At 54.9% G+C, this 123,096-nt stretch overlaps 10 protein-coding genes across 20 annotated transcripts; 4 read left to right on the top strand and 6 right to left on the bottom strand.

Annotated features, from left to right (window-relative positions):
* Positions 1-4,585: 4,585 nt before the first annotated feature.
* On the bottom strand, positions 4,586-16,936 carry Il12rb1 (interleukin 12 receptor subunit beta 1). Its single transcript, XM_032918978.1, has 16 exons — positions 16,870-16,936; positions 15,683-15,742; positions 14,752-14,866; positions 14,351-14,550; positions 13,040-13,176; positions 12,343-12,409; positions 11,946-12,071; positions 11,460-11,542; positions 10,897-11,134; positions 9,958-10,125; positions 9,214-9,348; positions 8,735-8,890; positions 8,439-8,573; positions 6,476-6,572; positions 6,132-6,213; positions 4,586-5,377 (listed from the first exon to the last, which is right to left on the bottom strand). Exons 1-16 carry the CDS (start codon positions 16,934-16,936, stop codon positions 5,027-5,029), a joined length of 2,217 nt encoding a protein of 738 aa, XP_032774869.1. The 3' UTR covers positions 4,586-5,026.
* Positions 16,937-21,113: 4,177 nt separating this feature from the next.
* Positions 21,114-48,278, top strand: Mast3 (microtubule associated serine/threonine kinase 3). 10 transcript variants are annotated; one of them, XM_032918619.1, is made up of 28 exons: positions 21,114-21,172; positions 27,436-27,467; positions 36,691-36,779; positions 36,858-36,930; positions 37,071-37,091; positions 37,459-37,537; positions 37,718-37,875; positions 37,952-38,027; positions 38,389-38,598; positions 38,758-38,859; positions 38,927-39,059; positions 39,362-39,420; positions 39,761-39,846; positions 39,924-40,132; positions 40,411-40,549; positions 41,294-41,426; positions 41,523-41,688; positions 41,804-41,905; positions 42,147-42,269; positions 42,576-42,685; positions 42,837-42,973; positions 44,065-44,303; positions 44,476-44,688; positions 44,826-45,052; positions 45,247-45,369; positions 45,562-45,698; positions 45,775-45,956; positions 46,423-48,278. In XM_032918619.1, exons 1-28 carry the CDS (start codon positions 21,134-21,136, stop codon positions 46,944-46,946), a joined length of 3,921 nt encoding a protein of 1,306 aa, XP_032774510.1. In that variant the 5' UTR covers positions 21,114-21,133; the 3' UTR covers positions 46,947-48,278. The 10 variants fall into 10 exon arrangements, with proteins under 10 accessions (XP_032774510.1, XP_032774513.1, XP_032774504.1 ...); XM_032918613.1 differs by lacking the exons at positions 21,114-21,172; positions 27,436-27,467 and adding exons at positions 29,473-30,040; positions 30,138-30,230 and having other exon boundaries at positions 36,861-36,930; XM_032918612.1 differs by lacking the exons at positions 21,114-21,172; positions 27,436-27,467 and adding exons at positions 29,474-30,040; positions 30,138-30,230.
* A 1,663-nt stretch (positions 48,279-49,941) lies between these two features.
* Pik3r2 (phosphoinositide-3-kinase regulatory subunit 2) lies at positions 49,942-58,645 on the top strand. Of its 2 annotated transcripts, none has more exons than XM_032918836.1 (16): positions 49,942-50,047; positions 51,251-51,964; positions 54,033-54,125; positions 54,325-54,375; positions 54,463-54,594; positions 54,696-54,894; positions 55,370-55,455; positions 55,587-55,695; positions 55,922-56,020; positions 56,102-56,282; positions 56,366-56,491; positions 56,797-56,939; positions 57,080-57,256; positions 57,430-57,501; positions 57,608-57,778; positions 57,933-58,645. In XM_032918836.1, exons 2-16 carry the CDS (start codon positions 51,643-51,645, stop codon positions 58,138-58,140), a joined length of 2,169 nt encoding a protein of 722 aa, XP_032774727.1. In that variant the 5' UTR covers positions 49,942-50,047; positions 51,251-51,642; the 3' UTR covers positions 58,141-58,645. The 2 variants fall into 2 exon arrangements, with proteins under 2 accessions (XP_032774727.1, XP_032774728.1); XM_032918837.1 differs by lacking the exon at positions 49,942-50,047 and adding an exon at positions 50,077-50,991.
* A 1,627-nt stretch (positions 58,646-60,272) lies between these two features.
* Positions 60,273-64,754, top strand: Ifi30 (IFI30 lysosomal thiol reductase). The gene is made up of 7 exons (XM_032919265.1): positions 60,273-60,615; positions 62,090-62,272; positions 62,373-62,447; positions 62,527-62,619; positions 63,232-63,384; positions 64,143-64,196; positions 64,284-64,754. The coding sequence occupies exons 1-7, from the start codon at positions 60,493-60,495 to the stop codon at positions 64,347-64,349; spliced, it is 747 nt and encodes a 248-aa protein (XP_032775156.1). The 5' UTR covers positions 60,273-60,492; the 3' UTR covers positions 64,350-64,754.
* A 1,955-nt stretch (positions 64,755-66,709) lies between these two features.
* Positions 66,710-69,088, top strand: Mpv17l2 (MPV17 mitochondrial inner membrane protein like 2). Its single transcript, XM_032918692.1, has 5 exons — positions 66,710-66,951; positions 67,147-67,317; positions 68,276-68,352; positions 68,501-68,629; positions 68,708-69,088. Exons 1-5 carry the CDS (start codon positions 66,765-66,767, stop codon positions 68,744-68,746), a joined length of 603 nt encoding a protein of 200 aa, XP_032774583.1. The 5' UTR covers positions 66,710-66,764; the 3' UTR covers positions 68,747-69,088.
* Positions 69,089-69,130: 42 nt separating this feature from the next.
* Rab3a (RAB3A, member RAS oncogene family) lies at positions 69,131-73,105 on the bottom strand. Its single transcript, XM_032918693.1, has 5 exons — positions 72,949-73,105; positions 71,676-71,903; positions 71,187-71,305; positions 70,450-70,574; positions 69,131-69,859 (listed from the first exon to the last, which is right to left on the bottom strand). The coding sequence occupies exons 2-5, from the start codon at positions 71,901-71,903 to the stop codon at positions 69,669-69,671; spliced, it is 663 nt and encodes a 220-aa protein (XP_032774584.1). The 5' UTR covers positions 72,949-73,105; the 3' UTR covers positions 69,131-69,668.
* A 2,731-nt stretch (positions 73,106-75,836) lies between these two features.
* Pde4c (phosphodiesterase 4C) lies at positions 75,837-80,198 on the bottom strand. The gene is made up of 10 exons (XM_032918691.1): positions 80,074-80,198; positions 79,904-79,997; positions 79,372-79,532; positions 79,188-79,286; positions 78,796-78,960; positions 78,618-78,717; positions 78,251-78,405; positions 77,729-77,851; positions 77,354-77,536; positions 75,837-76,813 (listed from the first exon to the last, which is right to left on the bottom strand). The coding sequence occupies exons 1-10, from the start codon at positions 80,086-80,088 to the stop codon at positions 76,592-76,594; spliced, it is 1,317 nt and encodes a 438-aa protein (XP_032774582.1). The 5' UTR covers positions 80,089-80,198; the 3' UTR covers positions 75,837-76,591.
* Positions 80,199-96,597: 16,399 nt separating this feature from the next.
* LOC116914420 (salivary glue protein Sgs-3-like) lies at positions 96,598-100,286 on the bottom strand. Its single transcript, XM_032918689.1, has 4 exons — positions 100,149-100,286; positions 98,299-98,535; positions 98,119-98,253; positions 96,598-97,431 (listed from the first exon to the last, which is right to left on the bottom strand). Exons 1-4 carry the CDS (start codon positions 100,234-100,236, stop codon positions 97,226-97,228), a joined length of 666 nt encoding a protein of 221 aa, XP_032774580.1. The 5' UTR covers positions 100,237-100,286; the 3' UTR covers positions 96,598-97,225.
* Positions 100,287-101,373: 1,087 nt separating this feature from the next.
* Positions 101,374-111,221, bottom strand: Iqcn (IQ motif containing N). The gene is given in 3 exon segments (XM_032918904.1): positions 101,374-102,333; positions 107,854-110,342; positions 110,345-111,221. Coding segments are annotated over 3 exon segments (4,326 nt in total).
* Positions 111,222-118,761: 7,540 nt separating this feature from the next.
* On the bottom strand, positions 118,762-121,211 carry Jund (JunD proto-oncogene, AP-1 transcription factor subunit). The gene has a single exon (XM_032918905.1). It carries the CDS (start codon positions 120,324-120,326, stop codon positions 119,301-119,303), a length of 1,026 nt encoding a protein of 341 aa, XP_032774796.1. The 5' UTR covers positions 120,327-121,211; the 3' UTR covers positions 118,762-119,300.
* Positions 121,212-123,096: the final 1,885 nt, after the last annotated feature.

Genomic DNA, 123,096 nt, shown 5'->3' with positions numbered 1-123,096 from the left:
TAGTAATGAACCCTGAGCTGAAAGCCAAAGAAACCCTTTCCTCCTCAGATTGCTTTTGGTCATGATGTTTATCACAGCCAAAGAAGGAATAGTATAGAGTATACATAAAGGACTCCTGTGCCATATACAAGAGCTCAGGTGCCCACACCCAAGGGAACAAGGTGGGAACGCAACTGCCACAGAAGAGATTGCCAACTTCATTCAGCGTCCAGCCATGTGACTGACAAAATCAGCACTCTGAGGCATGTCCCAGGCATCCACTCAGGACGTGCACATGGTGGGGGACAGAGTGCAGGAGGTGAATTGGGGACTTCAGAAACCCACAACCCCTTGAGTCCCCAGAGAGAAATGTTCAAGGGTCAGGAGCACATGCCCCCTTCTTCATGCCCGAGGACCTGCAAAGCCCAGCCACAGGGTGGCTGTGATCTGGGGTGGGAGGGGAGCTGAGATCATAGCCCTATTGGCTTAAGTCACTGGGGCCTCCAGCCAAGGTTGACAAGGGAGGGTCTAGAGTTCCAGTCCAGCTTGGGCTACATAGTGGGTTGGTTCCAGGTCAGCCTGGGTGATGTGGGACAGCAGTGCGCAGGGACCCCAGCTGAGCACCTGGAGTGAGGACTTCTGCTTGGTCCCAGGTCCCGGCCCTGTGCAACACCTGCCCCTGTCCCTGTGCCATGGCCCAGTGCCCTGTTTCTTCCAGTACATGGTGACAGAGCCAACCTCCCCCGGCTGCCCCAGGCGGTGTGATCTGGTGTGCCATCTGCAAATCGATACCAGCCTCCAGCCACCTGTGAAACCGGCTGCTACTGTTTCTGCCCATGAGAAAGTCCCCGGGCAGGCTGCATGGGGGAGTGGCAGATGTCACCACAGGAATAGCTCAGCTCTGTGCCTCAGTTTCTCCACCTGTGAACTCTCTGAAGCCCACACAAGTCCTCCCTGCTGCTCTCAGGGAGGCGACCCCACCTCACATACCTGCCTTGTGGTCATGCCCACAGGTCTCCCCAACACAGGGCACAGTCTCCTACCCTCCAGGGCCTCCCGCTCATCCAGCCTTCACCCAAAGTCGCCTCCTCCAGGAAGCCTTTGGCTCCTGACCCTCAGAACCCCTCACTGTCTGATTGTGATGACACCAATTCATAGCTTGTTCTTCAGGTGCTTACTACTTAAACCCCAACTGTGTGCAGTCACCAAATATGTCATAGGTGGAACGGCTTCCGATTCCGTATATTGGGGACGTGTGACTGAGAGGGAATTAGACCCAGGATGGGTAGGGGGCAGGGAGACACGAGACTGTTACAGAAATGAAAGATCCCAGGCAGAAACAAGACCCATGAGAAAGTCCTGAGGCAGGAGCTTGCCTGAGTTGTTTGGGGAGTGTTAGCAGGCTAAGGAAGATGGGGGTGTGGAGCAAGACAGGCTCTGCACCTGATTGGTGTGACTCGGGTGACTCAGGCCATCAGCCCTCCTCGAAGTGTGAAGGAGAGGCAGTAAGCTGGTGTGAACCGGGATCAGTCATCAGAGCTGGAAGGGAGCACAGTTTTGTGGTTCGATGGTATGTAAGAAGCAACCAGGCCAAGGCTGAGAGAATCCATCAACTGGCCTAGGCCCTCTCTGAGTTGTGTGTTGACTGACTGTGTGACCTCTTCCTTGAGGCTGCAGCTGGAAAGCGCTTGACACTGAGGGAAGCCACTGTTTTGCTCTCACCAGAAGGGTTCAGCGCTGGGCCAGCCCAGGGCAGGGACAATGGCCAGAGCAGCCAAGACAGGGCTGAGCAGTGATCTCCATGGAAACCTAGGTGGGGAGCAGGCCAGCTGGCCTCCTCCCTCACTCCCTGTTTTATTCATTGCCTGGGCCACTACACACGGTGCTGGGGACAGTAGCTCTGGGAGACTGTGGGCCAGGTGAGGTTTCCTGAAGCCGTCATGGGTCAACTTTGATGATTCTGGGATGCTCTGAGGGCAGAGAGGCAAGCAAGGGTGGCCCAGAGAGCTACCTGTGTAGAGGGTCAGTTTGTCATCTCAGCTCCTGCCTAGAATCCCCCAGTGAGGGGCTGGGTGCTGTGACTCACGGGTGACTCCCTGTTTCAGGTGAAGCAAGTTCCAGCAAAGAAAAGAAGGGAGAGGAGGGTTGGGGATTTAGCTTAGTGGTAGAGCGCTTCCCAAGAAAACAAAAGCCCTGGGTTCGGTCCCCAAGTCCGAAAAGAAAGAAAAGAAAAAAAAAAAGAAGAAGGGAGAGGAAAGAAAAGCAAATGCTGAAAGGAAAGGGCCACAGAAAGAGGAGCACAAAGGAGAGGAGGGAGGAGAGAGCAGAAACTTTCTTCCTACAACTGCAGCTCCCAGGCCGGTGCGGCAGGATCCACAGCACCAGGAATGCAGAGCCACCAGAACCCTCATTAGCACAGGAGCAGAGAAACAAAGTGTGTATCAGGCACACAGTGGAATAATACTCAGCTGTGAAAAGGAAAGAGGCCGTAACACGTGTTGAAAAATTCCAAAGTACAATGCGTGTGATTGACTCTGGCGAGTAATCCTTATGACCTGGTATCCTGATCAGGCTCAGGGGCTGTGGAAGTGTGCACAGGGGTTCAGAAGCAGCTCATGCGGAAAGACAGACACTTTAGCGCTTGGCATGGAATGTTCTGGAATTAAAAGTGCATACTGAGTGAATCCAAATGACACCAAATTGTGCTTTTTAGATGGGCAAGGTAAAGAAAAATGAGGTTGGGAGGGGGCAACTCCTGTGGTGTGTGAGCACAGCGAGATTTAAAGTCAAACGGGCAGAGCCAGGTGGGCATTGCTGGCAGAGCGCTGGGCGCCTGCTTCAGGCGGTGATCCCAGGGGCTGCTCTGCTCGGTTCCCTAGAACCCGTGACAATCCTCCCACCCTGGCTGGAGGCCACTGGAAACATATAGCATGCAGGTGCCTGGGGAAGGAAACTGAGGCAGTTCGTGTCCTTGATCCACACAAGTCCACTGACAGACAGAATCCAGTAAGCTGGATGAGAGGAGGGGCCAGGGACTGGGCCAGTTGGCCCTCAACAGTCATACCTGCACTCTGGAGGTTGAGGAAGGGGGATAGTGAACTCTGATTTAGCATGGGCTGCAGCCGGAGGTCTCTGAGCAGCTCCCAGGGAAGTCACAAGCTCTTTGGTCCAGGCCACCAAGCTAAACTAAAAGGTCCTGGCCCGCTGGACCTTTCAACCCCCTCACCATGGTTCGGTTTGTTAAAAGTGTGGGTGTGATGGTGGCTGGATCCCTGTTTGCCTGTCGCAGCCTGTGAGATGTCCCATGCCACGCAGGGTAAGCATGCGGGATATCTGGAACACAGTAAGGACTTTGTTTTGCACTGGTGATGGTCAAACCCAAGGCGTTTAGCATTTTGATGATCATCCCGCCCTCGAGCCAGGACACCAGTCCCTCAAGGGAATCCTAGGCTGTCACTCTGCCCCCTAGCCACGCCCCCAGTCCCTTATGGGGATCCTAAGCTTCCTCTCTGACCCTGAGCCACGCCCCCAGCTCCTCAGTTGGGGATCCTAGACTGTCACTGGGACCCTGAGCCACGCCCCCAGCTCCTCAAGGGGGATTCGAGACTGTCACTCAGACCCTGAGCCACGCCCCCAGCCACGGGGGAGGGGGAGGATCCTAGGCTGTCACACTCTGCCCCCCACCCATCCAGCTTTCCCTTGGCCAGAAGCCAAATGGAGACTGTTAGATACAAATATATTCCATGAAAAAAGGAGCTGAACGGAAAGTTTTGTCCATCACACCTGGCTGGATGCAGGTGACTGACTCTCCACCCCCAAGTCTGGTATTTCCTTCTCCCCCGAGTCCAGGCACTCTAGGGGTGTTGGCAAATTCTCCCAAGCGCAGCAGCGTCCTCTGCTTCAGCCTCTCGGGATCCCCGGAGGAACCCCAACATACCCCGGCACTGGAGACCAGGGCTACCATAACCGAACTATCTGTGTAACCACTGTGTGGCTGAACTCGGAGACCACGGCTCCTTCCCCAGCTAGAAGCTTTCAGGGTAAAACAGGTCCTAGGTCTGGGAGGCCTGGCCCTACTAGTTTCGCATACTCTTGTTATTAAAGGGTTCTCAAACCTTGGTGGTTCAAACAGGAAAAGTCCGATTTGAGGCCCCAGTGCAGGGCGGACGGAAGCGACACGCGCCACTGCTGCCTTCTAGTGGCCAAAGTGAGACGTACGTTTAAGGCGCTGGGGCAGGAAAGAGGGGACCCAGGGTGATCATTGTGACCCAGGGCACATGAGAAGTGGGCTGGGGCCATTCAAGGACGCCGGGGCCTCTCGTCTCAACTATCTCTACTATACAGGTCTTATCTCGGAGTTCTGAGTGACTATCCACACTGTCCTCCAGACCGGGTCTCATTTAGCCCAGGCTACCCTTGGATTTGTTGTGCAGTCCAAGCTCATCTTTATGCAGGTGCCTCCTGGGTGCTAGGACAACGACAAATGTGCACCACGACGGCCAGCTTGTTTGTCAGTCTCTGGGAAGACCCATTTATTCAGTGCCCAGTGCTACAACAGGGAAACTGAGTCCAGATGTATAACCTCCCTGTGGATGTCTAAGCCCTGCTGTTTAGGTCACCTAAGTTATTACACTCAAGATTCATCCTGTCTAGTACTCCTGGAGTTGAACTCCAGCCCAGGACACTGGAGGCCAACTGAGCCTTTGACCATGTCCCTTCAGAATGGAAGGGTGCCCCCCAACCCCAAACAGACCAGTGATGGGGTCCAGCCTTGCCCTGAGGATACCAAGCAGGGCTGCATGAAGCACTTTCCCCTTCTTGGTGGTTTCTGTACTCTCCTCACAGACTGTGTGGCTATAGGCACTGGAGGGAGGAAGTTGGTGGGAGGGAAACCTGGGTCTGTGTCCTGCTAATGCTGTGTGACCTCAGGTCAGACATTCATCTTCTCTGGGCCTCAAGAGTCACATCTATAAAATAGGACAGTCATTGTGACCAGCTGTTGCAGGTCAGGGGCTCGTAAGGAGGGAACAGGCTGGGAACGCAGCAGTCAGGCCTCTTGACCCAAAGTGGGCGGTCCTGGCTCCACGGTCTTATGGATCCACCAAAGATCACCAAGTACCGAGGCTCCCTGGGTCACATCTCCCAGGAGCAGCGGGAGTGTCACGTGGGCCAGGTCACCACGGGGACAGTCCTCTCTAGCTAGGTCCAGGCGCCTGGCCTCTGAGAGTCCTTGCACTTGCCCCTCAGTTCCCAAGGGCCACCTTGTGTCCAGGGCGCGCTCAGGGGTGGCCTGGGGCGACTCTGTCTCATCATCTTTGTCCCTGGGCATCTCCACCACCAGCGCGTCTCGTGGGTACAACACCTCGGGGAAGTCCTCAGGGTTGCGCCATTGCCAAGCCTAGAAAGAGGGGGGACAGAGCCAGTGTATGCGAGGGGTCAAGGCTGAGTGAACTGCGTGCGGGGCAGGGCCAGGACTGAGTGAAGGGGCAGGATGGAGGCGGGGCCAGGACTGATTAAGGAAGGTTAGAGTTAGGGATGGAAGGAATGGTAGGACAAAGTAGGGGTGGGCGGGCCAGAAGGGGAAGGGCAGGACGAGGATTGACTGACGGGGCTGGACTAGGACCGAGTAAAGGGACGAGGGCAGGGCTAGGGCTGTGGGGAGGAGCTATGTAATTAGATGACTCCAGGACTGGGGAGGTGCCAGAAAAATTGGAAGAGCGGTGTCATTGGATAGGACTAAGGCTGGGTGGGAGTGGCCAGGATACAGAGTAAACCCCTAAAATACCCCGCCAGTGGCCTGGAGGAGCGCATTCATTCTCAGGAGGCCCTCTTCCAAGTCACAGGCAGAGGTGAGTCACACTGACCCCTTCTCCCCACCAGGAGAGCTACAGCACAGAAACGGATCCGGTGCCTTGCATCCAGCCATGTCGGAAGTCCTCAGCTTTGAGTTGTTTTTTTGTTTTTTGGGTTTTTTTTTTTTTCTACGTTCTTCTTCAGTTGAAGCCACGTTAAGTTCTGATTCTATGTTGACTTCCAGAATTCTCTGGCCTATTGGGTCTTCAGTCGCCCTTCAGTTTGGGCAAGCTGTGGAACATAGCCATTGCCCACAGCACATACCCAACAACAATGGGAAGCCGAGAAGGAACATTTACCTGCTTGTCCTGGCTGCCAGGGAACTCCACAGCAGTGCTGCCACAGGGCGTAGGCAGAGGTGGGCACAAGTGCCAGGCAGCCCTGAGGAACAAAAGGTGGCAGATCACAGAGGGTGTTCCTGAGGCTTCCTGTTCCCGCTGTGTTGTGGAGAGTGTGATGTGAACCAGAGGAGAGTACCACACACTCAACATCAGCAGCAGCTCTGCCCACAGCGCACATCCGGTTCCGGGCCTTCTGTGCCGCGGTTTCCTCGTCTAGACCAGGACAGATCTATACTTTGGGGTCGTGAGTGTTCTCAATACTGTTCTAGCAGGCAAAGCAGGAGGGGTAAGGCGAGAGTCACCTGTTTAAGCCAATGTATCCGAGACTGCCCACGAGGAGGACGCTGGCGAAGCTTCCCAGAGACGCGAAAACGATGGATAGACGGGAAATCTGCACCTCTGGGGACCGGACAATTCAGGTTGAAGGATGTGTGCCCTGATCCTACCCTGAGTGGGGAAGATGCAACTTGACCCACATACAGCAACCCAAGGAGTCAAGAGACAGCAGAGGGGTGGGATGGTTACTCGTCACCGTGGGTCAGAGACAGCTGAGGAGTGCTTCCTAGAGCCGGGGACTTTATAACTGGCCTTTGAAGGATAAGTAGGAGTCTGGAAAATGGGGAGGAGTCAAATATTGCAGGTAGGGAGGTAAGCAAGAGAAGAGAAAATCTGACTAGTGCTTTTTCCAGAGACCTGTGAAAAGCCACAAAGGAAAAGTCGGCCAGTCGGGTGTTGTGGTGCCAGGTCTTACATGATCATGGAAGGGAGGTGGGACACAGTTCCTGCCCCTGAAACAGAGCCCAGAGGGTGTTGGCTTTGCAGGAGTTGCTGGGTTTGAGGTGTGTGTGTGTGTGTGTGTGTGTGTGTGTGTATGTGTGTGTGTAATGTTCCTCCTTTAGGAAATATTCTCCCTGCCAAGGTTAATGACTCCAAAATAATTAGAAGCAGCATGAGTCCATGAAGCCAGATTTTGGCTAATGCTTCAACAAAATAGTAAGTGCTGAGACCTTCAGGACAGCCCTTAAGGCTGTGGGAAAGAACTCTGAAAACATGAGTTCAAGAATATATAATTTCTCAACTATGCAAAGATATAAGGATGCAATATAAATCAGGGCCTTCACAGATTTAAAAGAACAGGAGAAGCTAAACTATGAGCCAGCTTGTCAGAAAGATAGTGAAGAAAGAGATAAAAATATTTAGGGAATGGTAATCTCAGGACAGGATCCCACCCAGCTAAACGTATTCTCTGTGCTTACAAAGGCAGACAGATCTCTGAATTCACTTACAATGCTAAGAAAACGGGAAAAGGGGGGCTAAAGAGATGGCTCCGCAGTTAAGAGCACTGATTGCTCTTCCAGAGGTCCTGAGTTCAATTCCCAACAACCACATGGTTGCTCACAACCATCTGTAATGGGATCCAATGCCCTCTTCAGGTGTGTCTGAAGACAGCTACAGTGAACTCAAATACATAAAATAAATGAATCTTTAAAAAAAAACTTTTTTTATAAAAAGGAAAAAGAAAAAGAAAAGAACATACTTCTGCCCTTTTCAAAGGCTGGAGTCAGGGGATGGTGATTTGTGGAATGATGGGGGTGGGGGGACCAGGGATGGATGAATGGATTGATAGGTAAATAAAAGACTAGGCTTTGGGGTTGGGGATTTAGCTCAGTGGTAGAGCGCTTGCCTAGGAAGCGCAAGGCCCTGGGTTCGGTCCCCAGCTCCAAAAAAAAAAAAAAAAAAAAGACTAGGCTTTGGCACTGGAGAGAGGGGAAAAAGGAAGGGGGACAGAAAGAGAGAGTGGGGGAGGGAGACACAGAGAGACAGAGACACAGAGAGAAAGAGAGTGCCCAACCCAGAGAAGAAACTCAGACAGCTAACATAGCTATTTAGAAATTTTTCTGGCTTTCAGATTTTGATCGGAAAACCCGATTTACTTTTAGAATTTGAATAACAGGATTTCTGACTTGATGGGAAAATCTAAGAATTTTTTCTGACTTTGGTCAGCAAGCCCATGAACTATCCAGAGAGCTTTTAGAATTTTTTTCTAGCAGAGAGCTATCTCAAGCAGAGATCTATGTGGACAGTCAACTTGACCAAAGCCCAGAGATGTCATCTTGTACCCCACAATTGACTTCAAGCTGTTCTCTCACCGCTCCCTTACACCCCTTCCTTAGGACCCCCTTTCCAAGCCAAGGCTGGTACTTGGCACTGTGGGGTCATTAAGGAAAGAAAGAGCAGTCAGCTGTCCTTGATGTCTCCACTCACCAACGCTGAAGCGCTGGGGGCGGCTCCAGGCGCCTGGGAGCATCGCAGTGTCAGCTCGCACCTGAACCTTGTACACCACGCGGCTGCGCAGACTGTTTAGTGTCACTTGGGTCTTCGTGGGTGGCACGAGCAACTCTGCTGGGGAAGGCAGCAGTGAGTTAGGGATCCCTTCATGACCTGTGGTATGAGCCTGACACTCAGAGCAGCCCTGTGGGGTCCACACTCGCTGCGGGGTCACCGTGTCTTGTCTCAGGACACAGTAACAGGGCTCGCACCACCCTTACACCTCTCCGCACCTGACTCCCACGTGCCATCTTCAGCCTCGCAGCGCACGACGTATTGCGTCAGGACCCCTGGGCAGGTGCTCAGCTGTGACGCTGTCCACTCCACGGACACTGAGTCCTCGGTGTGGTTCCTCACCGACACGTGGCGTGGAGTTCCGACCCTTGAGACTGTGCAATGCCCCAGTTAGCAGCAGGGCAGCCAAAGTGAAGGCCCCGCCCGCCGCGACCCCGCCCGCGCAGACCACACCCGCTGCCACGCCTCCGCCACGGTGGCCACGCCTACAATGCCTGCGGGCTCCACCCACAGCCCTAGATCCGCCCAGCGCCCTAACTCCACAGCTTAGGGCTCGACGTATAGCCTTGGCCACACCCACCAACATGGCTCCATCAATAGAAATAGCATCTGGAGAGCGCACATCCCTGGTTCTGCCCACAGCCACCCCAAGGTGACCAATGGGCAGCAAGGCGCACCAAGGGATCGATCCACTCACCGTTACCCCCAAAGTAGTAACTGGACAGGACCGTGGCCCACATCATGGGATTCTTGGGGTTCTTGGAGGCGAAGACAGTGATGCGGTAACATTCCTCCTGGTCCAGGGTAGGCTTGGAGCTCCAGGTGTGCGTCACTAGAAGGGCCAGCACAGCGAGCAGTCACTGATGGACTGTTCTGTAGCTGCTGGCTGGCTGTGCTGCCTTGTGTGGGAATGCCTAGAAAACTCTTACTCGTGCTTCAAAGCCTTTCTACCTTTTCCCCTGGATCCCTCATTCAACTACTTCATCCTTTACAGCATGCAGGGGAGACTGTGTTCAGCTCCACAGCCTTTGCTGGGGTTCTCTGAGAACCCCAAAAGTGTGTCTACCAGGACTCCGGCCCAAACCCAGAGCAGGACACCTTAAAACAAGACACCATAGGCACCACCCTGCTGCCTGGCTTTCTCCAGACCTCATTACTTTGCCAACAGCAACTGTGAACTGCCACCTTCCAAGGTGCGGGAAATGTTTAAAACACCATAATATGTGGGACTCATTAACTGTCACAGTGTGACCTGCCCAGGGCAAGACACGGGAGCCCTGAGAGGCTGCAGATGCAGGCCACAGCATTCCGCTTCTGCCTGTGCCCTATGCTGTGTGACTCTGAGTAAGTGAAGAGAACTCTCTGGGCCTCAGACACCCCGTCTGTACAGGCTGGAGCCCGCCATGTGTTATCACAAAGGACATTTATGTGATAGCGTTACCCATCTTGGCTGGGTCCTCTTCTTCTGGTGCAATCAGAGTACAGTCCGTGTGGTTCCTGTCCTGGCCCCACGGCTGCCACTCAAGGCAGTAGGTGGTGCCTGGAGCCTGGGCTGCCCACTGCATGGATGTCACGTTGCCTTCCACGCTGACATTCAGGGTTCTTGTCTCTAGAAGGAGACTGAGTGTCACATGGGAACAAGGGGTGACCAGCATGTCAGTGATAACCGCACAGACTCAGCTTCCCGCTCTGACATCAACTCAGCATTTATTGAGCATCACCTGGATGTCAGGCTGACAGTGAACACTTTACAGGCACCATCTGGCTACCAAGTGGGACTCTGGCCTTTTGTTTTTTTGTTTTGTTTTCAAGACAGGATTTTTCCGTGTAGCCCTGGCTGTCCTGGAACTCACTCTGTAGAGTGAGCTAGCCTTCTGGTTACAGAGATCCTTCTGGTTCTGCCTCTCGAGTGCTGGGATTAAAGGCATGTCTCACTAGGCCTGGCTGTCTGCCCTAATTTGCACAAAGGAAACCAGAGGCACAGAGAGGGAGAACCACCAGACTGAGTCTGCCCAGCAAAACCTTGAATCAACCAAGCCAGAGTCCATTGCTGTGCCTGTGAGGTGCATGGGCATAAGTTTAATGAGGGGCCAAGAGCTAGGAGGTGACAAGGGTCTTCTGTTGTAGTTTTCAGACAAGGTGTCAATGTGAGGTCTGGAATTTGGAATCCTCCTGTCTCAGCCCCTTGAGTGCCTCCCACCCAGCTGCCATTCGAATGTTTCAAAGTCCTGCATCAGACTTTGTATGTCTAGGAAACTGCATTTTTGACCTTAACTTTATCTCGGTCTTCCGTGAGTGAGGCGTGGACCAGACCTCGAGTATGCTCAGCACAGAGTGGAACCAGCCTTCCCTCGTGCTCCTGTCCCGGAGACCCAGGCACCTGTGAGCTCTTGGGCAGGAAGGGGCCACTTCTGGATGATGCTGCGGCCGAAGCGAGTCTGGGCGAGTACATCCAAGTCGTAGGCGGCACCGGAGAGGTCCAGCGTCTTGCCCAGGGGCACGGTCTTCCAGGTCCGAGCCTGGCACCTGCAGGCCAGCATGCGCACCAGCACCAAGTGCTTCTTCACCTGCGCCCCAGGCCGGTCCCGGCAGCCCTCGGGGACTGCCAGCTGTGGTGACTGCAGAGAGGAGACAGGGATGCAGGACAGCCCTGCACTGCCGGGACACTGTGCTCCCCTGCCCCCATGTGCCCTAGCTCCCCATTAACAACAGAGATAGGGTCTAAACTCCTCATCTCACTTTGTCTACTCCCCTGTGCTGCTGTATGATGGGTGCAAGCCATCGTGCTCAGCCAGTCAACTTTCAAAGTTCACCCCAGGATCTGTGACCCCTGCCTCCCCTGCCTCCCCTGCCTCCCCTGCCTCCCCTGCCTCCCCTGCCTCCCCTGCCTCCCCTGCCTCCTGCACCTCCTGTGCCACCCCCAGCCCTGGCTAGCACAGTCACCTGCCCTTCCATAGTCAGACGCCTCCTTCCATCTTGGTTCAGGGGCTCCACCAGGAACTTAATCTCAGCCTGGGGGAGGAATTCTGTAAGAAGAGCAGAGCTGGTCCCAGATCTAAAGGACTGAGTGGCTGAGACAAATCCCTCCTGGTCTTGAAGCCTGATGTCTAACCCCCCCAGCCTGATGTCCAACCCCAGCCTGCTATCTAATCCCCCAGCCTGATATCTAATCCCCCAACCTGATGTCTAACCCCCTAGCCTAATGTCCTACCTGCAGCCTGATGTCTAATCTCTCAGCCTGATGTCTGAGATTTACTGCCATATCTTTTATTATTTTCTTTTGAGACAGGGTCTGGCTATGGAGATCAGGCTGACCTCAAAAACAGAATCCTCCTGCCTCAGCTTTCTCAGTGCTGGATGATTGGCATGCACTTCCACTGGTGACTTTGTTAACTCTTTCCTAGTACGTGTAACCCAGGCCCCTCTCACCAGGCGGGACACACACAGACATGCTCCAATTACTCCAGGGACCTCCAGGAGCTCCTGAGGAGAGGCGCCGCCGTCTCCGTATCTGGATTTCCTGGGCCATGTTCTCAGAAGGGCAGAGGCAGGACTCTGGGTAGAACATGGATCACCGTGTCAGTGTGCTGGGGCTGCCCAGGTGTAGATCCAGATCGTCCGACCAGCTCCTCGTGAACCCTGACCACCCCTGGGTCCTTTGCCTGCTTCTGCTATTTTGCTGGACTGGAGCTCTGTTCCCTCCCTTGACAGTGACCTTGGCTGGCACACATCGCTCTGCCCCTTGCAGAATAGGAATAAACCAATCCTGACCAACAGGGCAAGGCCACAGTCCCTGCACAGTACAGAGGACTTCATTAATGCTTACCAGAACTGCTACCGTGAATGTCATCAATCACACCTAAGCCAGAGCTAACCTGAGGTCCGCAGTCACCCTAAAACAGAAGGTTGAGTGTGTGGCTGGTTTGCACTTCAGACTCAGAAAGGAGCAGGTGGAATGTTGCTGTTTGCCACCCTCATACCCCACCCCCAACCTGGGTCTCATTGTGCAACTGAGTCCTGAAACCTAAGAGCCTCCTTCCCTCCTCACCATCCCCCACAGCCTCCCTCCTGCAACTCCCAAGGTGGGTGCTGTCAGGTCAGGTTCCTCTGACTCGCTGCCCGTTTATCTGAGAGGAAAATTGAGGCCTGGGTAGGATCATAGAATCAGGGAAAAGCGGCAGACTCCAGTGGCTGGGGAGTGATTGGGTGAGGAAGGGTGAGAACGGATCTAAGAGTAAGAGGTGGCCCTCACACTGGGGGTGGGGTCGTGGAGATGATTGGGCTAGCCCTCACACAGAGTATAGAAGCCCCCAGAGGCTGGACCACAGAGACCCAGCAGAGAAAGACAGCCCAGAGCTTGTCAAAAAAGCAAGTTGCTGACAAGACATCGAGGGAAGGTCACCAACAAATATTAGGACTGTGGATTAAGCCACGGAGCAGAAAGGACAGCTCTGGGGATGAACATTCCAGCGGAGGGTTATTGACGGTGCTATGGTGACCTTTGACCTGTAAAACAGACTCACCAAGGTCCAATTCGTTGTGGGCATCCGGCGCCTCAGTTGTACCTCAGCACCGGCCCCATCCGACACATTCCAGTCCATTCGCAACTCCCCGCGTGATCGTGACACTCTGATGTGTCCCAGAGGAGGGGTGAGCTTGGCTGTTGGGGGCGGGTGGATACACAAGGTCCTGGGAGTCTGCGCAGCCCCACCTATGGGTCGCTGACTAGAAGCACCCCCCACACACACTCCTTGTGCGCATTCTGCACCAAGCGTTGGGGCAGGGGATTTGTATCCGCGGTTTTGTTTGTTTGTTTGTTTCTTCAGACAGGGTCTCTTGGTAAACTCCTGGTCCTCCTACCTCCCAGGAGGGGGGATGGTAGGCACGCACCCCCACATCTGATTTATTCTGTGCCAGGGATGAAACCTGGGGGCTCATTGTGTGCTAGGCTCATGTCTATCTACTGACTCGTGTCCCCAATTCAATGATTTGGAGAAAAAAAAAATAAAGACTGTATTAAGTCGCTGGAGAGATGCTCATGGGTTAGGAGTTAGGAGCATGGGTCAGAGGACCCGGCTTCAGTTCTCATCAACCACATGGCCTCCGTTCCAGGGGATCCAGCGCCCACTTTGGGCCTCCGTGGGCACCAGACATATTTGTAATGGCCAGACACACATAAGCCAAACAAAAATACCCATAAAATAAAAATAAACCTTAGGGGTTGGGGATTTAGCTCAGCGGTAGAGCGCTTGCCTAGCATGCGCAAGGCCCTGGGTTCGGTCCCCAGCTCCGGAAAAAAAAAAAAAAAAAAAAACCTTAAAGAACAAAATGCTGGGGGCGTGGCTCGGGGCAGAGCCCTTGCCCAGAATCCCCCAGTCAGGGGGTTTGGGGCGTGGCTCTGGGCAGAGTGAAGAAAATCCTGGGTCTCATCCTCAGCAGGATCCGTTCTTCTAAAACAACCGTTCTGCTCAGGAGTTTCCCACTGAGAAGTGAACTTTTCTCTGCAGTGGTTAATTTCCTGCCTCAGTGGAAGGGTGGGCACCCGCTTCACTAGCCTGCCCACATCCGTTCCTGAATCTTCCCACAATCCACATCCTCATGCACACTAAGGACAGCACTCTGTCAAGACGCGCTGAGTCATGAAAACACGGCTCCCCAGAGGATCAGGCTGAAGCCAGAAGAAACCTAAGAGCCCAGTGACAGGGGGTTCTGTGTGATAGGTCTGCTTTGTCGCACAGCAATGCCCAACCCCTCACCCTGGACTTGGGATGTTCTCAGGCCAAGGACTGGGGGCAGCTGCGGTGACAGAGGGACAGGTAAAACGGACAACTCACTCCAGTTGTACAGGTACTGCGATATCTCCTGAGACTTCAAGGTCCTGTTCCCAAGCCGAGACTCGACCCAGAAGTTGACCTTGGACAACGTAGAGATACCATCCTGTTCCCAGAACTGCACAGTCCGGGACCGGCCCGAAGAGAAGTAGCAGCAGCATTCTTGGCCAAAGCTGGTGTGGGTAGGGTTTGGATGAGCAAAGCTACAGGGAGGAGAGGATTAGCAATGAGTTCTTGGTCCGTGGGCGGGGGAGGGGGACAGGTAGGGGGCGGGGAAGAATCATGAAGGTCAGTTTGAGAGTAAAGACTAGAAAGAGAGTCAGCCACTCAGATCAGGTAAGACACCCAGATCTTGGCTGTGAGGGATTATGGGGACAAGTGAAGTTGTGGGAATGGGTCCTCACCAGCACCACAGGAAGTGAGCAACATTGTCCTCAGGGCCATCATACTGCCAGGAGCACTCATAGTCTGTCCCGGAAATCCTGTAGCAGCTCAAGTCCCTGGGTCCTAAGGAGGAGCCTATGGGAGATTGTGGTGGTCTGAGAAGTGGGACTCCACGGTGTACCATCCCCCCATCCCTGTGTCCCTATGCCCTTCCCCCCCAAGCATGCCTTCCCTCCACTGCCAGCACCCTTTCTGGACCTTATGGGTACAGGGCCAACTTCCCCTAGGTGTATTTGCCTGGGCCTGGGAGAGCAAGGCCACAGCCCCCTGAGCAGGAAGATTTTTGTTTTCAACACTGGGGACCTTCACCTTCCTACCTGCTCAGGAGGTTACATCCCAGCACCTTGCAGATTTTGTTTTGTTTTTGAGTTTCATGTAGGACAGGCTGATGACCTTAATCACATTAGCTAAGGATGACTATGAACCCCTGATGCCCCCACCCCCACCCATTACTCCTACTCCCACCCCTGAGTCTTCCAAGGCTTGGGATAACAGTGAATTGGGGGCCTGTTTCTTTTTTTCTTTTTTTTTTTTCTTTTTTCTTTTTTTTGGAGCTGGGGACGGAACCCAGGGCCTTGCGCTTGCTAGGCAAGCGCTCTACCCCTGAGCTAAATCCCCAACCCCTGGGGGCCTGTTTCTTGAAGTTCTTTTGTGATATTTGTTAATAAATGTAACTATTCCCCTTAGGGACAGAGTGCAAATATGTAGCTGGTGATTGCCCCAAACACTGGTCTGCTGAAACCCTGAGGCTAGGCTGCAAAGGAGGAGCTCAGGGGACCCATGCTCAGGAGTGCCTGAAAGGGACAGGCAGGGTCCAGTGTGCAGCGGCTGGGAAGGAGGAACACACATGGAGGTGACATGAGGCCGAGCCTGGGAGGGCCTGTGCCAAACCTGAGGCTTCATCTGGGTATGATATCTTCTCAACGCAGCAGCTGTCACCTCGGCTGGAGGCTGAAAGACAAGAGAAAGCGACGGTACAGTGAGTCCTGTGGCCAGGGAGAGCTCAGGAACAAGCGTTAGCTTGCCCAACCCCATTTCTGTCTGGGTCTGTTTGCCATCAACATGGCTGCCCACACCCATCGTCCACCAGTCCGTCCGCTCTCAGCCGTCATCCCTCTCCCTACCCTACATCGTAAGCATCCCCAGGTGGCTTAGTGGGTTCCTCTATGACTGCCAAGAGCACAGGAAGGGCAGTGGAAGAGGTAGAGAAGCAGAGCCAGCACATTCGCCCTAGAAGAACATGCTTCTTGGGGAGGATGCTGGGGGGCGGGGAGGGTAACAGCCCCACGAGTGCATGTGGCTGGCAGTGAGGGCTAGTGACAGTCCCCAGAAGATGGTGATATCCTGTGGGCAGATTCCACTGTGGTGTTCCAGGCACCAGGGTCTCCCCAGAAGCCTATGTGAGAGTGTAGAACACCCCAGTCACAGGGTTAACCTAACTGGGAGCATATCAGGGTGAAATTGGCCTTTTGGATTCTGAGGTGAGGGTTTTCCTTTCTTCCTCTGGTGACCCCAGCCCTGCAGCCTGCCACCATTGGGTTCTCAGATGATAGCCCTCTGTAGGAATCTGGGTCCTTGCCACTCACTGTGAATTTTTTAGCACATGGCATCTCCCAAAGGCCTGCAAGCCTTTGCTGTGTGCCAACCTGAAGCCAACAAGCTACAGATCCCTGGCTTACAGAAGAATATAGAGGCACAGAGAGGCATAGAATTTGCCCAGAGTCACACAGCAACCATGACTGAGGTGGATCCGCGGGGGCCCAGCCCTTCTTAGCCTGGTCCATGCGGTGTCCTGAGAACCCGCCTGTGCATATCCTGTGTGTGGGAGTCTGTAGTAAGCTGTGTGCATGCGATCTTTGATGTCCTAGCCATCCTCTGAGCTTTTCTTGCTTAAGAAAATGGGAGATGGGAAGGGTTCAAATTCCTCTCAGAGGGGAAAATCAAACCTGGAGTTAAGTCAGATCTGTGGCCACGGGGGTCCCATGTAACAAAGAGCAAGACAACCTCAGAGACCACTGGGACCTGGAGCCTGCAGCCTGCCATGGACCCCTCCCGACTCAGGAGATGTGGGGACTCACCGCTTAGCTGGCAAAGCAGGAGGAAGATGATGTGCTTGCCGGTCCCTGGCAGCCCCGACATGTCCATGAGGAGCCTTGAGGCCCCAGGAACTTCTGCACGGCTGAAGGGGCCCTGCCACCTTGTCAGCACTCGGAAACACACTGACACTGAAAGAGAAAGAAAGTGAAGAGAGGGGAAAGAAAAGAAAGAAAAATTCATTGCCTCCCAGGGCCAGTCAAAGTGAAAGCAAAAGCCAGCCGGAAAGTTAGCCCAGAGCTGAGGCCTCTGCACCTCTTATAAACCCACCTGGGTACGTAAGCCTGGAAATTTTTTTTTTTTTTTTTTTTTTTTTTTTTTTCCCGGAGCTGGGGACCGAACCCAGGGCCTTGGGCTTGCTAGGCAAGCGCTCTACCTCTGAGCTAAATCTCCAACCTAAGCCTGGAAATCTTTTGGGGGACGACTTCTTCTTCTTCGTCTTCTTCTTCCTCTCCTCCTCCTCTCCCTCCTCTTCTTCCTCCTCTTCCTCCTCTTCCTCCTTCTCCTCCTCCTCCTTCTCCTCCTCCTCCTTCTTCTTAACAAGGTTTCGCCTCTCTCTCTTTGGGGTTGGGGATTTAGCTCAGTGGTAGAGCGCTTGCCTAGGAAGCGCAAGGCCCTGGGTTCGGTCCCCAGCTCAAAAAAAAAAGAACCAAAAAAAAAAAAAAAAACAAGGTTTCATGTAGCTCAGGATGGACTTTAATTTATGTAGCCAAGGCTGACCATGAACTCCTGCCTCCACCTCCCCAGTGCTGAGATGACAAGTGTGCACCACACCTCTCCTGATTCACCGGGGACTAGGGATGGAGCCCAGGGCTTTCCTCATGCTGAGCAGATGCTCTAGAAACTGAACCCCAGCCTGTAGGTTACATTTTAAAGTCCTTTTTCCAGTACTGGGAGGTTGAGATAGGGGATGGCCATGATTTTGTGAGCAGCCTGTACTATATAGACTCAAGAAGGAAAGAAAGAAAGAAAGAAAGAAAGAAAGAAAGAAAGAAAGAAAGAAAGAGAGAGAGATAGAGAGAGAGAAAAAGAAAGAAAAAGAAAAAAAGAGGGCTGGAGAGATGGCTCAGTGGTTAAGAGCACTGACCGCTCTTCCAGAGGTCCTGAGTTCAATTCCCAGCAACCACACAGTGGCTCACAACCATCTGTATTGAGATCTGATGCCTTCTTCTGGTGTGTCTGAAGATAGCTACAGTGTGCTTCTTTAAATAAATAAATAAATAAATAAATAAATAAATAAATAAATAAATCTTTAAAAAAAGAAAGAAGGAAAGGAAAGAAGGAAAGAAAGAGAGAAAGAGAAAGAAAAAATTTAAGTGGTATGACTGTCCTTTAAAGATGTTATCAGAGCGAGGTGGTGGCACACACCTTTAATCCCAACAGCACTCAGGAGGCAGAGGCAGGCAGATCTCTGAGTTCGAAGCCAGCCTTGCCTACAAAGTGAGTTCCAGAACAGCTGGGGCTACACAGAGAAACCCTGTCTCAAATTAAAAGTTCCAGGGCTCACACAAGGGAAACAGATGGTAGTGTTTTGTGGGGCGGGCATAAGGCGAAACTGAGACCCATATGGATGGGTTCATGGTGCTTTGAGAGTGCACTTGGAGCAGGAGCCAAGTCCCCAGGACAGCTGGCTTGGCCTGGCCCAGGGTCAAGCGTCCTGAGGGCTATGAGATCAGCAGCTCTAGGACAATGAGGCTGTGTCTCTGCCCTGGCACACTCGACCCGTGACCCACACAGACTGACTCCCATGGTGCTCCCAGGGAGGGACTGGGGGCTGGGGGAGGGGCAGAGTCAGGGTGATGGAACAAACATACAGGGAAGGCCTGGGCAATAATGCAAATGCCATCCAAGCACTTACCTGGGAGGCTGAGTCGGGGCAATTGCCATGAGTTCTAGGTTATCTAAAGAAAGGGGGGAGGTCGTGGAAGACTGTAGCATGAGTTTAACGTGCACCCTCCCCGTGGTCTTAAAATGGCCTTGTTCTCAGAAAGGCCACCATGGCCTACCATATCACAGATAAAGAAACAGTCCAGAGGCTCCAGCTGGAGGCAACGAGCTGGCGTCATGCAGCTGCACTGGGGCAAAACCTGCTTCTCTGGGAGCTGTTCCCCGTCCTGCCAATGTTGCCTTCAACAAACACATATATCAGGCTCTGTTTCCCCCAACAAGCTGCATGTGAATGAGGCCTGGCTGGGTGAATGGCAGTCAGGCATCTAGAGTCAGTGCTTGGTGGTGGCAAGCCCACAGCCTCAAGCTTCTTCAAATGCCAGGCTGAGAGACCTGCCTGGCTGGAAGGGAACTAGGGAGCCATGGAGGATGTGTGAGGAGAGGAGATCCCACACACACTGCAGTGCTGGGTCTCCCCTTATTGAGGTCACAGTGTGGGGCACCCACATGTGTCTTCCTCCCCTCCCATTGGCCCTTCTGAAGGCTCATTGTAGCTAAGTGCCCAGGGTGCCCCACTTTCAGGAACATTACACACATGGGGGCAGGAAGCAGGAAGAAATAGGTCACAAGGGCCCCGGAAACCATAGCAGAAGAAACCACTGAATGTCCTTACAGCCTCGGCTTCTGCTGCCTGCACGTGCCAGTGAAGGGAGTGACTTTTTTTTTCCTGTGCTCAAGAAACCCTGAAGTCCTGAAGGAGCATTCAGAGAGGGTGTTGAAGAATGAATAGGAATTTGCAAGGAACAAACTTTGTTCATTAACAAGTACATGGGCCATGTGGGCGCTGAGTCCCCTTTAAGAGCTGTGGATGCTCTAACTACTGAGCCATCTCTCCAACACCCATCAAAAGGTTTAGAAAATTGCTCCGCTACAGTGTTCAAAGGTGTTTATGTCTTTATTTTTAGGTTGTTGAGACAGGGTCTCACGTACCTCAGGCAGACCTTGAACACCTGATCCTGCTGCCTGGCCATAGCATGAGAATTGCTCATAAGAGGACAGGAGCCCTGGTCCTCGGAGCTGGCAGGACCCAGCTGACTGGCTCTGTTCCCTGGGGAGAGCAAACTACAAGCAGTTTGAGTAGACTTTGCACATTCATTTTCAGTCAGACTCCAGCCTGCTGGTCCCGCAGAATTAGTCACTTTGTTGACATTTGTTTGGCGGGCAGGTGCTTTGGGAAACCAACTGGCACTTCCTTGCCCTTGAAAACACATAGCTACCATATGGCTCTGGGAAGTCCACCTGCAGGTATACATCCAAGAAGACGGAAAACATATGCCAAGAAAGACATTCCTTTCTCTGGAACAGTCATTGCAGCTACCCCAGGGTAGCTACAAAATGAAGTGGCCAGTGGCCACCCGTGGGTAAGCCAGTGGGGGGAATACTACTCAGCCATTAAAAAGGAAGGCTCACCTGGCAACCCATAAGGTGTTTTGAGTTTGAAAAACTGAAAACCAACTATTCCAGAGACCACCTCCCTCACAGAAATAGCTCAGTCAAATCCAAGGAGAAAAGAGCATGTCGGGACTGCCAGGGGTTGGAGCTGGGGCACAGGAGAGCTTGCTGGGGAGGATGGGGCTCTTAGGGTTAGGTGGTAGTGACAATGTACTAAAATCCCTTGTCTTGAGACAAGGTCTCACGGAGCCCAGGCTTGCCTGCAATTCTCTATGTAGCCAAGGATGACCTAAGGAGATCTGCTGCCGCCTCCTCTGGGATGAAGGGTGAGTGCCAGCATGGCCAGCTCCACACACGGGATAGTTGGATTGGAGAGGGGCCTCAGTGGTAAGGGGTGACCTAGTGTGTATGAAGTGCTTTGCCCAGCAATTCAGGGACCATGACTTAGAGCTGCCAAGCCACTGGCCTGGCATGCATGGAGCCCTGCACCAGTTCGAGCCCAGCACCAGGTAAATTCGGTCGTGCAGCACTTGTCACTGCAGCACTTGGGAGGTGGAAGCAGGAAGATCAGAAGTTCAGAGTCATCTGCAGCTGGATCAGGGGGCTACATGAAATATTCCAAAAAATATTCTAAACATTAATGAAAGGTTTTAAAACCTAACTTTTTCTTAAAGATGGAGTCGGGGAATTTCTTCAGTTTTTTATGGAGATGAGCACCGCGACCCTCCTGCTGTGTGACCTCGCTCAGAACCTCTCCGCGGTCCACTAGCAGCCCCGCAAAAACGCTCCGCGCCTGCGGGGCGGGGCCGGCCGGGCGTCAGCTGACCGGCAGGACCAATGGTGCCAGGGGGCGGGGCCGAGGAACTGGGGCGGGGTCGGGGGCGGGGCCGGTTGCGGGGACACTCAGCGATGGACGAGCCGAGTCTCCTGCGGCGTCGCGGGCTCCAGGTGAGAAGGGGTGCGGGTGGGGGCGCGGACAGAACCTTCCGGGCCGGGAAACTGAGGCAGGGAGTGAGGAAGGCAGGAAGCGTCAGATTGCGCCCTCTGCCCACATGCTGTCCAGAACGGTTTGCGCACGATGGGAAGGGAGGTGATCTCTATAAGACAGATGGGAAAACTGGAAACTGAGGCTGAGCTCTGGCATGGGGAGAAGGAACTCGAGGGTTCCCGCACCACACCGGCCAGAGGGCGCGGAGCTCCAATGTGTGCAGCCGCTGAGGTGGATACAACCCAGCCACCTGACAGGGTCGCCTTTTAGCAGCTAGTCCCCTGTCTCTGGTCCCTTCCAAAAAAAAAAAAAAAAAAAAAAAAAAAAACCAGCCTAAGGAAACCACCACCGAGACTGTCAGGCTAAGATTCCATCTCTGCAGGAACACAGACCTGTGTGACCGCGAAAGACCTGCAGGATGTGTGATAGTGGTGGCTTCTCCGAGCCTCAGTTTCTGGATTTAGCGTTGAGTCTCAGGGAAGCAAGAAAGTGGGTGTAGGAAGATCAAAATGCAAGTCCAGGGCACTCCTGGGTTGTGGGACTCTGGAGGCTTCGCCTCTGGCTTCTCTGGATCTTAGTTTCCCCATCTGTAACATCTGCAAAACTCATATAGGTTTGCCTGCTTCGTTCCGAGAGTGGGACCGCACACCTAAGCGTCCAACAGCTTTGCCGTGGGGATTCTCATAGCTACCGTCTGCCCTGCATCTACAGTGTGCGAAACCTCAGCGGGCTTAGAGCTGACCGCGCAGGGTGGCACCGACCGCGGGAGGCCGGCACTGGGCAGAGGAAATTGGGGAAGTAAAGATTGAGTAAAGCTGTTTAGACAGGGGCAGTGGGGCGGGTCCCCCCTCCCCGAGGAAGCCGCGGAGCGGAGACCCTGGCGGGAAGGCGGGAGTGGGGGCGGAGCTGGCGCGCGGCGGGTGTCGCCGGGGGCCCCAGTTAGATTCGAGCCCGCCCTCGGCCTCTTAAAATAGAGACACCGCCTCCGGGTGAGTGAATGGGGGCGCGGCTGACGTCAACAAGCGGGACCTGCTCCACATGGGTGGTAAATATTTTCAGATGACAGAGCCCACGTTACACACGGGGAAACTGAGTCCCAGAGAAGTATAGCGACCGTCGGTTGGCTGCAGGGAGTTGGACCGGTGCGCAGGGAGGACCGCAGGAGTGAGCTTAGTAGGCGCAAAGGCCCCAAGGCCATATCTGGGTGTCATTTGAAAAAGGAACTAAAGCCTGTAGCCAGAGGTGGAAGGAAGCACGCCTTTAATCCCAGCTGTCAGCGGCAGAGGCAGGAAGGTCTAGGAGTTCTATGGGAGTTCTAGGTTCGTGAGACTCGTCTTGAAAAACCTAAACAACAAAACCATCCAGAAAAAAAACATTTCTCAGTTACCGCTGAGCGCGAAAGATAATGGTGAGCTTTTGAAGAAGCTAGATGTTGGGAGCTAGTGAGAAGGCTCCAAGGGTAAAGGCGGTCACAGCTAAGTCTCACAACCCCAGTTTAATTTCCCGAGTCACCATGGTGGAGGAAGAGAGTTGATTTCCACAATTTGTCCTTTGAGATCCACACATGCGCTGAGGCACGTGGGCACACACATATAGTAAATAAACACACAAGTAAAGGAAAAAAGAAAAATAAGGCGGGTGGTGGTGGTGGTGGTGGTGGTGGTGGTGGCGGTGGCGGCGGCGGCGGCGGCACACGCTTTCAATCTCGGCACTCAGAGGCAGAGACAAGTGAATCTCTTGAGTTCGAGGTCAGCCTGATCTGTAGAGTGAGTTCCAGGACAGTCTGGCCTATATAGAGAAACCCTGTCTCCTGGGGGGCGGGGGACAAAACAAAACAAACAAACAAACAAACAAAACAAAGAAAAAAAAAAGAAAGCTAAACTTGGATGCCACGGTAATCAGTAATCCGGAGCCATGGTAGGTGCTGGGGCAGGGGAAGTCCTGCTAACAGGAGGCAAGAGGGCTTAGAGGACACTAGAATACAGGCCAGGGTAGAGTTACTTTAAAGTCCTAGTCTAGAGCCCTGGTCCATGTCTGTAACGGCATGTTCCTGCCTGGCCTACATACACAGCTCTGTGCTGGCTTGGACTGCAAGGCGACACCTTCTGTAAATAAATAAATAAACGTAAGAAAACAAGATGACGGTGTCAGAGGTTCGGGGCCCCTTTCTGTTCTTAAAAGTTCACCCAAGTCATGTTATTTGAGCTATCTCTGACTCCCTTAATAGGTTAGAGGCTCAGCCAATCAAAGACCAGGCTACCTATGACAGCCAATTGGAGTGCTCAGAGGCTGATGATGGAGGTCTAGACTCCACTCCTCAGTGCTGGAGGAAGCACCTCTGGTAGCCTAGGTTGGCCTCGAACTCCTAGTCATCTTGTCTCCTCCTCCTGAGCAGCATCAGGCCGGGCTAATGGCTCAAGGGATGGGGCCCCAACCTGTGTGCACCCGCAGCTGCTACCAAGTTGACATGGGGCTCATAGTGTAGTCCAGGCTCTCCCGCTTCAGCCTCTAGGATAGCTGGTAGGCAGACAATGCTCTCCCACGCAGCAGAATGGTCCATTTGGAAATGAGTGCCCCACGCCCCCACACACCTATGTCTATTTAGCCACCTCCTCCACGAAACCCACCAGTTGGATTTTTGTTAATGGCGATGGTGCCTACCTATCATCACGGGAGTTGGGAAGCTGAGGCAGGAGGATTGTTTTAAGTTCTGAGGCCTGTTGGTGCTGCAGAGTGAGATTGTGTTTAAAAAACAAAAGCCAAATCCCTATTAGGCAGATAACTTCCGAGGGTGGACTCTGGGGTTCCTGTGGGCCCCAAGCCCTGGCTCACAGCACAGCTGATGTCAGAACCATCCAGTCTTCTGCTATAAAATGGACAGCCCACCCCTGCCCTGGCATGCCACCCTGTACAGCTCCTGCCTCTGCACCTCAGGAGCCCTGGCTCCTGTGCCTGGGTGCCATGAGTCCCTCCAGAGTGAGGCTCCACCAACTAATTGGGTGATCTATAGGCTGGTGATGAATCCTGGAAGACAGTACCCAAGCCACAAAGAATCCCTAAACACAACATTTAAAGGGCAGCTGCAGTTGGCTCAGTGGGCAGAGCGCATGTGGCTCAATAGAGTACTTGTAGTTTAGTGCTTGCCTCGCATGCATGGAGCCCTTGGGCTTCATCCCAGCACCACATAAGCCTCCATCAATCTGGCATTCAGGAAGTGGAGACAGGAGGAGGATCAGGAGTCAGGAGTTCAAGGCTGGCCTAGGCGGGGGTGGGGGTGGCGTGGGGGTGGGGGGGGTGGCACAGATTCTGTTTCGACGACAACGACAACAAAATAGCAGTCTCAGAGGGTCAAGGCCTATGATCCCAGCACTATGCAAACTGAGACAGGAGGATGCTGAGGCCACCAGCTTGCGCTGCAGAGAGAAGCCCTAAGGAAAATAAATAACAGCCAGTAGCTGGGCGTCTGTGTGGGAGTTGCACAGGAGCAGCTGTAGAGGAGGCCGCGGAAGCAGATGGCGCGGGGATGTCGCGGGCCCACTTCCGGGGAGCTTTCCGGGCCTGGCATCCCACCCCCTACCCCACCCCCTACTCCCGCCGCCTGGAGTCCTTTTGTATCTAGGGAACGTGTTTAAACTTCTCGTCCTCGGCGCCAACGATGCTGGTGCTGGGCCTTATGGAATCTGCTGTTTGTTAAACGAATTAACTCAGGCACAGAGAGGTTGGGCCAGTTGGTGGATGCCACACAGCAGCACTGCCAGATCCCAAGTAATCGGCCAGGATGGTGGGATCTCAGGCTAAACCCTCAAGTTCAAATTCTGTTTCTTTCTGGCATGGTAGTTGGGGAAGCTGGTGTAAAGACACCCCGTCATTCCTGAGTAGACGCGGGTGAAAGGAGACCCTAGGGGATCCGAGCAGAGCAGGGGTCCATCTCTCCCCCTTTGCCAGCCAAGTGGTCTGGTACCTGGCACTTCCGCCCCCCTCCAATTGGCTGCGGGGACGGATGACGCCACTGGTTTCCATGACAAACACCCGCCTAAGGAACGTGGGTAGTCTGAAACCCACCATCGTAAAAATAGTCCGTGTCCCCAAAGTGGCCGCCCCAATGAGTGTGTCTGTTGGGCTGGGAGAGTCGTGAGAGTCCATTTCCTAACTCTCCCTCTCTGTCTCTGTGCCTCAGTTTCCAAGCCTGTACAGTAGACACTGAGTGGTCCCTTTCTGTTTAATTTGCTGCTGGGCTGAACAGTAGCTGGAGCCAAAGCAGCCAAAAGTAATGTGCCCTGGTCATTAACACAGCTTTCCTGATGCTAAATCCACATCGCAGGTGGGGAAACTGAGGCAGGGCATTTCTTTTGTTTTTAAGGTTTATTTATTATGTGTACAGTGTTGTTCTGCCTCTGTGTATGCCTGATCTTATTGTAAGTGGTTGTGAAGCACCACGTGGTGGTTACTGGGAATTGAACTGAGGACCTCTGGGAGAGCAATCAGTGCTCTTAACCACTGAGCCATCTCTCCAGCCCCCGAGGCAGGGGTTTTCCAAAGCAAGTGCAAAGCCTTCCCACGTCCCCTGGGAGTTAGATTCACTCTCTCTCTCTCTCTCTCTCTCTCTCTCTCTCTCTCTCTCTCTCTCTCTCTCTCTCTCTCTCTCTCTTTTTTTCCGGAGCTGGGGACCGAACCCAGGGCCTTGTGCTTGCTAGGCAAGCGCTCTACCACTGAGCTAAATCCCCAACCCAGGAGTTAGATTCTAACACAGCTTTCTTTCCTTCTTTCTTTCTTTCTTTCTTTCTTTCTTTCTTTCTTTCTTTTTTTTAAAGATTTATTTCTTATATATAAGTACAGTGTAGCTGTCTTCAGACACACCAGAAGAGGGCATCAGATCTCATTACAGATGGCTGTGAGCCACCATGTGGTTGCTGGGATTTGAACTCAGAACCTCTGGAAGAGCAGTCAGTGCTCTTAACCACTAAGCCATCTCTCCAGCCCCTCTTTTTTTTTTTTTTAAGATTTATTTATTTATTATATATAAGTCGCTGTCTTCAGACACATCAGAAGAGGACATCAGATCTCATCACAGATGGTTGTGAGCCACCATGTGGTTGCTGGGATTTGAACTCAGGACCTCTGGAAGGGCAGTCGGTACTCTTAACCACTGAGACAACTCTCCAGCCCCTAACACAGCTTTCTTAAAATTAAGAAAAAAAAAATCTCCCTGAAGCAGGTGGTGGTGCAAGCCTGTCATTAACAGCTGAGAAGCTGAGGCAGGAGAATCACCATGAGTTGCAAGCTGCCCAGAGGTATATAGAGAGAGCCTGTCTCTCTCCTTAGGGACATGGCCCAGCCAGTCAAGCTGCCTGCCAGGAAGCTGGTGCTGAGTCTCTTCCTGGGATCCACACCGATGCAGGTTGTCACATGTGCCATGACACAATGTGTGTGTGCACACAGGCAGAAACAACATGAGTTTTCCATAACCGCCGGCTCAGAGGGAGAGTGGCAGTGGAGCCCAAGGAAAGGGCTTCTTTCTCCTTATATATAGGACTGGCAGTCAGAGTTGGTACAGACCAATTTTTTTTTGAGTTTTCAAAGGGTAAATCTAAGAGTGTCCCCCACCCCAGACCAGAACCCACAACTTTATAGGCTCCAGGGATCTGGAAACTAAATTGGAGTGTTAAGGTGACAGGTGCGTCCCACTAGTCCTAGCACAGAATGTATGTGTTTGCCGTATATTATTACTTGCGACAAGTTTCTGTCTATAGCCCAGGCTAGAATGAAGATGTTCCTGCCTCCATCTGCCATCGCTGAGAGGACAGGTCTGAGCCACTTTACCTGCCTTCATTTCTTTTCCTTTCACTGTTTTTATTACATTTAGTCACTAATCTTGTGTGTGAGCACACACCCTCAAACACTTGCAGGAGTGGGTTCCCACCTTCCATCATGTGGGTCCCAGGGTTAGAACTCAGGTGGTCAGGTTTAGCCGCAAGCCCCCTTTTTCACTGAGCCCCAATTATGTATGTATTCATACCCCCCTCCCCATTAGCAGGCAGCTTGGGAGTTGGGTGGGAACACTGCAGTTGTGAGTATGGATTAAGCTACTGATCATCATGGAAGGCCACATGTGGTGTGAGGGTAAGCAGGAAAGAGACACTAACCGGGTCATGGGAGTCTGATGTTGGGGCGCAGTGGTTGGAACATTTTCGGGGTTGACCCCACTCTCTTTGTCTTGTTACAGAAGGAGCTGAGTCTTCCACGACGGGGTCGAGGGTGAGTAATTCATTCAATGATTAATATGACAACATTGCCTTTTCCTGTTTGTGCCATCCTTTGAGGCAGGGTATCTCAATCAAACCCAGAACTCAGCAGCTTGCTCTGGCGATTCCCGGCTCTGCCTTCCGAGGCTTGTGTTACAGGTGGGCCGCTGTCATGGGTTCTATGAACCTGAACTCTGGTCCTCATCGTGAGCAGCAATCGCTTTAACCACTGAGCCTCACCCTAAATCTCCCTTCTTTCCCTCCCCATCAAAGAACACTTCCCAGGGCTGCAGAAATGGCTCAGTGGCTAAGAGCACTGACTGCTCTTCCAGAGGTCCTGAGTTCAACCCAGCAGCCACATGGTGGCTCACAACCATCTGTAATGGATCCAATGATGCCCTCTTCTGGTGTGTCTGAAGACAGCTACAGTGTACTCACATACATAAAATAAATAAACCTTTTTTTTTTTAAGCCACTTCCCATCTTGGGATCCAGGCAAAGCATAGTTTGGTGTCTCATGCCTGTGTTTCCGGGAGCACCCAGGAAGCTGAGGTAGGAAGATTGACAGTTCCAAGCCAGCCTGGGCTACATAAAACCCTGCCTTTTTTTTTTTTTAAAGGCTAATATCTAGGGGTGTGACTCCAGTGTAGAAGCCAGAGGTGGCTCAGTGGGTAAAGGCAATTGCTCCGGATACACAGGCAGCCCCAAAAGTTGTCTTCAGACCTCCGGGTGTGTGCAGACACGGACCTCTTCCACTAAATAAATAAATGTAGAAAAAGATTTGATTCTCAGCACTGGGGCTGGGGGTTATAAAATATCAACTTCTAACCCAAGTACGTTGGAATGGGTTTGCATGACAGAGATTCGCTTCCTTTTGGCGTCCGCCAACAGAATCCGTGAGGCTGCCATCATCCGGGCAGCTCTGGAGCTCAAAGAACATTTTGTTCGGTGCGTCCTGGGTATACAGATGGATAAACAAAGACTGGGGGAGGGGTTCACCTCCTGTTCGCTCCAGAGAGCAAACAACCTTGGACGCCCCATCTTTGAAAGTTGCGCATGCCTCAACAGGAGGCTGACAAGCTCTGTATTTTTTGAGCACCTACGAAGTGCTGGGCCCTGCCGGTTGGAGAAACAGGGGAAAGGGATGGTTCAAACCCTCTGGCGCCCTGGTTCTTAATGGGGACCCAAAACGTGAAGACTGTGTGCTCAGGGGAAATTAAACAGAAAGAGACAGGCGCCGGGGGAGTCATTTGGAGGTGAGGTTTGGTCTTGGAGAAGATTAGATGCGGGCAGGGCAGGAGGCGGCCTGCGAGGCGGTCAATGTAGGGACAATTCCAAACAGAGGGACCAGGAGTGGGACCGGCCTTGACAGTGGAGGGGGGGGGGCTGGGCGAGGTAGGAGAAAAAACGCAGGTGCTGAGAACGGGGTCTCAATCGCCCCAAAGTCATGCACTGCGGCTGGGGCGGGACCGGACATTGTCCTGAGTGCGCTCTGAGGGACCTGGGGCGGGAGGAGCGCAGTGCACCGACCTCGAGGGTAAAGTCAGGATCAGAGTCCCCAGGGAGCTGTCAGCTCTGCCACCCTTGCTGTCCGTAACTCTATCCAGGGCTGTCAGGGACCAGATCTCTGGGGCACGACGTTGAGAGGGGACACAACAATGCGATCTCGGGTTGGAGGTCCCAGTCCACAGAGCCCAGGTCTCCTTCCCTTCCGGCCCGTGATTAGGCGGCTGAATGTCTCAGAAACTAGTCAAGGAAGGCCAGACTGCAGACCCCTAGGATTGCGTGCAGCTCTCTATTCCGAGCGCGCACGCTCTTCAGAGGTGGGTGGTCAGACCCGCCCCATCGCGCGAGGCTCCGCCTCTGTCCCCGCCCTCCTCCGTAGTTCTTAAGTGGTGCAGCCCACAGACAAGTCTAAGAGCCAGTCCAGAAGACACACACACACACACACACACACACACACACACACACACACACACACACACACACACACGCCCCGCCCACCACCCCACCCCCGCGCGACTGGGGGTCCTGCAAATTGCTTCCAAGAGCAAAGCCCGTGGTATACTTTGTGAGGCCCCACTTCCACCAGCCACGTCGGGCTCTGTTGTATTAGGGCCCGCCCTCTTCATAGTCTCTTTCCTCCCTCCCCCCAAGCCTCCTCCCTACCTCCCATAGCTCCGCCCCGCATTCTATAACCTAGTCTACATACCGGAATCCACGCCTACTTTCTTACTCAGGACCTCCCCAGAAGCCCGGCTCCTCACCTATAGCGCCTCTCGGAACTCTGCCCACACCTCATAGCTCCATCCCGCACCTTGTAGCCCCGCCCGGTTATCCTTTGGTCCTGCCCCGCATCATATAGTCCTGCCCCCCTCGGTCCACCTTCTTGTCCCGCTCCTGGTCACGCCCCGTGATCCGTAGTCCCGCCCCGAGGCCCCGCCCCCGCCTGCCGCCAGTGCGCGCGTCCCTCAGTCCATAGTCCCAGCGCGTCTGCTCGTGCCCGGTGCCACCGGGCGTCGGTTCCCGCGGTGCCGCCATGAAGTCCCGCAGGGAGAAATTACTGATCCCCGCGCTGACACTCGAGTGAGTACTGAGGCCCAAGCACCGCGGTTCGACCCCTGGGAACCCGCGGGGGTCACGCCGGGTCGCCGCGGGGTCACCGCCCGCCTCTGTCTTGCAGTCTGTCGCCGAGCAGCCAGAGCCCATGCCTGTTGAGCCCCGGCAGCCCGTGCAGCCCGTGCAGCCCATCGCTGGGCCTGCAGCAGCCCTGGAGGTGAGTGGCGCCGCCCTGCACGCGCACCCTCACCCGGGCCTTTCACACCCCTTAGACGCCCCAGGCCTCAGTGTCACCCGCTCCTTGGCTCCGCAATACGCGGGAACACCCAGCTGCAGGCTGGAGCTGGACAGGTGTCCCAGGCCAGGTCAGAACTTGAGCCCAAGGACTACTTGAGACAGGTGTTGGATTCCCAGGGCCCTGCTGGGTGGTGACCTCCGGGACCTTCCAGAAACTCTCCCTGTGGTCACACACAAACTGAGTGGGCTTTACCAAATCGAAAATAGCTATTTCTGCTCTGATTTTATTTCTTACTGAGCGAACTGAGGCTCAGAGACAGGCCTGTTGCGATTCTCTAAGTCTTGGGCCAGCTTGGCCGCCACACCCTACTGAGAGCCAGCATCACCCTCTGTGACTCTGAGGCAGGTTTCAGAGGCTTACTCATGTGAAAGTCGAGAGTCTTGACTTACCTGGGAGCCGTTTATACCTTAGTATGAATGAGATGCTTGGTATATTCCATGGGCTTTGAATGGGGAAGACAAAATACTGTGGAGTCCACACAGAATTCCAACTGGGTTACCTTCATTCACTCAGCGAACGCTTACTAGGCACCTAACCAGTGTGACAAGTAAAAAGTCCAAAGTTGTGAACAAGAATGACAGACATCTCCCTCCGAGGGTTCTCGGTTGACTGGAGGTGGCCAGTGAGCAAATGAGTGACTATGTTCAATGCTGACCCCTTGGGGAAGTTGATTGGAGCCATGGACAGAGCTTGGAACAGGTTAGCACCAAGCAGCTGGGACCTAGTGTGCAAAGGTCCTGAGGCAACCTTCTGAGGGGAATAAGGTCTTGTGGGACTAGGCCATCTGGAGGAAAGCTGGTCTATCTGGAACTGGTTGCCCAGTGGGAGGTAGGCACTGCTGTTGCCACATTTCCTCAGGAGTGGGTGGAGGAGACCCAGGGGCACCCTAGGAGATAGTGTGAGATCGGCTAGATTTCTGAGTCCTTGGTTACAACCCAGGGGAGGGCAGGCGAGGGGAAAGGGAGGGACCCAAAATCGGGGTTGCATGTGACTGAACGGGTTACACCTGGAGGAAATGGAGGCACTGTTGGAGACTGGAGCCCAGCCCACCAGGCAGCCACAGTCACCACCAGAGGGCGGCAGAGCCACCTCGCCTGCAGCCACAGAGCCTCACATTTACTCCCCAGCGCTGGAACAGTGACTGTGATTTGTCCAGCAACCATTTACACCTCAGTATGAAAAAGCCCCTCTGGGGTTGGGGATTTAGCTCAGTGGTAGAGCACTTGCCTAGGAAGCGCAAGGCCCTGGGTTCGGTCCCCAGCTCCGAAAAAAAAAACCAAAAAAAAAAAAAAAAAAGAAAAAGCCCCTCTGATCCGCATACTATAGAAAAAGGTCCTTGTGTGTCCCATAATCCTTATGGCCCCAGGATCTTGTGCAATCCATCTTTGCCCGCACACATCCCTCCAAGGTGCATCCCAGAGAGGGCAAGAAAGAGTATGCCCCGTGGAGTAAGAACATCCTTCTGCGCCATTGTGGAGTTCTCGTTTCCTTCACAACTTTGAGAGGCCCTAAAAAGCTTCGCCTGAAACTCTCTGTTCACAGTGTATGCTCAGGGCAGGGTCCAGTATGCAGCAGGTGCTTACTTGATGCTCTGGTGTGGATGGATAGAAAGCAGGTGAAGGGGCCCTGTTGTCCTTTAGGGTCAAAGGCCATCTTGACTTGGCCTTACAGGCCACAGACTGCCCAGGGCCGTGGAGGCCAGGCACAGAGGGAATGTCGATTTACCTGGGACGTGCAGGGTATGCGGCCTGGGGACAGTGGTCCAGCAGCCATTTGGAATGTGGAAAAAGGTGACGGGATGAGTTGGCCAGATTAAGACACACTTAGGGCTTTGCCATTTAAGCAGCAGCAGAGAGGCAAAGCCAAGTCCCCAGAGCCAGTCGCAGGTGACTTTATGACCCCTGTCCCAGGACGGTTTTGCCCAGAACCCCTCAGCAAAGAGCCTGTGAGCAGGGAGCCCCATGTACTCAGCCTTGCTGGCCGGGCAGTCTGGATACTTAGCATAGCCCAGTTCTTTAGAGTGGGAAACAGGTCAGCTGGGCTTCCAGGACATTGTTGGGGATAAGGGAACAGCTGTGTTGTGGAGGTGTGTTCCCGGGCACAATGGCAGCAGGTAGCTCTTCTGTAGGTGTATGAAGCCCAGTGCTCCATCACCATTTGGGTCACCAGAGTCAGGAGGCTTTGAGCCTTTAGGTCAGCACTCAGACCTGAACAAGTAGCCATCATGGTCCTCTTTGTCACAGGTGGGCACTGCAGGGCCTGTCCTTGGGACTCAGAACATGGGCTCTAGCCCACGTACTTTCTCCAGGTCTTACCATGATGTGGCCTTCACCTTTTGTTCCCGCATGCCACCAGCTCCTCGCTGGAGATTTAAACATCTACCCCAACTTCTCAAAGGTCTTTCTTTGCTTTCCAGGACAGTCATGGGGCTCGCTCTAACACCACTCATGGTTCCCCGTTTCACCGTCCCAATCCTTACCGCAGCCTGTGTGGTTAGCTCCGTAAGCACCCTCCTCTCCATCTGTGACACTCTTTCCCCATGCCCTGACTGGTTATCTTTTCTCAGGGTCAAAGTCATGTTGCCTGCCTTCCTGCACTTTCCCATTTCTTGAGGGAGAAATAGTGTCCAGGCTGGCCTTAAGTTCCTAGCTGCCCCCCTCAAGTCCTGTGACAACAGGTGTGTCCAAGTGTGGTGGGGGCTGGAGTGGAGCCCTCCATGGTAGGCAAACATTCTGCCAGCTGAGCTACGTCCCTTTCTTTGAGATTACTCTTTGAAATCCTTCATCTGTCTCCTTAACTGAGATCAAGGACTACTACCCTTGAAGTCACCCCTAGATGTCCCAGAGGCAGGCAAACTGTAAGTGTTCAATAAATGTTTATCAAGTGAACAAATGACTGGATATGGGTTTGTGCTCTAGCCAGAAGCGTGGGAGACGCCTGATGTGGCAAAGAGCATGGAGGAAACGTGTTAGAGTCTTGGGGTGACTTGAGAAGGATGGGTTGGGGAAACCCTGGGTGCCTATGCCTCAGTTTCCTCGGCTGCCTTTTCGTACCAAATATGGGATCTGAGCTTCACATCCGAGCAAGGCTCATATCAAAGTGTCTAAAGGTCGAGGGAGCCAGGTACTGTCAGAATGACTCCCACTGGCTACCTAGGACCTGGGGGAGAAGGACGTATTCCTTTGGTTTGTAGTGTATGTGACTTATATCGCCTTTGGTAATGGCTTTCGTGGCCATGCACGCCGCGTTCATCGCAGGCATTATACAGATGGGAAGGAAAGGGGCAACGCCAGGCAAGGCTGACACCGTAAGAGTCGAGTCCGTCACAGCCTGCACTAGCACCGCCGAAGCCCCACCTAGCTGCCCGGGCCCTAGCAACGCCCCGCCTCCGCTGATAAGGCCAAAGCAACTCCCTACCCACTTGACGTAGTCCTAGCGACGCCCCGCCCTCACCGCGCAGAGCCCTAGCAACGGCCAGGTAACCCGGCACCCCAAGGCTCAGAACCCTAGCGAAGCCCTGTCTGGTCGGCTGAGGTCCATAGCAACGCCCCGCCTTCGTCCCAGGGTGCCTCTCCCTGTGCTTAGAGCTCTAGCAACGTCCTGCCTGTGTTGCTGAGGTCTATAGCAACGTCCCTCCCTCGCTACCCAGAGCCTTAGCAACGGCCAGGTAACTCCGCCCCCTATGAGCAGAACCTTCGCAAAGCCCTGTCTGTACTGCTAAGGGGCATAGCAACGCTCACGTTCGTCCCAGAGCCCTAGCAACGTTCACTATGCCACGTCCCGCTGCTCCGGGCCCTAGCAACGCCCCGCGCTGTCCCTCAAGGTCCTGGCAACACTGGTCACGGACAGGCAGGTTCTAACTGCGCTGCATCCCAGCGCTTCCGGCAGAGCTGTAGCAACAAAAGCTCCTTAGTTGGGGGCCCTAGCAACGCCCCGCCTAGCGCTGTAGCAACGCCTCGCCCCCCCCCTCGCGACGCCACGCCCCCCTCGGACTCCGCCCAATGATTGGGAGGGGCTCCCAGCCGGGCTTCCTCCTTGCTACCCGCGCGCTCTTGTAGCCCGCGGCCCCTGGGCCGCTCCACCGGGCTCAGGCCGAATCCGGCCGATCTGGCCGTGGCCCGGCCAGGCGGAGGGCCACAGCATGTCGGACCCCAGCTACTGGACCGCGGTGGCGGCCCCCGGACACCGCAGCCGCCTGGCCAAGGGTGCGCTGCTACAACGTTCCAAAAGGTAGGGGCGGCTCCGGGCACAGGGTCTAGCTATAGACGCCCGGTATTCGAACTCGGGACTCAGGCCGCGCAAAGCGAGAAATTTGGGAAGAATAAAGCAGTTTGTCCTGAACACTCAGCGGAAACGTTGGCGCAGATGCAAATACTCATGGCCCAGGCTGATGAGTGGGTGGCAGGTCTACAGCCAAGGCATTGCCTGGCTTCTCCTCAGCCCAGGTCCTCCTCTTCAATGCACAGAGGCCAAGAGAGGTGGTTCCTCAACTGTTGACCCAGGTTCTAATTGGAATGTAGCTTTTACCGTGCTGTGTGACCCCGGGCAGTTCCTCAACCACTCTGTGCTTGGGTTATCTCTGTATTTAGGTTTGCATAGTTAGGCAAAGTCTGGGTTGCAAGGACCCTGAGTGCTCAGTCCAAAGCTTCGATTGGGCCTGAGATAGTGCGGTGCGGGTCATGGCTTACCAGCCTTTTAGAGTAAGGAACTGTGTAAGCAGTAGGCATTTAATGTGTGCTCAAGTAGGATGATTCAGGTTCTCCGAGGTGGTTGTTTTCAAGGTTTTGCCTGTAAGCATAAAGGAGAGGAACCAACCAATTCATTGGCTACCGTTGCAGGATGATGGGGCAGCCCAGGCAGGGAGAGGATGTGGCTGCCAGTGTGTGTCATGTGCAGAGGGGGGCGACAGGAAGTCCTGCAAGGCCCTTTGGGTTCCGCTTCTGCACCCACACCTCAGCCTAAGGGGCAATTCTTCCCACTCTTGGTAGCTGCGCCCCCGATTTCCCTGCGTGGAGAGCCAGCACAATTGGTGGGTCCCCCAGGTCAAGGTTGGTTTGTACTGTGTCCACACCTGTCACTTACCTGACTCTGGGGGCGTGGCCTCCTGTAGGCAGGCTCTGAGAGCATAGGTTCCCCCCATGGATGGCTTCACAGAGGCACCTTCTGGGTGTCCTGATAGGGGAAAGGAGGCTCCTGCACCAGAAAACAGGCTGGACCCAACTCCCTACCACCCTCTTGCCTATGCTTTTTGCTACCTGCGACGCCTCCTGTCTTGGCCTACAAACTGTGCCCCTCTGTGGCCCCAAACCCTCCCTGCCTCCTTAGGGCCCCGCCTGTCGCTCCCTCCCTGACACTTCTGCAGAGCTGCGTTGGTGGAGGGCTGTGTGGGCTGTTCTCCTTGTCTTCAGTCAGAGCTGCCGTTGCTGGGTGACTGTAGGGGGCTGGGGAGGAGGGCAGGATCCCAGTGACTTCAACTCTGCCAAGGTGGGGACGAAGCTCAGGGTCTGGTGGGCAGAAGGGGCCAGAGACCTTGCCTGGGGGCATCAGGGCAAGTGGCCAAAAGAGACATGGGTTTGTATGTAGCCTACGTTGGCCCCAATTCAGAGACTTTGGACTAAAGGGGTGTTACAGCACAGGCTGAAGCATTAGTTCTTTGGCAGGATCTTGGGAAACTGGGGACTGCAGTTTCAGGGACAGGGAGGGAGAGTGGCTGGCTTCCCCCATGGCCTCTGGGCATCTCCTGTCTTCTTCTCCACTGGACATCCAGGTGTGCCTGGCTGCATCATGGTGTAAAAGCCAGGGGCTGGGAAGGAAGAAGTCAGTATGTCCTAGTCATCTGCCAGTGTCCCCACGAGGCTGGATGGTTTTTCTCCCACCATGTCATATGGCGGCAATGAGGATGGAAAGGGAACTTTGAAACAGGCTGTGTCCCATGTGTCATCCTAGTAGATCAGGCATTGAGAGTCACCTCTGAGCCTGTCCCAAGACCAGCCTGTGCAATATGAGACTCTGCCTCAAGAATAAGAAGATATATTTGAGCTGAGTGTGGTGGCACCAACCTTCAATTCCAGCACTTGCAAGTTAGAGGCAGAGTCTGTGAATTCAAGGCTGGCCTGGTCTACAGAATGATTCCCAGGACAGCCAGAACTCCACAGAGAAACCCTGTCTCAAAAAAAGAAAAAACAAAACAAAACAAAAAAGAAGGGATGTTTGCCCAGGGGTGACTCCCAGTGGGTCTCAGAAACTCCTAACAGGTCCCACCGCAAGGACATCGTGGTTGGTCTGGGCCAACTTACAACCATCCATAGCATGCTCCCAACTGGGCGCATGCGTCCCTGTTCCTCATGTTTACCTTCTAACCCTGCTGTCTCCTCCACAGCTGCCGCAGTGGCAACCGTAAGAGCCTAGTCGTGGGGACGCCTTCACCCACTCTCTCCAGACCTTTGTCACCACTCTCTGTCCCAACTGGTGAGCAGGGGCAGATCCCGGTGGGGGGTCTGGGTCCTGCTGCCACCCTGATGTGACAGTTTTCTCATCTCCCCTCAGCAGGTAACAGCCCCTTGGACAGTCCTCGGAACTTCTCTGCTGCAGCGGCTATCAATTTCCCCTTTGCCCGGAGGTGAGTGTCCTGGCCATGGCACAGGGCTAGTGAGCCTCACAGAGCTGGGCCTACCCCTCATTGATTTTTGTCCCCCTCCCTGGCCCCTTCCTTCCTGGGTGTCTGGTGGTGGTCTCTCCTGCGGCTTCTGTTCTCCACAGACAGCTCTCTCACAGTGACAGGTAATTCAGAGTTCTGGGAAGGAGGAGGGGGCCGCAGCCTGACTAAATCATTAACTGCTAACAGCTGCACTAGATCACTAACCAAGAACTGACACAGTGTGTCCAGGGCCTTCAGTTCCACCAAGCTAAGGCTGTGCAGTGGGGATGTGGCTGAACCGGCCCCTTTGGAGTATGCCTGGGTTGTTTGTGAGCTGGGATCTGGCCAAAGCTTGGGCTGCACCTTATCAGGGAGGGCTTCCAGGAAGAAATGTCTCCGGCTGCCTGGAGGGTCCTTGTTCCAGAGTAGGTATCGGCCAACACAGCTTGCTGCCAGTCCCCATCAGCACAGTGCCAAGCTGTCTTTTCATCTGTTCCTGTCCTTCTCCAGGGCTGACGGCAGAAGATGGTCACTTGCTTCCCTCCCGTCCTCAGGCTATGGGACCAACACTCCCAGCTCCACTGTGTCGGTACTGACAGCTGCCTGGGCAGGTGGAGTGGGGTGGGGTGGACTGGAGCGGACACACGCCCGGCTGTGGTTTCTGGGGCTCCCACTCTAGGCTGGGAGGGCTTGCAGTGGGCCTCAGCAGGCCTGTGGGATGCTGGGGTGCTGGGTCCGAGACGTGACCCGGACCTTCTCCTTGCCCCAGTCAAGCTCATCCTCCCGGGAGCGTCTACACCAGCTCCCTTTCCAACCCACTGCGGACGAACTGCGCTTCCTGTCCAAGCACTTCCGCAGCTCAGAGAGTGTGGTGGATGAGGATGGAGGCCGTTCTCCGCGCCTGCGCCCACGCTCACGAAGCCTCAGGTAGACTTGGGCTGGGACCTCTCCACCCAACCAGGGCCTCCTCTGTGACCCTCACCCTCCTCTGTCACCCTTTCAGCCCTGGACGAACATCAGGAACCTTCGACAACGAGATAGTGATGATGAACCATGTATACCGGGAGCGCTTCCCCAAGGTGTGCTCCAGATCCTCCGCCCTGCAGTGGCCACCCTCTTCTAGCGTGGTCGACTACCCAGGCCCTGCCTCCCTGTCACTCACGGAACCCCGCCCACCAATAACGCTCTGTTCCCTGCCAGTCACCAGAATCAGACCCTCGCTGAGGTCTCCCAGCCCTTATCACTACTGTCAGTCATTTTGAACCGGTCCCTGATCAGCTCCACCTCTGTGTCAGTTACCCCTGTCCCTTTCTCACCCCCTCTGCCTGTCTGACCATAACCCCGACTCCAACTGAACAGCTTTCTCTCAGACTCCTGGCCTGTCCTCTGATCCACTTCTGTCATTACTCTCTCCCCCCCCCCCCCCCCGCCTTCCCGCAGGCCACAGCGCAGATGGAGGGCCGGCTGCAGGACTTCCTGGCAGCATTTGCTCCTGGCGACCGCCTGGCACTGGCAGACGGTGTCCTGGGCTTCATCCACCACCAGATCGTGGAGTTGGCGAGGGACTGCCTGGCCAAGTCGGGCGAGGCTCTGGTCACCTCCCGCTATTTCCTGGAGATGCAAGACAAGCTGGAGCGACTGCTGCAGGATGTATGTGGGGGGAGCCTGCCAAGTGGTCACGCCCAGTGGGGTGGAGTGTGTTAGGGAACACCTTTTTGGGGTGGGATCTGCAGAGCCCTGGAGGTCGCTATCAGGGTGTGGGCGGGGCCTCTTCTGTGGGCGGTCCTCGTCAGAGTCACCTGCCTATAGGCTCATGAGAGGTCAGATAGCGCCGAAGTGGGTTTCATCGTGCAGTTGGTCCGCAAGCTGCTCATCATCATCTCCAGGCCAGCGCGGCTGCTCGAGTGCCTGGTAAGCTGCAGACAGGGGCTTCTGGGGACCAGGCGAGGGCTCTGGGCTTACAGCCTCTCCTGTGCAGGAGTTCGACCCCGAAGAATTCTACCATCTGCTGGAGGCTGCAGAGGGCCAGGCCCGCGAGGACCAGGGCGTGAAGACTGATCTGCCCCGCTACATCATCCGCCAGCTGGGCCTTGCCAAGGACCCTCTAGAAGGTGAGAGGCACCCAGAACAGGGAAGATCTGGATTGGAACCCAGGGCTCCCTCTACCTCTTAGTCCCAACCTCATTCTGCCGCTTTAAGACAGTGACCCTTACCACCATGAGTAATGCTCAGAGACTCACTGCAATCTGTGGTCTGCCAATCCCTGGGGCAGAACACTTGGAGAGCTAGGGCTCTGAGGCATGGCTTTCCTAGAAGATTCTGTAGTCCTTGCTGCTGGGCTACATAGTGAATCCTGTCCAAAAGAAAAGAACCAAAAACAACTACAAAAATCTCAACTTACTTTCTTTGACAGAGATTCAGCCCCTGAATGACCTTGATGAAGGCCAGCCACCAGCTCCTGGATCCCCTGAGGTAAGTTGCAAGCTGAGGTAGTCCTATGTTGCCCTTTCCTGGGTGGCTGGATTAGGGAGTGAGTTTGCTGAAGTATATGCTTAATATACACACGTGGTTTTGAATTGTGGCTGCATTGGGATTGCCGCATTATAGAAATAGCTCAGGTCTGGACTGGGCTGTAATGGGCACTGAAAAGGTGGGCCTTGAAGGATGTGTTGAAGTTTTCTGGGAAGCAGACTCTGCATACTGGTTTAACAAGTTCGGGCCCAGAGGAAGTAAGTAGCAGCACCAGTGAGACAGAAGCTTAGACATAGGGACAGTTTTGCAGTGGACGAGAACCTGACCTGTCCCCTTGCAGAGCCGAGGCCTGGGCGGTCCGTCTCGGAGGCAGCCATGTGAGAGCGACTTTGAGACCATCAAGCTCATTAGCAATGGAGCCTATGGGTGAGTCCTGGGTCCCTGCTGGGTCCCACTTTGGGCTTGGACCAATGACTGCTCAGCGGCCCCCTTCTTGTGTGCAGGGCCGTCTACCTGGTGCGCCACAGGGACACACGACAGCGCTTCGCCATCAAGAAGATCAACAAGCAGAATTTGATTCTGCGCAACCAGATCCAACAGGTGTTTGTGGAGCGTGACATCCTCACCTTCGCCGAGAACCCCTTTGTGGTCGGCATGTTCTGCTCTTTTGAAACCCGTCGCCACCTCTGCATGGTGATGGAGTATGTGGAAGGTGCGGCCCCTAGGCTGCCATGCCCTCCCCTCTCACCCCTGGGCACAGCTGGGGAGGTCCAGAGAGGGATAGGTGTGGGCCCCGAGGGCTTGGGATAGCGGTCAGGCTTCAGCAGGTAAGATGGCACCCGTCGCCGTGCAAGGGAAAGACCGTGCACTGAGGCAGTAGCTGTGTGCAGAGCTCCGACTTAGAACTGGACCCTGCTGGGCAGAACCTGAGACCCTTGCTGACCTCAGCAACACGAGCAGGACCCAGACCTGACCCATGTCCCGGTGTAGGGGGTGACTGCGCCACGCTGCTGAAAAACATGGGCCCACTGCCTGTGGACATGGCCCGCATGTACTTCGCGGAGACGGTACTGGCTCTGGAGTATCTGCACAACTATGGCATCGTGCACCGAGACCTCAAACCTGACAAGTGAGCAGCCAGGGTGTGGCTGGGACGCGGGGACGGGGGTGGGCGGGGTCACGGCTGTGGGCGGGGTCACAGGCAGAGCTCTGGTGTTAGGGGTCGGGTAGGATCTTATCTGATTGGCAGGACAGCATCCGCAGAGCTCGCACACCACAAGTGCACCTACTCTGTGCATAAATAGGTGGAACTCATCTAGTCCTACCTGTCTCCGAAGCAGGGCTCGCTGGTTTCCTAGCCATGTGCCTTTGGAGATGTGAGCCCAAGTGTTCAGAGCTGGTGCTGTTTGCACTCGGCATTTCACTTCCGTGTAGATGAAATGGCTACACACAGTAGTCACAAACATGTGCTTCTTTGTGTAGTCCAGGCATAAAATAGGAGGGGCCGATGGGTGAATAACAGTGGATACAGAAAGTGAGCTTGGGGGATGTATTTGCAAGGTGCATGAAAAAGGTCACAGCGGGACACGATGGAGCACACCTGTCATCCTAGGATTCAAGAGACTGAGGCAGGGATCCAGGAGTTCAAGGCCAGCCTGGGGGGTTACTTAGAGAGTGTGAGGCCACCCTGGGCCACATGAGCAAAAAGGTTTTGTTTTTTTTTTTTAAAAGCATGCACATACTGACATGGGTTACCTAGGGAGACTGGGTCTCAAAACAAAACCAGTATATACAGGGGGCCTTGAGCCAATCCTGGCAACTCTGCTGGCCCTGGCCTTCCCACCCAGCCTGAGGGTCCTGGCCTCACCCACAGCCTGCTCATCACCTCCCTCGGCCACATCAAGCTGACGGACTTCGGCCTGTCCAAGATCGGCCTCATGAGCATGGCCACCAACCTGTATGAAGGTCACATCGAGAAGGATGCTCGAGAGTTTGTGGACAAGCAGGTGTGACCCAACCCAAGGGCAAGACTGGGCCACCCACTCTCACTCCATGCAGACCCGGCCAGCCTCACCTCCCCACTTGCTATAACCTTTGTGTAGGTGTGCGGGACGCCTGAATACATCGCGCCAGAGGTGATCTTCCGCCAGGGCTATGGGAAGCCGGTAGACTGGTGGGCCATGGGCGTCATCCTGTATGAGTTCTTGGTGGGCTGCGTGCCTTTCTTCGGGGACACACCTGAGGAGCTGTTCGGACAGGTTGTCAGTGGTGCGTCTAACAGGGTCTGAGAGTGGGAGGTGGGCTGACCACAATGCTACCAGGTGGTGGGTGTGAGGGAAGGTGCTAGAAAGGCCATCCTGTCTCCTCCCACCTTGAACTTCAGATGAAATCATGTGGCCAGAGGGAGATGAGGCCCTTCCCCCCGACGCCCAGGATCTCATTACTAGGCTTCTGCGTCAGAGCCCAATGGACAGGCTGGGGACTGGTAAGTCTATGGGGCAGCTTCTCGAAGGATCCCGTTTACCAGGGTGTGTGAAGGAGGGGGCTGGGAGCTGGGGTCCTGGAGGGCCTGTAGGAGCTAACGTGCGTAACCTTGAAGGAAGTAGTTGAGTCTGGTGCTCCCCAGTTTTTGACCACATTTCTGGGTCTCTCCTGGCACCATTCAGTGGGAAGGGAGGCTTGCGGGGTGTGGTGTGTCGTGCAGAGCTGAGCCAGACTGTCTGTAGGAGGCACCCACGAGGTGAAACAGCACCCCTTCTTCCTGGCCCTGGACTGGGCAGGGCTCCTGAGACACAAGGCAGAGTTTGTCCCACAGCTTGAAGCTGAGGACGACACCAGCTACTTTGACAGTAAGTGGCACTCCTGCATGTTCGGGGTCCTCCCTGTCTGTTCCGTGCGGATGTAAACCGAGAGAGTAGCTCAGCCTTGAGATACCTCCTTGTAGGTGCATGAATTCCTGCTATGACTGACCACACAGTTTTTGGGCACACTGGGGACCAGAGTTTGGGTCTACGGTGCAAGAGTCTGTTCCCAGATGCCCAGCAGATTCCAGCTCAGGTTCCTGTGCTGGCTGGGCCACTCTCCTGTACCTGAGCAGCACAGCCCTGGGCCTCTTGGTGTCCCTGGCTGCCCCAGCCTCCCCTTCCCTCCCACAGCTCGCTCTGAGCGGTACCGCCACTTGGGCTCCGAGGGTGATGAGACGAATGACGAGGAATCCTCCACAGAGATCCCCCAGTTCTCTTCCTGTTCCCACCGCTTCAGCAAGGTGGGCTGGCCAGCGGCTCCCGAGTCTGCCTGCCTGTGCTTTGTTTACCCTTGTGTTCTGAGACAGGGTCTCCTGTCGCAGCCTCCTAGGTGCTGGGGTGACCTTCGTCACCATTCCCCCATTACTGACATTAAACCAAAAAATCTCACAGGTCTACAGCAGTTCCGAGTTCCTGGCTGTCCAGCCCAACCCCACCTTTGCTGAAAGAAGCTTCAGCGAGGACCGAGAGGAAGGTTGGGAGCAAAGCGGTGAAGGGGACGGTGGCCGCCGGCTGAGCACTGACCTCCGGTAGGTGGGCTGAGGAGTTAAGGAAAACCAGATAACAAGATCTGATGTAGAAGGAGCTTCCTAGTGGCCCAGTAGAGAAGAATGAAAGGTAGGAGGTCTCTGAGAGTCTTGCTCCTGTGTATGGCTTTGTACTCCTAAGACAATGGCTGCTGTGATCCATAACAGTGCTTGACTTTGGCTCCTTGGTCCTTTTCTACACAAAATGCACTTGGCTGGTAAACTCCAGTCCTGCTCCGAGTTCCAGACTCCGTAGAAACAATGTTGACTAGAGAGTGAGAGCTGGAAACTGGGCTTTTAGGGTTGAATAGTAAATGTAACTTTTATTCACTAGATGTAGTTGTTGTGTCTGAGGCTTTTGCCTCCCTCTACTAAGCTGGGCCTAGTCCTGGAAGCTTCTAGCCTCGGTACAATCTAATCTAGGCCTGGAATGTTTTCAGCCTCTGAGACTTACTGCTGAATAAGCTCACCCTTTCTAGTTCTTTCTGAACTCTGGCTGGCTGGTTCAACTCAGCTGTTCCTGCTCTAATTCCTCTCCAAGCTGACTGATTCAAACTGCCCCGCCACCCCCCACACACCCCCCCTTTCTCCTGATTTGCTCTGCTTGGCCTCATACGAATTCTGGCAATGTATTCTAATCTTCTAGCTCCTTAGCTCCTTCTGATTCTTTGGCTCGTTCTGTCTTCACCTGTGTCTAGTGGCTCTCTCTCTACAACCTGCCTCTGTACAACTGTCCCAGTAAAACGGCCTCCTTCCCTCTGCTCTGCCCCTCAAGTAGCTTCCCTTTCCTCTTTGCCTGAGAGTTGGGCATGTGCTAGTCTGTCAAATCTTTCTCTGATTCGTCACTTTGTCTGCCACTCAATTTGGTATCACTTTCAAACAATGGGTACTTCCTTCTACAAACCAACTTTACCTTCGTTGTTTGGGATTAAAGCTATGTACTAAGGGTGCGGTGTCTGTATCCCAGCCAGAGGGAATATAGGGGCTTCTAAGGCATGTTGGTATTCCAGTGAAAGTAGCTAGATTAAAATCTCTCTCCACTGAATAGTTCTGCAAACCCATGTGGCTGAGTAACAGTCTTCTCCCTCAAACAGGCTGAGGTCCTGGACACCTGCTTCCTCCTGTCAGCCGTCTTCTTGTCAGACCGACCGGGGTCCCAGCCCGTCTCTCCTAAGCACCATCAGCTTGGACATGCCTAAATTTGCCTTCTCCTCTGAAGATGAGGGAGCAGGCTCAGGGCCTGCTGACACCAAAAAGCCTGTCTTCATCTTGGGGGAGCCTGACCCCCCACCCCCGACCACCCCAGTGACACCTAAGCCCTGCAACCTTTCTGGTAAGTGGGCCTCAAGGTGAGTGTGGGGTGCTGAGACAGGAATAGAAGTTTCTCACAAATTGAGAGCAGACCAGCCTTACCTGCCCTGAACACAGCTTCATACAGCTGGGGGGCAGGGGCGTGGCTGGCATGAAATAGACAGGTGTCAAGCTCACCCTGGTTGTCCCCTCAGCTGACACAGCTGTTCTCAGCCATGCCCGCCTTCGAAGTAACAGTACAGGCGCCCGGCACTCAACTCCTCGGCCCCTGGATGCCGGCAGAGGCCGCCGCCTAGGAAGCTCAAGAGACCCCGGCCCAGAGAAGCCCAGGGCCTCCCCTGGTGGCAGCGGGGGTCGAGTGCCCAAGTCAGCCTCTGTGTCTGCCCTGTCCCTCATCATCACGGCAGGTGATGTGTTGCTTCTCCCTGTGGTGGGTGGTGGGGTGTTCTAGACTGGTTATGAGAGGGAACTCCAGGGTGGGCGCCATGTGGCCACGTGGGAGAAGGATATGGACCCACATTCAGTGTCCCACCACCCTCCACAGACGACGGCAGTGGGGGCCCCCTCATGAGCCCCTTGTCGCCCCGCTCGCTGTCCTCCAACCCCTCCTCCCGAGACTCCTCACCTAGCCGGGACCCATCACCAGTGTGTGGTAGCCTGCGGCCCCCCATCGTCATCCACAGCTCAGGCAAGAAGTACGGCTTCAGCCTGCGCGCCATTCGTGTCTACATGGGAGACAGCGACGTGTACACGGTGCACCATGTGGTCTGGGTGAGTCCCTGACAAACCCCTTGGGAACCTCACTGTGGGACCTGGCTGTGGGAGTCAGCGTGCTCTCCATCCTTGAGTGGGCCCTGCCTTGCTCCATAGCTGAGGAAACTGATGCAGTGGCTTGCTTGGATTACACACGGGCCTGTGGGGGTGTGGCCCGCCCCACCTGACAGCTGTATTGCGTCTGCCCACAGAGCGTGGAGGAGGGGAGCCCTGCGCAGGAGGCGGGACTGCGTGCTGGGGACCTCATCACACACATCAACGGGGAATCTGTCCTGGGCCTGGTGCACATGGATGTGGTGGAGCTGCTGCTGAAGGTGCGACCTGCGGACCCCTGGCCTGAACATGTGCCCACTGCCTATCCTAGGCAGCTGTCCCTGACACCATGAGGCTTTTACAGCTGCACCCCCCCATCCTAGGATTCAGGGCTGAGGGGAGCCGAGTGTCAGGTGCTGGACAGGTGTCTTGTCCCCCAGAAAGCTCTCAGGTGACTGGTTTCCCTTCTGCAGAGTGGCAACAAGATCTCCCTGCGCACCACGGCCCTGGAGAACACCTCCATCAAGGTGGGGCCTGCCCGGAAGAACGTGGCCAAGGGCCGCATGGCCCGAAGAAGCAAGCGCAGCCGCCGGCGCGAGACCCAGGACCGGTGAGCAGGGAGGCAGTGAGGCCTCAGCACCCCTAGCCTTCCCAGCATTCCTCACTGTTACCATGCCTATCCCTAGGCGGAAGTCCTTGTTTAAGAGGATCTCGAAGCCATCTTCTGTGCTCCACACCAGCCGTAGTTTCTCCTCGGGCCTCCAGCACTCTCTGTCCTCCAGCGAGAGCCTCCCTGGATCACCGACTCACAGCCTGTCCCCTAGCCCCACCACGCCCTGCCGCAGCCCTGCCCCCGACGTCCCCACAGGTGGGTGGTTCTCAGCCTAGGCCACAGGTTACAGGACAGAGGAAACTGCTGCCGGGTAGTCAGTGCCCTTCATCCCGGCACTTAAGAGATGAGGCAGAAAAACAAGGGTTCATGGAACTCCACCTTGAATATGAATATATATGCATATCTGTGACAACAATCAGTAAGGAGCCTTAGCGTGTGCTTGAGCTGAGTGGATGACTTGGTGGCCTTGTGTTCATTTAGTATGTAAGGGTCAGACACAGCTGTGGGGAAGGGTCAGTCTAGGCAAGGAGGCAGAGGTTTCTGGGAGGAGCGGTAAATGAGGCCTGGCTTTGATGGATAAGTAAGAATTCACTAAAGCAAGGCCAAGGGGACTCCCTATGTGGGTGGGTGGCAACACTGGACGGCATGGATTCTGCCAGTTTGGTCAGTCCAGGCCCTACCTCTAGGAGGGGGGTCACTGACCAGTTTCTGTTGCCCACAGACACAGCATCCCCACCCAGTGTATCCCCAAGTTCCAGCAGTCCCGCTTCTCCAGCAACTGGCCACACCCGTCCCAGCTCACTTCATGGCCTGGCAGCCAAGCTCGGGCCACCTCGACACAAGAGTGGCCGCCGCAAGTCCACAAGCAGTATCCCTCCGTCACCGCTGGCCTGCCCGCCAGTGCCCACGCCCCCGCCACGCTCGCCGTCTCCCCTTCCGGGGCACATTCCCATACCAGCACGGTCCCCTAGGCTGCGTAGGGGCCAGTCTGCCGATAAACTGGGCCTAGGTACCAGTGAGAGGCTGGATGGGGACGGAGGCCGGCGTGGCCGGGGGGCTGAGGCTGAGCTGGTTGTCATGAGGAGGCTGCATCTGTCAGAGCGCCGGGACTCCTTCAAGAAGCAGGAGGCTGTGCAGGAAGTGAGCTTCGATGAGGAGCCTGGGCCGACTGGTGCGGTGCCGAAGATCGCTGTGCAGGGTGCAGAGGCCACGCCTGGAAGCCCAGGACCAGCCAGGGAAGACTGAGCCCCGTCTCTGGCCGCTTCCTCACGGAGCTCTCATCTTCACCAAGTCACACCTAGATGGGGTGCAGCCATCAGCTTGGGACTTGGCTGGAGGGTGCCCCCTCCCAGGAAGGGCTGGGGTGGGGTGCCAGTGACTTGTAAATAGCAAGCCCTCGCGACTAATTTATTACTTTTTATAAGCAATAGCCAGGCTGATCCCCCTGGTGGACTTAGCTGTCTGTCTTGTCCTCGGCCCCGGAATGCAGCCTACAGACCCTATTCTCTGGGCCAAGGCGAAGCACTTTGGGCAACTTCTGTGTTTCCTAGTTTGTCCCATGTCCTTTCCAAGTGTATGTGTGCTGTGTGTGTGTTTGTCCATCCCATTCCCAACCCAAGACCCACCTCAAGGCACACAAAAGCTGGTCCCTGCTAAGTTTGGACAGGATTTGGAAGCTGTGCCCTGAAGCAGGAGGATCACCAGTTCAGTGGTGGGCTGCACCCTGAAGACTACCTTCTGTGTCTGAATAGCTCTCTTCAGACTGTCTTTACTCCACTCTGCCTGTGATCCTGCATGCTTCAGTTTAGGGGAAGTGTGGGAACACGGGGCTTGGGGGATGAGGAATGCTCTGGTTTAAGGCAGAATAGCCCATACACCTTGCAGGAAGTAACTGACAAACCTAAGGGCCATCAAGGTAGGAAAGGTATCCACTGCAGGGATAGGACAAAGCACTTGTCTAGCCAAGTGAGGACCATGCCTGACCACCAACCCCCACACTACAAAATCAATGCCCACGTGCAGAGTCCCATGTGTGTGAGGCCCAGCATGGTGAGCCTGGGACCATAATGTGATCTCCCTTGAGTGCCAGAGGACCGAGTGGACCCCAGCTATGCTGTGTAATTCTGGAGGCGTGTCTTTCCCATTCTGTGCCTGTGTTGCTGTGTTTACATGACTAACCCCAGTGACTTGCACACTTCATGTGCACTGAGCACGCCTGAACTCCCCCAGCTTTGTGTGATCCAAGCAGCTGAGGTCCCCAAGGCCAGAGGCTTGTCCCACAATGCCCCAGTAAGATTCCTGGCTCAGGACAGGATCTCCCGGCCCTACTGTGAGCATGGCCATGGGGTAGCCCAGGCTGTCCCCATAATGCTGTGTGATCCAGCAGCCATCTAGAAGGTTGTCAGTGATGGCGGCTCTCCACACTTCATGAGGGGAATTTGCAGGCACTCAAACCCTCTCTGCACCCTCCCTGACGCCCAGCCAGTATCGTCTGCTGGAAGAGACCAAGGCTGTGCATGAGTAGCCCTCCACTCATCTTGGAGCTGGCATCAAATAAAGTCCCATGACGACATCTGATCCTGGTTGTGCATTTATGAGTGGCTAGGGGTAGGGAACAACTGTTGGCTCAGTATCATCTGAGGTGAGTTTTGTAGGCTGTATAGGGGTTTGCTTAAACCTTCATCTAGGCCAGGCTGCAGCCCAGCTACCTAGCAGGCTGGGATCCTGACTAGATAGCAATGAGGCAAAAAGTGTTTCCAGGCATGGCAATATATATACCTGTATTGTGTATACCTGTAATACTAACACTGGGGTGGGGGGTGGGGAACTGACGCAGAAGGATCATGAGTTCAAATCCAGCCTGGGCTCATAACAAGACCCTGTCTCAAAAAATAAAGCCAAGGGATGAATCGATTAAAAGCACTGGCTGCTCTTCGTGCCAGTACCCACATGGCAGCTCACAGTCATCTGTAATTCAAATTCCAGTGCATCCGATGTCTCCTCTAACTTCTTTTTTTTTTTTTTTTTTTTTTTTTTTTTCCGGGGCTGGGGATCGAACCCATCCTCTAACTTCTATAGACACCAGGTACACACAAGACACACGGAAGAAAAACACACAAAAATAAACCTTAAAAAGCCCCCAAACCCATAAGGCTAGGCGTGGTAGCACTTGCTTTTAATTCCAGCACAGAGCCTTTGCCTCAAAAAAAAAAATTAATCCTTCAATTAGCCCATCTTTTTATGTTTTCCCTTAAAGAATATTTAATGTGTATGTTTACCACTTGCCTGCAAGTCCCAGAGACACCAGAAGAGGGCGTCGGGTTACAAGCGGCTGTAATTTACTGAACCTGTACAAAAGCGGCGAGCACTCTTACCTGCCGAACTCTAGCTGCAACCCCTCTGTCCCAATTTTCTACCCTGGTCTTTGCGCTGAGCTAAAATAAATCCCTCCGAAATCAGCCGAACAGGCTCGGTTACTTCCGGTTCTCAAACTCTCTCACTGGTTCTTTCTGCCGCCCCACGGCCCCAATTGCCAGCGTCGGTCGATATTTCCGGAAACAATCTCGCTTCCGGACTCAGATGAGCAGCATTCTCGCGTGTTGGGCCGGAGACACTTCGGCTGTTTCCGGACGCCTAGGGTTGCCATGGCAGCGCCTTCGCCTTCCATTCCTTGCACGAGCAGCTCTCTACTGAGAGTGCAGTTGCCTACCTCGTCCAGCCAAACTGGACGTGCTTCGGCTATTTCCGGAAGCCGTCGGCGGCCTCCGAGTCAACTGCCAAGAGCTATATTTGAGGTCGTTAGGTTCCTTCCAGACACGCTCCGCGCTCTTGCAGGTTCATGACTTCGTTAAGAAAACAAAACACACAAAAAAAAACCCTGCTGTAGCACGTTCAGCTATTTCCGGAATGGCTCAGGTATCTCAGAGTCCCGAGTCCTACCGAGTCCAGCCTCGGACCGAATGCGTTTCCGACCCTTTCCCTTTCCAGTGTTTTCGTAAACCATCAACCGCCTCTTAGCCTGGCCAACAGCCCCACGAGCACTCTCTCGAATCGGTTATGCTCGGCTGTTTCCGGCCAGCCTCGGCTGTCTCGTGGCAAACAACAGCCCACCATTCCCGCGGGAGTACATTCGGCAGTTTCCGGAAGCGTACCCGCGTGCCTCAGTCTTCGGGCTCCGCCTCGTACGGGGTGAAAGGACCGCCCTCCCGACCCGAGTGCGCTCGGCTATTTCCGCCTGGGGGCGGGCCCGAAGGCTTGGAACCGCGGCGACGGCGGCTGACGCAGGGATCCCGCGGCTGCGGCGACGGTGGCGGCGGTCGTGGTGGCGACGACGGCGCCCGGAGTGGGTGAGTTGATGGTGGCGGCGGGGACCTGAGGAGCGTGGGTGCCGCGCAGAACCGGGTTCCGAGCCAAGCGTGGGGCTGTGCAGCCTGAGGGATAGAGACGGGGTCTCTAAGGCCGGGAGGTCCCCGCCCGCTACGGGGCTAAGAGCTTCGGGGCACGACCCCGGATCTGGCCACTTCCGTCGTCCGGGGGGTTTTCGGGGTGCACGAGGGACTAGGGGCCCGTCTGTGTGAGCACGAACACTATGCGTGCACCCTGGGCCCCTCCTTTTGCATTGGGGGTTCCGCGATACCCTCCCCCCCACCATGGTGTGCAGACGTGCACTGCACGGGGGCGGGTAGACGGGTAGCTTTCTGAGGAGAGGCCTTTCCGACCCTCAGTTTCCCTACCTATAACATGCAGGCCACAAGAGGCCGGACAGTGAGTCACGCCAGTTACCCTGGATCATGGAACCCTAAGTCCCTCTAGGACACCTGCACCGGGTCCCCGAGATCTGGGGATGAATCCCAGACCCTCCTCTTGGCACGCTAAGTGCCTATTTGAGGGCCCCTTTCTGAAAGTCACTGTGCATCCTAGGCAGGCGTCTTCCACCATCAGGCCTTTACAGGGATCAGTCTATGCATTGTCCTGTCCCCATCCGAGGACCTGTCACTCTCGGTCCCCAGGAGGACGCAGAGAGGACCGAACAGCAGGCTGGAATGGGGACCCAGGCTAGGACCCGATGTAGTGGTGTCCAGCTCCTGTCCCCATCCTACTGTGGCACTAAGGTGACCATGGTCCTTCTTGACACCTCCCCTCTCTCGCATCACCAGAGGAGAACCCCAGACTCAGGCAAGCTGGGGACACCCTGCACCCTGTCTATTCCTCTCCTGCAGGAAGCAAGGCTTCTGTTTCCTTGGATGCCCACCCAGGCCATAGCTCTTGCTGGGCCATGTCCACTGCTCAGGTGCTCAACCTCTTCTTGGGGTCCCCTGTTAGCCCCAAGTCTAACTGGCCATGTGGTCACTGCCTTTGTTCCTACTTGAACTTGGGTGCGTCTGTGGTTGGCTTCTTCCTGATGAGTGGGGTCCTTCAGAGAACTCCCAGCCACCCCAAAGAAAGGCTGTTAGTGTGGGCTCTACAGATGGGGAGGTTGATAAGGGTCCAGCTTCAAGGTCACTGGGGGATTCTGGCCTGGCTCACTCTGCCTTGTCCGTGTCCTCTAGGCTGGTATCCCCCTGCTGAGCATGGTAGCAGCCTGTGGTCTCAGTTCTCCCATCTGGTGTCAGGCACACCTTGAAGAGCCAGCAAGCTTGGGCACCCACAGCCCAGCTAATGACGGAGTGACCCACCTACCCCAGCTTGGCCATCTGATGGGGGACACAAGCCAAATGATTTGAGAAAACACCAGGGACATCATCATCGCACAGGTGATTAAATGGTGGACTCTGTGACAAGTGGCTTTCAGTAATGGCCAGCTAGGCATGCGCGGCCCCTGAGGTCGCCTTTGACTTCTGGAAGTAGAGGTCTGCAAGCCTACCACACAGGCCACACCAGCCCATGGGGCCCCTGGAGCCCCCGGGAGCCACCTGACTGTCCAGACCCCCCAGGCCCAGCCATGGCAGGTGCTGAGGGCTTCCAGTACAGGGCTATATACCCATTCCGACGGGAGCGGCCTGAGGACCTGGAGCTTCTTCCTGGTGACCTCCTGGTGGTGAGCCGGGTGGCTCTGCAGGCACTAGGTGTGGCTGATGGAGGAGAGCGCTGCCCACACAACGTGGGCTGGATGCCTGGCTTCAATGAGCGCACCCGACAGCGAGGGGACTTCCCTGGAACATATGTGGAGTTCCTAGGACCTGTGGCTCTGGCTCGACCAGGCCCTCGCCCACGGGGGCCCCGTCCGTTGCCTGCCAGGCCCTTGGATGGACCTTCTGAGTCAGGTGAGCAGACACTTTGGAAAAGGCACCTGTCCCCTCAGACCTTCAGTCTGTTCTGTGGTCTCTTCTCTCTGGTGAATATGGAGTAGTTGTATTGGGACGCTGCTGTAGTTAGTGAGTTCACCCCTGGAGCCAGGTCCTGGTTAGATTTCTTGTTCAGGAAGTGAGACTGTCACTCTGGTTACAAGAGTGGTGAGGAGCTGAGGGTGGAGCCCTCCAGGCACAGAGCACAGCTCCTGCAAAGGCCCAGAGTCAGGTTCAGGAAGCAGCCAGCAGGGAGTGAAAACCCAGCTTGGGAAGTAGTCCATAGGCTGCGGAGGCCTCCTGCAAGCTGCAGACAGATTCTCTGTGCGAGCCTCTAACCCTGTCCCTACTGAGCTATAGTCCCAGAATGTCTGGCCATGGTATGCAGCAGAGTGGAAGGCAAGGACCCCACAAACCTGTTGAAGAGAATCAGGCAGCCAGACGTGGTACATGCCACTTATCCCAGCATTGGGAAGGCTGAGGCAGGAGGATCACAGAGAGTTCTGAGGCTAGCTATGCGACTTCGATACCCAGTGCAAACAGTTACATGGCTGGAGCCCCTCACTTGGGTTGGATCTGCAGCACAGCTGAGGCCTGGGAGGTTGGCTCAGGCCACGCAGCATCTGGCGTCCCCAGAGCCCAGGCCTGGCCCTGAGAACTGCAGGGCCCCAGCCCATCCGGGCTCACAGCCAGAGCTGTGGCTGCCCCAGTAACAGCGGCCTCCCTCCCCAGGCTGGCCAGGGTCCAGCCATCTCACACGCCCCGCCCGCCTGCCTCACACTCAAACCTTCAGGACTGAGGGCGGCCCTCTGCAAGCTCAGTTTCCCCACCAGCAAAGGCCGCACCTCCAGGTCCTGAAGAACCACCTGGAACCACTCAGTCAACTCCTCACTCAGTACTCCCCTGCGTCTCTCAAAGGGGGTGAGGCTCTTACCAGTGGGGCCTCCGTTTGGCATTGGGGTCCCTGGCTGTTGTGTCCTCCCTCCCCTGCTGGCAGGGTGCTGCTCACCTCCTCTCCCCTCCTTCAGGTTTGGGGGAGTTGTTTCTTTTTCTTCCTTTCTTTCTTTTTTTTCTTTTCCATACAGCTAGGCCAGCTCCACTCAGAGAGGCCCTGCAGGCCCTGGCTTGCCTCTGCCGCATGCCAGGACATCCCTGCCGAGGGCCGGAGCCAACCCAGATGGTAGGGGCAGGCAGAGCCTCGCCAGGGCCAGGCAGACACCTGTGCATAAAAGGCCCTGCATGAGAACCAGGCACTGCTGGGATGGGGTTGGGCCTGGAGGCCGGGGTGGGGGAGGGAAGCCAGGTGTGGGGATGCCTGCAGTCCCAGCCAGAGAACTGATTTGGGTTTACAGGGCTACATAGAAGGACTCTGTTTCAAAGCCAAACAAAAAGAGCATCAGACTTGGTGGCCCAGGCTTTTCAGCCCAGCACTCTAGGAGGCAGAGGCAGGAGGATATTTGTGAGTTCCAGGCCAGCCTGATCGATATACTGAGACCCTGTCTCAAAATAAAATCTAAAACAAAAAGGTAACTACAATCTGGCGATTTTCTTTGAAGCCAGAGAGGGTGATCCCTGAGGTCAGGGCTGCACAGCCGACCATAGTAGAGCCAACACCTGTATGAACTTCCCTCGCTGCCACACAAAATCATTGCAAAGCCACGTAGGTGCAACTGTGTATGTTTGTAGAGGCCTGACATTTGACGTGAAGAGGACGGTGTTTGCTTTTCTGCCGCTTCCAGCCTAATACAGAAACTGTGTGCACTGCCACCTCTTGGTTTTGGACACAGGCTCTGTGTAACCCAGGCAAGCCTGGAACCGGCCATCCTCCTGCCTTCAACCCCAGAGTGCGGAGTGATGGATGTCCACTCCTGCACCTTGACTGGGCTTTTACCGTCCTTCGTGTCCCCCACTGTCCCTGGGCTTGCAGCTTCCTTGTGATAAACCAGAAATAACTTGCCCCTGACAGCCCTCCCTGTAGCCCGGGGTTCTCCAGCCGGAGACCTGCAGGCATGGAGCATGAGAGTTCACACCCTGGCCCCCCGTCCAGGTCACACACTGGCAAGCCTGGCAGAGCAGTTCTCCCCACCTGAGCCTGCGCCCCCGATTCTGGTGAAGCTGATAGAAGCCATTGAGCAAGCAGGTGAGGTCCAGCCTGACTGTGGTCCTCGCACTCTGCTTGTTTGGTCTGGGGGCTCTATCCTGCTCTTTTCGTGGACAGAGGCAGAGCTGGGATGCTGTGGGTTTCCTTGGTGGTGGGGGGAAGGTGACACCTAATGGGGGGAGTGTCCTGGGCCCCATGTGATGTATGCTGGTCAGTCATGTGAGTCCCCTTTTCCCAGAGCTGGACAGTGAATGCTACAGTAGGCCGGAGCTGCCCGCACCACGAACAGGTCAGGGATTCTGCTCACTTTCCCCTGGTGATGGGCAGGGCAGGCACATTTACCAGGCTGGACTGTGACACTTTGCCATACCTGCAGACTGGTCCCTGAGTGACTTGGAGCAGTGGGACCGCACCACCTTGTACGATGCTGTTAAGGGCTTCCTGCTGGCATTGCCTGCAGCTGTGGTGACCCCTGAGGCTGCATCGGAGGCGTATCGGGCGATGCGGGGTAAAGCCTAGCAGAGCAGGGTGGGCAAGGGACCAAGGGGTGGATACCTGGGTGGTCACTGGCCTGGCTGACTGCCTCTGGCTGTCTGTCTCTGCCTGCAGAGGTTACGGGGCCTGTGGGGCTGGTGCTGGAACCCCCAACGCTGCCGCTGCACCAGGCTCTCACTCTGCGGTTCCTGCTGCAGCACCTGGGCCGCGTGGCCCGCAGAGCACCCTCACCAGCTACAGCTGTCCACGCACTGGCCAGTGCCTTCGGGCCCCTGCTGCTGCGTGCGCCTCCGCCAGGGGGCGAGGGTGATGGGTGAGTGGGTGGGGCTGTGAAGAGGTGTGGTTTGGTGGGCGTGGTCGTCACTGTAGGCTGGGTCCCAGAAATGATGGAAGGAGAAAAAGTAGTTTTCCTAGATGGGAGGAGCTAGGCAGGACCAAAAGTTTTGGGGTCTTTAAGAGCAGTGGGGCCAAGGAAGGCCTCTTTATAGAGTACAAACAACAGGGTCTAAGCCAAGGGCAGCAGGGGTGGCAGCACATGGACAGGGCTTTCACTGTGGAGTGGAACCCTGCTGGGGGCGGTCTGAGGGGGGAGAAAGCCAGGATCTGGGTCCATCAAGCCTGCGATGGGCACGATTTTACTTCCTGTTTTCCTCCCGGGGCTCCTATTGCACATGCCTTGCCGCACCTGTCTTCCCATACTGCCAATTGTGTTCCACACCTGCTGTCCCAAGTCCTCACACATGGCGCAGCTGTCATTCCCAGGCCTTGACACCCCTACTTGCCCCTAGGAGTGAGCCTGCACCTGACTTCCCCGTGCTGCTTCTAGAGAGGCTGGTGCAGGAGCATGTGGATGAGCAAGACACCGCCCCGCCAGGTGACTCCCGTTCTCATTGATGGGCAAGTCTACAGACAGCGTCGTATTCAGTTAGCACCTAACATGTGCATGCTTCTGCAGCAGCAGCATACACATGGTGTGTAATGCATACGTATTTTTCTGTCCCCCAGCACTGCCACCCAAACCCTCTAAGGCAAAGCCGGCACCCACAGCCCTGGCCAATGGAGGGAGTACACCCTCGCTTCAGGATGCAGAGTGGTACTGGGGGGACATTTCCAGGTAGTTCTGCTGCAGCAAAAGATGAGCTGTGTGCGTGCGTGTGTGTGTGTGTGTGTGTGTGTGTGTGTGTGTGTGTGTGTGTGTGTGCGCGTGTACGTGTGCGTGCGTGTGTGCATGCATGTGTGTGTGTGCGTGCGTGTGTGTGTGTGTGTGTGTGTGTGTGTGTGTGTGTGTAGTGGGCTGGGCGGACAGGCCACGTCAGTGGCTCTGTACCCCTGTTCTCCAGGGAAGAGGTGAATGAGAGGCTCCGAGACACACCTGATGGTACCTTCTTAGTCCGAGATGCATCCAGCAAGATCCAAGGAGAGTACACGCTCACCCTCAGGTAGGCAGGTGCCCAGGCAGTGGGGATGGGGGCTGAGGCTGGGGAGGCCTCCCAGGATAATGACTCCACCCCTGTATACAGGAAAGGCGGGAACAACAAGCTAATCAAAGTCTTCCACCGGGACGGTCACTATGGCTTCTCAGAGCCCCTTACCTTCTGCTCCGTGGTAGAGCTCATCTCCCACTACCGACATGAGTCACTGGCCCAGTACAACGCCAAGCTGGACACGCGCCTTCTCTACCCTGTGTCCAAGTACCAGCAAGTGTGTTCTGCGCTGGGGTTACATGGGCCTTGGCTGGGCCTGGGTTTGGGAGGGAAAGCACTAATGGTGTGTTGTGGGTCCAGGACCAGGTGGTGAAGGAGGACAGTGTAGAGGCTGTGGGTGCCCAGCTCAAGGTCTACCACCAGCAGTACCAGGACAAGAGCCGCGAGTATGACCAGCTCTATGAAGAATACACACGAACCTCCCAGGTACCTGGGCTCTGCACATGGGGGATGAGGGAGGGTTGAAGTACAGAGGGGTGGCCCAAGCCAGTGTGCACCCCTCCCCCCCAGCACTCAGTTCCTCCCAGTGGTTCTTAGAGGTCCAGGTTTTGGATTCCCAAAAATGAATATGAAGGCAGGATGGGTTTGTAGGCCAAGTCAGAGTTTGCTGCGTGCAGCCAGCACTTATTGGAACATTGTTCTCAGTGAAGGAGTCAGAGCAGAATCACCCTTCACTCCTAATGACAGATTTAGGGACTTGTGGGCGTTACTGAGATCCACCCCATCCTCAGGAGCTTCAGATGAAGCGCACAGCCATAGAGGCCTTCAACGAGACCATCAAGATCTTCGAAGAACAGGGCCAGACACAGGAAAAGTGCAGCAAGGAGTATTTGGAGCGCTTCCGGCGAGAGGGCAATGAGAAGGAGATGCAGAGGTGCGTGGGGTGCTCCTGGCATCCTCTCTGGTGGGCACAGGGCAAGAAAGAAGGAAGGTGGCTTTCGCCTAGGAGGCTGGTGGTCAGTGGGAAATGGAATTTGGAGGGTGTGTAGGAGTTCACCCTGCCCATTTACTCAGGATCCTGCTGAACTCTGAGCGACTCAAATCTCGAATCGCGGAGATACATGAAAGCCGCACGAAGCTGGAGCAGGATCTGCGGGCGCAGGCCTCGGACAATCGAGAGATTGACAAGCGCATGAACAGCCTCAAGCCTGATCTCATGCAGCTGCGCAAGATCAGGGACCAGTACCTCGTGTGAGTCGCACCCTCTCCTGCTCACCAGGGGGCGCTCGTGCCCATCACTGCAGTGCTGGGTAAACCACCAGGTTCTGGGCGCCCCTTTGGGCTGCCAGAGATACTGCAATTGGAACCTGCCCTGGTTTACCTCAGTTTCCCCTGCACGTGCTCACTTACCTCTCCCCTGTCAGGTGGCTCACCCAGAAAGGTGCCCGACAGAGGAAGATCAACGAGTGGCTGGGAATCAAGAATGAGACTGAGGAGTGAGTGATGTGCTGCAAGGGGCAAAAGACTTCACAAAAGGGAGGGGCGCTTGCATTGGTGGTGGAGAATGAGAGTTCGCACAGCAGTGGCTTCTTTCACCCACAGCCAGTATTCACTGATGGAGGATGAGGACGCCCTCCCCCACCATGAGGAGCGCACGTGGTACGTGGGCAAGATCAACCGCACACAGGCGGAGGAGATGCTGAGTGGCAAACGAGACGGGACCTTCCTCATCCGAGAGAGCAGCCAGCGGGGCTGTTACGCATGCTCTGTGGTGTGAGTGCTGGGCTGTTGACGGGGTTGAGTCACTTGTGTTTCGAACCCATTGTGTGCTGGGCCCTGTTGAGCTTGGCAGGGAGGGGCAGGAGCAGGAGCAGGTTGTGTGGAGAGGCAGGCATGGTTTCTCTGAACTGCCCTTTTGGCCACGCAGGGTGGACGGCGACACGAAGCACTGTGTCATCTACCGCACGGCCACTGGCTTTGGCTTCGCAGAGCCCTATAACCTGTACGGATCCCTGAAGGAGCTGGTATTGCACTACCAGCACGCATCACTTGTGCAGCACAATGACGCGCTCACCGTCACCCTCGCACACCCTGTGCGTGCCCCCGGGCCTGGCCCGCCCCCTGCAGCACGCTGAGCGCCCCACCTCGCCTGCCTCCCTGTCCATGTCTGTCTTCTAATCCCTTCCCCTGGTGAACACACGCAGGATGCCATCCTCCCGCTGCGTCTGCCATGTTTACAGAGGCTGCGGGGCCACTGGCCTGGGCGCCCCGAGTTCTTCAAGCCATATCTCCGATTTAGAAAGGAACTGTGCTAGGTGGTTTCCAGGAACTCAGCCCTGGACACTTGGGGCTGGGCGGGACCCGCCCCGTGGACCCCAACTTCCCCTCTTAAGGTCGAAGTGAAACCAGTCACGGGGTTACCCCGCAGCTGCCGAGAAGCTCCCCCTCTGGAGGGCAAAATACAAACTAGCCCTCGTCCAGGCCCTGCGCTGTTCTCCTGACTGTGCAATGCCTCCCCTTTGGGACAAGGGCCCTGAGTGTGTCCCTGCTCCCTGAACCCCATACCTGCCCAGGGTTGATGGGCAGCAGGTTTTGTACGGTACGTTTATTGATACGAATATGAAACATTGTACCTGTTGACTGAGTGTCTTTGGGGACTGAAATTCCTAACCCATGTTGTGAACGACATAGACTTTAGCCTGCCCGTGGTCTTGCAGCACAGCGGTGCAACTTGGCCCTGCCCCATACTCATATCCTGGAAGAACCCCAAACCCATGAACAGCCCCTCCTCTGGTGTCCCAGTTCCACCAGCTGTGTCTGTCCTCAAGTGACGTCCATGTGGTCCCTAACTTCCTCATCGGGAAGAGAGGTGGCAACAACCTCTCAGCCACTCAGGCAGGTGTCTCCTGTCCCTAGTCTCCCTGAGTTGTGAGGGGAGGCCAAGGTCTGGCCCCTCTGCACACCTGCTGAAAAAGCCCAGGGCCTGTGCTCATTAGCAAAATTGGGAAACCTAATAGTCCTGCTAGGAACACATCAAGACTTGTGCCTGTGACTACTTCCCTGAGTGCTTCCCCCTCCCCCATCTGCACCAGTCAGTGTGTCACTATCTTCTGAGAGCAACTTTGGACTCAGCTAGGCCAGGAATGGACAGAGCCCATCCCTGACCTACTACCCTATGGGTTCAGTTGGCCTTGGTCTTTGCTGCATCCTGTGACTGACCTAAGACAAACAGCACCTTGTGGTCCCAGATCCTGGGAAGCTGAGGCAGAACCACAAGCTTGTTAGTTGGAGAGACACAAATCAACATTAAGGGAAACAAATGTTACCTGTGCTTGGGGGCATGTCTCGGGCAGAACCCCTCCCTCAGAATCTCCCAATGAGGGGCTGGGGGCATGGCTCAGGGGAGATCTTTGCCGAGCTTGCAGAGGGGTCGGGGTGGGAATACCAAGTCTTGGTTAGAACAGAGCCCCTCAGCCTGTAGCTGTCCCTATCAGCTTCTGAACGCTGGAAATCGCCATTCTCTCTAGCTTGCTGTCTCCTGAACAAAAAACCAGGGTTTCTCACACTTGGAGCTGGAACTTTTCCTGCTGGTGCTGCTGTTCTGTGGCTTGTCACTGCTCCAGGGACCCAGTGTTCAGCTTTCAATCTGACTTGGTGCAGAGGCTCCAGTCCCAGCCTAGGTCACCTCTGATTTTTTTTTCGTGGTGACTCTATCCACAGTCATGTATCACTCGTGCCCCATTTCAGAGGCCGGGAAACCGCAACTGATGGAAAGAGGCAGAGTCCTGGAGTCCAGGCACATCTCTGCCTACACACTCTGTTGCTGGAAGCAAGTACCCCAGCTCTGTCCTCAACCCAAGCCAGGGCCCAGGACCTCAGAGATGGGGAGTTGCCCTGCCTGAGCTAGCTTCTGTGCTAGGGCCAGAATCAGCAGAGGTCGGGGGATGTGCCCGACGGGGCTGGCTTGCTATGACCTGGAGTGGTGGGGGTAAGAATTAGTGAGGAGTGGAGTTGGGGATTTAGCTCAGTGGTAGAGCGCTTGCCTATCAAACGCAAGGCCCTGGGTTCGGTCTCCAGCTCTGAAAAAAAGAAAAGAAAAAAAAAAAAAAAAGGATTAATGAGGAGTCTATCACTGACCCCACTCCCCTGACCCCGACCTCCACTGAGCTCAAAGGAAGGACATGAGGACTCTGCCTTATGTCCCTCGATCGGTTATTGTCTAGAGTCCTCCTTCCCGTCCCTTGATCCTTTCAAAAGCCTCACGTGACCGGACATACTGGCCGCGGAGAACACAAGGCTAGACAGAGTCCTGTGGCCTCGTGATTTGGGGCTAGCACCTGGCTGGAGCGGAGCCTTGAGGAAAGGGGGCCCAGAGTTAGGAGGAACCTGTGTGGGCGTGGTCTCAGTGGGTGGAGCATCCACTTGCTTAAAGTCTCCCGCCTCTCCGGCCTGGCCAAGCAGTCCAGCCAGCTTTTTTCTCCTCAGCCATGTCCTGTTCTCCGCTCGTAACATTCTTGTCCCTTTTGCTTCTGCTGTTCCTACCCGAGGTTCCCAGAGCAGCCACTGCGTCCCTGCCGCAAGGATCCTCCGAGGGCACAGCCACCTGCAAGGTAGGAATCACGACGCAGGAAGGGGCCGATAGTCAGATGCCCGCCAGTCTGTCAGCACAGGGACTTCTCTGCACTTATTCCGTGAACTCATTCGGGGAATTCCAAAGTCTCCAGGGAAAGTTGTCAGGTTCAGGGCCACCACCCCTAATCCAGTCCCCGGACACTGAGCACCGTGTCCACGTCCTTCGTTTCCCCTCTTAGGTCTGAAAAGCGCAGCTATCCCCTGCCCGCCTTGCCTGAGCATTTACCAACCACCTACGGTATATGTCTGAGTCAAGAGCTGAGGGATGGGCACGCGCGCGGCATGTAGGGGAGTGTTCTGCTCCAGACCTGTTGAGCTACTGTCTGGTCTCCACTCTCACGCAATTCTTGTCGCTTACCGCGTGCGTTCCAGCCAAAGAAGAGAGGGCTAACGAGCTTCTGACATGGAGCAAACACATGCCCCGCGCACCTAGAGCGGTGCTCAGATTCTGGCCCGCCCTCCCTGGGGACCGGAAGTCTGCACGCATCAGTCACCTCCTGTGTCTAGTCGGGCGTCAGACTGGGTGAAGTTCCCCTGGGTCCCTGGAGAGGAAGAATAAATAGAGTGAGGGGGGGGGACAGGGGAGAGGGGGGAGGGGGAGAAAGGGGGAAGGGGAAGGGCGCGAGTGCTTGTATTTGGCTTCAGAGTGTGCATCTCCGAACACACAAGGCTGAGAGAGAGCGGCAACTAGAAATATGCATATCTTGTTTTTCTTTTACTTTAGTTTTCTTGTTTTGTTATTGTTTTGATTAGGTTTGATTTTCTGTTTTGTTTGTTGACCCTGAATATAGTTAAAGAGTCTCAGTACTGTTTGAGAGCCTGTCAGGTTCTGTTTTTTGTAGATAAACTGTGATTGTCCTAGAGGAACTCACTAAATAAAAATAAAGTAAAAGTAAAAATGTATAAACCATGCTGGCCTTAGGGAGCTCTTCTTCTGGATATCTGGCAGAAACACCTCCCTTAAGTGCTAGAAACTGGTGTTTTTATGCTATGTTTAGCAGATATTCCTGAATAAATAGTTAAAAGATTTGTGCATTCTAGATTTGGCAGACCACTGTCCTAATACTGTTTGAGAGCCTGTCAAGTTCCAGCTTTTTTGTAGATAAACTGTGATTCTCTCCAACTCCGATCTAACCCTCCTCCTCAACTGTCAATCCTCCCCCCCTCCTCAGGGGGCTCGGGCAACTGGCTCCATCACTGGACCTAACCTGAATCTCACCCAAACATGCCTTTATTTAACAAAAGAGACCTCAACAGTCCCAGTTAAAAACTTTTTCCTATACAAGGCTGCAATTTATAAAACCGGAACTGATACCCAGCAAACTTGTCATCTTAGGACTGCCTCTAGTCCCAGTGCCACAAGGGTGACTTGTCATAGGAAGCCTGGGGATGACGGGCCGGAAGCCTGGGATGACCTGGCCGCACCTCACCAGATGCCTCTCTTCCTTTCAGGCCCACGACCTGTGCCTCTTCGGACCACGCCGGTTGCTCTCTGAACCACCTGTCAATGTCAGCCTCTATTATGAGTCCCTGTGTGGAGCTTGTCGCTACTTCCTCGTCCGAAATTTGTTCCCAACCTGGCTGATGGTTATGGAAATCATGAACATCACCCTGGTGCCCTACGGGAACGCACAGGTGCTGGAGGGGGGCGGGAAGCGACTGAAGCAGGGAGGGATGCCTTGGGACAGGAACGCCTGGTCACCTGCGCTCACCAAGATCCATCCTTCTCTTGCAGGAGAGAAATGTCAACGGTACGTGGGAGTTCACGTGCCAGCACGGGGAGCTGGAGTGTAAACTGAACAAGGTGGAGGTAAGCTGGAGTGCAGATCCGCCATGGAGGGAGGCAGGGTTGGCCACTTCCTCCCCATAACACTTGCCTGCTTCTCCAGGCCTGTCTGCTGGACAAGCTGGAAAAGGAGGCGGCATTCCTAACCATCGTCTGTATGGAGGAGATGGAGGACATGGAGAAGAAACTGGGCCCGGTGAGTTAGTGCGTGGGAGGTTGCGCAGCCAGGTCTCCAATATCTGCGCAGGGCTTCCACCCCAGAGCCACGCCCCCAGGCCCTCACTTGGGGGTTCCAGGCAGGGGCGTGACTTTGCCCATATAGTTTCTATACGGGAAAACCTTTAGATCTATGAGCAGAGCCTGGGATCTTCACTCTCTGTAGACACAAGATAGGTGACAGGAGATAAGCCAGGGCATTGTGGAAAATAACGTCCAAGTCCAAAGATTGATTCACAACTCTCCAATCGCTACTGTGGCCGCCCAGCCTCCTCGAACCTGAGGGACACTTCCAGCGCTGCCCCTTTGATATGAGTGGAGAATGAAGGAGGACAAGCACCTAGGAGACACCAAGGAAGGAGTAGGGTGTTGCCAGCAGAGGGATCTTGTAAGAAGGCCCTGAGATAATGAGATACCAGGGGGCAGAGGCTGCAAATCCGGTGTTACTGGGAGGCAAGAGCACCCAAAGACTCAGTTTCAAGGAACCTCCACCCAGGCAGACAGCGAGAGGGGAGAGGCTTATCTGGGGCCACCTGGGGACTGATGGCGAAATAACGAGTGAACTAAGCAATGTGTCCTCCTCTTCTCACAGTGCCTGCAGCTGTATGTTCCGGAGGTGTCACCAGAAAGCATCATGGAGTGTGCCACCGGAAAACGAGGCACAGAGCTGATGCATGAGAACGCCCAGCTCACAGATGCCCTACAGCCGCCCCATAAGTATGTGCCCTGGGTCCTGGTCAACGAGGTAAGAACTCTCTAGCTGACCGGGCAGCACAGTCTGAGTTTAAGGCTCCAGAGCCATGTAAAAAGGTAGACATGGTGGCGTCTTCCCCAGCAGTGAGTGTCGCTACATCAGTGACTCCAGGCTCCGTGGTTAAGAGCACTAGCTGTTCTTGTAGATGACCTGGGTTCGAGTCCCAGCACCCACGTGGCAGCTTGCTGCAGACACTCCGGGGATCTACCGCCCTCTTGTGGCTGCCATGAGTACTACATAAACATAGTGTACAGACATACTTGCTGGCAAAACACCCCTTTATACATGAAATAAGATAACAAATCTGTGGCTGGAGAGATGGCTCAGCGGTTAAGAGCACTGACTGCTCTTCCAGAGGTCCTGAGTTCAATTCCCAGCAACCATATGGTGGCTCACAACCATCTGTAATGAGATCTGATGCCCTCTTCGGGTGTGTCTAAAGACAGCTACAGTGTACTCACATATAATAAATAAATAAATAAATCTTTAAAAAAGATAACAAATCTAAAACTAATATTTTAATTAGAAAAAAGACACCAAAACAGAAATAACAAAAGATAGCCTATTTTAAGCTCACACAAGAGTTTTTGTACTCGGAGGACCCATATCAGAGTGACAGATCAGCCGGCCTGCCTAGGTCAGTACAAGTGAGATTGTTCTGGACTATCTACCAGTGACCCTCCTACAGCAGCTCCCAGGCACATGCATCCTACCCAGCTGCACTTAACCATGTCTCCTGTGATTTGTAGAAACCGTTGACGGACCCCAGCCAGCTCCTGAGCTCCGTTTGTGAGCTGTACCAGGTAAGCTGGGCACAAATCGTGAGGTTCATGTGGGGGGACTGAGTTTCCACGTAGGTCCCTCACTCCTAGCCTGTCATCCCCCTCCAGGGGACGGAGAAGCCAGACATCTGCTCCTCCATGGCTGATGCCCCCAGGGAGGTCTGCTATAAGTGAAGGTCATTGTCCCAAGAAAAACTACTCAGCTTGAAGACGAGGAGTCTGCAAGAGCTGCTGACCAGCCATGGAGTCCTGCACACGTCCCACAAAACCCAGATGCAAAACTCGGAGTCAAGAATCTTGCCTTATTTTCAAATGGTGCTAAATTCAAATCCACACAATACATCATCCACATTGCCGTGATTCCCTTTTCCTGAGGTTGGAGTTTGTGTTTTTATCTTTAATGTGGAGCTGTAACTCAGGGTTTTGCTCCTGCTCAGCACACAATGCCCCAGACCCTGGAGTTCAAGCCTCATCAGAAAAGCCAAAAGGGGTTGGGGATTTAGCTCAGTGGTAGAGCTTGCCTAGCAAGCTTGAAGGCCCAGGTTGGTCCCCAGCTCAAAAAAAAAAAAAAAAAAAAAAAAAAAAAGAGTTTGGAAAGAAGAAAAAAAAAAAAAAAAAGAAAAGCCAAAAGGGGGGGTTGGGGATTTAGCTCAGTGGTAGAGCACTTGCCTAGCAAATGTAAGGCCCTGGGTTCGGTCCCCAGCTCCAAAAAAAAAAAAAAAAAAAAAAAAAAAAAGGTGCTGTCTCTAACAGTCACTTTTTCATGTGTATGACAAAATACAAACTACTTAAGGAATCGTGTGTGTGTGTATGTGTGTCTATCTGTCTGTCTGTCTATGTGTGTGTGTCTGTGTGACAGTGTGTGTCTATGTGTGTGTCTGTCTGTGTGTGTCTGTCTGTGTGTGTGTGTGTGCCTGGGGGGGGTTGGGGGTGTGTATGTGTAATCCAGGCAAGAGTTTGAAACCACATTGTACGCACAGTCAGGAAGCAGGCAAGCCAATGCTTTCTCTTATTTGGGGGAGGGGAGGTGGGTGGAAAGAGATTTCTCTCTGTAGCCCTGGCTGTCCTGGAACTTGCTCTGTAGAGCAGGCTAACCTCAAACTCAGGGATAGACCTGCCCCTGCCTCCTGAGTGCTAGGACTAAAGGCATGCCCCACCACACACAGACACTTGCGACTTTTTAATTCATCCAGAACTCCAGCACATGGGATACTGCCACCCACACTAGGGGTGGGAGGGATCTTGTCACCCCAGCTAACACAGTCTAGACCTACGGCTCTCACCCTGTGGGTCTAGACCCCTTGGGGGGCTGGGTGTCAAACAACCTTTTCACAGGGGTCACATATTAGATATTTACAATTTGTAACAGTAGCAAAATTACCTAACAACAAAACGTCATGGTTGGGGTCACCACAACATGAGGAACTGTATTAAAGGGTCGCAGCATCAGGAAGGTTGAGAACTGCAGCTCTAGGCCAACCATCTCATGCCCCTGGGACTTGTCTTTCAGGTGACTCTAGATCCTGTCTGATTGACAGTATTGACCATCTGACCATCACACCTTAAGATGCCAAGGGCCAGTTACAGATGGGTCACCTGTCGTGGAAATGCAGAACCAAGCTTGTCTCTAGTTTAATGAAGCCAGGATGAACCAGGGGGAGGAATGAGGGCTGGAAGGATGGGATGTGTGCTTTAAGAGTATAGTATATAAGTAAGGGAGGCATTTTAGAATTGGGTTTTGAAGAATGAGTAGGAGTCCCTTAGGCAGCACAGAAATTCATGGATAAACCCGTAGCTATAAAACCCAGGATGGGGCAGAGACTCGATGGGGGTCGGGGGTTTGTGTTCACTGTAGGAAGAGATAAGGCTTTTCTGGAAAGGGCAGGTGATATAATCGGGAACCTGGGCATCAGAGAACAGTTTGGTGATTTGTGTACCGTTAAAGAATAAAGGAAGTAAGAGTGTTTATTTTTGCAGCGACACAAAGTTGCTATGAGGCGATCAATACATGAATTTTGCATAATGAACTCCTCCTATTTAGTCTTCGAAACGCAGGCTTGTGTCATGGCGGTGGAGGCAGCAGTAGTTCAAGGCCAGCCTGGGCTATAAGTGAACAAGTCTCAAACAGCTGAGGTTAGACCGGTGTACATGAACTTGCCTGAGCAGCTTCGCTGGCACAGGATAGGTCACGCCAAGGTCAAGTCCCAGCAGCAGCGCAAATACGCCTCATCCCGCCCATTCCCAGAAAGCTTTGTGGGAGAGGCGGGTCAACCGGAGGTAACGACCCACGATTGGCCAACTCGGCCCAGTGGGCGGGACGCCGCGGGGAGGAGGCCCGCGAGACTGATGTGCACTTGCCCATTGGTTTGCTGAGAGCAGGAAAAGGGCGGGTAAAGCGAAACAAGACTTCCGTGTTCGGCTTGAGCGGCGTGCTGCAACGCTTGAGGACAATTGGTCATTTCCTTCAAGAGGCGGAGCTTTGGAATTTTCGATTGGGCCGTTCTGAATAGGGCGGTCCTTCGGCACGGCATGTGATTGGCGCGCGGCCGGCTCTCCGGTTGCTGCGGCTTCCTAGTGTCTGTCCCGGCGATGGCTGCAAGCGGCTGGCGCTGGGCTCGCAAGGCGCTGGCTGCGGGGCGTCCGCTGTTCCAGGGTCGCGCGCTGCTCGTCACCAACACACTGGGCTGCGGCGTGCTCATGGCCACGGGCGATGGCGCGCGACAGGCCTGGGAAGTACGCGCGCGGCCTGAGCAGAGATTCAGCGCGCGGCGCTCAGGTGAGCGGGACCGGTCCGCGAACGAGACGGACCCCCAGAGAGACCTATCGGTCATCCTTGGACCGGGCATCCACTTTCATGGGGGCTGTCAATCACCCTTGGACGGGGTACCCACTCTCATGGGTCCTGTCAGTCTCCCCGGAAGGTTCCCTGCCCCTCCCCAGGAGGTTCTGCCCTGACTCTCCTTGTCCGCAGCCAGCATGTTCGCGGTGGGCTGCAGCATGGGCCCCTTCCTACACTTCTGGTACCTGTGGTTGGATCGCCTCCTCCCCGCCTCGGGCCTACGAAGCCTCCCGAGTGTGATGAAGAAGGTGCTAGTGGATCAAACGGTGGCATCTCCCATACTAGGCGTCTGGTACTTCCTCGGTAAGGAGCAGCAGGACTCTGGTTTCAGAGGCGGTGATGGGCAGAACCTGGTTTGTGCTTAGGAGAGTGCTGATGGGGCTTCTCTAATCTTCTTTGTATCCTCCCCCACTCCCCACCCCCGAAACAGGGTTTCTCTGTGTAGAACTTGCTGTCCTGGAACTTGGCGCTAAAGGCCAGGATAGTCTCAGACAGAGATCCAGCTGCCTCTGCCTCCCGAGTACTGGAATTACAGGCGTGTGCCACCAAGCCCCGTGGGGCCTTTCATTATTTTGGGCTTTGTTTTGCTTTGTTCTAGGAGGCATCGTATACCCAGGTTGTCTCGAGTTTGCTACCAACTGGCAGTAGCCCAGTTCCCTGCTTCCCATTTTGAGACAGGCACTCACCATGTAGTCCCAGCTGGCCTGAACATCTCTATGTAAACCAGGCTGGCTCTGCAGCTAAAGAGATGTGCCTGCCTCTGCCTCCCTGAGTGCTGGGATTAAAGTGGGCCACCACTCCTGACTTTTTAAAATCTGACCAAAAGGAGTCTGAGGCAGAGTTTTCTAGCTATAGTTGTGCGGAAATCAAGGCAGGAACTGAACACACACAGCTAGTCACATCTCAGCCAGAGAGAGAATTGCATGGTCTCTTGCTTTACCCGGATTATTTTCCACTCGTGACCAGTCCAGGATCCTGGGTCTTCCCACATCAATTAATTTAATTACATAAGCCTATACAAGCTGCCACAGGCCAATGCATGTAGACAGCCCCCGGAGACTCTCCGGTGATTCTAGGCTAAGCCAAATTGACAAAGGTGAACACAGTGATGGGCTCATGATCTCCTAAAGCACGTGCTCATGTTTTCATAAGTAGCTCAGGTTCCCTGTCACCAGCCTCTCATTTCCCTGGACCCGCCCTGGTGCTCTGCTTCTGCCTTGCAGCCACCTCAGCTTCATTCACTTTTTGGTCTTCTTCCCAGGCCTTGGCAGCCTGGAGGGCCAGACACTAGAGGAGAGCTGCCAGGAGCTGCGGGCCAAATTCTGGGACTTCTACAAGGTGGGCTTGCCCATGGGAGCCCTCTCAACATGGCTCCACCCCCCACCCCCACTCTACCAGACCCACCCCAAAGCCTTGGCCCCACCCACTGCCCAAGTCCCGCCCATCATAGCCGCCCTGTCCTCATGGTGGCCCCACCTTCCCGCAGGCCGACTGGTGCGTGTGGCCAGCTGCCCAGCTGGTGAACTTCCTCTTCATCCCTTCTCATTTCCGAGTCACCTATATCAATGGGCTGACACTGGGCTGGGACACATACCTGTCCTATCTGAAGTACTGGGTGAGCTCAACCCCGTGGAGTGGGGGAGGGCGTGGGTTCCACCCTGTGCCAGTGTGACCGTCCTTCTGCTGTATGCAGGCCCCTGAACCCCTTCAGACTCCGGGCTGCGCAGACTGAACCTGAGGTCCAGCAGCTGAGTTGGACGATAGACATGCTCAAGGAGGAGGTTTTGAAGCAGGTCAAAGGCTCTGGGCCATGTCCAAAACCCAGGCTGACAGTGCCTGGACCAGCAGTTACTTCTGAGCCCACCAGAGACTGTTCCCATGTGGATCAGCCACCAGCAAGGGCTGTCCCGGTTTTCTACTGGGACCATGAAGTCCTTGGTCTGCCTGGACAAAAGCAAGGACATGCTCTACGGCCTTGAAGTGAGGTCTGGCTTGGTCTCAGAAAACTTGATGCAAGGCTGGGTGGCCCGGGTGGCCGTGCGGAAATTTCATTAAATTCTCTCTTTAATGTCAAGGACTGCCTTGTGGGGTGGGTGCAGGGGCTGGGCCGGCTGGGTCTCAGCAAGTTTCATTCGCTTTATTGACTGTGTATAGTGTTCATAACTTCTAGGGAGGTGGGGGGACACATTTGACACTCATGACGTAAGAACAGTTTGGGGGTATTCCAAAGTAGTCGACTATATCCCCCTTTACCCCCATCTATCCCAAAGTATAGGGCAGAAGGCCCAGGCAAGCAGGAAGCCAGTCTGTCAACCAAGTGGTCCACGTGGCACATCCCCCAGCCTGAGGGCTGGCAGGCCCGCCATCTCCCATCAGCCTGCTGCAGAGTGACATCTGGTCCCCTCTTCACAACTGACAACTGTGGATGGGACGGTTTACAAAAACAAAAGTGGGAACCGGGGAGGTTCTAAAAGGAGAGGAAGCAGCACTGACCACAATATACCACGGCAGAGCTGGGTGGGGGTATGTACAGGGCGGGAAGGGGGTGCGCTCTCGGCGCCTCCTCAATAAATAAATAAATAAATAGCTACAATAATAAATAGGGTGACAGGGATGGGGGACGCGCCCCTGGCGGCGGGGAAGGGAAGTGTGGTTCAGCAGGCGCAATCCTGATGAGGTGGTGCCTGCTGGTCGGTGAGCTGTGGGCCCTGCTTGGCACCCGTGACTGCAGGGTCCGCAGTATCTAGGGACTCCGACATCTTCTCACAGATCACGTCCACCAGACGTTCAAAGGTCTGCTTGACATTAATGTTGTCCTTGGCGCTGGCCTCAAAGAACTCAAAGCCTGCCATGGAATGGAGGAATGAATGACAATGGAGCTGCAGTCTCCAATGCACTCCCTCTCCAAGGGTCACTCCCACGCCTTTAAAGGCACAAGGGTGCGGAGGGAGGCCACACTGGCCTGGGTGAGCCGTCCATTACCCCTCCCCCCCACTTCTGCCTGGCTCCCAGCCAGCCTCCACAGTCCCTTTCCAGAGACAACTTCCACGACCTGGTTCTTGGTAGCTCTGCATGCAGTGACAGGCACAGTTCCTCTAGGGGGCGACCACACACTACTGTCACTGCTCTGCCTCTACCACCCACCCTTCCTTCCCACACAGGCGTGCTGTGCCTGCTCCAGGAAGCCAGGCTTGGCTTCTTCCAAGGTCCAGCCCCTTGAAGGTAGCCCATGGCTGACAGCCAACATGGCAAACACCTGGATTCAAGCCCAGCAAGACCCATGGCCAAAGCCTCCTGGGCAAGGCCTAGTTTTCTCAAGTGTGAACCACCTAGATTCAAGCCCATGCCCCGACCCGTGAAATACTGGGTGGGGTAGCTGTCAGGTGTCCGGGTCCCTGGTCCAGCCTGGTGATGGCCACCGTCCTCGGTACTCACCCAGGTGGTCGGCCAGCTGCCGGCCTCGTTCTGAGGACACCACTCGCTCGTCCTCCATGTCGCACTTGTTCCCCACCAGCAGCACCTGGGCATTGTCCCATGAGTAAGTTTTGATCTGAGTGGACCTGCAGAGGCAGCCAGAGGCTGAAGAGGAAGCCAGAGGACCCAGCCCCACCCCTGAGTGCCTGTGTCTAGCCCTTGGATGAGAGACCACCTGCCCTTTGGTAACTGAGATAGGCTTTCCCCATGAGCCCGGGTTACCCTGATCTCTCCGTCCTCTTGCCTCCCACATGCTGAGAAGATGGCTGGTGTTCCAGTACACCGAATGTTTAGATTTAAGGGGATTAGCTTGTGGCACTACGGCTGGAATCCAGGTTCTCACATATGCTAGGCGAACGCTTGGCCAGACAATCACCTGATCTCAGACAAGTGAGCTCAAGTGGTTCTCCTGCCTGGGCTTCCTAAGTCGCTGGGACCACAGACCTGACCTACATCGCCTAGATCAGTGGGAGACCCTGTCTAGCTTACTGGTCACCTTGTGTCTCTTCCACAACCCCAAGCCTTGGGAACAGCCCACGTGGTTTGTCCCACCCTTTGTTGTCTTTTGGACATACTGGGGATGAGCTCAAGGCTTTGTCCTAGCCGGGCAGGCACTGGACCAACTAAGCCATAGCTCCAGTTGCCTCCAATCCCATTCTTCTGAGAGGCTTCTAGTTCTGAGTGGGTGGGTGGCTCACCAGTCCTGCACTGCATTGAAGGACTCCTCATTGGTGATGTCATACATTAGAATGAAGCCCATGGCGCCCCGGTAGTAGGCTGTGGTGATGGTTCGGTACCGCTCTTGTCCTGCTGTGTCCTGGGGGAAAGAGTGAGAGGTCACAAGGGACCTCACAGCAGCCCCTCTGAGAGGAAATGCACCCTGAGGTTGTCCAGGCAACCACTTTGAGGCCCAGGGACAGTGAGTCAGAAAATTAAGCTTTGTCTAGTAGTCACTGGACAAACATACTGGGTGCTGCCTGAACGCCCTATGCCACACTACGCCAGAAGTGAAGTGGGGACTCACAGGACTTAATAAACGAGAGACTCACAGTAGGAAGCAGAGATGCAGACCTTAAATCCCAGCACCAGTTGGGGGTTAGCCCCAGCTTCCTTTTCTTAAGGCCCACAGTGAGATAGCATGCCTAAGCCGCACTGAGGATGGACTTCTCCCCTCCAGCCCTACACACCCAGATCTGCAGCTTGATCCTCTTGTCATTGCGGTAGATGGTTTTGACCTTGAAGTCTATGCCCACAGTGCTGACAAAGGCTGGAGTAAAAGAGTCGTCTGCGTAGCGGAAAAGGAATGAGGTTTTGCCCACACTGCTGTTCCCAATGATCAGGATCTTGAACATATAGTCGAAGTTCTGGTCTGAGGACTCCTTCTGCCCATAGCGAGAGTCTGTGGCTGAGGCCATCTGTAAGAGGCGGGGCACAGAGGGCCTCAGGGGAGTAGCAGGACCACACACAGGGTGGGCACTGCACAAGGGTAAGTGAGGACCCCCCATATCACATGCCTGCTCCCCCCCCAACATAAGCCAAGCTGTGACCTTGACAGGCTCAAGGTTTTAAAAAGGCTGTGAACCTCAGATTCCTCTGTACCCTGAGGGGAGACTTGTCTGCCTTCCCATCAGTCTCTCATTACCCTAAAGAGGCCCACACGGGGGCATGAGTACAGGAGGATCCCCAGTTCTCTCTCATCCTTATTCCTCTCCTGGAAGAACTGGGGCCCTGAGATAGCCGCATCACGTGATAAGAGACAGGATGAACACAGGCTCACATGCACAAAATCGTAAGGGCGCGCCTGTGCTCGCTCGCGTTTCTCTCTCTCTCTCTCTCTCTCTCTCTCTCTCTCTCTCTCTCTCTCTCTCTTTCCTCTCTCTCTCTCCTCTTCCTCCCCCTTCCTCCATCCCTCCCCCCCCCAATGAAGCATCTAGGACAGGTAAACCCAAACCCCTGCCCTGCATAATGCTAACAGAAGAAATAAGCAGACATGTATAGTGTATGCAAGTCGATGTGTGAGCCCAGCTCCCTGCACCCATGCACGATTGCACCTGGCCATCGGTGAGGACACATCACACACGCTCATGGCTCCACACGCGTGTGAGCTTATACTTGAACTGGGACCCACGCACACCATGCACTCACAAGGTTTCACAAGTGTGCACGCTGCGCGTCCTGAGGTCACGCGAGCTTCTCCATGCCCAGCGGGCGCGCACACGCGTGTTCACCCCACGAGCACGAGCACGCACAAGACTCCCGCAAGGCCTGGCCTTCCCCTCCCCCTCTATCGCAGAGCCCAGGCCCCAGGTGCTAGGTTAGGGGTGAGGCGTGCGGGATGCGAGGTGCAGAAAGCCAAATGCGAGACCCATAGCCGCTACACCCGAGTCGCGCTCCCCCCTTGACCCCCAGGCTGTCAATGAAACGCGGACTCCGCAGTGTGTGGTCCTGGGTTGCTCTCACCTTGCCCTCTCTAAACTGAGACAACGCTGGCGACAGCGACCGTGGCGACTGCGCTGGCGACCGGGCCCCAGAAGAAGATGCGGGGGCTGCAGGCGGCGGCGGAGGCTCAGGCCCCTGCAGTCCTCGCTGGCGTCCTGCAAAGCCAGGGGCGGGGCTTTCTATGCAAACGAATCTGTGACGTTAGGGGAGGGGCCACATCGACAGCCGCGGGGCCCCACTGGCCTGCGCAGGCCGGAGAGGGGCGGGGCATGGTAAGCCACTGGAGAACAGGGCTTTAGTGAAGCATGAAATTCTCAGTGGCTGATGCTCTCGAGCGACGGACTAGATATCGAATCAACACTCTCCTACGTCTTCAGCGGCCCAATGGTGACTGCCAGGTGTTTAAAGGGCGGAGAGGCTGAGGCCAGGACCCAGCTCTGGTTGGAAACTAATGGTTAGAAGTTCTTGGCCCTTGGTTATGAGATATGCAGCAGTCAGAAGTTTAGGTTTTGTTTTGAGAAATGGTCTTGTGTAGCAGGCTGGCCTCGAACTGGCCAAGTAGCAGAGGCTGACTTGAACTCTTGATCCTCCCGCCTGCACCTCCCAAGTGTTGGGATGGCAAGTATACATCTTGCTTACAACATTTTAGGGCTCAAAAGACCCATTAAAGAAAAGACAGAGTTTTTAATCCCAGCACTCAGAAGGCAGATGGAGGCAGATCTCTGTGAGTGTGAGGCCAGCCCGGTCTACAGCGTGAGTTCCAGGACAGCAGAACTATGAAGAGAAGCTTTGTCTCAAAAACAAAACAAAACAAACAAATAATAAAAAAAGAAAAAAGAAGGAACTGTTTTTTAATGGGCTGAGGATATTTTCCACTTTGGTGGGGAGCCTGCATTGCAACACAAAGGCCTGGATTGATCCAGGGCCCTTGTTCTCCAAACTGGGAGAAGGAGGGAATGAGGCGGGGAACAGAAATTTAAGATCATCCTCAGTTACGTAGTGCCTTGAAGCCAGCTTGATCCACATAAAACCCTGTCGCAAAGAAATAAAGGAGAAAATCCGGTTCTGTGCAAAGAGAAAAGGGTCTAAGGAGTACCCAGAGAATGCCTTGCTTCTTTGCTCACTTAGAGCTCAGAAGTATCCTGACCTGCAAGTATTCCAAAATTGTAATAAAGACCAAAGAAGCAGAGAAGGTTCGAGAGCAGTCACCCCACACCCTTTACGATATAGACACTGGGACCCAGGCAACTCTGTGTCTCAGGAATCTGGGCGCAGACATGCAGACTTCCAGACCATGATGCCACACGACTCATTCCTGCAAATCTGCCTGCCAAGGTGGGAATCTGGGTCTATCCTGTTCTCCCTCCCAGTGAGGCCGGGCAGGGTCCTCATCGCTCCCATCCCCACAGGAAGCAGAACTGGGAACGTGGCCCGGCCCCATTTATAGACCGCCCCGCCAGCTGCGGAGGCGCCAAGGGACCAGAATAACTTGTGTCGTCGCCTGGATGCTCGTCCACCCCCACGAGGAGCCTGGAGCTCCACCTAATCCGGGGCCTCCGAGGAAGCTCATTATTTTCTCCTTCCCTACACTTCATGCAGAGACACAAAGTGACCATCAGAGCTCCCTGGCCACGCAGAGGCTACGGTAGGGACCGGGACCAGATTTGAGGACAGAGGTTGCAGGAGCAGCCTGGGGCACCCTGAGCCTGGCTTGGATTTATTCCCAAGTGATAAGGCCAGGGGAGGAATCCAGCCGCCTCCACCACCAAGCAAGGGCTCTGCTTGGAAGGCAAGGCTCCATTTGGAAGGCTGAGGCAGGAGGATTGTGAGCTCATCATCGTCCTGAATCACAAAGTGAGACTCTCTCATACTAGAAACGTATAAAACTGCTGGCATGGAGGCAGAAACCTTTAATCACACAGCACTTGGGGATCTCTAAGTTGGAGGCTGAGGACAGCACAGCTGTCTGGAAGAATGAAATGTGTGTGTTAAAGGCCTGGGAAAACGAAAGCACAGGCAGAAGAGCAGGAACAGAGGGAAACAGGATTTGTCAAATCTTTATAAGTTATACTCATTTGCGTTGGAAATAGGGGAGTGTCAGAGGACAACCTAGGGAGTCCTTTCCTTCCACCAGAAGTCCTAGGGGTGGAATTCATGTCATTAGACTTGGTGGCAAGTGCCTTAGCTAGCTGAGCCATCTCACTGGCCCAATAGTTTAATTTTTGTTATAAGTTTGTGTGACTTCCAAATTCTCCCACAGTGAACACACATTACTTTGTTTAACAAGAAAAGAAATCTCTAAGGGTTGCCTCTTAAAACATCTGGAAGGAAGAAGGAAATGTTCCAGGGTGTGACCCGAGATGGCCTTTTGTGCCTCTGGGGAATGAATAGCCAAAGTCATAATATTTACAGAGGAAGTCGCCTGCCACTCTGGCTCCTTGGAGGCCTTGGTCAGGTGCAGGATTACAGGCCCAGAGGGAAAAGGGAAAGGGAGAGAACCCACCCTGTGACGCACGCCTGTTACCCTAGCCAAGCACTTGGAAGGTGGAGGAAAGAAAATCACTTTAGTGTCATTGTCATGGACAAACACATTTGACATCAGAACTTGAGACCATGAGACCTTGTCTCAAAATGTCCAAAGAATGGTATGCAAAACAGGGAATCAGTCACACAGCCAGGGGCTACCAGAACCCAGTGCCCACTTTCCGGAAGAGCTTTGAGAGACAAGTTATGACTCAGTTTCCCCACAAGTGAATGAGCATGACAAGGTTTACTCTGTTTTTGCAGTGATAGAAATGGAACTCAGGACTTCCTATGAGCTAAAGCTGTTACATGAGCCATGCCCCCTGCCCCTCTTTGGGGGATTCTAGGCAGAAGCTCCACCCCTGAGCCACACTCCAGCCCCTCTTTTTATGGTCAGATGGTGAGTGAACAGGGGCGCTCTGGCACACTGGTTTGAGAAGCCTGATCTTGTCGGTGAAGGGGATCCTCATTCATCCACCCCCAGTTTCGTGAAATGTATGAGCAGCTCATGGGAAGGGGCCAGCAAGGGTCTTCTAGTAGGGTCACTGGCCCCCCAGCATCTAAGAAGAGTCTTATGCAGCCTCTGGTATCAGGAAACACCACACCTCCATGGGAGGTGGTCCCTGCCTGCATTTTACAACGAAAGGGATCCTCCTTGAAGAACTCAGTAAAGGCCTGCGGCTGGACTGTTGAAGGCAGGACATCCACAGGCGATGTTGGGGTTGGGGTCACAATGCTCACAGAGCCCATGGGAATCCCGGCTTCCATCTTCGGCACCAAAAAGAACCCAACTAAGCCATGACAGAGAATCCTGTGAGTACTGTAGCCTACGTGCAGACTGAAGTTGAGTCCATCTTCTGAGATGCAGGAGGTGGCACTGCCCAGGCCCTGGTGCCATTCCAGCCAAGCCTGGGGTCAGAGTTGACCACCAGCTACAGGCTTTCAAGTGGACCTCAAGGCTTGACTATGTGTAAATCTTGACTGTCCTCTTTGACTGGTGGAAAGAGAAGTCACCACACCCATAGGTGCCCAGATGGCCTGACCAGGACTTCCTGGTTTGCATTAGGCTAATCCAACTCTTGCTGGACAAAGCAGACCCTAGGCTCTGGGCTGGCCTTGGAGGACAGGAGTTAAGTCCTGTTCAGTGCCTTTCATCCTCTTCCTCCTCTTCCTCTGTCTCCTCCAGGGTCAGCTCAAACTTGAACCTGTCAGGGCCAATGGCGTGTGGAGGGCTGCAGGGAACCCTACTCTGATACCACTCTCTGTTGTCTTCCAAGGTATCCAGCAGCTCCTGGGCATCGGGGTGCACTAGGTCGGCCCAAGTTTCCCACAATGGGTGAGCGATGTAGTCAATGAATCCCACCTTAGGGTGACCACAGAAGGAGCAAGTGAGTCCTAGTGAAACCTACAGTTGGCCCTGTCTCACGTCAGCTGCGTGGTGTTTTCAGCCTGGAATGCCTCATTTACCAACTCCCATTCAGCCTTCAAAATCCTTTAAAACTCATCCTGACACAACACGCAGGAAACCGAGGCAGGCTGCTCTCGAGCCAGTGAGTTCTAGGCCAGCCAGGGTGACAAAATGAGATGTCATCAAAACAACAAATCAAAAATCTGCCCTTGGGGTTGGGGATTTAGCTCAGTGGTAGAGCGCTTGCCTAGCAATCGCAAGGCCCTAGGTTCGATCCCCAGCTCCAAAAAATAGAAAAGGAAAAAAAAATCTGCCCTAGCCGGATCGTAGTGCACACCTTTTATCCCTGTACTTGGGAGGCAGAGGCAGGTGGATCTCTGAGACAGAGACCAGCCTGGTCTATAGAGGGATTTCCAGGAAAACTAGGGCTACACAGAAAAGCTCTGTCTCAAGAAAGATTCTACCCTGAAATGGGGCACAGCTCCCTCCCCGCACCTGGGATTTCTCCACCGAGGCTGTGTGCTTGTCGCACATGGGGCTGATGTCCAAGCCCGACTCACGTTCCCGGTCACCCTGCTGGAAGAACTCAGCCATGATGCGCTCAGTCCACTGGCGGTAGAGGGGTAGTGGCTTGGCGGGGTTGCTGAGGTCGGCACAGTGCACCAGGCTCTGGAGGACCTGTTGGGTATGGAGGACTCAGAGGGCCCAGCCACACCCCACTTCACCCAACACATCCCAAAGCTGATCGCAGTGTGGTGGTGTGCACCCAAGGTAGGAGAACATTGACTACTCAAACAGTCTGGGCTACACAGTGAGACTTTCTCAGGAAGCAAAGGGGGAAACGGAGGATCTGGGCCCTGCGTTGCAAACCTGGATGCGGTCAGAGTAGTTGTCCAAGAGCAGGACGCCAAGGCTAGTCACCTTCTTGGTCTCCACCATGGTCTTGAGGTCAGCCAGGAGGCTCATGTGCTTGGACATGTCTGTGGCCAGTACCTGGGAGGACATGATCGTTAAGGATGCTGCGCTTCTGAGACCTTCTGTGCCTCAGTATCCCCACCCGTGAGGGCGAGGATGGAAACGGTAGGCGGCACAGTTGACAACTGAAGCTGCCCGCCTGTGGGCGCAGAAGTGGTAACAGGGGCAGGAATTTCAAAAACGCAAAGAAAAAAACAAAGAATACCCAAAGGGCACAGGGGAAGTCAGTACACAACAGGCGCTTAATAAAGTGTTGAATTTATAGATGAAATATGTGACCCTGAACCCCCGACAACCCACTGACTAGGATCAATCAAACGGGCCGCTGGAAACCCCCATGCCTGTTGCCAAGCATGCAAAGCATGCGTGGAAAGCCTAACCCTCATAGGGCGTCACTGCCCCGCGCCATGACGTCACCATGTCTATGACCATCCTGCGCAGACTCAGTTTCTGCTTGGTGCTGAGGTTCTGGAAGATGTCGCAGTTTTCCCCCTGCAGGAGCTTGAAGCCTACCGCGAGGTGATGGTTCTCTAGCACCGATGAGTCATTGTACATCAGTGCCAGCTCCGAGTCTGTGGGGATAGCCATGGTCTGGAGATCCAACTCCACCCAAACACAGTTTAGGAGGGAACGTCACGGGCCAACTCCCACATACGCAGTGAAGCCCAAACTCTAGTGCCCCTTCCAGCAGAAAGCCATCCAATCCGCGGACACCCATCTGAGTCCGCAAGAGAGGGCAATTCAGAACATACTGGGCAGCTCCGGCTGTGGTCACCTCACTTACTGGTGTTGATGAGAAACTGGTTGGAGACACCTGGGTGGTCTACATCGTGTATAGCGCACGCAAAGATGGCGGCCAAGACTTCTAGGTCCGTGAACACAGCCTGGGTAGAGCCTGGGTGTCAGGGCAGAAGGTGACCACTCTGCCCTGCCCACCCCATGACCTTGGTTGGGAGTGGTACCTCCAGGGCTGGGGTGCCCAGCAACACGTGCGCGGATTGCACCACGTCAGCAGCATGTATGCTGTTGTGGTACGCCACATTGGAGTGGTAGTGCCCTTCGAGGGTCAGCAGGTACCTCAGCAGCGTGTCTGCCGGGATCTGGAACGTCTTGAGCAGGTCCCGTTCCTGGTGCACCACAGACCTGGCTCAGGGCCTCGGCTTTGGGACTCTAGCTCCCCTCACCCCACTCCTCTTTTCTGCCTCCAACGCCCCTTCCTCCAGGATGTCCTGGTGCTGCTGTAATCCTGACTTCCTTTTGTCTTTGTCCCCTTTTCTACTCAACCCACCAATTCCGGTCAGTGCCCCACCATTTGGGAAGAGAAGGCAGCCCAAAACAAAGGCAGGGGCGGCACCTGGAGAACGCTGAAGATAACAGCAGTGAGGGGCCGGTTCCCACTCAGCTCAGCCACTTTAAACACATCGAGTCCCCATTTGTTGGTGTCTTCAAGCTCCTACAGGAGACAGTGGTGCCACATTTGTCCCTCGAGCCCGTGTACAGGTTGAGAAACTGAGGCCCGTGGTTCTGGGGAGACCCACCTTAGCCAGCTGCTCCTCCTGGTCTGTCTGGACCCCAAAGCGCGGGATGGCAGCTGTAGGAAGGCTGGTGTGGCAAGACTTCCGCAGCCCAGTGATCTGGGCCATGGGCCATGGGTGGTCTTCCGTGGGCGGAGCCGGCAGCTCCACCTCAGCCTGCTGGTCTGCAGGGGTACAGTGGCTCAGACTTCAGCCCACTGAGCAGGTCTGACTCAGGACCCCAGGCCTAGCTGTCCTGTTTATCACTGAGGTCCCCTCCTGTCACAAGCATCTATCTGTAGGCTTTGCTGAGTCTAGGGTCACATGTGTTCCCCTTGTCTTCATTGGCAAACTCCTACTTCTGCTTCAAAACCCTACCTGTTATACCCTCTCCTCCTCCAGCCCTCACTAACTGTGTCCTGGCCAAGTGTCCATGTCACCCCTCTCCTCCAGCCCTGGCCAACTGTACTGGCTGAGACCTTGCTAGTTCTCCACAGAGGGCTGCAATCTGCCCGTGAAACCTCCTATGACCCCAGGAGGTTATCAGGCATCTCACCCAGGAAAGTCTGCGAGATGTACTCTGACACTTGGTTCCCTGAGCGGCTGGTTTCCGACAGGTGGGTCAACTCACGGTTGAGCATGCGCTTGAACTGTAGGGCCGGGAGGAAAATGAGCAGGAAGAGCAGCGGGCAGGGAGGATGTTGAGCAGGGGCACTATGTCCTCACCTTGTTAGAAGCCATCTCGCCCACCGAGCGACGAGTCTGCAGTGTCTCCAGCTGCTCCAGGCACCAGTCCAGCTCCTCCAGTGTCTCCTGCGCCAGCTGCAGCCCAGAGTCCTCTGGGAGCCAGGTGGGTCAGGGCAGGGACCCCCGTTGGGAACCTGTACCTCCCGCATCTCCGCAAGTCAATCCCCGGAGCCCAGGGTCACAACTCCACAGCCTCCTGCGAGTGGCTGTGTCGTGCCAGACAGGCCCATGACCCTCTCTGGTCTGTAATGTGGGCGGGGATTGGGGGCTCTGAATGCCAATGTGGGTTTGGGGGTGGAGCTTGTTTACAGTGAGCCACAGTTCAAGGGCAGGATGGGAAGACTTTCACAGCTGCCCTGGGGTGGGGGTGGGGTGATACCTGCTGGGGCGGCCTGTTGGCTGCTCTGCGGAGGGGTCCCCAGGAGCGCCTGCCTGTGAACAGGGACCTCAGAGGGATTCACCTCACCAGGTCCTCCCAGACTGGTCCTCACCTCCCAACACCCCCAAAAACCCACACACACCGTCAAACCCCGCCCTTCCTGAAACTCTCCATACCTAGTGGCACTATCCGCGCCATGTGCAAGGGCAGCCACGTTGCTACGGACCGTCCTGAGACTGGCCAGGACCTGTGGTGAGAGCGGTGCTCAGCGGTAGGAAGAGGCACAGCTCTCTCCGTGGGTTCACAGCCTGAGGTCAGCGGGGACACCCACCTGGGCGAAGGGTGTGACAATCATGTCTTCTCCATGTCTGCAGGACAAGACCATCACTGAGGGCATCTGCGGGCTTCAGCAAGCCCTGCCCTCAGGACTCCTACCCAGATCTTTCCAGCGTCTCCCACCAATCCCCTACGTTATCCACATCTAAAATGGGGAAACTGAGTTCTACGGACAGAAGGGGGTCTTAGCGGAATAGGACAGAAAAAATTGTTTCCCTTTTCATCACAGCTACTAGGGAGCTCTCTCTAATAAAGTATTTGTTGAATTGCTATTAATGTGCCTTAATGTTCCCGAATTAATATGCCACTCTGTCCCCAACCTGACCTAAGGCCAAGCAAGCACAGACCACTGGTGTTTGCTACATGCCGGCATCCACAAACTAACGCTCTGGGAAATTGCTACTTCAACTCCAAAACCAGACTAATCCGAGGAAGGGGCCTCACAGGTCGCTGGCCGCCGAGGAGGTCCGGGACACAGCCTTGGGTGAAGGCTCATGGTCACTGTCCGAGCGGTACAGGAAGGACTCGCGCCGCTGGCCGTGATGCACAGGGGGTTGGAGGGCGCGGCCGAGACTCGACCCGGACTGAGCATCCAGGGGACCCCTGCCGCTCGGGAGCCCATTTTCCAGGTCAAAGCTGGGGGCAGGAACAGAAAAGCCACCTCAGGGCAGGGTCCTTCCTTCGGTCCGTTAAACGCAGCCTCCCCGAACCCACCCCCTCCCACCTCCATCTCGCAAGCCCCGCTTGAGCGAACCTACCAATGCCTTGAGCCAGTCACGCCCCAAACACAAAGTCCCGCCCCATTACAGGCACCGCCCCTCCCCGTCGACCACGCCCCCTGCTGCAAGTCTTCCTAGGTTTGGCTGTGCTTCTGAGCGGGCATGAGTGGATCTACACTCCTCTCCTCTAAGTCAGAAAGATTTGGGGGGCTGCAGAGCTGGGGTTTGCTTCCCACGTAACGGCCCGCAACTGTGACTCAGTACTCAGTACCCTCTTCCGGCTTCCATGGCACCAGGCACGTGGCGCCCACAGGTTCAGACAAAACACCCACACAATGATGCATACATTTCTAAAAAGAAGTGTGTGGGGCAGGAACTGGGTGCAGGAGGACGGTGGCAACCTTGGGAAGCGCTGCCCGCTGGCCAAAGATGTGGTCACGTGATTTTCCGCTGTACCCTAGAGGTCATTCCATCCTGATCCTCGCCAGTAGAGCCGGGTAAGCTCGGCTCGATTAGGCTGTTTCCGGCAGGATTGGGTTCGAATGGGTTCGTGCATCCTCGGCCCAGTCCCGCCTAACTCGGGTGATCTCGGCTGTGTTCATCCTCTGCCAGATTCCCTCTTTGTTTTGGAGGGCGCGGCGCAGATACTTCATGACGTCACGTGGAACGGGGCTTCCTCTGCCTTTACTGTCACCATGCCCAGGGGCTCCCTGGTGTCCCCGCGAGCGCCCCAAACTCGCCATCCCAAGGACTTCAGGTGGTGGTCCCCTTCCCCGTCCCACCTGGGGACGATTAGAAAAACTTGAGGCAGGGGCAACTTCAGGATGCTAGGTTCTAATCCCTCCCTCGGGCGCAGAGAGTTCAGGGCTGGCTGGCAATTCGAGGGGCCTGGAAGGTTGCTTTTCTTTCTGCTCTAAACTTAGCCGGGGTTGGCGGGTCAGGCAACCGTTCCATGACGAGAACAGCACTGGGTGAGGGCTCTGTCCTGGCTATGGGAACGGCGCGTGGGCCAGACGGGTAGACTGAGGCACCGAACCACAGAGGAACCTCAGACCTGCTTTCATTCCCAATCTGCTAAGAACCTGTCCTCCTCCCTCAGGCTCACTTTGGGTAACAGGTGGCACACTCCTTTCACACCTAGAGAGGGGCGGCTCTTGGCTGATGGCTGTGGTCCTGCTGAGGCTCTCCAGAGCAGGACCGCCACTCCCATGGATCACCCCGTCCCCAGCTATCACTAAATGGCTATATGACATGGGTGACAGCCCGTCTCGGGGTGCTAACACTCAGCCCGCACGCAATCTCAGCAAAATGACTTCATGAGGCTGGTCACAGTGCGCCTACAAGTCTCCGCTTTGACTCTGCATAAACTTATAGTCTATGAGGCCACAGCTCCTTAGCACAGGTTAGGATTTGAACCCGGAATGGACCTGGGAACTCTACCTCTGCTTCCGAAGCCTTCCCCTCAACCCCCACCTGACCGCGCCGTCCCTTGTGAGGACCAGGGATGGGACATCGGAGGGAAACTCCCCCCGCCCCCGCGCCCGCCCTAGGCCAGCCGGGTCAGAACAAGATGTGCCAAGGCCACACAGCTGCCCAGGGACCGTGGGGACAATGTGCTGGTCCCCTCAGCGTGCATCGAAGCGGTGAATGGAGGGTACAGGCGGACAGAGACAGTCACTAACTGTGAGAGAGAGGGCAGAGAGGAAGAAGAGGCTGGCGGACAGACGGACGCCTGACTCTAGCGTGGCTGTGACTGCTCCTGCGTGTCACCCCAAATCCCTGTCTCTGACCCTGCTCCCCTCACCACAGCGGATGGGCCACCGTGAAGCGGCGCTGCAGGCGGATGCTCTGATTCACCAGCAGCTTCCTGAAGAGCGCGGGGGAGCCGCGCGGGGACCCCCGTGGGGAGCCAGGCGCTGTGGAGCCCTGCATGGCCGGGCTGGGTCAGGGCTCAGGAAGCTGGACCTTTTTAGATGCTCCGGGGCGGGGCAAGAGGACCAGGCCCCGCCCCGCCCGTCGCTATGCATCTCCCACCCTGGGGGACACTGCAGGGCACTGAGGCTCACCATACCCACGGCTCTATTCTCCATTATTTATTTTAAAGACCGGGCCTCAGGTAGCCCGCGTTGGCTTTGAACTCACTATGTAGCCCAGGCTGACTGCAAATTCATGGTAATCCTGCTTCAGCCTCCAAACAGCCGGGGCAGAGAGAGGGGTAAGCCACCAAGCACAGACTTAAGGGTTGATATGGGTGTCTGGGCTGGGAACTGCCTTAGAGTGAGATGAGGTGTGGTCGGGCACATCTGCCATTCCATCTGGAGAGGCTGAGGCAGGAGAATTACCACTAATTCAAGGGCACCTCAGAGTTCAGGGTGAGACTGTCTCAGAGATCTGTGAGAGATTGGAGAAGGATATTCCCTCACAGAGATCCCTGAGGTACGGGGTCACCGCAGCCCACAGTAATTTGGATCCATTCCTAGGTGAGGATATCCCCAGAATGACAAACCCTGTAGCTGTTTTCCCATGGGGGAAACTGAGGCATTGTGTGATCACAGGACTTCCCTGGAGCGCTGTAGCACAGCTCCAGCCCCCAGGTCCCCGTGTGACCCCGTTGCTCTGACATTCCCCAGGCCCCGCATCTGGACCATTTCAATGGTGAGGCAGCATCTCCCACACAAACATCCGCCCACAGAGCCTTCCGCCTGGGCTGCTCCAGATGTCACGGGATCTACGCCAGGTGCCCTGCAGGAATGCTGGGGTACACAATCACATTGGACAAAAAGGAGAAACCGAGGCTCATGCAGGTCACAGACAAAGGAAAGACATGGACTGTGCAGTGGCCAGGCTGAGGCCAGGTGACCTGGAGCTGAGGCTGTACAGAGACACACACACACACACACACACACACACACACACACACACACACACACACACACACACACACACACACACACACGCCCAGGCCCAAAAAGTGACTCCCAGGATTCCCAACACCCTGAGGATGGCTATGGAGCAGTGTTTTGGTGGGGACCTAAGTGATGGGGGTATAACTGGAACTGAGTTACGTCCATTGTTCAGACAAGATCACTGAGGTTCAGAGGGTTCCAGATAACCCCACCCCTCCCTAGCCAGGAAGCCCCTCCAACCCACTAGTTGCCATCCTGACACCTGGTGGGAAAAAACTCACTGAGCCCAAAATGAAAATACCATGTGTGACCGCTGGGCTGCAGCTAATTATAGCCATTCCCAGGGGGTTGGGAGAGCAGAGGCCGCCAGCTAGGGTCCAAGGACTCTTGACATCACTCCAGGCCTGAGGGAAGATCATTATACCCAGGTCCCCAAGAGTTCCAGAGAGAATGAGTTCCACCCTTAAAATCACAGAAAACAGAAAAGTGAAGGCAACATGTGATTGGTGCATTGCCAACATGCTAACAGGAACAGAGAGGTTGGGCCTCTTGCCTGAGGTCACACAGCTATGAATGGGAGAGTGAGTGCACAAGATCCCAAGTCAGTGAGCTCCACTGTGTGGGCATTTTGCATTTAATTCACTAATTAATTATCCACCCCTCTGCCGTCTAGCATTAACATCTAACAACGGCTGTCCTACAACTGTTTCATTCACAAATTCACATTTCATTTATGGCTCCCACAGTCATTTTTTATAGTAGCTTTTAATTAGAGAAGTGACCACAGCCTGAACTGCACATTCAAAGCCCCCTGGAACTTCAAGGGCTGCAGTCCTGCTAGGTGACGGCCACTAGGAGGAGGTGGTGCAGACAGCCCTATCTGACCTGCCCTACAGTGTTGTGTGACTTCATGGAAAGCCCAGAAGTCTCCAGTGCCCTGCACCCCACAGCCTCTACCCCAGGAGAGCACTTTTCTCCTCTGTAATCAGAAGGACTGAGACAGGGAAACCAAACACTGTCTATTTTGCTGAGGTCCTGGGAAGAGAAATGATTTGCCTAAGTCCCCTGGGAAGGCTGGAGCCAGGGGGGGATGGGGGTGGAGTAGAGGCTGAGTGGTGACTACGGATGCTCCCAGATGTTCCCAGGAGACAGAGCAGAGTGGCCCCTCCCCCACCTCTCCCAAGGCTCTCACCCTCACCCTCAGAATTCACACCTATGCAGGCTGCCTCCGCCAGTTCTCTCAGTCCACTGAGCTGCAGGGGGCCCACAAGTCGGTCAAGGGCAGGGCAGGTCCACCTTGTTTCAGCCGTACCCTCAGCATGCAGCAGGCACCCAGTAGGTGCTTGCTCAATGCATGTGACACACTGAGTCTCCTCTCCCACTCTCCAGCCGCACCCTTCAGTCTGAGACTCTGTAGTCTCTGTTCTTCCTGCTGATCGTTCGTCTGTCCACTCAGCCTGGTTCTCTCCTGCCTCTCTAGACCAAGCTCACAGCTTCCTGCTGCCTGACTCTCACCCTGAACCTCCCAGAGCCTCCCAATCTTCCAGCCCCTCTCTGTAGGGGCTGATACACATCTGGTAAACAATAGGTGCTTTATAAATACTTTCTGAACAACATATTTTGACCTTCCTACACCCAAGCCATCCACTGGCAGGGTAGGGGAGGCTTAAGCCAGGGGCCAGAACCCCCCCCCCAAGCCCCTCAACCCCCTCCCGCTGTGAACTTGACTCCCTGAGCTGAGCCCCTCCCCTATATGGCCTGGAGAAGCACACTCCACGCCTGGACCACGTGGGGTCTCCCCTCCCCTCACCAGAGAGGCCCAAAGGAAATGTGTTTGTTCTCTCTTGAAAATGGAAAAATCCTGAGTCACTAGAAAGGGTGGGGCAGGCCCTGCTAGGTCACCTGGGATGGCAGACCTGGTCCCCTGGGGTGAGGGACTCATCTGTTCCTGAGACTTTCCCAGTGTTAGAGGCAGACTGATGGGTGCCCCAAGGGTACAACCGAGCTAAGAGAGGGAAGTGACAGGGGTTGGGGATTTAGCTCAGTGGTAGAGCGCTTGCCTAGGAAGCCCAAGGCCCTGGGTTCCGTCCCCAGCTCCGGGGGAAGTGATGTGGTCCTGGTCCCCTAGGCTACACTTCTTCAACTTGGGAGGGACTTCCCTGATCCACCCAAGGCCTCCTCTATCTCCTGGATGACTGGGATTGTTCCTAGGGACAGAGCCGCAGCTGGAGATGCCCTCCCCTGCACAGGCACACCCACCATGCCCAGGGACTCCAGTGGAGTCTCTTTGGTCCCTGTCTCTCCCACAGTATGAGAAGCAGAGGCCAAGAACCCCACACCTTTCTTTTTCCTTCTTAGACAGTTTCAGGTAGCCCAGGCTGGCTTCACACTTGCTCTGCTGCTGCAGATGACCTTGCACACCTGATTCTCCTACCTCCAGCTCCCAAGTGCTGGGATGACCTGCCTATGGAACCCAGGGCTTCAGGCATGGTGGGTGAGCAGTCCACCAATCATCGCAGCCGTGGCTTCAGTTCCCCTCCTTTCTTCTTTATAATTTATTCTTAATACTTTTTAATTAGATGTGTGGAGCAGAGTATCAGGTTGTTAGGAGCTCAGATCCTCTGCAAGAGCACATCTCTCCAGACCCTCGCGATGTGGGAAGTCAGTTACGTCAAATGACGGTTGGCTGGGGCACACAGGAGAAAGGATATTTTCCTGAAGCAGACACAGGAGAAAGTGTGTTTTGCTGTAGCACACAGGGGAAAGGACACGTGTTGAAGGAGTATAAATCTGACCCCACAGACAGTGGAGCTGGAGCATTGGTTTGCTTTGCTCTGCCTGGCTACCCTTCGCTAACAGTGTGCAGGTATCGGTTCGCCTTACACTGTGTTGCTAAGCTCCGCTTGTGGTGACGCCATAGAGAAACTCACCAAAGAACTTCTCCTAAGGCTCCTGCAGCCTCTTTCTGCTTCCAAGGCCTCAGGCTGGTTGTGGAGCCTTGCCGTTTCTTCAGGATTGAACTGTAGCCGCTGGTTGGTGTGTGGTGTCTGCCTACTGAGAGGACTGGACTGCAACTGCTGACTTGAATTTGGTGTTTGCTGAGGGACTGAACTGCTGATATCCTGACAATGAAGACTGAGCTCGCCCCCCAAAGGAATATTTCTAAACAGGTCCACTTCCCCTGTGTCCTAGTAACTTTTCTCTTCTGCTACCTTGGGTGCGTGGTGGGCTAGAAGAGAGGTTGAGGCTTATTAATAGACTGAAGATTTTATGCCCACACCCTTGCCCTCCTCTTCCTTCTTGTCTAACCCAAGGTCTTTCTATGTAGATCAGGTTGCCCTGGAACTCTGTATGTAGACTAGATTGACCTCCAGAGTCCTGAGCCACCATTGGCCTCCCAAGTCTCCTTTTTTTTTTTTTTTTTTTTTTTTTTTTCGGAGCTGGGGACCGAACCCAGGCCCCTTGTGCGGTTGCTAGGCAAGCGCTCTACCACTGAGCCAAATCCCCAACCCCTAAGTCTCCTTAACTGCAAGAACAGCCTATGTTCCGGCCCTCAAGCTGGGCCAAGCAGCAGGCCATGGGCAAACTGCTCCGCAGTACCATGGCTGTGAGCCCTGTCCTGCAGCCCAAGGCCCATTTAGATGCTAGGAGGGATCTGTAAGGCCTCCCGGACATCTCAGAACATTCTAGAGCAGCCCTCCCCACTGAAGCCCAGCAGACAATAGGCAAGGGCAGCCCCACCCAGCTGCCGACAATTCCTTGACCACCCAAAAGGAACTCATGCCTTACACACTGCTTATGACACACTGGAGTGGGGACCCACAGAGACACATGACTGGAGACTGGCACCAGGCCTCTCAGCCTGTGGCTGAGGCACTGTTCAGACTGTTGCTTGAAGATGCCACACACACCAGGAGCCCATGACACTGAGCACCCTAAGTCACTCAAATCCATAGGAAACAATCCACCAACAACAACTACCAAGGCCCCTTCGCCTGCACATAACTCTACCTCCAAGGTGCACTCCAAATCCCAAAGGCTCCCCACACAGTCCTCAGGGGTAGTCCTGACCTTTCCACACGCACCCACCATTCCAGCCACAGGGTGCCCAGCTCAGTCTAGCCTATGATAGTCCCTGTCTCCACAGAAACCCCAGCCCCCACAGCCCACCACGCACCAACGCCTCTAGGCCATGCCCTGCCCCACCTGCAGAAGAGCCCGGACACTCTGCCCAACGTGCGCTGCACATCACTAGCCCCTTTCACAAACCTCAGGCTCCGCCCCTGTCACAACACCCCAGAGATCAGGATGCTTCTGCATCCAATCCATGTACCCTTCTCCAGGCGACCACTGCCCTCTGCAGACCATGCCCAGTTATGCTGGTTCTCACCACTTCCATGCTCTCCTACCCACCCTGCCCTCTTAAGGACCAGAAGCTTTCCATCCCCAATGTGCCCGTCCCTCATGTGACATCTTGTCCCACCCACCGCAGACCACACCCTCTCCAGACAGGCCTCGCCCATTTCCTTCAAGATCCACCCACTTTCTGCATGCAGCTAGACTGCTTCCCTCACCAGGAAAACGGTGACCTTTACCATTTGTGTAAGTGTCCCCTCTCAATACAGGTCAACAACTCAAACAGGCCCCGCCTTTTCGGCCAGGCCCCGCCCCATCACCTACCGGCGGTGAAAGGAGCTGGGCCATGAGCGCCGGGACTTTACCGGTGCAGGCCGATCGGGGCGCTCTGGGTCCGAGTGGAAGCGCCGCTGGATGCGGATGGGACGCTGTGGCTGCCCCCACAGGTGCTTCGGGGGTCGGGGAACCCCTGTGTGGCCAACAAGCCGCGTCTCCATGAGCTGTCCCCCGACCACAAAAAGGAAAGAGAGACAGTGGGTGGCTCTATGTGCACAGGGTGGGGTAGGGGAAGGGTTCTCCACCCCACCCCACGGAGCCCGTCTCTCTCCGAAGTGCAGAAGCCGGGTGGAAATACCACAAGACTTACTCAGACCTGAGGCTGCGCCCACCAGTCACCAACGCTCCGGGCACCTGAGCTAGAAGCCTAGATCCAGCGTCTGGTCCCAGAAGACACCGGGACAGGCAGGCACACCCAGAGAGGCCCCAGTGGTCAGAAGAGGGGTTCCCAGAAAGACACCGAAATTGAGAGTCTCACTGGCCTAGACACGTGCACACAAAGTCACAGGTCAGGAATCCCAAGAGCTGGTGACAGAAGGAAAGGCATCCCTGTGGTGCCAAGAATATCCCCACACCATGGGCTTAAAGAGCTAGAGTGAAGACCCACCTTGCCTGTGAGCTCAGGGTGGCCCTCAGGACATTGCAGACAGCCTCGGGTCTTTATAGCCTCCTGGGTGCTCAGACCCTCCTCACGGTGCATGATATCATTGGCCCCAGAACACCCCAGAGCTCCACCCTGCAACCACGAATCCTGTCCAAACCTCCAGCTGGTCTCTTCCCTCCCGGTTCTAGAAAACTGAGGCTCCCACTCACCACCACTCCTAGTCTCAGGGGGAATTTCCCGGAGAGTGTCAGAGAACTGTGAGGACATTTTCCATCTTAATTAGTAGAAGCACTAAGTGTGTGGACAGCCTCTGTGGGCCGGGGGGGGTGGGGTGGAGGGAGTAGATGGCTATGGCAGTGCCATGCCTCAGGCCTGGTGAAAGTCCCCTGAGGGCACTGTGGTGCTGGGAAGGAACTGTTATGAGGGTGTGAGACATGGACGCTATCCCAGCCCTGTCCTATCCCCCAGCTGAAGACAAGACAGCTTAGTCGGTGCGGACACCTGCCAGCAAGTGTGACAACCTGAGTTTGGTCCCTGGACCCCACACGAGGAAAGAAGGGGAGAGAAGGGGAACCTCTCTGTTCCTGTGCTTGCTCCAGGTGCTCCCCACCCCTTCCTCTGCCTCTCCCCTTGGGCCGGGTTTTGGTTTTGAGACAGGGTCTATGGTGATGTGGATGGGAACAGCCCCTATGAGCTCATACTCTTTTTTTTTTTTTTTTTTTTCTATTTTTCGGAGCTGGGGACCGAACCTAGGGCCTTGCGCTTGCTAAGTAAGCGCTCTACCACTGAGCTAAATCCCCAACCCCGGGCTCATACTCTTGATCAAGCGCTCCGTCCCCAGTTGATGGAACTGCTTGGGAAAGATTAGGAGGTGTGGCAATTAGGAAATGTCACCATGTAGGAGGAGCCACTGTGGTGGCTTTGGAGTCTCATAAGCCCAGGCCACAGGTCCAGTCTTTTCCATCTCTCTGCTTCCTGCTCAAAGACCAGATCTAAGCTCTCAGCTTCTGCTCCAGCGCCATGCTTGCCTGCCTGCCTGCCTGCCTGCCTGCCACATTCCCCACTGAGATGGCCATGGACTCACCCTCTGGACTGGAAGCGTCACATTAATGGCTTTCTTTTCTACGTTGCCTTAATCATGGTGTCTTGCCACGGTGACAGAACAGTGACTAACACAGTGTCTCACCTTGTAAGTCAGGCTGGCCTGGAACTCACTACATAGGCTATATTGGCCTCAAACTTGCAACCATTCCCCTGCCTCTGCTTCCCCAGTGCTGGAATTACAGGCACACAGCACCACCCCATTCTCCTAAAGGTTTCAATCGTCACTTTGTCTGTCAGTCCCAGACCATTCTCTTCTAGCTTGGGGGTGGTGGTGGTGGTGAATGGTCCCTCTGCAAAGATCAGTTACTCCATGTGACCCACAGAGCCATGAAATCACCCTGACACCTCCACCCTCCTTGCTGTCCACCACGATAGATGAGCTCCCATCTTGGTTCACACATCAGCGACCTCTCAACTCTGCTGAGCCTCCTCCTCCCTGGTCTGTTTCCACCTTGACTTGACTGTCACTTCTAGCCCACAATCCCTGAAGTGAGGCTGGCCTTGAACTCCTGCCCCTGCACCCTCAAGTACCCCCCAAGTATCAGCACCTCTGTTTTTATGGTGCTGGGGACAGGACCCAAGGCTTCATACATGTTAAACAAGAACTTTATCAACAGAACTCCAACCCCAGCCCTCTAGTGGTCTGTCCTAGCTAGTCTATGTCAACTTGACACACAAACTAAAAGTTACTTGATGTGAGGGGACCTCACTTAAGTGAATGCCTCCCTAAGACTGGGGTGTAGGGTAGCCTGTGGGCCTGCTTCTCAATTAGTGATTGAGGGGGTGGGCCCAGACCATTGTGGGTGGAGCCAACCATGGGCTAGCAGTTCTGGCTTCTATAAGAAAGCAGGCCTAGCAAGCCATGGGGAGCAAACCAGTAAGCAGGACTCCTTCATGGCCTCTACCTCAGAGCCCCTGCCTCCAGGTTCCTGCCCTGTGTGAGCTCCTGTCCCGACCACCTTCAGTGATGAACGACAATGGGGAAATAAAAGCCAAATAAATCCTTTCCTCCCTAACTCACTTTTGGTCTCGCTGTTTTGCCACAACAATATAAGCCCTAACTAAGATGAGTTTTTAATTTTTAAATGAAGAAATACCATTTATTTATTTATATGTGCATGGGGCAGGGCACATGTGCATGCTGTAGTCCGTATGAGTAAGGCAGAGGGACAACTTATGAGAGTTGGTTCTCCCTTCTACCATGTGGGGTCTGGGGACTGAACTCAGATTGTCAGGTTCGGTGGCAAACACCTTTACCCACTGAGCCATCTTGCTGGCCCAGAGCTTTTTTTTTAATTTAATTTTATTATTTTATTTAATTATTTATGTAATTATTTAATTATTTATTTAAAAGACTGTTCTGTAGGCCAAACTGGAACTCATTATTTTTTTTTCTATTCTTTTTTTCAGAGCTGGGGACCGAACCCTTGTGCTTGCTAGTGGAACTCATTATTTTCCGGCTTCAGTCTCCTAAGTGCTGAGAAGATAGACCGAAGCAACCACCATCTGTCTTGTAGATTTAAAAAAGTGCCAATATGGGGTTGGGGATTTAGCTCAGTGGTAGAGCGCTTGCCTAGCATGCGCAAGGCCCTGAGTTCGGTCCCCAGCTCCGAAAAAAAGAAAAAACAAACAAAAAAAAGTGCCAATATGGTCAAATTGTTGCCCTAAAATACCCCAAATGTGCTCCAAATGTCTTACAAAGTCCGTCCCCTGCCTACGTCCCTGGGCCTTCCAGCCAAACTGCTCTGACATACGCTGTTCCACCTGCTAGGCACTTGATTCTCTGTCACACCCCGTGTGACTTCCTTGGTCAGCCTGAGTGCGGCTGACTCTTCTTCCTTAACACAGGGTCACCCGCTACCCAGGAGTAGTTACCTACTACCTCCTTTCCAGAATGCAGAGACTCTGGCGGCATAGGCATTCCGCAGGTACATCTGCTCCCTGTCCTCACCTGCTCTGAGCTGAGCCATGGCTTCTCTCTGTCCCTCGGGATCCGATGGTGAAAACCACGGGGGCAGCAGACTCCGCCTCCCCAGAGGACCCGAGGCGGCTGGACAGCGGAGGCAGCAGCAGGGTCCCTGAGAACCGTCTCAGGATCACACCCCCACCTAGGTGGCTGACAGGGGCCACTCCAGAATCCACTGGCTCTCGGACTCGCTGGGGAGACAGAAGGAAGTCATGGGCAAGCTCCTTGTGCTCAGATGTCACCAGGTAACGCCGAGCCTCCCAGATTTCTCACCAGCCCGGCTTCCCTACAGTCGAGGCCTCAGTTCATGTGTGTGGGATGGGGGTTTGCATGGTGTTATGAATTTGTTCCATTTTCTTTTCTTTTTTCCCGGAGCTGAGGATCGAACCCAGGGCCTTGTGCTTGCTAGGCAAGTGCTCTACCACTGAGCTAAATCCCCAACCCCACTGAGCTAAATCCCCAACTCCAACTCCACTGAGCTAAATCCCCAACCCCCTCCATTTTCTAACGAGTCAGTTTATTTGTTTGGGAGCATACACATGCTACAGTCCACAGAGGCTATCCACAGAGGACAACTATGGAAGTCCTCTCCCGCCCCCTCCCCCCATGTTAAGACTAGCACTTGCTGAGCCATCTCATCAACCCCACACGTTTTTCAACTCTTTTTCCTTTATTACTTTTCAATCCTTCCCCCATCTCCTCCCTTTCTCTCTGAGCAGGTGAAGGCCCCCTGGGTATCACCCCACCCTGACACATCAAGTCTCTGCGGAGATTCCCCCCTCCCCCATCGTTTGTGGTACCAGGACTACAACCTGTTCCTCGCTCATGGTTACTAGGTGCCAAGATTTGAACACAGAGCCCTGGGAGCCAGGAGCCACACCCCAGCTTCCTCTGAGTTGTCGACTGGAAGGGGAATCGGGGAGCTGTCCAGTGCTGACCGTCGCAGGCTGCACAAATAGGGACCTTCTGGGCAGAGTGTCGTCTGTGGGGATCAGAGGGCGGCTCAGCTTTCCTAAACTTCGTAAAGGTCTAACCTAAAGGTCTCCAGTATCAGAAGAGTAAGTAGGGAAACGGAGGCCCGAAGCCATAGCCTCAGGACCAGAGCATATCAAGAGGTGGGAAAGGGCTAGAGCAGATAGAGGCTAAGCCTGTGAAAACAGATCCTCTGACTCTGGTTTGATTCCCGTAAGACTCCCTTTAGTCTCAGCGGAGGGCCTGGGGGCGGGGTCAGAGAAAAGTATGAGGCGGGGCCAAGGGAAAGCCTGGGGCGTGGCTCGGGTACGGGGGTGGGGAGGGAGTGGGAGGGCATGAAAAGCCTGGGGTGGGCTGTGGCGGGCTCAGGACTCATTTTCAGTATTTTATTCTGGGAATAAATTTTGAATGAATTCTGAAGACAGCAACAGTGTATTCACATATATTAAATAAATAAATAAATCTTTAAAAATTACTTTTGATTTTTTAAATATTTATTGATTATGTATACATCATACAGCTTTCTGCCTGCAGGCTAGAAGAGGGCATCGGATCCCATTACAGATGGTTGTGAGCCACAATGTGGTTGCTGGGAATTGAACTCAGGACCTCTGGAAGAGCAGATAGTGCTCTTAACCTCTGAGCCATCTCCCCAGCCCTAAAATTACTTTTTTTTAAAAAATGTATTTATTCTATATAAGTACACTGTAGCTGTTTTCAGACACACACCAGAAGAGGGCATCGGATCCCATTACAGATGGTTATGAGCCACGATGTGGTTGCTGGGATTTAAACTCAGGACCTCTGGAAGAATGCAGTCAGCACTCTTAACCACTGAGCCATCTCTCCTTCCCCTAAAATTACTTTTTTTTTTTCTTTTTTTTCAGAGCTGGGGACCGAACCCAGGGCCTTGCACTTGCTAGGCAAGCGCTCTACCACTGAGCTAAATCCCCAACCCCCTAAAATTACTTTTTAAATGAATGAAAACTATCTTGAGCTCTAGCCCTGGGCTCAGGGAGCCTCACTGTCCCCGAGTTTCCCCTGTGAGCTCCTGTGGGGAATCTCTGGCCTTTTCAGAACAGGGACCTCAGGCCCCAGGTCCTAGGCTACTCACCTCAGTCAACAGGAAGGACAGGGTCGTTCCACTCCGCCTCATGGTGCAGGCTTCTGTGATGACAGAGGGGTCAGTGAGACAGTGTCCCAGGCAGTTGCTGGAACACACCTCTCTCTCTCTCTCTCTCTCTCTCTCTCTCTCTCTCTCTCTCTCTCCCTCTCTCTCTCTCTCTCTCTCTCTCCCAGAGCCTAGAGCCACAACAGCAAGGCAGTGAAGCCACAGCTGCCTGGAGAGGTTGCTGCAGATACCTAGACCCTGTCCTAGCTCCCTACCCTGCCCAACCCTAGGGACTAGCACCCAGGGTCCAGGTCACCTGGGAGAGCCGTTTAGCTCCCATGGGATTCTAGTGCTTTGCAGGGTTTCTGAGACCCCAGTTCCCCAGAGGTAGAACCTTCTCACACTGACACAGATGTGGTACTCACCTCAAGCTCCTCTTGTGGGGACCTATACTGTGAGTGTGCCCTGTGACCTCCTCGGGAGCAGAGGACAGACGGTCCTGTCCCACTCCCAGCTGGGTCCTTTCACTGAGCACCAGACCAGACCTGAGCCAGGAGGCACCCTCAGGATTGGAGGAGGGGGCAAGGGCAGGGTGATCACAAGGGCAGGGAGGTGTGTGTGCCCCAATGTGTGACCAAAACAGGGAAGAGTGGGAGGGGACGGCAGGGGAGGGGCGAGTGGCCAGGCAGAAGGTTTAATTGTTAATGTGTTTACACCTGACAGAGGACAGAAATAGCCTGAGACTGAGAAGTCGCCTTAGTATTTTAGGGTACCAACCAAGGCACCTCAAGGTTTTAGGAAAGCTACTTAAGTAGGCTGTGCTACTCCAGGCAGTGGAAGAACTTCTCTGGTCAAACCTTACCCACAAGTTAGAGCTGCAGTCAGAAGTAGGAAAGTCAGGGAGCTGGGACTAGAAGACAGAATGTGGCTTGGGACAAGTGGATCTTGAGGCCACTCCAATCTGTAGCTGTGAGTTAAGTTAATGTTTCACCCTACAACCCCACCCCCACCCCCACAGACTGGCCAGGAGACCTCTCACCACCTACTCCAGTGGTCATCAGAGCGTGACCTGCCATGGGGGAGGTCACTTCAATCTGCTGTCAAACATCACAGCAGCTGAGGAGACACCCCACCCGCACTGAAGCGTGGGTCATGTCTCACCCTCTGCTGGAGACACTAGTAGCATCTTGGAAAAGCCAGCTGTTTTTTTTTGGGGGGGGGGCGGTGTCTGGAGCCTTCAGCCACTGAGGGAGGGTGGAGAGCAGGGTGTGGGGAGAGGAACTAAGGCAGCCTGCTTCTTCTTCCCCTGACCTCTGCACAGAACACTTGGTACCTCCTGGCCCAAGGTTTTGAAGCTTGCTGGAGAAGTCCATCTCCTTCCAGCAGCCCTCTCCCCTTCATAGTTAGGCCTCGATGTGGGAAACAAGCCCATGCCTCTCCTACACTGGCTGGGCTGCTTAAGTGATGTAGGTTTGTGGCTTTCCCCAGGATGCCTGCCTCCTGTTAGGTTAGGTCATCCAATTCCTTAGAGAGCAGCCTCTGTCCTGCCAGGACCCTGGGTCACACAGGTCCTTGGGGGTGAGGACGGCATCCCTGTCCTCCAATTGTTATCCCCCCTGAAAGCAGACGGAGTCGACAGAGCGATTCCGGCTTCGGGAGTAGAGGTGTACAACATACGACGCAGGAAGCAGCTGTGAATGGTAAGGACTTTACTTAGTTTGTGTTTATTTAGTTTTATTTTTTTTAATGTGTTTTGTCTGCATGTATGTCTGTATATCACCTGGTGACAGCAGAGGCCAAAAGAGGCCACCGGATCCCCTAGGACTGGAATTATTGATGGTTGTGAGTTTACACGAGGGTGCTGGAAACAGAGCCCTGGTCCTCTGGAAAGCAGACAGTGTTCTTAACCATTGAACCATGCTGCCCCCCCCAAAAAAACCAATTATTTTAAAGACAGAGTCTCATGCAGGCCAGGCTGACCTCAAACCCCTTATGTAGTTCAGGGTGGACTTGAACACCTGATCCTCCTGTCTCTACTTCCCAAGTGCAGGGATGACAGGTGTGCTCCATCACTCCTGGATTGATGTAATAACTGAGTTGGGTACTAGATGTGTGGGCCTGAAACCCCTGGGCTCCAGCCGTCCTCCTGACCCTTATCCCCAGGTCAGGATAGCGGGGGAGGGGAGTTTCCAGACACTCTTCTTTCCAGGTGTCACCCACACCATAATCTGGGTCTCTGAGAGTCACGACTGTAGGCGGTCAGCGAATGGCAGCCTCTGACTCACACTGCCCTAGAAGAGGAAGACGCATTAAGTACCACAGGATTCTACTGCAGGAGGATTCTACTGGGAAGTCAGCAGCCCCAGCCCTGCCTGTACCCATCTCACCATGGATACCGTATCCAGATTGTGAAAAGCTGGCAAATCTCGATTAAAATGTCTCACAGCGATGAACACAGAGCCGATGAGTAAGACAGACACAAGCAGACACACAGCAGTCACCACACCGGGGTTCCTGTGTGATGTGGGGATCCAGAGGCTGCCTGCATCTGGGAAGAGGAAGGGGTCAGCCCTGGCCACAACCATGCCCCAGCCCCTCACTGGGGGATTCTAGGCAGGAGCTCTAGCCCTCGATGCACTCCAGGGCCTATGTTGTTTATAAACAAGTATATAATTTCATGAGGATTTTCTTCTTCTCTCTCTCTTTTCCTTTTGTTTTTGTCCTTCCTTTTCCTCTTCTCCTCCTCTTCTTCTTACCCTCTTCCTCCTCCCCTTCTCCTCCTTCTTCCTCCTTCTCGTCCTCCTCTTCCTCTTCTTACTCTCCTCCTCCTCCTCCTTCCTCCTGTCCCCCCCTCTTCTTTTTTCGAGACAGGGTTTCTGGACCTGGCTGTCCTGGAACTCTCAGAAATTCTCCTTCCTCTGCCTGAATGTTGAGCCCCCATCACCCTGTATCTTCCCACCTCCTCCTCACGGTGTTAGGAGCACAGCTCTGGGCCACCACACAGGGCAACAAGTAGACAATGGCACTGTTTTCTTGCACATAGCTGTGTCCTCAGGAGTCAGCACAGACTAGCAAGTTAGTGCCACAGAGCAGTAAGGTAACAACTGGCTTTTAGATGGCTGATGGCTTGTGGCTCAGGCTGGCCCGCACACTTCCAGGTCTGTGTTGCCCCCTGTTGACTGGTTCCAGAACTGCTGTCAGGTTTCAGCCAGCTAGCCCCAGCCCTTACACTCACCCTGGCCTGGACTGGACGTAGTGGGTGACCCTTGTGGAGCCAAGTTCGTGAACTGGGGTGTGGTGGTTGGCTCAGAACTGGGGAACACAGAGCTGGGGAAAGAAGCTGTCTCTGGTTCTGGGGAGGCTGAACCTGCTGTGGGGTTGGAGCTGGAGTGTGCAGAGGATGTGGTTTCCAGACTTGTGGGGTTGGAGCTGGAGTGTGCAGAGGATGTGGCTTCCAGACTTGTGGGGTTGGAGCTGGAGTGTGCAGAGGATGTGGTTTCCAGACTTGTGGGGTGGAGACTTGGAGAGGTGGACTCAGGGGTTATCTCTGGACTTTGGGAGGAGGGATCGGAGGTTGTCTGTGTTGATTCTGTAGTTGGGGAGGGGGAGTTGTTTGTTATTACGCTCTCCCAGAGTAGTGTAAAAGCAACACCTGGAAAAAACAAACAAACAAACAAACAGGATGTAGATGTGGATCCATGAAGCTTTAGAATGGGCAGCCTGGGCTCAAGATTCGCTCTCAGCCCCTGGCCGCCTAATGCAACCCTGCCTGACTCCTGAGAGCTGGGCTCTGGAGCGCCACCTGTTACGCCTCAGTCACTGACTACCTGTGACTGCCGCTTTATAGAAGGGGAAACAGTCGCGGAAAGTTGAAGCATGACTCAACTCTGTCCCACAGGTGCAGGCACCACCTTCCCATCCAGAGCTTTCTAGAACCCTGAGAACTGGGAAGCCCTGACCTAAACTAGGACTTGAACTCTGCCCCCAAATGCTGGCCACACCCTCGACCACTGAGCCGCGCCCCACCCGGCTCAGAAGCACGGAGGGACCCTCCGACTGCGCTTCTCCTTCCACAGCACCCTTTCCCCATTCCGGAGAGGGTCAGAGGTGGTGGAAATAGTTCCTGCTCTCCCTCCTACCGTGACTTCCTTCCAGATCCAGGTGGCTCCACCCAGGCGTGCAGGGCACAAACCGCAGCAGCTGCTTTGCCCAGCCCATGCCTCACCCACACAGCAGATATGAGGAAACAGCATTTAGGTGCTGGAAGGGGGTGCTGAGCGGACCCCTCCCACACACCAGTCTCCCAGAGCCTGCCGCCAAGGAATCTAAGGATGTGAGTCCACAGGATGAGAAATCCCGGCGGAAGTGAAATTGAGTCTGATGCCACAGTGGACCCCAAGCCAGACCAGGACTTTATTTAACCAGGAGTTAAGGTTTTAAGTGATGAAAGAGGAGGTAGTGGCAATCTCCAGTCCTACTAAGTACCTAGCACGAAATAGGTCCTCATGATTTTCTGGAAAGTTAAACAGGAAGGAGAGTGGAGCCTGGCTCACGCCTTTAGTCCTGCGCACAGGAAGCAGAGGCAGGCTTATCTCTGAGTTCAAGGCCAGCCTGATCTACAGAGCAAATTCCAGGACAGCCAGAGTTACACAGAGAAACCCTGTCTTGAAACACACACACACACACACACACACACACACACACACACACACACACACACACACCCAAAAAAAAAGAAAGAAAGAAAAGGAAAGTAGAGGTGTTTTTGGCAATGTGCCTAATGTGCCTGGCATTGGACTGTCCCCCAGTCTCCGGCAGGTACGGGCTGTGTTAGTTGTCCCTAATAGTGGCGTCCGCAGACTGGAGCCTGTCTGGGCTTCCAGGGATAACTGTGGGACTTTCGGAATAAAACCGTCATCTATAATCAATCCAGCTGTCTAAAGAAGTAGCTGGAGGGAATTAAGTCCCGCACCATGAACTCCTAAAGGAAACTGGGAGAGTGAATGAACAGAAAGTGAGACCCGGTTCCTGGCCCTTGGCATAGCTGGAGGAGTGTGTAGGACCTCACCACTTTCGGATGGGGCGGGACTGTGCTAGAAGCCCCTGAAGTGTCCCGGAAGCCACTGGCTTCTGCCTCAGCTCAGATGACCCCAAGGGGTTGGTACCAACCCTACTGTGCCGAAAGGAAGGGGAGAGAAGGGCGTGAGTCCTGTGGCCGGGCCCCCCTGTCCCCCGAAGCCATTTCCTTTCCCTCCACTAGTCTACCTGTACATGTAAGGACGACGGAGGAGTCGCCGGTTCTCGCGAACAGAAGCAAAGCCAGCGTCAGGGGCAGCAGCCGGGAGCCCGCCATTCTTGCGGTCCGCCCAGGCTACAGGTGCGCGCCCAGGTTGGCAGCGCCTCGCCCACGCGCGGCCCCTGCTGGCGGACCGCAGGAATGGCGAGCTGCGCGGGGTTCTGGGGCTCCAGTCCCGCCCTTCCTCAGTGGCACCCTCCTCAGCACGGAGCTGGACTGTGTTCCTAAAGCTTCTAACGCTGCCTCAAGACACGTGCCCTCTGTCCCCAGACACCCGGGAATACCCCTTCTGTAGCTGCCCCAAACCTGACTTGAATACTCGGTGTTGCTCTGGCCTCCAGGCTCCTCTAAGTGGGGATTGAGGATGCCCTCCTGTGTCTTCCTCTGGCTCACCTAGGTGGAGATGCCTTTTCAGGTAGGTCTAGCACCTCCCTGCACCGAGGATGCAGCTAGAACCTTCTAGCATTTTCTAAAGGAGGTACTCTCATGTACAAGCAAGCTAAGGAAGGCAAAGAAGTCTGGTCCCTGCCAGGTAGGTTCTCACGTTTTGTCGTTAAATTTTGTTTTTGAGATAAGGTCTCGGGGTTGGGGATTTAGCTCAGTGGTAGAGCACTTGCCTTGGCAAGCGCAAGGCCCTGGGTTTGGTCCCCAAAAAAAAAAAAAAGAGAGAGAGAGATAAGGTCTCACTGTGTAGCCCAGGCTGACCATAACCAAATCTCCTGGTGATTCTGCCTCAGCCACCCATGCTGAAATGACAGGTGTGTGCCTGTCACAGGTTAATTTATTTATGTATAGTGTGTGTGTGTGTGTGTGTGTGTGTGTGTGTGTGTGTGTGTGTGTGTGTTCAGGGAGGTCAGGTAAGTCAGCTCTGCCCATCATGTGAGTCCCAGTGATCAAATACACAGGCTTAGTAGCATCTTTACCAATGGTGTCATCTCAGTGGCCCCAGATGGGACATTCTAGAAGTCATTAGCCATGTGACACACAGGATTTCATGCTAGCACCCTGTGGCCCCTGAAAAATAATTGGGCCGGAGACACTGGAACTCCTTGCTGCTGGCACGATCTAGAATTCCCCTTGTCCCTCCCTAACTCAAGACATATGACCAGAATCAGGCTGTAGCATGCTTTATTCACAAGACTCATGGGGCCACGTGGCCATGATGGTGTCTCTTGCCCACAGCCAGGGAGGGGCCTAGACGCCAGGCCAATGCAAAGAGTAAGCCCTTGAGGTACGGCGTGAAATGTCCCTGGAGATGCTCCACGGGCCTCCTGTTCCCAGGAGTGCATCCGTGGTGAGGCAGCTTCGAGTATAATGTCCCCTCCACATGGCCTGAACCATCTTGGCTGCAGACTGCTGCTGACGGAGCTGCCGGCGGGTCCTGTAGCCCTTCCAGGCTGCCTGGATGATGGTGCATGCTCTGTGCTGCTGGCTAAGAGTGCTCTGCTGGGATGCTGAGGTCCATCGAGAGACGGAGTGGACTGAGGCGCCCTGGCCAAAGCCCTGCACCACGCGCGTGGACAGCGTGTGGCCACACACGTGACAAGTGCGTGGCTGGGACCCCACAAGCATCACAACGCTGGGTGGACTCTCTACTGGGGGACCCAGGGATTGGCAGACACTGCAGACGTCTGGCTGACAGGATAGGAAGCATCGGTGCTCGGAGCTGCTTCTGCTGTCCAAGTTTCCCTGGGTTCTGCCACCGTGCTCTGGCCACGCAGTAGGAAGCAGGATATGGCGAGTCCGGGCCCGGCGAATGGAATAGCCACGCCAGGCAGCCTGGATGACGGTGGTGGCTCTGAACAGCCTTTCCAGATTCCGACGTACACGGTAACCACGCCACGTAGCTTGGATGATGGTGGCCCATTGATGCCACACTTTCACGGTACGGCGCACCAGGTAGCCACGAGTGCAAGCTTGGATGGTGACAACGGCCTGGACGACAACTTTCTCCATAGCCTGTACTGACATCAGCAGCTCAGCTGAAGGCTTGCGGTCCAGCGCTGCCTCTGCACCAGAGGGGTCCCATGGCTTGTGGCCCCTGCTGGGCCATATGCCTGGAGGTGCCCCAGCATGTGCTGTGGCTCTGACCGATACGTTGGGGACTTTGGAATTCCATGACTGGCCAGCAGCCAGGCCGGCATCCACAGGGCCCTGGGGTACAGTGGGGGGTGGGGACATCGTATTATGGCCAGTTTTAGGGTATGTAACGAGATGGGGTATGTGGTTCAGGGGCGTGGTTCTGGGGCCCTGGGAACTCCCATCAAGGGTGGTTTTGCGCACCGTGATATGGTGAAGTCTGTGGCCATAGTGCGTGGTGGTGACTTTTTGAGAGCCCTCATCAAAACTAGTTATAGGGACTCTGACCTCTTGATGTTTTTGGCTGGGAGGTGCAGCCACACCTCCCATCATTCGTGATCTCCCATCATAGCCAGTGACAGAACTGTTGATGGACTCAATATTTTGGCCATGGGGCATGGTTGGGACCAGGGAACCCTTATCATAGCTAACTCTGGGGAGGGGTGTGGTCAGGCTTAGTACTGTTCTTGGCTGGCCAGCCTGCCTGACATCCTTAGCAGACTCATCAAGAAGGGGTCTCTGGGGGTCATCTGATGATGGCTCATGGACCAGAGACACCCTCCGGCCTCCTGAGGATGTCTTCTGTCCCCTCTCAACCCCCACGTGGATGATGGGCATGACACCCACTGTGGATGCCCCTGAGGGCTCCCTGTGACTGTCCGATGAGGCCCGAGATACTGGCTTGAATGGATAACTAAAGGGGAGCAATCTGTCCATGGAACCTTCTAGAAGTTCTGAGACAAAGTTGCCTTGACTGGATTGGTAGAACTTTCTAACAGTGAGGGACTCTTGGTGGTCCCTCTCTGTGTGGCTCTGAGGTTCTCCAATCTGGGAGGCACTTGATGCCCCAATTTTAGGCGGGGGTGCTGAGTTTGTCCCTTCTGAGCTCTGGACAGCCCTGGGGTTTCCAGGCTTGGCCCCCTCTAACCCTAGAGGCAGCTCGGCTGTCCCAGCTCTGCCTGTACTCAGCTGTGGTGCCACTGAGACATTAGAAGCCAGAGGTTGGCTCGAATTGTCCACAGGGGTCTCCTGCCAGCTCAGGATCCTGGGACCAGGGTGGAGGCTGGGGGGATCACTCTTGCTTTCTGAGGCTAAGGGCTGAACAGTATGGCTGCTGGCTGTGGGGTGCTTACCTAAACTCTGGACTTGTTTAGGGACACTGTTGGCTTGTTTAGGAACTTCCTTGTTTGACAGGGTCTTTGAGAATGTTTGGTCTTTGGGAACATTTTCTGCTGCCAGAGGTATATGCCCACATCTCTCTCTTCCTGTGGCACCAAAGCCTGTCTGTGATGCCCCCAGTTTTGACTCAGTCTGAATGCCCTCAGGTTTGACAGAGTCTGTGCTAGGTGTCACGGTTGAGGACGTGGTTTTAACCATTTGTCCTGGCTTTGGCAAGGTCAGGTCACCAACACCTACAAGCTTTGTCTGCCCAGGGTCTTGGCTAATCTGTGAGGGTGGGTGTTGTGGGTCTTCAGCCAATTTCTGAGTTGCTTGTATGCAATCATTGGCCAGCTTGGTGACAGAGGGTGTCAGGAAGGAGACCTGGGAGGCTTCCTTGTACTGTGTCACCTGAAAGGGACGTGGAGAGATCCCTACCAGCATGGACCCCCCTGGGACCAGGTTACTTGGCTTGCTGGCCACAAAACTCGGCCAGGGGCTTGGACAATGGGAGTTTGGTGAGGGTTCGACAGCTGGGCTCAACTTCTCCCTATTGCCATCAATCTTTTGAGGGTGACTAGGGGCCTTATTGCTAGCCACAGGACATGGAGGTTGGCCAAGGGCCACATCACTGGCCCCAGCATCTCCATGGGAGCTCTGACCCTCACCACTAATCACTGATTTTGTCAGTAGGTTCTGGGTCCTGATACCTACAGTGGACTCTGGGGAAACATTCTGGGCCACACCCTCTGCCTTGGACTCAGGAGGTACACTCTGAACCAAGCCATCCACCATGGACTCCGGGAGCAGTTTCTGGGCTATGCCATCTGCCATGAACTCAGCGGGGACACTCTTGCCTACACCCCTGGTCATAGACACTTGAGGAAGGTTCGGAGTTTTGCTTTCAAACACAGGCTTGGCGGCCGGGGCTGAAGACACCTTTCCCTCTACAGAAGCCTGGGGTAAAGTCCCGCCCACAGCACCTGCTGCATCTGCAATGATCATACCTACGTATTGGTAACTGGGTGGAACCATAGTGGCCATCGAGAAGAGCTGGGGGTCTAATGCAATAGGGAGAGTGGCACAGGGCTGAGGGATGCTGGTGGCCAGCTGGTTTGGGAAGAGCTCAGGTGGGACCTGCATCGTGGGCACCGCGGCTGGGCATGGGCTCTGGCCCACACCTGCGGCCATGGCCGCCTGATTCTGAGTCCAGTGGATATCTGCAGGCGAGGCCCAGGCAGCCACGGTGGGTGGGTTGGCCCCCTGACATACACTTAAGAACAGTCCAGTAGTCAGAGGCCCCTGGGGAATCCCTGGGGCTATGCCCCTGAACAAAGCCTGGCATGGAACACTGGTCCCTATGGCCAGGCCGTTGTCCTCGACAGGAGCCACAGAAGGGTGGCCATGCATGGTCTGAACCATAGGACTTGGGGGCCCCTTGTTGGCCTGGGTCGGCTCAGAGTGAACTGTGGAGCCCTGAGGGCTGGACTGGCTCCTGGCACCTATCAGGAGGTTTCCACCTGAGCTGCTGCAGACGCCCAAAGATGGCTGGCCTGGTGTACTCTTCACACACGGCTGCAGCCCCCCTTGGGTGGGCATGGAGGGCTGGCTTTGAGTTGTGCTGCTGTCCAGCAGGGTGTGCTGCTGTGGGCTGAAAACTGGTTTGCTCACCCCGCGACCCACACCGCATACCACAGTGGGCGGCAACAGGCTCAGGGTTCCCAAGGTGGCCGCAGGTGCATTTGAGAGATCAGGGTACATTCTGGGAGCCAGAAACGGGGAGTTGAGGTTGGGGGGTACCCTGTTGGACAGAGGTACCTTGAGCACCCCAGGGACCACAGTGCTGGCTGTGGTTGGCTGACTGTGGTTTGGAGATGCCCTGTTGGCCACAGACACATGGGCCAGCGTTGGGGACCTAACACTGACCACGAAAGCCTGGGCTAGGCCTGGTGACATGCCGTGGGACACACATGGCTGCACATAGTTGGGGGTTACAACCGTGGCCATATAAGGTTGAGTGAAATGTGAAGGCACGCTGTAGGCCGGGAATGGTTGGAAAAAGCCTGGAAACATCCCGGGGGCTACAGATGTCTGGACTGAGTCTGGATGCCCTGCAACCTGTGTGGGCACGGAGGAGCTGCCAGGTGGTGGCCAGCTACTCAGAGGTGACTGAGTGGGCCGGGGGGCTCCGTGGATAGCGGCAGATGGCTGGGCCTGGCCTGAAGTTGCCCCAATGCTTACTGGCTGGCTGTTTAAGGTCACCACACCAGTAGCAGATGTCTGCGTAAAGTTCGATGGTGCACTAGAGGCCACATGTTTCTGGGTATAAATTGGGGACCCTCCAGCATACACAAATGGTTGACTAAAATTTGTAGGTGACCCATAATATATCAACGGTTCTGTCAGGCCTGGAAACAACCCAGTGTCTATGGATGCCTGGGCTAAAGCTGGGGACACCCTGGTAGCCACAGATGGATGGGCCAGGCTTGGGGCCACCCCAGGGCTGGTGGATGGCTGAGCCAGGCTTGAGGCCACCCCAGGGCCTGTGGATGGCTGAGCCAGCCTTGGGGTCACCCCACGGCCCGGGGATGGCGGAGCCAGGCTTGGGGCCACCCCAGGGCCTGTGGATGGCTGAGCCAGGCTTGAGGCCACCCCAGGGCCTATGGATGGCTGAGCCAACCTTGGGGTCACCCCATGGCCTGGGGATGGCTGAGCCAGGCTTGGGGTCACCCCACAGCCTGGGGATGACTGAGCCAGGCTTGGGGTCACCCCACGGCCTGGGGATGGCTGAGCCAGGCTTGGGGTCACCCCACGGCCCGGGGATGGCTGAGCCAGGCTTGGGGTCACCCCAGGGCCTGTGGATGGCTGAGCCAGCCTTGAGGTCACCCCACAGCCTGGGGATGGCGGAGCCAGGCTTGGAGACACACTCTTGGACCCTGCAGGGTGAGGTGAGCTTGGAGACAGCCCCTTGGCCTCTAATGGTTGGCTCAGGCGCTGAGATCCCTCACTGGCCTTGCGTGCCTGGCCAGGGCTTGGGGCTCCCCTCTGAGTCCGCGTGTCCTTGGGTAAGACAGGATCCAGACAGGTGACCCCACTTGGCTTCCGGTCTCTGGCACGAACCTGATCCTTCTTATGCCAGGGTGTAGCTGTGTTCTGGCAGAGCGCCTCAGTCAGGTCCCCAGTACTATAGTCAGACGCACTGTCAGAGTCCCAGTGGACATTTGAGGCCAGGCTGCTGCTAGAGAGGAAGGGCCCAAGTCCCAGAGGGGGATGTTGGGACTTGGGGAGTGTGTGCTGAAGACTGGGTGGACATGTTCTCTCCAGCTGCCCCTGGAGCCTGTACCTTGCCTCTCTGATCTCATTCGCCATTGGCTGGGAGTCCTGCATGTCACCCTCCTTGCTGCATTCCAGAACTCCTGAAGGTGGTAAGCTAGATGGTACGGAGGGGTTGTCTGAGGGGCTGCTCTTCAGGGAGCTCTGAGAGTCACAGCTGTCTTGGCAGCGGGTCCTGGGATAGCTCTTGGCTAACACGATCTGTGGGTGCTGTGGGATCTTGGCCAGTAACTCATCCAGAAGGGACTTGTGCTGGCCAGTGGTCTGGGCATGAAATGGGGGGGTTAAAGACACTTGAGGGCGCTTCTCCAGTTTGGGGGTGGACCTGTTGGAGGCGGTTTGCGACTTAGGATTGAGGAGCACAGGTGACGGCTGATCACTACCTTGTTCGTCTGCCACGTTCCTGACAATAGTGGCCATTTCCTTACTGCCCGGTGGTGACAATACTCGATTGTGACCCGGCAGCGGGATCTGCTTACAAGTCTCCTTGGGCAATGAGCTGTGACTCCTGATTAGGGAAGAGCAATAGCTACAGGGAGATTTCTTGTGTATCCCCTGGGATGGACACTGACACACATTGCTCTGACAAGTGGTAGAGGGCCACAGGGACGTGGGGGAGTTCCCGTCACCCATGCGACCTGAGGGCTTACTGGCTACCACGTTGCCCTCTCGGTACGACGACCCTGGGTAGGGTACCCTGCTGGCCACAGATGGCTGGTGGGAGCTTGGGACTGGGCTATTACTGGTCACGGATGGTTGGTTACTGCTTGGACCTACACCGTTGGCAACAAGTGGCTGCCATGGACCAGGGGGTGGTGGCTGGGAAGGTCGTTTGGGAACATGGGGACCCTCACCACATGCCATGGAGTCAAGATCCAACGACCTCAGGTATAGACCAGAATAAAGGACTGAACCTACCTCCCTCGACAGTGTGGGCATTTTGAGTAGGGGACAGCAGTAAGTGCTGGTGACTGTCCCTCCGGAAAAGGAGCCTATGAGGGACTGCGGCGAGCAGGGTGACCCTTCCAACGTGATCCCAACACTTTTGTCCCACGGGATCCCATCAGGTTGTTCCCAGGGCAAGCCCTCCCATGATGGCCTGACCTTGCTACACCGTGCTCCTACAGGACCCATCGTAGGTCCCCACGCCACCGACAGACTCCCGCTGCAAGTCACCTCCATTGGGGCAGGCGCTGTGGTCATCCGACTCCCCACTGTTTTTGAGGTGGCCTTAGGGAGGAAGGCACCTGTCCTCTGGGCCATTTGGGCCAAGGACTGAGTGAAGACAGCACCCAGCTCACCCTGGCACAGTGCCTGGCTGAGTGTGGCCCTCTCGTCTTCTGTCAAGGCTTTGCACAGGACCTCGGCCAGCTTTCCCTGTGTGGCCTTGCTGAGTTCTGGACGCAGCTCACCACGAGACAGGGCCCGGGACAGGGAGATGCCCAATTCACCCCATGACAATGCCTTCATCAGTGCCATTCCCAGCATGCCTTGAGGCATGGCCTTGACCACAGACGGTCCCAGGACCTCCCGGGACAGGGCCTGGCTCAATGCTGCCCTTACTTCCCCCTGAGAAAGTGTCTTGACCAGGAGTGCCCGCAGGTCCTCAGGGGAGCCCAGCATGGCCACCAAGTCTGCACATAGAGATGCGATGGATGCTGCCAGGTCTTCGTGGCATGACACTGCCTGGTTGGGCATAGGGGATGGAGGTGGGGTCCGTGGCCGTCCACTGTCACCCCAGGATTCTGCATTGCACACAGGGTGTCCACTGGGTGTCATCAGAGGTACCAGCATGCCTTGGGGATCTGTGGCCACTGAACGAGAGTTCTGCACGGTCTTGTTTGGTGCATGGCTATGGGGCTGGGGCTGGGCTACACTCCTGTCATCTGGCTTGGCACGGGGTCCGGTGCTAAGTGTCCCCAAATGTTGCCACAACTGGACAGATGCCTTGGAAGTGCTCAGGAATGTCTGCGACTGGGTCTTGCTACTAAGGTCAGTGGGAGGGTGGGCAGTCAAGAGGCACTTGGCTGTTTCCGTGGCTATCTGGGCCTGGGATGGAACCTTAGCCAGACACGTAATGAGCTGGGCCAGGGACGGGGCCTTGTTAAGCTTAGCGGATGGACAGACCTGGCATGCTGCCTTGGCGGTTTTAGCGTTCATGGTCTTGACATGCTCAGCAGGTGGACGCAGCTGAGGCGAGTTTTTTGTCAGGATAGAGGCCATGGGGTGCTGGGGAGCAGAGATGTGTGAATATGTGTGTGGGTATACCTCAGGAGGGACTGAGGTCATCCCAGAGGAGCGTGACTGCGGGCAAGCCGAGGTTGGACGTGACGTGGTCGGATGATCTCGAGACACAGATCTGGCCTGTTCACCGGCAGGTTGGAGCTGGGCTGTGAGGGACATCAGGTGTGCAGCCAGTGGCGAGGAGGATAGGGAGGCAGAGAGACCTACAGGTGGACGCCGTCCTTCAGGTGTGCCTGGGGCCAGCCTGGATGGTGTGCAAGACTGGGACAGAGCTTTACAGCAGGGTGAGGCCGACAGAGTTCGGGCATGGCAGGGGGATGGCCGGGTTTGGGGGCAGGTCTTGGTCAGGGGCACAGCCAGCTGGGCCTGGGACAGGGTCACAGTTATCTCCTCAGGCATGTACACCCTGAAGTGAACCTTAACAATCTCTGCCCTCTGCTCGATCTGAGTCAGGGCCTTACTCCTGTCTTCCATCACTTTTGTCCAAGACAGAGCCCTGGTTGCAATGGTTGTGTTAGTCTTGAGAGCTGCTTCCTTCTTGGGGGCCCTTGCAGGACAAGGCTTCATCCTTTCTACTTCCAGTGGAGACTTGGCTGGAGGAGGCTTAGGAACTATGATGTCTAGATTTCCCTGGGGCCCGCACCTGCCCTTCCCTTCGGCCAAGTACGACTGAGAGGCCACCTTGACAACGGCGGGGGTCTGCTTGGTGCTCACGGTGACCTTGGCCTTTGGGTTAGTTAAGTGGACCTGGGATGCAGTGTTACCGGCAATCACCGGACTTTGAGATGAACTCTTGGGACTTGAGGGTACTGACGCCTCAGTTGAGCCACCACACAGGGTCCGGAAGACAGCAGCTACGGATCGTAACTGAGCTGGGGTCTTGGTTATCATGGCTGCCAGGCGTGTCTGGGGTGAAGGCTTGACCGTGGGGCTTGACTGGCAGGTTTTGGATGAAGTGGACACTGCGCATGTCTGAGCTTGGCCTCTGGTCACCGGGCGCGTCTGAATTAAGTTCTTTGTCACTGCGAACCCAGGGCCAGTTTGCAGTGGGGCCTTAGTGACAAAAGTTCCTAAGCGTGGTAAGGCCTTGATTGTAGGGGACACAGCAGACACTGGGGGCTGTGCCCTGACCCCAGGGACCATGGAACGCACCTGCATCTGCGGTGTAGTACTAGAGAGTGAAGAGTTGGGTGGCACAGGAACCAAGGGCCTGATCATCGGAGAGGCTGGGCTGGTTGGAGCTGGCATCTTCGTGACTGCCGTGACTGCCGTGACTGTCGCTGGGGATGAGGGACGTGTCTGTGGTGCACTCTTTGGTGCTGTAGACATTGTGGCTGGGGATTTGGGGCAGCAGCAGCCGCTGGACACACCTTGGTAGGGACCTTGCTGACTTGATATATATGCAGTGGGACCTTGGGAACATCTGCTTCTGTGTGGGTCTGGGTCTGGGTCTTCAGGGATCCAGGAATGGCCTGGCCATATCTCCCTATTGCTGCTGGCTCTAGGGTCCCCATTTTGATGGTCTTGGAAGCCACATGCCTGATCTTCACACTGTCCCCCTCCAAGTGTCTCATGAGACAAGAGCTCTGAAAAGTCTTGGTCAACATGCAGGGCTGATGCTTGGGACCTGTGTATCTGTCGAGGCCACCTCTGGGGACTCTGCTAGCACAGGGGCCTGCTGTGGCTTGTGAGGAGACCAGGTTGTCAGATGATGGGAACTGAGTCTCTTTAGTCACCATGAGTGGTGACTGGTCCTCTGGGGCATGAAAGCGCACCTGCTGTGGCTGGTGGTAAGGGATGTCCCCATCATCCTCCCTCTTAGCTTTCTTAGCCGTCAGCTTGTTGGAGTGCATCAGCCTGCGAGTGCTGAAGCGTCGCCAGGCCTCCTGGATGGCCTTGGCTGCTGTCATCTGGGAGATGAGTTTCTGCCGCAGCCGGTAGCCCTTCCAGTTGGCTTGGATGACAGTGGCTGCCCGTGAGACCATCATGTCCATCTCATCTACCAGGATGTTCCTGAAGGCCTGGCTCTCCACCACCGCCCGCAGGCGGGGCACTTCCTGTGACGCTAACACTGTCAGCTCCTTGGGCGGATAGGAATCATTCTGGATCTGAGGACGTAGCTTGGCCACTTTCTCTTGGTGAATGGGGGTAGGCTGAGGGAGGCATGGCCTGCTTGGTGACATGAGGTTCTGGAACTGGAGCTGAGCTGCAGGCTGCATTGCTGCCATTCCTGAGCCGGCCAGAGAAGTCTGGGGGGAGGGGTGAAGGATGAGGTTTGGTAGGTGTATGGGGGGGAGAGAGATGGACAGGTAGGGACTCGCACAGATGGGCGGTGGGTGGAGATGGGTAAGGAGACAGTGGGTGCATGGATGGTTGGATATATGTGGAGAGGTGGGAGAGGAGTTGGCAAAGAGCAGAGAGGTGGTGAGTGAGAGAGAGGGATGAGGGAGTAGTACCAGGCCCATGGCAGTCCATACACTGTGAATGGATGAGGCACTGTGCATGAAGAACATGGAATCCAGGGATACCTGTGGTTTCTGCGTGACAGCAGGTGCAGAGAGCAGGGACACAACCACCCAGCAGCCCGCAGCCCGGTAACCTGGGCAGGACCTATATGCATGGCAGAAGTGCTCCTCAAGGCAGGCCCAGTCAAGCCCTGACCCAGCGATCTCCTTACCTTGGAGGGTCATAGAGTTGGAAAAGGAGCAGAAGAAGGTGTAATCTTGGAAGCCAGCCTGTAAGGGGAGGCTGTCTTCAGTTCTTCATTCCAAGAAATGTACACAGCAGCGCTCTGGGCTGGTTCTGTTAGAAATACCAACAGGAGTGGGACTGTGGACTAGGCCGGGGGAGGACAGAGCTGAGAAGGCACAAGGAGGATGAAGCGAGGGAGGACAGAGGGAAGAGTCAGGACAGGGGAAGGAGGAGGCAGGAGAGAGGACACCCGACAGGAGGGGCCTGGGAAAATGAGTGTAAGGGGAGGGCCCCAGGATGCATGTAGGATTGGAGAGCTGAGGGTGTCTATGTCTGCATTGTCTAGAAGGGTGAGAGCCAGAAAGCTCACACCCAGGGCGCATCCACTCAGCACCCTATTCAGTGAGACGCAGGGAGCTGCAAGGAGGCTCAGTGTGAGGAGTGACTGGGGCCAAGGCGGATGGTACAGGTTGTCCCCTGAGCCCAGCCAGTGGGAGCAGTGAACCAACTGCTGCTGTTACCTTCTGCCTCTGCATGGACACCTAGTGCATCCACCCTTCACACACAAACTTACATGTCGATTAAAAGAGTTAGGCCAGGGCTAGGGTGGCCCCATGGTTAACAGCACTTGTAGCTCTTGCAGAGGACCCAGGTTCGTTTCACACAATTCACAACAGTCCCTGACTCAGCAGATCTGACCCCTTAGCTGGCCTCAGCGGGCACACTCATGGTGCACTGGCACACATGCAGCAGGTAAAGCACCCACATATGTAAAGCTTTTAAAAAGAGAAAACAAAATAACGACGACAAAATCTAGACCAGTCCTGGTAGCACCCACTTAACCCCAGCACTCAGGAGGCAGAGGCAGATGGATCTGTGAGTTCAAGGCCAGCCTGGTCTATGGAATAAGACCCTGTCCACATAGATAAATGTCAGACAAATGATCCTAATTTTACTGCCAGACACACTTTAAACATGAAGATATGGTTGTGTTGGACGTAACTGAGTAGAGACAAGAATTGTAGGCCACTGTCATGGGACTGTCATGGCTATGTTCCAGTCTCAGGGACTTATGCCTTGTATCCACAGAAGATACACTCGGACAATCACAAACGCATCCGAACCTAATAACACAACTACCAAACACGTAAGGCGAAAACTGGCAGTATTAAAGAGACAGAGTAATCCACAGTCAGAATTGGACTGCTTTAATTTTTTTTTTCTTTTTTTTTTTAGACAGCCTGTCTCTATGTAGACCAGGCTGGCCTGGAACTCACCAAGATCCACCTGCCTCTCTCCTTAGCGCTGGAATTAAAGGTGTGAGCCACCACGCCTGGCTATACCTTTTAGAAAATATTGTTTTCCGTGTGCATTGGTAGGTGTGTGTGTGTACGATGTGAGTGCACGCTCTGGTCACAGGTGTGTACAATCTCTCAGGTCGTTTTGTGGGTGCTGGGATACGAGCTGGTCTTCCTGACTGAGAACATCCTGTCACCCTGCCTTGGTTGTTCCTTTAGCTTTTACAATTCATTTCACCTGTTTGAGTATTTTTTTTCCTGTGTGCATGTCTGTGCACTGGGTGTGGTACAGTGCCTGTGGAAGCCAGAAGAATGAGTGGGTGCTAATTCTAAGCCACCCCATGTGGGTGCTGGGAACTGAACCTCTGGAAGAGCAGTTGGTGCTCTTAATTGCTGAGCCATCTCTCCAGACCTAAACATTATTTTTAGTGTTATTTATACGTCTCTTCTGGCTAGTTTTATGTCAACTCGACATTGGCTAGTCATCAGACAGTAGGGAAACTCAATTAAGAAAATGCCTTCATATGATTGGCCTGTAAGCCAAGTGGTGGAGGCCAACCTGGTCTACAGAGTTAGTTCCAGGACAACTAGGGAACCCAGAGACCCTGTCTCAAAAAACAAGAAAAGGAAGGCTGAGCAAACTATGGGGAGCAGCCATTAGTAGCACCCCCCTCTGCATCAGCTCCTGCCTCCAGGTTCCCACCCTGCGTGAGTTTCTGTCCTGACGTCCGTGGATGGGTGTGGAAGTGTAAGCCAGACAGATCCTTCCCTTCCCAGATGCTTTCAGGCATGGGATCCAATAGAGCACAGACAGTGAGGAGGGCACTGCTGGGTGCATGCAGGAGGAGACACTGCTTTGTGCATGCAGGAGGAGACACTGCTTGTGCATGCAGGAGGAGGACACTGCTGTGTGCATGCAGGAGGAGGACACTGCTGTGTGCATGCAGGAGGAGACACTGCTGTGTGCATGCAGGAGGAGACACTGCTGTGTGCATGCAGGAGGAGGACACTGCTGTGTGCATGCAAGAGGAGACACTGCTGTGTGCATGCAGGAGGAGGACACTGCTGTGTGCATGCAGGAGGAGACACTGCTGTGTGCATGCAGGAGGAGACACTGCTGTGTGCATGCAGGAGGACACTGCTGTGTACATGCAGGAGGAGACACTGCTGTGTGCATGCAGGAGGAGACACTGCTGTGTGCATGCAGGAGGAGACACTGCTTTGTGCATGCAGGAGGAGGACACTGCTGTGTGCATGCAGGAGGAGACACTGCTGTGTGCATGCAGGAGGAGACACTGCTGTGTGCACACAAGAGGAAGACACTACTGCGTGTCCCCAGAAGACTGAGGATGGCTCCTAGAGATGTGATTACAGATGCAGTGAGCCTGTGGATGCTGGAAACCATTCAGATCCTCCTTAAGAACAGCCCCGAGCCCTCTCTCAAGCCCCATGTTCACCAGCATGCCAGCAGTACAAGGAACTCTAAAAGGTCTCTCGGTGACTATGAGAGCAAACAGGCAGAGCTTGGGAAGAGCTCAGAACTACAGTGCCATGTTGGCGGCACTAGCCTGAGAACACAGAAATGTTGCAATGTCTCTGTGAGTCTGAGGCTACATAGTAACTTCCAAGACAGCCAGGGATATACATTGAGACCCTGCTTAAACAACCACCACCACCACCACCAGAAACCTCCTGTTTATAAGCCAGTGCTGCCGAGGTAAAATCAAGGTCCCTGGGACTGGCTGCTCACTCTGTCTTAATGAATCCTGAGCCATTAGCCAGTGAGACTCTGTCTCAAAAAATAACATGATGTCAGGCATGTGCTGACACATGCCTTTGATCCCCAAACTTGGGAGGCAGAGGCAGGTGGATTTCTGTGAATTCAAGGCTAGCCTGATCTACATAGTGGCACCCCATCTAATGAAAATAAAAGAAGAGAAATTGAGTCCCAGAAGTGTGGTTACCTGTCCACGGTCACTACAGGGTCCACAGCAGAACCTGGCTCGCTGACTCCAGTCAACCAGGGTGACCACCAGCCCTCTCCTTCAGGACAGGTCCCAGGGGTGTCCTCAGTCCTGGAGTGGTCACCGTGTCCCCCAGGCACTCAAGACACCCCTGGCTTCAACACTGAGCCAGTGTAGGGTCAGCAACTGAGCCCCCATTCTGTGAGCTCTGCAACCCCAACTATCTTTATCCAAATCCCAGAACATTCATGTGTACAGGGTACTTGTTAGACAACCCCAGTATGCTGGGAGGAGCTGTCAGCAGGCTCACAATCAGTGATTGTCATCATACCAGATGATGTCCATGTCACAGAGAAAGTGGGGCTCGGACCCTGGGACCTGGGGAGCAGAAACTGGCATGTGAACACAGCTAGAGCTCACGATACAGGGCCTTGATGTGTGTGTGAAGGATTGTGAGCTCCATCTCTAGCACCCCATAAAATGAGGCAAGTTGGTATCTGAGGCAGGAGGATTGTTGTGAGTTCCAGGACGGCTTGGGCTACAAAGCTGGATGTGGTGGTGATGAATACCTGTCAGCCCAGCACACAGGAGGTGGAAGCAGGAGGATCAGAAATTCATGGTCATCCCCACCTATATATAGTGAGTTCAAGGGTAGCCTGGGCTACATGAGACCCTTTTTAAAGAAAAAAAAGAAAGAAAAGCCACCAGGTTATGTAAGCCCTGTTGAGAGTACAGAGGGGGGAGAAACAAGGTTGTAGGGTGGGAAGAGGTTATGGAGGGCACCAGGGCAGTTGTCTAGGGACAGCTGTGAGCACATCTCTGAGCACAGGGTTCCCTCTTAGTCATGCAGAGCAAGCCCACCCTACCTTGGTGCTGGAGAAGGGAAAACAGGCTCACAGGGTTGATGCCCAAGGGATAGTACCATCAAGGCTTGGGGGACCCCAAATACTATCTCTAAGGGCCTAGCTACCTACCACAGCCAGAGGACGCAGACATTCTTAGCAAGAGCTGAGTGTGGTCCCCCACCAGCCCACTCACCTATCCCCAGAGCTGAAGCCACCAGCCCTGATAGCCCAGCCTTGGGACCGGGGCGCCCAAATGTCTTTATGACTTCAGCTGAGTTCTGACCACTCCCTAGCAGTATGTAGGGTTCTAGAACTCGGAACTGGGGCCCTGATGGGACAAGAGGATCTGAGCTGTCCTGATGGTCCAACATGGAAGGAAAATTAGGGCTCTGAGTATAGAGATGGCTCTCCAACCTCTCCCCCTTGTGTCCGGAGGGAGGCCTGTCACCACCTGGGATAACTGCTGAGCCTCCAAGATATCCTGGGGACATTCCCTGGTGGGGCATACAAAGACATGTGCAGCAGTCACGCACCAAGGAGTTTATGGATGTTGGTGAGTTCCAGGCTAGCCTGGGCTACATATGGAGAGAGATCCTGTGCAGAAACAGAAAAAAAAAAAAAAAAAAAAAAAAAACGGGCATGCACTGTGAGCCATGGCCATAGGAGGGGTAGATGGGGTGAAGCCAATGTTCTGGGCCACCTCCCCATGCTGGGGCTCATACCCAACATGAGTCACAGATGCTCCAGCCAAGACTGACACACACCTTGGCCTAGGCACAGCAGGCTCAAGCCAGAACCACTTTGCCTGGCCAAGGGGCTACTAGAACAAGGCCTCTATGCAAGCAGAGCAGACCACACAACCCTGTGGCTTTCCCCTGCCTCTCTCCTCTGTCCTTTTGCTGTTTGAGCACTTCTGGTGAGCCTATTATGTGTCCTTGGGAGCCTGGATATGGTGGTCTTAGCCCGTGTGCCAGATGAGGCTCAGGGAAAGAACTACACTTGAATTGCAGAGCCAGCCTTTCAAGGCTGGGGAACAGAACTCTGAGCCCAGGCAGCCTGGGCACATGATATGCTCTGTCAGAGTCCTTGGTGTTTTGAGATAAGACTCGCTATGTACCCAAGGCTGGACTGAAACTCATGAACCTTCTGCCTCTGCATTGCAAGCACTTGAGTCACAGGCTTTCAGGGCCCAGCCTGGCTCTGATCAGCTGACTGGGAACACTCCCAGCATCAACAAAACTTAATTTGGACCGGTGTGGCAGCACATGCCTTTAGTCCAACTGAGTTTGTGGCCAGCCTGGGCTACACAGTGAGACACCATTTTTTTTTTTTTTTTTTTTTTTTTTTGGAGCTGGGGACCGAACCAGGGCCTTGCGCTTGCTAGGCAAGCGCTCTACCACTGAGCAAATCCCCAACCCCGAGACACCATTTCAAACAACACAAATCTTTAGAAAGACCCAGATTTCATCCAACACTACATAGAACAGTGAAGACACTGGTGTATGTGGTATCCCAGCATTCCAAGGGCCAAAGGAGAGGTCAGAGTTCAAATTTCTACTGTGCTGTTTACAGCCTGTGGAACAGGCCTCCAGTACTCCCTGGCCTGCTACTGTATAATAGGGGTACAATAATCTTGGCCCTAAGAAGGATAGGGAAGAGTAGAACCAAGACCAGGACACCCCCCATTTCATAACACACAAGATGGAGGCCCACAAAAGAAGAGAGTATAGCTTGTGTAGCTGTTACAAAGCTCCACCGTGTACCCAAGCTGGGACTCGAAATGCCTGAAGCTCAGGAGAGTGCCTGCCTGGGACAGGCTCAACCCTGGGCTCCATTCGCACTGTGTAGATTGTCATCCCAGCACCTAGAAGACCTGTGTTCAAGCCTGTCTGTTACTAGCCTTTGTCTTACTAGACAGGGTCTGTAGCCCAGGGTTGGTCCAGGACAGAGGAGCCTCCTGCCTCAGCCTCCCAAATGTTGGGATGATGCCAGAACCGCCCAGCTGGACTCACAAGACAGTTCTGTTCAGGGTGGGCAGGAGGTACCCAGTGGCTTACAGGGCTGTCTAGGGACACCTGCCTCCAACTGGGACTTACCATGTGACCTTATCCCCACGGTGACACCCTGAGCCCAGTCAGAACCCCAAAACCCAGGGTCTCAGCAGCAGCAGCCAGGGATGACAGGGGGCGGTGGGCGGGGTGGAGACCTAGGGCCAAATGTTCTCACTGGGGCTGAGCTGGATGACCTGAGCACTGAAAATAGAGATGCAACAGACGGGTGTAATAGCACATGCCTTTAACCTTAGCACTCAGGAAACAGGCAGGGGGATCTCTGAGTTCCGGGCCAGCCTGGTCTTCATAGCAAGTTCCAGAACAGTCAAGACTACATGGGGTAACCCTGTCTCTAGAATAAAATAAAGATGCTGTGTGACTCAAAATAATTGCTTTACTTCGCTGAACATTGTTTCCTCAAAATAGAAGAGCGGGTGCTGTGAGAAGGGGGCGTGCCGTGGAGATATTTAAATACACCTACATAGCTAATAGTTTTGCAGAGAAGGCTCTGGGTTTGAGGCACCCCTTGAAACTAACAAAGAGTAAAATCTACCGAGCAGCCTGCAAGCCCAGCTCTATTCTGTATGGATGAATCCCGGAGAACCGAGGCCCCAAGGGTTATGAAACCTTGTGAGCACTTCGCTCTACTCCTTCCCCTGTAGCCACCTTTCTTCTCAAAGAATATACCTGCTAAGTTTCACAGGCCTTGAGTCCCGGTGCCACCTGGACCTGGGCCGACTGCATGCACCTAGGTGGCGCTCGCTGCGCAGCAGATGTGCAGACAGGGCCCGCGCCCACGCCGCGCTCCCGCCTCGCTGCAGGGAGGGGGGGAGTTAGAGGAGGAGGGAGGGGGATGGGAGCGGGCCAGACCCGCCCACCCTCAGCCCTGGCGGGGGAAGAAGGAGGCGGACAGCCAAGCTGGCGTAACGAAGACTTTACTGAAAACACAAAACCGGCGAACCAAGGATTACGGAACAGGAATGTGGACTCGTAGCAAAACAAAACCAAACAAAAAGAGAGGGGATGGTGTCGGGAGGAGGAGAGAGCGCGGGGGATAAGGGGGGAGGATTTTTTTTTTCTTCTTCCCGTTTCTTTAAAAAACCAACACAAGGAAACACACACGCAACACGCAACCAACGTTTGTTCCCGAGTAGAAACATAAATAGGGCGAAATCGGACACTCCCGTTCTCTCTTCCAAAAGGCAAAAAAATAAAAAGAAATAAAGGCAGAGCGTGAGGCTGCGCGCCCCTTAGAGCCCCTACTCGGAGGTACAAAGGGGCAGCCACGCGTAGGATTGGGGGTACAGAGGCGGCGCGAGGGCGGGGATCGTGCGCTCGGGGTCCCCATCCAGAGTAAAGGGGGGTCCAGCTTGTCGAGTCCGGGGGCACCGAGTCTCGAAAGTGTCCGGGGCGCCCCCCCCACCGCATCTAGTCCGCGCATGCGTCCCGCGCTCGGGCTCAATACGCCGGGACCTGGTGCTGGGGCAGCAGCTGGCAGCCGCTGTTGACGTGGCTGAGGACTTTCTGTTTGAGCTGCGCCACCTGCTCGCGCAGCAGGCTCGCGGTGGACGCCAGCTCGGTGTTCTGGCTTTTGAGGGTCTTGACTTTCTCCTCCAGGCGCGAGATACGCTCCAGCTTGCGCTTGCGGCATTTGGAGGCGGCGATGCGGTTGCGCAGCCTCTTGCGCTCCGCCTTGATGCGTTCCTGCGTGTCCATGTCGATGGGCGACAGTGGAGGGCTGTCGCCGAAGCTCGGCACGTCCGGCACGGTCTGCGGCTCGTCCTTGAGCGCGGCCAGACGCGGTGGATGCGGAGGTGGCGGCGGCCCCAGCGCGCCCGGGGGCGGCGGGAAGGGCACTGGCTCCGCGGCGAAGGCCACTGTGGCCGCGCCCCCAGGGGGCCCGGCGCCACCCGCGAAACTGCTCAGGTTGGCGTAGACCGGGGTCTCCGTGGCCCCGGGGGTGGCCGCCAGGTCCGCGGGCGCGGGGGGCGCGGGAGCCCCTGAGGTGGCCGCGGTGGCCGCACCCAGCTGGCTCTGCTTGTGCAGGTCCTCCAGCGCCTTGACGAAGCCCTCGGCGAACTCCTGCTCCTCGCTGGCCGCCACCTTAGGGTAGAGGAACTGCGTACTGGTCGGGGTGGTGGTCACCAGCCCGTTGGACTGGATGATCAGCCTTTCCAGCTCCGGGGACGCGAGTTTGAGCAGCCCAAGATCCGGCGAAGCCAGCAGCCCGTCGGGGGCGCCGTCGGGGCGCAGCGCAGAAGGTGCAGTGGCCGACCCTGGTTTCAATCCCGCCGCTCCCTGCTCCGCCAGGCTGAGCGTCAGCGCGTCTTTCTTCAGCATGCTGCTCGTCGGGGGCGCCCCGGGGAAAGCGCGGCCCGGGGGCGCGAAGCCACCGCCGCCGGGGGCCCCAGCAGCACCAGCGACGCTCGACGCACCCGCAGCCAGGCCGCTCAGCGCCTCCTCGCCATAGAAGGGCGTTTCCATCCCCGCCTCCCCCGCCGCGCTCGGCCCCGGGGCGGGGGGAGTGGCCGCGGCCTCCCCGGGGGGCCCCGTATGCCCCCCAGTCCGCTGCCCGTACAGACCGGCTCCGATGCCGGCCGCTCTGCCCCGCGCCGCCCGCGCGCTCTCTTATAGCCTCGGCCCCCGCGATGAGCTCACCGCCCCCGCTCGCCATTGGCGCGAGGTGACGTCGTGGATTTGCATAAAGGGGCGGGAGCGGGACGCCCTCGCCTGATGGCTGCTGCGGCCGCTGTTGCCAAGAGCGACGCTCGCTACATGGCACAACAACGCGCTGCATTGTGGGTTGACGTCATGGGGGTGGGGCTGAACGCGGTTTGGCCGGGTCACCACGCCCAGCTTGGATTGCCGGGCAGTTTCTGTCCCTCCCCTGCTGTTTCTTTTCTCTCTCTCTCTCTCTCTACCCTCTCTCTTCCTCCCCTCTTTACATCTCTCTATTATCTTTTTTCTTCGTTTCCCTCACACTGGATCTCATCTGTGTATTTATGTCTCCCCTCGTCTCTGGCACTTCTGTGGCGTGCTGGGCCGAGCCTCATAAACTAAGGCCCTCTGCGAAGCCACGCCCCGCGTCACGCCCACCATGGGCACGCCCCTCGGGGGCTGGGCGCCAACCAGGGTTCCTCTGGCTTGGAGCTGGCAGGTGTGGGCAGGAAGGGGGAGGGCAGAGGAGGGTCCCTTGGAGAGTCCCCAAAACTACTTAGCGCCCTGTCAGTTTCACGGGGTGGAGTCAGACGCCTAAAAGCTAACCTCCTGCCTTTTCCGAGGAGAAACTGAGGATGGGCTATGTGGAGTCCAACCTCGTCCAGGGCAGCCGCCAATTATGGAGGTTTTTCTTGATCTCTGTGAAAAAATCTTTTTTCTTTTAATCTTTGTTTTGGGTTATTTTAAGACAAGATCTCATCCTCTAGCCTCCGATAACTTAACTTCAGTCCCCCTGTTTCATCTCCCCAAGTGTGGCAATAACAGGCCTGAGCCACAAAACCTGGGCCTACAAATCCCGGTTTTTATTTTACATGTTTGTGTGTGTGTGTGTGTGTGTGTGTGTGTGTGTGTGTGTGTGTGAGTGTGTGAGAGAGAGAGAGAGAGAGAGAGAGAGAGAGAGAGCACGTGCGTGTGTTTCACGGGCATGCACGTTTGTGTCTGGGAAGGTCAGAAATATCTGGGAGTCCATTCTCCCTGGTGTGGCACTAAGGCTGTCCGGCTTGAGTGCAGGCACCTTTACTCTCTGAGCCAACCCCATGGCCCTGGATTGGGATGTTTTGAGACAGATTCTCACTCTGTAGCCCAGACTGACCTCTTGAACTCCCCTGCAATCCTACCTCACGCTCCTGGATGACAGATATATGTCATTGTGCCTTACTTCGAAGGATCTGTATTTGATTTCAATTGTTAGGACACCCTATACCCTAGCTGACAAAGAACTTAGGGCAATTACACTGCCTCAGCTTGAAAGACAGGCCAATCACCTCATCTTAGCATGAGATTTGAATCTGGGGTTCTTTGAGTTTTGTGTTTTGAGCTGGGGCTGACTGGGAATTTACAGATGTGGACCTGCTAAGTGCTGGAGTTAAAGGTCACCATGCAAAAGATGTAACCCACGTTGACCCGAAAGGTCTGGGGTGAGCTTGTGGGGTTTTTGTTTTCTTTCTGCCTGTGTTGTTTTGAGACAGGATTTTACTATAGCTCAGGCTAGACTTCAGAAGTGATCCTTCCGCCTTCCGCCGTCTAAGTGCTGGGAGGACAGGCATGTAGTGCATACCTGTCCCCCCCCCAGGACAGAACTGGGCTTCAGGCCGCGGGGCAGCCATGGCAGTACACATTCTTACTCTTAACTCTGCTAGGGCCTGAGGCGGGACCTAGAGGGGAGCCTGCAAATAAGAATCCCGCCTGGTAATTACCCTCTTAATTAGTACATTATGCCACCAGGCCTGAAGCAGGGTTTTCAGCACGCTGGGAAAGGAGGTAGAGGAAGCGGGAGCAACAGGTCCCAGCACACTCAACACAACAGCCCCTTAGAGGACCAGAGAGAAGTCTCATCCCTCCTCTGTGAGCCCTGTCTGACCAGTCACCCATCAGAGCTCCTTTGCCCAGGCCTCTAGAGGGTCCCGCCCTCACCCCCACGCCCGAGCCTGGCACAGTTGTAGCCTCAGGGAGCTCCACACCCAGGGTTTATTCCCTTTTGTAGCCAAGGGATTATCCAGAAAGATAGGATGAACTCTTCCCTCACCACACACATGGGGTTTGCGCTTCGCCGGCCAGATCCCAGCCTGGGCCCCCGAGAGGACTGAGCCAGCTAGTGCTGGCCCGCAGCCAGCCAGCCCCGGGCGCCAGGCCCGCCTCTCCCCCGGGCCGGTACGGAGCTGGCGGAGCGCGCGAGGCTCCGCCCTGACCTTGGGTCTTGGCCTTGGCGGGTGGGGGATGGTCTGGCGCTCTGGAGGCGGTGGTTTGAGCTGGCTGGGGACCTTTCTCTAGGCAGGCATACATACCAAATTGAGTTTTACCTCTGTTGAGACTCAGTTTCCCTATCAGGCACGGAGAGCATTTTGAAGTGGCATGGAGAATGTAAAGGAATAAGACCTGAATGTTTTTTGGTTGTTTTTCGAGACAGTGTAGCCCTGGCTGTCCTGGAACTCACTTAGTAGACCAAGTTAGTCTCGATTGCACTTCTGTAGGGAAAGAGCTTGCTGAGAGGCAAAGGAAGGATCACAGCTTTCAGAGTCTGTTCTCCCCCATTATT

This window comes from Rattus rattus, chromosome 13 (genome assembly GCF_011064425.1).
Source record: "Rattus rattus isolate New Zealand chromosome 13, Rrattus_CSIRO_v1, whole genome shotgun sequence".
Classification (NCBI taxonomy): Eukaryota; Metazoa; Chordata; class Mammalia; order Rodentia; family Muridae; genus Rattus; species Rattus rattus.
The sequence above is the reverse complement of the archived record's forward strand: the minus strand, read 5'-3'. Positions and strand labels throughout refer to the sequence as shown.

What these genes read in the sequence shown, in the direction of transcription:
- Il12rb1 (XM_032918978.1), bottom strand. Translation starts at nt 16,936, where the DNA reads ATGGACATGTCGGGGCTGCCAGGGACCGGCAAGCACATCATCTTCCTC. An exon ending in ATACCCAGATGAAGCCTCAG is followed by an intron (nt 14,867 to 15,682) that starts GTTTGGCACAGG and finishes AATCTCCCATAG; the next exon opens with GCTCCTCCTTAGGACCCAGG. An exon ending in CCACAACGAATTGGACCTTG is followed by an intron (nt 12,410 to 13,039) that starts GTGAGTCTGTTT and finishes CTTCTGTTTTAG; the next exon opens with GGTGACTGCGGACCTCAGGT.
- Mast3 (XM_032918612.1), top strand. Translation starts at nt 29,994, where the DNA reads ATGAAGTCCCGCAGGGAGAAATTACTGATCCCCGCGCTGACACTCGA. An exon ending in ATCCCCGCGCTGACACTCGA is followed by an intron (nt 30,041 to 30,137) that starts GTGAGTACTGAG and finishes TCTGTCTTGCAG; the next exon opens with TCTGTCGCCGAGCAGCCAGA. An exon ending in GTTCCCACCGCTTCAGCAAG is followed by an intron (nt 42,686 to 42,836) that starts GTGGGCTGGCCA and finishes AAAATCTCACAG; the next exon opens with GTCTACAGCAGTTCCGAGTT.
- Pik3r2 (XM_032918836.1), top strand. Translation starts at nt 51,643, where the DNA reads ATGGCAGGTGCTGAGGGCTTCCAGTACAGGGCTATATACCCATTCCGA. An exon ending in TACTGGGGGGACATTTCCAG is followed by an intron (nt 55,696 to 55,921) that starts GTAGTTCTGCTG and finishes CCTGTTCTCCAG; the next exon opens with GGAAGAGGTGAATGAGAGGC. An exon ending in CTGTGTCCAAGTACCAGCAA is followed by an intron (nt 56,283 to 56,365) that starts GTGTGTTCTGCG and finishes TTGTGGGTCCAG; the next exon opens with GACCAGGTGGTGAAGGAGGA.
- Ifi30 (XM_032919265.1), top strand. Translation starts at nt 60,493, where the DNA reads ATGTCCTGTTCTCCGCTCGTAACATTCTTGTCCCTTTTGCTTCTGCTG. An exon ending in TGCCCTACGGGAACGCACAG is followed by an intron (nt 62,273 to 62,372) that starts GTGCTGGAGGGG and finishes CTTCTCTTGCAG; the next exon opens with GAGAGAAATGTCAACGGTAC. An exon ending in GTAAACTGAACAAGGTGGAG is followed by an intron (nt 62,448 to 62,526) that starts GTAAGCTGGAGT and finishes CTGCTTCTCCAG; the next exon opens with GCCTGTCTGCTGGACAAGCT.
- Mpv17l2 (XM_032918692.1), top strand. Translation starts at nt 66,765, where the DNA reads ATGGCTGCAAGCGGCTGGCGCTGGGCTCGCAAGGCGCTGGCTGCGGGG. An exon ending in AGGCGTCTGGTACTTCCTCG is followed by an intron (nt 67,318 to 68,275) that starts GTAAGGAGCAGC and finishes TCTTCTTCCCAG; the next exon opens with GCCTTGGCAGCCTGGAGGGC. An exon ending in TGTCCTATCTGAAGTACTGG is followed by an intron (nt 68,630 to 68,707) that starts GTGAGCTCAACC and finishes TGCTGTATGCAG; the next exon opens with GCCCCTGAACCCCTTCAGAC.
- Rab3a (XM_032918693.1), bottom strand. Translation starts at nt 71,903, where the DNA reads ATGGCCTCAGCCACAGACTCTCGCTATGGGCAGAAGGAGTCCTCAGAC. An exon ending in GGATCAAGCTGCAGATCTGG is followed by an intron (nt 71,306 to 71,675) that starts GTGTGTAGGGCT and finishes TCTTTCCCCCAG; the next exon opens with GACACAGCAGGACAAGAGCG. An exon ending in GCAGCTGGCCGACCACCTGG is followed by an intron (nt 69,860 to 70,449) that starts GTGAGTACCGAG and finishes ATTCCATGGCAG; the next exon opens with GCTTTGAGTTCTTTGAGGCC.
- Pde4c (XM_032918691.1), bottom strand. An exon ending in TTATCTTCAGCGTTCTCCAG is followed by an intron (nt 78,961 to 79,187) that starts GTGCCGCCCCTG and finishes GTGGTGCACCAG; the next exon opens with GAACGGGACCTGCTCAAGAC. An exon ending in GCAGGATGGTCATAGACATG is followed by an intron (nt 77,852 to 78,250) that starts GTGACGTCATGG and finishes ATGTCCTCCCAG; the next exon opens with GTACTGGCCACAGACATGTC.
- LOC116914420 (XM_032918689.1), bottom strand. Translation starts at nt 100,236, where the DNA reads ATGGCGGGCTCCCGGCTGCTGCCCCTGACGCTGGCTTTGCTTCTGTTC. An exon ending in CGTCGTCCTTACATGTACAG is followed by an intron (nt 98,536 to 100,148) that starts GTAGACTAGTGG and finishes TGTTTTTTCCAG; the next exon opens with GTGTTGCTTTTACACTACTC. An exon ending in CTCCAGCTCCAACCCCACAA is followed by an intron (nt 98,254 to 98,298) that starts GTCTGGAAACCA and finishes CCAACCCCACAG; the next exon opens with CAGGTTCAGCCTCCCCAGAA.
- Jund (XM_032918905.1), bottom strand. Translation starts at nt 120,326, where the DNA reads ATGGAAACGCCCTTCTATGGCGAGGAGGCGCTGAGCGGCCTGGCTGCG.